Genomic DNA, 117,043 nt, shown 5'->3' on the forward strand with positions numbered 1-117,043 from the left:
CAATGCCCAGAGGGGTAACAACCTAGCTGCAGCGTTATTTAAAGATGTTATAGAATGTGTTTTTACTCTCAAATGAGATTATTTTACCCAAAGTCTGCTTTACATGTAAAGCTAATAGTGGTGTGATGCTTGTGATGACCAGCAGGTGGAGAAGTTTTCATGGAGTTTTTTCTACCCTCCAGCCCCTCCACCCCTGTTCCTCCTCTGTCTGTCTCACGCTGCCCCTGATCAAAGGAGTTCCTGCACAAACTTCATTCCACTCCACAGAGGGAGAACATATGTTGGAGACTCACCAGAGACGGAGCGGAGAGAGTAGACAAACAAAGCTCTCATAGACTGGACCTATTTTTTGTTGTTGGATTACTTCTCTCATGTCAGGGTCTTTATGCGTTTGCATCTTTGCATCAGAGTGTTTGAGTGTGAAAGTTTGTGTGTAAAGTGTAAATGTAATTTGAACTGTTTTTAAACATGGATTCATCCTTTGCTGTGAGCTCTCTTCCCCTGGCCCTTTTATTCTCTCTTCATCTACACAGCCACCTCCTTGTCTGGGCCGCAATGGACTCCTGCTATGATGAGCAGGGCGCCCCAAGCCGCTGCATGCCCAAATTTGAGAACATTGCCTTCAATCGCACTGTGGTGACATCAAATGTGTGCGGCTCCCCACCTGAGGACTACTGCATGCAGACTGGCTCAACGCGCTCATGCCACCACTGTGACGCATCAGATCCTGACCTAAGCCACAATGCCAGCCTCCTGACAGACTTCAACAGGAATGAGGAGTCCACGTGGTGGCAGAGCCAATCCATGTACTATGGTATCCAGCACCCCAATTCTGTCAACCTCACCCTCCACCTGGGTAAGAGCACAGCAGCACATCCTTAGTTCAGTCTGACCCCCAGAATTCTTCGGATTGACTTTCCTCAACTTGTAGTTTGTGGCCAGGCTGAGTGATCTAGGTCAAGCATGTGTGTCCTCTGGGTTCGATTATGGTCTCTGTTTCTATAATGTTGTATATAATGTCCTATTTCATTTTAAAGTGCTTGAAAGCTATTCATGTGCACTGCATTTGCTGTGTCCCGGAATAGAATATGAATATCAGTAATAGATTTAGCTCTCTACTGAATGCAAATGGTTCCCAGTGGTGAGAGTCTAGTGATAGGATTTCAGATGAATGCATGTTCTCACACCAGTTGAGTTGAGACTGCATCACTATTACACTTTTCTGTGCAGCAAGTGTCTTGATGCATTACTTTGTGTACTGCATGTCCATTGATGGGGACATCTTTAATACAAAACAGCTGTGCTTAACAACACATGGTTTGTATTACTCTGTTGCGGCTCTGAGCTATTTTCATGAAAAACACTTTGGCCCAGACTTGGCTTAGACTTAAAGTGTTTGCGAGCACATAGCCACAAGGGCATGTCTGAAAATTTTGTTGGATTTAAAGTGGATAAGGAGGACACACACTTGCATCTGACATGCCTGGATAGCATCTGAGTCATGATTTAGTGTTGGCCCAAGTTTGCTTTCATTCAGCCCACATACCACCATGGGGTATTAGTGATGAACCCATCCAGATCTGTCTGCATAAATACTGTCCCAACTCAAGCTGATTAGGCTTTTTTTGTATGTATGACTTGGTCCAGAGCTCAACTAAAATACAACCACGACACAGTCTACATAGAAACATGTTTCCAGCATGACTTGAACCAGGCCATGTCCAGAAATCAACCTTTACTGTATGTAACCATTTTAGATTGAAATCCACATTTCACATTGCAAATTCAATATTAATCTTCTGCTACAGGCTCAATTCAGTGTTTTCGTCTCAGCAATCCTTACCACGACAAACATACTGTACAACTGACCGTAAATGAAAGAGAAGCCACTTACTATTTTATAGAGAAATTCCAGGAAATAGGCAGCTGATAACCTGCCGAAAAGCCCAAAGTTTGGCGGAAATAAAACTATGATAAGGAAAGGAGGACCAACTGAAGTTAGCCAGGCATTTACATAAAATGCATTTGGAATTCAAAAGATACACTTACTTTCCAGAGAGGTAAATTTCATTAACCCCCCCAGCCAGAGTCATTTTTGCAGAGCCGGAGACTTGGTCAGCAGGTCTACTGTCACTTGAAATCATGCAAATTTTCCCTTCAACTTTTGGAGAGAAATCTCTCAGCAATGCATTTTAAACAAAGTTTAGGATTTGGAGTTTTTGAAACGTAGTCAGATGCCTATAGGTAACACTTGCTGTTACTGTCAAAACACAATGTAACCAACAAATTACAGTATCTAAACAACAAACAACTTGGCTGGATCAGTTTAAACCAGCAACATCATTGGTAGCCCAGAACTTTTCAGGAAAGTATGCAACTATTGAACCAACTGAGAAAGACGTATTTCTTTGCCTTTTCCATTTGCAGTGGTTTTAATTGATACAACTTATAATACAGAGGCACAAATGCATTGTTGATAAGTGTGGAAAGAAGGAGAGTTTTGTGGATCATAATTGCAATATGTTATGATAGTTTGTAAAATTAGCCACACTCTTAAAGACAAATGAACTTGTTGTTTGTACAAATTATGTAAACATAATGTTTTTCCAGCATGAGGTGGATTCTGTGGCAGTTCAAGTAGAACCATTTTCTATCCAGTGGTTAGGATAAAGATAGGTTTAGGCTGGGTAAATGCTTGCTTATGGTAAGATCAGTTAAAGTGCTCATATTATGCTCATTTTCAGGTTCATAATTGTATTTAGAGGTTGTACCAGAATATGTTTGTGGTTTAATTTTCAGAAAACACCATATTTTTGTTGTACTGCACATTGTACTGCAGCTCCTCTTTTCACCCTGTGTGTTGAGCTCTCTGTTTTAGCTACAGAGTGAGACATCTCACCATCTTTGTTGGGAGTCGCACATGTGCAGTAAGTACTGCTAGCCAGTCAGTTGCAGAGCATGAGGGAGTGCCATGCTAGCAGCTAGGCAAGCATTATAACATGTGATAATGCTGGTAAAGATGGTAAGTCCCTTTAGGGTGGACTTTGGGCTTTTTCACTTTGTAAACCTATTACATGCACAAAAAAATATATATAACACAATAAAGGAAAGGGGAAAAGCCAAAAGGCACAATATGAGCACTTTAAGATAAATGTTTGGTGTTAGGATTTAGTCATGGTAAAATGTGAAAAGCATTGGCTCAAATAATTAAACTTAATTTTACTTGGAACTGAACCTGGGTCTTCACAGTTTAAAGCAAATACCATATGTAACCATGCACCATTTTTTTTACCATGCTGCATTATTCCTGTGTTAGTAATACAAGTGTTTGGGATTGCCTCCTTCACGCACTCTTTTCCTTTGAGCAAATGCATTTGACTCACTTTTTGTACACTGCGTACATATTTGCATTCCAACACATTTCTCATTTCACAAAATTGTATGAGACCAGCTTGAGCCATTAGCATCATTATCCCATTACCATGCTGTGCGAAACTGCTGAAATAAAGCATCAGACCATATTTGTCACTTTAACTGAATTAAATTGTGGCGAATTATGTTACAAAGCATTAATACAAATCTTTCTATGAAATTACCTTTCCCACTTCCATTTATTTGCTGAGCTGTGTGTGTGTGTGTGTGTGTGTGTGTGTGTGTGTGTGTGTGTGTGTGTGTGTGTCTGTGTGTCTGTGTGTGTCTGTGTGTTTAATAGAGGGTCTTAGCAAGGGCGAACACAGGCCCCCCGAAGAGTATAGCTCTGGGCCCCCTTTTTATTGAACTAAATGTATACTAATTAAATACTAATAAAACATAGTATTTCTGCTTAAGAGTAGGCCTACATTTAATACATTTAAAGAATTCTCGACAGGTACATGAACAGATGTTGTTAAATCTGTTCTCTCTTTGGTATTACTCTCCTCTGGCTTTGCAAATGCCAAAATTGATGATGTTCAAAATACTATTACCAAAATCAATAGAACTCAGCAGTGTCCATAAAGCTGTAGCCTACCATGTGATTGAAAAACATATACTCACAGTATGAAAATCAACTTCCAGAGAGTATACACATGCTGAATAAAGGAGGTAATCGATTACAGTGAGCATTGTTAATTCTTTCATTTTTTCAAGTTATTGTGTGGTAAGACCAAAGACGGTGTGTTCATGTACTGATGGAAAAACTAGAGAAAACTAGAAAAATAATACACAGGAATTCCTGCCCAATTTTTGACTGACAACTCAAATTTGTGTGAGTGTGTGCGGTAAACTGTTATTGTCCAGGTTGATAGACGATCCACCCCTCCCTGCTCTGTACAGGATGAGAATACAAATTGGTGGATGGATGGAAATTCATGATGTATGTGGACCCTCTCCAGCTACGACTCCTATAAGAGTAGCTAACGTTACGTCTGTAAACTACACGCACATATTACCTTGCAAGCTGATACGGCAAATTTGTTAGCAAAAGGTTAATAATTTACACACACACACACACACACACACACACACACACACACACACACACACACACACACACACACACACACAAAACATTTACGGAGCAACATTATCATTCGTTTGGAGACTTGTTTTTGGCTAATGTAAGTCCAATATTCACTCTCTTTTAACTTTTTTTTTGTTTTATCTCCACTAACTCCTGAAGGAAAAATCTGGCTCTTTATTAGCTGCCCAATGCTAACAAAACACCATGACATTAACTAGCTAAAGTTAGTAACGTTAGCCAAATCAGCTCTGTCTGCGGTTTAACTTACAAACAGTGGGCTTTAGCTAAAAACAGCTGCTAGCTGTGGCCGCTGTGAAAGTGTAGAGTGAACCAAAACAGTTAACTAGCTAGCTACTAATACAAACTGTTGTAAGTTAAAAACTGTTGGAAGTTGAAAACGAATGAGCTTAAAAATGCTATAAAGCTAAGCAGAGGGGAACTTCAGAGTCGGGTGATAATTCTCTGTGTCACTTTTGATTAACGTTACAGTCGCTATATAATTAAGGTTAGAATCACCTTAGTCTCGCATTGGCAGACCTATCTCTACAGCGCTGTGTCAGCACAGAATCACAGAACTACCGGTATGTGTGTTTGGACTTCCAGCAATCAGTCAGTGAAGACAGTTCAAACCCTAGAAATTTCCTTGACAGGTCAGATTTCCTCCCTCCTCTGTAGGTGGAGTGGGCGCTCCCTATTAAAAAGCTCATCTTCAAAGGAACAAGAGACAGGGACAAAATGATGACAGAAGTTTAAAATGTCAGAGCTTGACCGTAGACGAACTGTTATATCACGTGCTCTAAAAGCAAGAAGTGCCTCCATCAAATGGAGAATATTGATTTCCAATAGCAAGTAGATGTCTGGCTGTGTTTTTAGGCTTTGTTGTTTAGTTTTAGTTCTTTCCCTGGAGAAAGGCAGCAATGTTGCTGCTGCAGAGGTATTTTCTGCGTTGTCTGGAGGGGTTGTTATTCTTTAAACAATCCCAACACCCACATGTCTGTCTCCCTCAGACTAAATTGACCTTTGCTCCTTTCTGCACTACTCCCAGTGTGTTTTTCCCTTTGAATTATTCTAGCAATCTTAAAAGAAGGATGATTATGTTTTCATAACACCATTTTATGTAACTGAATATCCCTAAATGTTGGATGTGTGGCATCCCTTTGGTCCATATAAAAGCTTTGTGACCCATCTGGGATGCTGGTGGGGGGTGTCTTCGACATCACTGTTTTCTTTTGCCTTTCCAAACCAAACAAGCTCTCTCTGAAGGAAATCCAGGCAAATGCTGGGATGATAAACACCGGCAGTAGGATGTAGAGACACATATTGCAGCCAGGTCAGAGTGGGTCTGTGGAAGAGTAGAAAGACGGGGAGTTGGGCTGCTTCAAGGGGAGTAAACAAAACATAATGAGGAAGAAGGGGGAGAAAAAAAGAAAATGCTGGTAAGGAATTGGGGTCAGGTTTTTCCCACAAAGACTTTGTGAGATACACGCACATTGAAGTCTGCAGCTGGTTCTCATTCAGTGCTGTCAAAGACAAGCAACATCCTGTCTCAGATGTAAAACAATGATAAAAGTCTGCCACAGTTGGCATGACATGACGCTCTCACAGCCAGAATATTGGCGTGCATATGAGACACAATTCTCTGTAAGAGGCTATTCTATTCTAATTTCATTTGTAAACTGTGAGACGCAGCATGATCAGAAGATAAATCCACTCATCCGTGTATTTGCTGATCACAAAAATCTCAGCTTGGAGTAAATAAATTGTAAATATTGAGCCTACAGTACTTGTGGTGAGTTTAGTCTCAGTCTGGGCAGACGAGAGCAGCTGTGTTAAATTGACATGACTCAGACTAAGGTCAGATACTATACTGTGCAGCTCCCAGCCTTTACTCTTAAAGTCTGTGTCCAAATAGTCGTTTCATTTGTATGCTTGTGCGCAACATGAACAGCTTTGGTTGGATTTGTGATGCCACAAGATTCTGGATCAGCCCTGTGAAGTCACACCAGGCTGTTTTACTGGGTTTTCAAACGTCTTCATTTTCAGTGCTCAGTGACCTGTTGTTTGGCAAACAAAGAGAGACTTCTGCTTCAAACTGAGCTTTCCACACTGAAAATAGATGTGTGAATTAGGGTGTATTTGATCTATTTTGTGTTATCTGTTACTTTGCTTGGTTAAGATTGAAAAGCTAAAATCCTCTCTGTTGTGCCCACATAAACTCTAATGAATTCAAAGTATGCACTCTTGAAAGAGGATGAATCGCGAATCATTAAACATAATGCAAAACAACGTACAAATATCCTTTGCAATTAGTCTGCATTTCATCACGGGATATCCAACAAATGTTCTTCTGCCTTTTTTATGTATTCGCCTCAGTCCCTGCAGGGCTGAGCTCACCTCATGCAGGGAGTAAATGAAATCTAAATGATCTTAGGGCTCCTAAAGGAAAGATACCATTAGAGATTGCTGCAGAGACAAGAGACAAAAAGGCCTACATATGACTTGGCAGAGAAAAGCAACAGATGTCATTATGGCTGTACCAGTGGATGGCATCCCTCTATGATTGTGCAGAGCGGCTGAAACTTAGTATCTAATGATGTAGAAAAAAAAAAAACCCAGAGTGCAATGAAGAAGCCTGTTAAGAGTTTCTACATGTTGCTTCTCAGTCTGGTCTCATTATGACTTCAGTTTGTGTCTGCCCAGTTAATCCCCTATAAAGCTGCACAACATTTGGCAGATTCTGAATGTGTGTGTACAGTATATCCACGAAGTATAACTCTGCAAGCCTCCCTGATATGGCTCCAAGATTATTGTGTCTAAAGTGAGTAAACAATAGGAGGAAATGACACCACTCAATCAAAAAGAAGCATTGATTCTCTGTTTGCGCTGAGATTAGGGAAGCACGTGTCTTTCCCAAATAAGGACAACAGCTCTGTTAGAAATCAATGACTTTCCCATCTTAGTTTCCTTACAGGAAACATTATCAAAACATCACCCATTGGGGCGACCTCTAGCTCACCCAGTAGTGTGCGGCCCATGTAGGCTAAGTCCTTGGCAGTGATCCGGGTTCGAATCCGACCCGCGGCCCTTTGCTGCATGTCGCCCCCCCCCCCTCTCTCCCCTTTCCTGTCTTCAAGATATCCTCAAAAATCATCTTTAAAAAATCACCATCATTAATTCAAGATATATGAATATGCAATATGCAGAAAAGATGCCAAAGTGCATTATTTCCTAACCTTTCCTCTCATTTAATTAAACATGTACCTTGGAGTCTCAGCCCTCCACTTATTATGCACCTTCAAAAATTAATTCACAGACATTTCTTCAGTTACAATGCAACACCAATTACAGCGCAACTTAGTCTGATCTGCTAAATCCCCCAACACCAACTCAAATGGAAATCTGGGTATGGTATATCTCCCCGTTCGCTGCGGATTTTCTTCTAGATGAGATTGTGCTCTGAAACCCATTTTCCTTTTTCACAGATTGAAGTGGAATCACAGTTTTAGGGGGAATACAAATCTATGAAAGTCTCACTTCTCTTTCTCTCGGTTTCTCCCATGCCACTAAATGGCTGATGTACCACTAAAACCTTGCATTAGATATTATTACTCAGTCAGTGAATGATGTGTTTAATTTTATGCACTTTTCTATTGATTAGATCTGTCGCCCTTCTGTCATTGCACCTCAGATGTTGCACCAGACTTACATTCTTACCAGGGATTTGACAATACAGGCACTTTCCCCTGTGATTTTTGCACATCATTCTGTCCTACAATTATCATACAGTTATCCCTTTGACCTATGTTTTACTACTGGGGCCCACTATGATCTGGATAATGAGAAAATAATCCTGGGTATTCTTCTACTCCTGCAGGAATGACATTCATTTACCCTGCATAGAGCCACGGGAAATTAAGCCAATCCCCCATTGTTTTCCTTCTTTCTATAATGCAATTATGGCTTTTTTATTCTTTGCTCTTGGGCCCTACACTATCACCCCACATTATTTGTCTCTTACATAACCAGCCCTGATCTAACTGTGTAACTACAATAGATCTAGTTCCAACAGTAATTCCTTCAATGATTCCATTCAAAGCTAATCATATCTGTTTTTCCACAGGGAAGGCTTTTGAGATAACCTATATACGATTGAAATTCTACACCAGCCGGCCGGAGAGTTTCGCCATCTACAAGCGCACGGAAGAGGATGGACCCTGGTTGCCTTACCAGTATTACAGTGCTTCTTGTAGGAAGACCTATGGGAAGGATGCTAAGGGTTACATACGGCCAGGAGATGATGAGAGGACTGCTTTATGTACAGATGAGTTCAGTGATATCTCTCCCCTCACTGGAGGAAACGTGGCTTTTTCCACCCTGGAGGGAAGGCCCAGTGCATACAACTTTGACCAAAGCGTGGTGTTGAAGGTGAGGGCACATTTTGTTGTGTATATTTATATGCATATTATAGCTATGGTTCTTTTTTTCACATATTTTGGTTCACATGGCTATTATTAGCTCCACTCAAAGTGATTTTGCAATAAGATCACTCACAACTAACACACTTAATCTAATATTTTGAACAACTAGGGCGCCCCAGTAGCTCACCTAGTTGAGCAAGCGACCCATGTACTAAGGCACAGTCCTTTAATGCTGCGGCCCTGGTTCGACTCCAACCTGGGTCCCTTGGCTGCATGTCATCCCCCTCTCTCTCCCACTTTCGTGTTTTCAGCTGTCCTATCCAATAAAGGCAAAAAAAGCCCAAAAAATAATTCTTAAAACCTTTAAAAACCTTTACCTGTAGTAACAAGGGCTGCTCCCATCACATAGACAACATGTTTTATACAGTGCCATGCAACTAATGTTTCCTGACCACCACTTTAAACGTACACTTTCACGCAAACAAACATACTGTAGCTATACACATTTAAATGCATGCCTTCAAGCCTTTTTCAAAACAGCTGAAGGGAATCTAATGTTAGCTCTGATTAACATTGATGAAGCTTTGAGAGGGGTGTGCTGAATTAATAGCAGCCTCTTGGGGGAGAGTCTGGGAGGGGTGGGCACAGTAAAGCGTGGCTAAAAAAATAAGTAAATAAAGCACTTAATGCAGCCACCTCTTTTTCCCATGTGTGCATATGCTCATGCATGTGCATTGCGTGTGTGTGGCCAGAAATAGTAGTTTAGGATATGAAATGAAGATGGTCCATTTTCAAAGAAAAGTGATGTTGGAAGCAGGCAAATCTCTATCTAAATTGATGAATTATATATAGACTACAATCTGTTTTAAAATGAAAGTGCTGTACTGTTTTGTACAGGAATGTGCAAAATATTGACCAGGGAATGTGAAAATGTTCACAATATGAAGTAGAAAGAAAATTAAAATAAGGAAGGCAATCATTCTCTTTGAACTTCCTGTTTTTTTTACTTCAATTCATTCAATTGTGGAGTTTTTCAATATTTAACCAAGAACACGATTCTGGATGACCAGCAGTTTATATACGTTCATTCAGAAATATGTTTGTGAAAAATGTGATTCAAGTGGCATTATGTGCCTCTTTTAAAAACGTTGTTGCTGTTGCAAAGAAGTAGCATATTAAAGTAATTTCTAGTAGACTGGAGGCAACAGCAATAAGACAATGTAAATGACCCCAGCAGGAGCTGAATGAACCTCATTCAAAATCAAAGTTATAGTTTCTTAGTCAAAGTTTCAAAGTTCCTGTTTCACAGGATGTGGACATACAGTATACTGTAGGGCTCCTGCTGCCTGCGTGTTTTCATTCTGCATTTTGCTTCTCTCCACTGTCCCTTACAGTGCTATCTGCATGTAACTATTTTTATATTATATATTTATATATATATATATATATATATATCTTTACAACAAATACAACAAAACCAAAAAACCCTACCACTTTTATTTCAGGAACTATATCCTATATCAGTCCACAGTCATGCCCCCCTCATGTTAGCTAATTATAACATGTTCTTCTGTTTGACCTTTCTCCTGAAATGTTGTGAGGAAATAGGTCTGGCAGAGCAAGACTACCACCCCTGTAAAGGAAGCTGTCCTCCTCCACATCATTAAATAAGAAGAGTAAGGGTGTCTTTTGGAGGATGTGTGGAGGATATGCAGTGTAACCCTGCATAACCACAACCCGCTCCCAAAGAAAGTAACCATCTTCCAAAACTTAATAAAGTAACAATGAGGGGATTTTTGGAGGATGTGTATTGCTCTGCCTCTCAGTATATTTGCAGTTTACGGTATATTAATCAATTTAAAAAAAAAAAAAAAAAACTCAACTGTGAAATATGTTGCATGGTGTTTCAAATCTCTAAAAGCAATGTTCAATGAAAAACTGCTGAAGCAAACTGGAGCCTGACTCAGAGCAGATAAATAGCTTTTTGTCCGCCATCGCTTGTGTACTTGAATATTTTGTCATTCTCTTTAACAAATTATACTTAGTTTGTGAATAAAAAGCGGTTATATATAAGGAGATTTAAAAGGAAATTGTGGCATGATGAATAAAAGCTACTTAATCTTCAAATAATTACGTTTACAGAAACACACAGCACATCGGCTGATTCTAATAGTTTGTAACTGATCTGTTGTGACGATGATTTCAAAAGCAGTGTGATGCAGCTGACAAGCTGTTAGGGCTACATATGGTATCTCTGCCTGCACACATGCTTTTACCCCACCCCCACCACCCAAAGACACACAAATACTTTCTGTGGCGGATGCTGTCTTCTCATAAAACCTCCCATCAACCAGGGCACTTTGAATGGGTAAGATCTCTGCAACCTCCTACTGAGTAGAAAGAGGCAGCTTTCCTCAAGTGTGATCCCATTTTAAACTGGGAAAACATGGAGGATGGAAAGACAGCAGTGGTTGAACCACATCAACTCTCAAGCATACGCTAAGCTGCACTGAGGAGCAGGATAAAGACATTTTCTCCTCATCTCTGCTATGTGAGGTTCCCTTGCTTCTATGGGTGAAAATAGAACTGAAATGCACCATTAGATTAGCTTTAGTGTTGCTATGGGTTGTGCACATTGTGTGGCAGGCTACTGTCAGTAATGCGACATCAGTACGGCTGCATGAAAGAGGAATCTGCACGCAGGACAGGAGTTGGTTCGTGATCTGAAAGTTAAGAGTCTACTCTTATCTGTCTTGCTAGAACAACAAAGAAAAGAGAGTGAATGAAAAAACGTATTGGTGTGATTTAGCAATAGCCACTTAACCCACTCTAAAGAAAAAAGACCTCTCTAGAAGTTTCCACAAGCAGAAGGATGTTCTCCCTCCACCCCATTATTCTCTGCATGTGTGTATTACTTTACTTCCTTCATCTCCTGTGCTGGTAGTTGTACTTTTTTTGTGTGCAAAAGAGTTATAAAATACTTACAAGAAGGTAGCAGCAGCCTGGTTTTCTAGTTCAGAGATTATTAAACTGTCCTTTTCTGATTAATCTCTTCACACCAGTCTTCTACCACTGTGCTATTTTGGCCTCTCTATTATCTGTTATACAATTCTGGCCTCTGGCAGACTGGGACAATAGCAAACTGGAGTCTAGGTTTGTAGGACATACAGGATTGAGTCTGCTCTGCTAACGTTTTGTGAAGTGAGCATTATGTTTTCAGTTGGAAATACATGCTCCATGCATGAACAGAGCGAGAAATAAATACATCTTCTCACTATGAAAGGATTATGTGGGATTAAGCAATTAAGGGACTAAGGATTATGCGAAGAAGGCATAGGCAGAAACAGGTAGTCTGAGAGTAGTCAACAATAGTGTGATAGGAAGAAAGGGCATTGTGGTCAGGATGGTGGACACTTGCCTTAATCTGTAATGACCTGGGTTCAGTTACAAATCATGAAAGAAAAAGAAAAGAACATTTATACTTTTATGCAAAATTTTTGTTTGCCTTTTTTGTCAGAAAACTTGCCCAAACTAACTGGACTGGGTTACTATTGATGCCAAATATAACTGAAGTCGTTTTACTTGTTAAACGCTAAGCGGTTTGTTAATTTGTTTACCTTTCCACAGAAAAATGTTTCAGTTTGTGTTGCTGTCACATAATTCAGTCGAGGTGGCAGGCAATTCTCCAAACACACAGAATTTATCCCATTAACATTCTCTACACTGGAATGCGTAAAATAAGAGGAGAGCATTTTTGGTTTTGAGCATTGTCATCAGTGAGTTATAAAGTCTCATCACGAAGGTAAATAAGGTCAGTGTTTCCTCTGTAACTGCACAAGCCTGGCTGTGCAGAAAAAAAATCTTTTTTTATTGCTCAAAATAACGCCAAATATTCATTGTGTTTTCCCTATATTTATTCTGCAGCGACGCACTGCCGTGAGTCCATGAACGAGGCAGCTGTCTGTGGTTAGTTCACGTCTGTATCAGGACAGTCCAGTGTGTTATCATCTAAACTGCTAAAGCTAAAACAGGTGAAGTGAAGATAACGTTGATAGCCTAACGGTTAGAAACAGGCTCATTTGTGAATGACATGCTGACGGTTTCAGTGCTTTTGTGTTTTTAGCTGAGCTGGACCAGATATTCGGTTAAAACAGATGGATGATGCTGTTTTGCCCTCATTGTGCTCCGGGGAATTTGCTGGAAGTGATTTAGTGTAGCGTTGTATTTGGAGTGAGCACTGCACTGGACTCCTTTTTTTGTAAAATAGCCTTTTAAATCCTACATTGCTTGTGAGGAAATTACTGGTGTAACAGGCTAACCAATTTCAAAAGTGAATGTTCTTTTTAAATAAGCGGTGTGCGGTGGATCATAATGCTGATGTGAAGAGTGGTTCATGTGGATTTTGAAGGTAAATGATAACTATGTTTTTATATTAATGAAGGACTATGCTGTTAATGTTCTACACAACAAATTATCAAAATATCTTAGCCCAGCAGTGCCATTGCTTTGGGGTAGTGCTGGGTGGTATGACCAAAAATTTGTATCTTTGTATTTTTTAAGATTCTAGCAGTTTCACGGTATATCACGGTATTTTCTTTCTTTTGCTTGACTGGGCCTTTATATAGGTTTATAATGGCTTATTCTACTCTCAGGAGTACATAGAATATCACAAAAAACATGTTAATGTCATCATGTTTACTAAAAGCTTTGATTACTAAAGGGTTTGCTTGGCTCCACAACATTATACAATAATGTTAAAGGGGAATGCATGAAACAGTTACAGAATCTAAACTATTTTTATTGTGCAAACTGCAAAGTAGTAAAAGAAACTTAAATCGAATGAATACACATACAAACAACTTTAACATTGTTTCCCTTTCAAAACAAAATAGTTGTAAGATAGTTGTATAAACACTACCTTGGCCACAGGTAATGTTAGGTTGTTGTAGAAAAGTGGGCGACTGAACGTAGCTCCGCTGTCAGCCTGCTTCGGTGTTTGAATAATGTTTGTAGGTTGGCGGACGTATTTCAGCGAGGCAAGACATCTTAATTCCAGTGTTTTAATCATTGCTCTGAACCCGTCAACCTTTCTCAACGGTCTGTAGGGACCGTATGTGGATTGTTATTGCGTTCATAATGTTGCTCCGCTGCATGCTTGAAGTAAGTTACATGTCTTTAATGTTAGCACGGCCGAGTAACGTTAGCGCAACCAAGTAATGTTAGAGCGATGGGCAATAACAGTGGCTAAATTATGTCCGATTTTTTAGAAACAAAAAACTTTGGAACAACAGACGGCTCCTCTCTTGAGCATACGTAGTTCTGGTGTATCTCCGGTCTTTCTTCATCCTCTAACTTTCTTCTCTGTTCTTGAATGTGCAGTAGCCACCGGAGCCTCTCCCAGCTTAACAGACTGTTATGCTACCTGGCTAGCTAGCAGCTATAATGTTACCCAACATGCCGTCTGGTGGTGTAAATTTGTAAATGTAAAATTATTAGTGTTAGAAATTGTTTAAGTCACAAATTGTTGTGTGCTATGGTGTTTTATCCTGTTAAAGAGAGTTAGTTGTGGGTTATTAATTGCTGTGTTATAAAGTTACTACCATGAGTGAGAAGGGTACGCAGTTAACAGGGCTCCCGTTCTCAATTCACTCGCAGATTACTTCGGCCGTAGCGTTCTCTGCGGCAATGCGCTGGTATTACAGCATATGAAAAATTCATATCATACGGGAAATGAATACCGGTGTACGGTATAAACCGGTATACCGCCCAGCACTACTTTGTGGATGGCAATGTCAGTTGGTCGGTGCAAAACTTTTGTTCAGACTGAAATATCTCATCAACGTTAACATGGATGCGCACCTTGTATCGGTTGAACCTTTGATAGACTTCAGTGACTTCAAATTAGAGTTTTCAGTGGATCTAAAAGCACTTAAATTGTAGCAACACAACACCTCTTCTTGTTCTGGCTTCAGAGAGGGGGAATGCTGTTCCAATAATCACCCTTATGACTCAAGCTATTGAATTGGTTTTGCTTTTTACACTTCAGAGGACTCATCCAAAAAGGTTTTTTTTATCTAGGATAGTTTGATTCCCAGGTGTTTTGGTCCCTCCGTCCAAAGCTCCAGCTGTCTCTCCTTGTCCAGGTCAGCAGCATCACAGATTTCACTCTCTGAATGAGGAACAGCAACAGCAGCTTCTGAGTTTGGTGTCTGTTCCTCACCCAGTCAACATCTCTGTGAATGTGATCATTCCTGTTGTTCTGTGTATGTGGACCCACTGTGAACAGCTGGATGGAAAAAGAAATCTATGAATTAATGCATTAGTCAGTGTGTGGGGAAAGCTCAACGGTACTGTATTCTGTATAAAACAATAACTAGGTTTAAATGTACATACCCGCCTGAAGCTCATTCAATTCTACAGGTGGTAGTATAGAAATAATTCTATACACTAAACATCATGTAATATTATCTATCCCAGGACATGAAATCTTTCCTGAGGTAAAATGTAAAATACGATTACATAAATCACTACCATAAAGTCTTTAATAATTTATTTTCTGTCTACAAAGTAATTACGATCACTATCAAAACGCCATATCAGATTTTAACCATCAGATGTGGAAACTGCTGTTACTCATAAAATAATGATGCATCAGATTTAAGAACTACCGAAGTAAACATAAACCATTAATATTACTGAACGGTGTATTATTATTGAATACACAATATTATTAAATGAATGGCCGCTGTTGTGGAAGCTTAGCAATGGTAAAAATGCATTTTACGCAAAACAACATAAATTACCATTTAGGCAGGTTATTATACAATCTTGCTTCAATTACATCAAATAATGACATCTTTGTTGGTACTGTTACACTAGTTGCTGTTACTGCAGGTGTGCAACTTTCATTTGAACAACTAGATGATTTATTTTCATGGTGAGGCCATGTAAAGAAAGACATAAGGGTAGGTGGGTGATCAGTGAGGAGGCCTTAGTTACATTAAAACCTGGCTACCAATGGTGTTGTTGGCTGTATTTCAGTATGCTTTGGATCGACCCACTGATTATAAAGCTGTGGGAGATCAATATAAGCCAAGAATACATAGATTGGGTGGCAAATCTCTCAACAGACCTGCCAAACACCCCATCTCCTTCACTCCACCTCTCCCTCTCTGCCTTCTTCTTAAACAAGACGAGAAGACCCATAATTGACTGTAATCTGTTTTCCCATTAGAATAAAAGGTGGATCAATTGCACCATTGCTTTCATTTAATCTCTCATTCCCCCTCTATTTTAAGGGTGATGGGAGAAATTGGTGTAGTGAGCAAAGACAAAAACACATCAGCCATCCTCTTTGATGCAAAAACAAAGCTGGTGGAATGTAAAAGAATATTCTTTTCCATGCAGTGAATCATCAAAAAAAGGATGGTGGGGCACACGCTACTTTAATAGTGACATACTGGTTCCCACTTGAGCTACAAATATTAGAAAAGCAAGATGAAAATGAGCAACTCAATACAAGGGTTGGGATTGAGAGAAGCACTGTTGTGGGAAAATATAATTCCCACAACAGCACTATTTCCTGAATATAAGATGATGGGCGTAAAAAGGATGGAGGAGATGGAAACAGGGAGGGAAGTACCTGCAAGGTTACAATAGCTATTGGTGTTTAATAATAAATATGACCCCTTATACAAATTCAAAAAGTTTTTTTTTCTGTAGTGTAAACAGTACATAGTTTACATTACATAGTTGCATGCTTGTCAGTGCATACTATATATTAGAAACAATAAGACAATTAATATATATATATATATATAAATATATAAAATAACAGTCTGTTGATCAAGTGTAAATTTTATTTTCCTTTTGAATCCCGTTTGATCCCTTGTAGACCTGTCCAGCTGATCCTAGATAGTGTCACCACCACAGCACTGCAGGCTGCTCTCGAATGCAGCATTTGTGGCTGCAGGGATTTCCAGGACATGTTGGTCCTGCCCTCTCCAGAGCCTTTGCTGCTGACCTCGTGCGACCATTAGGGGCCGGTGGTGAAGCCCACCTAAACAGTTCTGTCAGGCATAGGGAACAAATATTTTCCTAAAATATTGCCATCAGCCTCAGCTGCACTTTGTGTTTAGTAAGAATTAGCAGCAAATGTTAGCACAATAACTGGCTATAAACTACATTGGCGAACCTGGTAAATGTGTCCTGCTTTACATCAGCATATTCTCACATTGCCAGACCTATCTCCACAGCGCTGCGGAGGAGGGTCTGGCTAGTCCACACAGCATTCCGGGATGGGAGAAAAACGTGCATTTCTTTAAACCAATCACAATCGTCTTGGGTGGCGCTAAGCGCCGGACGGAGCCCTGGTGCCGCTGCATAATAGTCTCGGGAAGGAACTTGATAGAACATGTGTACGTTCAAAGGTTGTTTTAGTTGTGCAACAGAAAACTCAGATTGGACATATAGTCTAGCTAGCTATCTGGATTTACCCTGCAGAGATCTGAGGAGCAGTTAACCATAGTCCTCATAAATTGACCGGAGTTTAAAATTCCAACACAAAGAAAGCGTAAGGTAACGTACATCTGGCCGTAAAGAGTGACATCCGGCGGAATTTCAGGCAGCAACGGACCAATCCCGGAAGTGGAACGTCGTGGATATATAGATTATATATAGACTAGATCAGCATGATAGCATTGTCAGCATGTTAGTATGCTGATGTTAACATTTAGCTCAAAGCACTGCTATGCCTAACCATAGCTTAGTCTTGTTGAATACAGAACATCAATATGTTCTTGTGAATCTTATTATATATGTTAGTCCACATATCAAGTGCACATCTGTTGCCTATAAGTCTGGCAATCTTGCTAAATAGAACACTGGCAGCAATCTATCACACTCCCTGAAAAAGTCCTTCAGCCTCAGATAACTCTTAATTATGTCAAACCTTGTGTGAATATGATTATATTGCAATTAAAGGGTGACATTGGCTAACTAGGAAATTTTTGTATAGCTAATATAGTTTAATGGTAAAAAAAAAAAAAAAAAAAATCACATCAGATAAGTGTCACATTTTGGCACCATTTTATGCGTCTTTTCTACTTTCAATGAGCCACATGTGATGACCACACATTGTAGCTGATATGACTTGAGCTTTTCTCACATTGTATTGAGGTAAAAGAGCTAGACAACACTCTTAATACCCTGCGGTTAGGTGTCTGGGATTGAACGCTTTTACTATTCCTCAGAAAGCAAACCCCGAAGAAGTCTCACGCAAATGGAAGAGAAGTAGGAAAAATGTCAGTGTTGTGATTGTACACTGATTAGCCTCTATGAAAAACACATCTATAAAACAAGCCTCTGATTTTGTGAATGCTGTTGCTCAGGCTGAATGTGTTTTTTCATGAAGTTGATGTAATCAGAGTAAATGCCCCAAGCACTTATTATGCAGTTTTTCCCCGTTGTTTGTAGCAATATTGCCTTTCTATAGAAATGAGCAGTGATCCAGCTAATGCAGTAAAATCATACCCCGGAGGTACAGAAGAGTCCATAGCCTACTGTATTTTGTGCATCTGTAGACCATAAAAAAGGGATGCATTTTAAATTCAAGTGTGCAGTTGCACAGAGGGACATTAAATCAAGACTAAAAAAGCCACTTCTCTGATAAACATATATTTTCAAAATGCGTTTTATTAGTGTGGACAGATCACTTAAGGAATTTCTCTTCATAGAAATTAAAGTGTTCATATTATGCTTTTTGGCTTTTTCCCTTTCCTTTATCGTGTTATATATCTTTTTTGTGCACGTTATAGGTTTACAAAGTGAAAAAGCCCAAAGTCCACCCCAAAGGGACTTACCATCTTCCAGAGAAAACACTGTTCACAAACTGCTCCAAACATCTCTATTGTAGTCCTGCCTTTACTTCCGTGACGAACGTGCGTCACTTTGTAACACACGTTATAATGCTCGCCTAGCTGCTAGCGTAGCACGCCCTCATACTCTGCTACTACTACGCATATGCGACTCCCAATAAAGATGGAACAGAAGTGTGATGCCTCACTCTGTAGCTAAAACAGAGAGCTCAACACACAGGGTGAAAAGAGGAGCTACAGCAATGTGCAGTACAACAAAAAGTTGGTGTTTTTTGAAAATTAAACCATGTAAACCTATTCTGATATAACCTCGAAATACAATTATTCATCTGAAAATGAGCATAATATGAGCACTTTCAATTCATCAATTGGCTTTTCTTGCAGTGAGATCAGGCATTTGTGTCAGGGGTTAAAATTACAGTCTTTAGATACAGATCGTCAACAGAGCATAAAATGATCTCTGTTCGTCTCTGTGGCATGTCAGCGTGCCGTTTCCTCTGCATATGGCTCACACAGAACCATGCATATTTCATGAGGCTTAAAACAGGAATTGCATTCTGCCTGTTTTATTAGCATTTTAATCCCTTTGCAGATTTACCGCTTGTGCCTCAGTCTGAGGAGCGCGTAGTTTCAATATAGAGACTTCACACAAAACTGCTGCTTTTAAAATATATCTCCATGTCATTTTGAGAGGTCAAAGCAAAATTACATTGAAAAAAAAGCGAACATCTGGTGACACTTAAACAAACAGGTGTTTTTATTTCGCATATGTCATCAGCATAAATATAGTGCTGTGTGTTATACCAGTGATCTAATGTGGTTTGTTTTAATTCCCAAATTATTTTAATTTGGAATAAACACCACTCACCTTGTAACACATCATTTTACATGTTTTCTCTCAAGTAATGGCTTACTTCAAAGAGGGCTCTGTTGTTAAGTTTGTAAAGCTCTCTTTTTTCAATAATCACGCAGAAGATGAAAGCTGCTTTTTGAATTCTAATTTAATTTGTTCAGTCATCCATTAAAACGGTTTGTCTCTCCTGCAACCAGTCCAACTTTCTCTCTCTCCATCTCCCTCTCTCTCTCTCTCTCTCTCTCTCTCTCTCTCTCTCTCTCCAGAAAGCTGTGTGGCAAATTGGAGCTCCAGCATTGAATGACAATGAGTAAAAGGGGGGGGGAAATACATATTGAGGCCACAGTGAACTTAAGCAATTAAATTAAAAAAGTTATTAACTTTAGTAAGAGGGACACTGCTCTCCTTCCCGTCACTGCCTGCAGCCAGAGGTTTCCGAGTTCAAGGAAATGGACTGAAACAGAAAGGGTTAGAGGGGAAGGAGACAGACATGTAGAGAAAAAAGACATAGAGACAGACAGAGGGGAAGAGACAAGAGATATTTTAGAGGTGAGGGTGAAGGTTATGAGCCCCTGAGCAGAGATACCCTCTAAAAACAGTGTTTGATTTCGTCAAAAGCTTTGCTGTGTGCGGCCCTGTACATGTCTATGTGCTTGTGCACCTGCTCACTTGATCATTAGACCGTTATTGTCTTAAGCAAAGGACTGGCTCATTGCCACTCTCAACGCCATAGCCTATCCCAAAGTCAGCATAATTGTAGCATTGTGAGCCCAAATTCCATGGGAGTGAGAATCAAAGTTAATTAAGCTTTTGCTGTAGTTTGCACAAATAATACGTAATGGGCTGACTACTAATTAACCCTAAGAAACTGCTTCCTTTCAGTGCAGTAAGTGATATTTGGAACTATGTCTGCTTATCCTTACACAGTAAGCACTGTTTATCCAAGCATAACTAATAACTCTTCCATATGATAATGGTCTCGGACTCTATGATAAATGGAAGAGAGTATTTGTTTATATGGTGTGTAAGAACTTTAAAATGCTAACAATGCATTTAAAACACGTTATCATGTATGTGCGTGCTTAAGCACGAGAGCTGCATGTTGGACACGATAGCAATGCAGTACCAGTGTTCAGAATGGCCCTTCATTAAAAGAGGCGTGAATCTCATGCATTTTAACATTAATCATCATCAGTTTGCGCTACTCATTTATTTAATAATTTAACAAAAGGGCAGGTCATGTTCGTTAAGTCCTTCCCCTGTTATTTATAGGAAACATTGAGCTTCAGTTGAGATTTGATCACATTATTTTTTTTTTTAAGTTTCCCATACTGCGGCAGGATATAATATATAACTGAAACACTGTGCTTATTTCACTATATGCCAGGAGAGCACACTCTAAGATAACCTGATACTAGACAAGTAGAGCATGGATGAAAAGGTAGAAAAGATAAGCATTCAAAGATAATTTGTATTTTGTAAGCATGTCGCACAGGACAAGAATCATTTCCTTTGCCATGTGTATTCTCTTGCTTTGTCCACTTGTTTCTATTGGAAAGTTGAACCATAATTTATTTTATCATTTTCCTCTCCATTTTCTTAACCTTACAGCCCCTCGCTTTACCTTCATTTGTTACCTTGCAGCTAGGTTTCCCATGTTAAATCCCACAGCTCACCTCTCATAAACCATAAATGAAAATCATGTCATGTCCAGGTAGTGTAAAACAAAATGAAGAATGAGCATCTATTTTCCCTAGGAACTGCAGTGCATCAGGGGTTATTCAGTGTCTTCCAAACCCCATTAGCCAGTGAAGACATGTCAAGCAGGGGCAAAGTCGATAAGCAAGGGCCGGAACAATAGCACGCCAGCCAACTGCACTCAATACTGAACCACTGTAGTTACGGTTACTGCAAAATAAAAAATGACTGCTAAGGCACAGAACTGTCTGGAAATCCTGAAGTGCACTCCAGCTGGCGGAGGAGTGTAGAGATAAGGCTGGCAGAGGGAGAGAAGGAAAAATAAAGAGACAAGGTAGGCCTATAGGCTAAAGTGAGAGGGCATTTTAGGTAAGAACACTAAAGGGGAGATGAGTTATGACTGCGGAATAGTTTGAATTTTGCTGAAATGGAGCCACCAGCTGGCCTAGTTAAAATAACAAAAACTGTCTACTCGCTTTAAAATGACCTGTTAATTTCAGATTTGTACACGCTGTGCCACTGATTGCACCTGGCTGAGTAAAACTCTAAAAAGTCTTTTTACTGACAAAGTAAGTTTACTGACAAAGCTAACACACATGTGGCACTGAAGTCCAGTAGTAATTCTGACTCCATCCATGCAAGGGTTAAATCAATCAGGAACACGTGAAGTATATTCACACCAGATGTTCCAATAAGGGGCTATGACCTCTTGATGCCCCAGCAGGATGTCTCTTGGGACTGCAGGCATGGGCCAAGCAGGTGGTCTGAATCCCAGGACCCTTTTTCTTTGAAACAGGAGGATGGTGGTCGTGCTGACAGAAGAAGAAAGCCCCTAAGAAGCAGCTCTTTTAAAGAGAACTTAGTTCTAAACTTTTACTGCAGTGCTGCTCAGGCTATTTTAAGATGAGAGAGATCACATTAGGTAGCCTACCTGTGAAGAGAGCCTCAGAGGGCTCAGTAGTGTCATCTTTGTTATATTTCTTGCTAGTTACCAATTAGGCCACTTCCTTCACTTGCTGAACAAAGAGTAATGCTTTTTTTACATGGTAATGACTATGAAGCTAAAGAATGACATTTTTGTTACATTATCTTAATGCTCATTAGGTACTATACGGATTCTGCTGAGGCAGCTTTAAGGACTACCAGCTATCCACATGCTTATTAGTCTATTAATATATATACAATATATATGTCTTCAAAACTTACAGAGAGCTACTGTACATTGGTTTCTGTTATCTTCTCTGTTCTTTTCTCTGTATTGTTGAGTTCTGCTATGCTCCAAATGGCTCAAACAGAAGATTCAAGATCAGAGTAGGCTGCCAAAAGAGCCATGTTTGCTTATTGCAATGTTGAAGTATCCCTTTATGTGCTATTCATTTTCAGAATGGTTCTCTGCTTTTAACTGCAGCCATGTTACCAGCTGTAACGTCTACAAAAATATAAACAGGACTTAGGAAATTAGTCGGAATCAAGACTACGATTCTACAGCCGTGCTAGCGGCTCTGTGAGGCTGCACTAACATGCTGACAATAATCACATATAATGTTCACCATGTTCACCATCTTAGTTTAGTATGTTAGCACGCTAACATTAGCGAATCTGCACTAAAGCCAAAGTACAGCTGTGCCATGATGTGAATGTAAAGAAGGTCATATTTACCAGGTTTGCCATTGTAGTTTAGTCTGTTAGTGTGCTTCTGATCTGATAGTGGCGCTAGATTAAAAAATCAGGGGATCACCAAAGTGATTAGGATTCATCCTTTGGGCTCCATGGATACATGTGCCTGTACCACATTTCAAGAAAATACATGTAGTAGTTGTCAACATATTTCACTAAAAGCCAAAGATGTCAACATGCTGGTGGCAATAGAGGTAATGTCAGGGCATCACCAAAGTCAGTAGGATTCATCCTCTGGGAAACGTCAATGTCTGTACAAAATCACCTAGGGCAATGCTACAGGCATGGTAAAGCTGGTATGGTATATATGGTACACTTTACAAGATGATAACAAGGTACAGTATACAGTATATGATTAGTAAAGTATACACAATTTGTACTACTTAATAGGCCTGAGTCCTATTCAATATGTGGTATCTGATGGGGTTTTGCACTACAAAGGTAAGCTGTAGTGTCTGAGAAAAGCATGAATGAATGAACTTATCACATGTGTTTTTAGTCTGAGGCCCATCTGTTCCAATCTCCTTCTCTCCCATTGCCACACTTCAAAGACACCTCTGGGGAGAATGCTTCAAAACGTACTGCATTACAGGCTTTTTCAGGACTGCCACAGAGTCCCAAACCAGCCAATAAACAGACAGAAAGTTTCTCTTCAGCTATTTGTTTTAAAGTTGGTTCTGTTAGCGAGTGAGGGATTCCTCATGTCATTTGTTCCACCTTTACCTGGCCTCACTTTTATCTTCCACCCCACTATTGCACTTCCCGCTTGCTTTTTTCTCTGTTTGTGTTATCCCTCTTCACTTTCTTCTCCCACTCTTGCTTCATCCTGCCTTTACCTTTGCAGTGGGCTCAAACAGAGGAGCTTAAATCATATCAGGAATGGGAGCTTTGCCACGTGTCATCCATTAAACTGAAGTAGTGCTGCAGTGTTGTCTCTCTTTTTTCTCATATTTTAGCTTTTGTCTCCATTAATCCCCTTCTTTATTCACCCCTCTTTCAACTCAATTTCCCTACACCATACTCATTATTTCCCCATTACATCTGCTCTGTCCTCTGCCATTACATCCTCACCTCTTCTCCTTTCCTTGATCCATCCATCCATCCATCCATCTTCTTCCGCTTATCCGGTAGCGGGTCGCGGGGGTAGCAGCTCCAGCAGGGGACCCCAAACTTCCCTTTCCCGAGCCACATTAACCAGCTCCGACTGGGGGATCCCGAGGCGTTCCCAGGCCAGGTTGGAGATATAATCCCTCCACCTAGTCCTGGGTCTTCCCCGAGGCCTCCTCCCAGCTGGACGTGCCTGGAAAACCTCCCTAGGGAGGCGCCCAGGGGGCATCCTTACCAGATGCCCGAACCACCTCAACTGGCTCCTTTCGACGCGAAGGAGCAGCGGCTCTACTCCGAGCTCCTCACGGATGACTGAGCTTCTCACCCTATCTCTAAGGGAGACGCCAGCCACCCTCCTGAGGAAACCCATTTCGGCCGCTTGTACCCTGGATCTCGTTCTTTCGGTCATGATCCAGCCTTCATGACCATAGGTGAGGGTAGGAACGAAAACTGACCGGTAGATTGAGAGCTTTGCCTTCTGGCTCAGCTCTCTTTTCGTCACAACGGTGCGATAAATTGAGTGTAATACCGCACCCGCTGCGCCGATTCTCCGACTAATCTCCCGCTCCATTGTCCCCTCACTCGCGAACAATACCCCAAGGTACTTGAACTCCTTCACTTGGGGTAAAGACTCATTCCCTACCTGGAGAAGGCACTCCATCGGTTTCCTGCTGAGAACCATGGCCTCAGATTTAGAGGTGCTGATCCTCATCCCAGCCGCTTCACACTCGGCTGCAAACCGATCCAGTGAGTGCTGAAGGTCACAGGCCGACGATGCCATCAGGACCACATCATCCGCAAAAAGCAGCGATGAGATCCCCAGCTCACCAAACTGCAACCCCTCTCCACCCCGACTACGCCTCGATATCCTGTCCATAAAAATAATCCTTTCCTTGATCCACCAACTCTCCATTTCAAATTTTCTTCACTCTGTCACCGTTTGCTGTCTTATTGTATCCTCTTCCCTCTTCCCTTTCTCAACTTAACCGTTTGTGTTCTTCACCTTCTTACTTTCCCTGTGCTTCCTTATACCTACCAAGAGTGGCAGCAGCCAAGACACTGACTAAAGTGGATGACATCAAAAAAATAATTGTAACATCTCTTTCACCCTGTTGGATCTTTCTTCTTCTTCCCTACCTTCTTTTCTTTTCCAGGAATGGGTGACAGCCACTGACCTGCTCATCTCTTTGGACAGGCTTAACACCTTTGGAGATGAGTTCTTCAAGGATGCTAAAGTGTTGCGCTCATACTTCTATGCCATCTCTGATTTCTCTGTGGGTGGCAGGTAAGAGACACCAGAACATGTGCCATCCAGGATAATGTCACCCTGCATAGTCAACACTCTTTCTGAAATGTTAAATGTTGTTTGTCACTTTACAGTGGTTGAACCAAAAACCAAATGAAAGCTCAAAAGCTTGAGGAGGTAGGGGTGGGTGGTGGTTTTTATTCTATATATATTGTTATATTGGTTAAGGTTCGGTAAAAATTATGGTTTTGGTTAGGTATTGAATTCACCATGTCCCATCTGGTGCTTCAAGTTAGCTTTGACTTTTAATTATTTACCCAATACCACAATCTTTTCAGATACATTTAGTGTGAACATTTTGCATTTGCAGTGAACAGTTTGCAATCACGCTTCAAATAAAATGTCCTTCTTGTGTTTATAAATAACATTATCCCTTCAGTGTTACCTTTCCTTCAAAACGCAATTGAATATGCACATGTTGTATATGAACATTGTTTTCAGGGGACAGGGTTGTTGTGTAACACATGCATCCTGTACGTTTCCAAAAGCAAGACGAGCAATCAATACTTCATCCTAAAAAGCTGTTTGCTAAACTAATAACAAAAACATCTTGCTGTCTGTCAAGTTGCCATCGGGTGAAAATAAACCAAGATAATCCTCCATCCTCCTTCCACTTTTTTTGGTTGATTACTCAAAGTAATGAGAGAGGACGTGGTGCCAAGGACCAGGCTCAGATAGAAGTAGACGATTAAGAAGTTGAGATGAAGCCTTCAGACAGAATATAAATTTGATCTGACACATGTCATAAACACTTTGGATCACTGCAGCGACAGGACAAATTACCCGCCAATGCCACAACACCTGGGGGAGAGACCCACATGACAACATGTTAGCCTTGTGCTTTCTGTATGAGTACACATGCCTTTACACCTCCGTGCTACACCTCGCCAAGTCGGCCAGTCCTACTTACAGATGCTGTAAAAGAGTCCTCGTGATTTATACAGAATATCAATGCAACCATAACCAAAGGTACACTGCTACGAAAATAAAAGTGCTAGATTTGTGGTGACAGCAATCCACATATATGAAAAATGCTGTTCATGCATCTTTTCATTCTGTTAAAGTGTTCATATTATGCTCATTTTCAGGTGACTATTTGTAATTAGAGGTTGTACCAGAATAGGTTTACATGGTTTATGTTACGGAACGGCACAGGAGGTGGAACCCAAAAGCAGACGAAAAACACAATAATCAAGATTAAGTGTTTAATGAGTGAAATATATACAATAATTGTGCTGGTGGCAAAAAGGAGGGTTGTGTCGAGGGAATCCAGTGGTGAGTGGTGGATGCAGTGCGCTCTCCAGAGCGTACCCAGTGAAGTGGTGGCGTTGACCATGTGCTAAGGCCTCCTCCAGAGTCCAACAAACAATTGAATTTGAGTCCAATCCTTACAGAGAGAGAGAGGAGCAGGCGGGGTGAGCAAGCAGGCAAGCCGGCAGGAGCAGGAGCAAGCAAGGCAGGCTGCAACAAGAGATAAACACAGATAATTCTTTAGCTACACAAGCTAAAACACCAGGAAAACAAATAACACAGGGAGCCAGGAGTGCAACTATACCACACTGGTAGACGGTATGATCTGGCGACAAGTAGATCACAGAGCCAGCCTTAAATACTGCAGGAGGTTGATTAGGGAATGAGCTTCACCTGGTGCCACCTGCCAGCTAAGCCGCGCCCACAGCTCACAGTAATTGGCACAGGAGGGAGGGACATGAGCGAAAACAAACAAAAACACACAGAACAAAAAAGAAGCACGGGCTGCCATGATGACATCATGACAGTTTAATTTTCAAAAAACACTATATTTTTGTTGTACTGCACATTGCTGCAGCTCCTCTTTTCACCCTGTGTGTTGAGCTCTCTGTTTTAGCTACAGAGTGAAGCATCTCACTTCTATTCCATCTTTGTTGGAAGTTGTACATGCGCAGTACCTAGGTCAGCACTGCTAGCTAGTCAAAAGCAGAGTATGAGGGCGTGCGTGTTACAAAGTGACGCACGTTCGTCACGGAAGTAAAAGCTGGGCTACAATAGAGCTGTTTGTGAACAGTGTTTTCTGTTGGAGATGGTAAGTCCCTTTGGGGTGGACTTTGGGCTTTTTCACTTTGTAAACCTATTACATGCACACAAAAGATATATAACACAATAAAGGAAAGGGAAAAAGCCAAAAAGCATAATATGAGCACTTAAACATGAGGACTCTATTGCACATCATTATTTTGGACTGCACATTTGCTGCCTGTACAGTTCAGGTCACCTCCCTCATGATATATTCAGTTAGAATTATCAGCAGCTCACGTTTCCTCTAGCAGAAAGGCCTGATATCTGGATTGGAAGCACTTTGGAGTTACTAGGTTGTTGTCATCTCAGCGACACAGAAACGACAGAAATAACTGGGTCTAGCCTCAGGCAAGCATACGTCTGGATCCGGGACAGCTGGCTAAATTTGACAGAGCCTGCCACTCAGCGACAAGTCCCTGTCCCCTATCACAGCCACTTGACAAAACCCACTGACACTGCCAGGAAATATTACGCACAGGAGGGCTTAGCTGCCACCGTGCTTCAGAGGAATTGATAGGCTTTCCCAATGCAGGGAGAAAGGAAATTAGCAGATATTAGCTATCTTGTTATGAAAATTGACTTAATAAATCTCATTTATCTCTTGATTATTTAGTTATCTACTTTAAGAAATATAAAACACTTGTATTTGATGCACACATAAAGCTAAAAAGCAAATATGCATGCACGTAGGTAAACATTTAACACAAACACACACACTAATACTCACAGAGATACATGCTTGTTGCTGTTACTCTTGGACAGTGTGAGCGTATTAGCACTGAGTGCACAGTTGAACAGAGCAGTTGCTGAAGGGAAACTAAAACCCCACCTCATCTCAAGCCATGTTTATGCCCATGAAAGATAATAGGAAGTGACAACTCCTCACGGTGGAAATACCCTCTCACTTTCCCCTTTCCTCTGCCTTCTACTCCATTCACTGTGTGCATAAGTATGTCTACACTTGAGTCCTTCCTTTACATAACTATCTGTCTGTGTTTCCCTCAGATGTAAGTGTAACGGTCACGCCAGCGAGTGTGTTGAGGGGGAACATCTGCGCCTGGTCTGTTCCTGCCAACATCACACGGTGGGAGATGACTGCCAGAGATGTCACCCCTTTTACCAGGACAGACCCTGGGCCAGGGCCACTGGGGACTCTGCCAACGAGTGTTTGAGTGAGTAGCCTGCTTCTGTTCCTCTGTCACAAGCCCACCAGGTGCAGCCTTGTGCAGAATCCACAGGGAGGTGTTGAATAAAGGTGACAAGTTCAGGCTGTCAAAGGTCCCATAAAATCCATCAGTGCACCACCTCACATCAACCCCCAATATATCTTAAAATGATTTCCTCTCGTACAGCTTTTGCATTTGCTGCGTGAGCAAGTAGATAATGACAATCAGTATAGCAATTAAGTATTCATAGAAATTGAAACTCATTGATTCTTATTATGCTTTAAATTGAATGGTATGTTATTATTTTGAACCCAGCTTCTTTCAGCATTTAATTGTCTGCCACCACATCTCCGTTATCACTTTTTGAGCAATAATTGTTAATTTAAATAATTGATTTAAAAATGCCTGCATTGTAAAGTCTATAAGTATTGGCTCCCTGGAAGATGTGTGTTCCACTTCTTCAGTTTCTGTTTTCTGTGGATATCTGTGTGTGGGAATACACATGCTTTGTTCGTATGCACATATGTCTGCACAGACACCCCCCCCCCCCTCTTCGGAGTGTTTGTGTATGAATTAGCATGAGTATTTTCAGCTTTGGCCCATCACCCTGTGCACGTTTACTGAATGCTGTTGAGGATGAATTGTAATTGGCTGAGGTATAAAACCCATAAAGGAGAGTGACTCACAAATTGTATTTGTTTTTTGCCGAATTCTATTAAGCAGCAAGCTTGTTTTAATTACTCTTACTCTTGGTTCCAAACAGATAGCGTCTTAAATAGAGTACTGCGCCCAACTTAATCAAAAGAGACACAGAATGTGGTAACATAATAATGAATGCTCAGTGTAATTGCACATCTCTATCTTGCACAAAACTCATTTGCCTTAGTTTGTTCCACCAACCTTTTATATTTCCCTTATATAACATTCTCTCCGTGACATAGTTTTATATGCTGGTGACAAATTTGCATCAAGGTAATTAAATAAACTTACAAAAACTTATAAACAGTAGAAATGCAGTTGGTTTTATGTTTAAAGACAGAATGAGATCATAATCTTGTGTCAGGATGACACATAAGAAGTAAAATCTCAATGAGATTTCGTAGTTTTTGTTTGTTTTTTGATAAATCTTTTAACATAAAAGGCTTTAAGGATAACTGCCTTTTAACCAAAGTCTCACTTAAACCACAGAAGAAACAAGAATGGGTATTATAAAACATTTAGCATAGATGAAAAGTTTCAATACAGTTTTGATAGAAACTGCTTTATACAATTATCTCATCTATCTCGTGTATGTTGCTGTGCTGCTATTGTAAAATTAGAAACTGTATACAGTGTACACATGCTGTTATTTTGTCCACGTTTGTTACAACCAAGAGGTGAAACAATGTCAAGATGTTCCCGCCCCTGTACTTGCTAGTAATGGGAGTGATGTCTTCATGCTAACAATTGCAGGCTGAGCTGTCAGAGGTATAAGGTGTGAAACATTTGTGGGCTTGAGGGGGCTGAGACCATTTGTTATACCTGATATTAGGTCTGGGGAGCAGCCTCAGCACCATTTGTAGTGTGAGACTGCGTTGGCTGCATGTAATTTTAGACTACTCTGAAATAAGGTAAAAGGGATAAAGTGAATTGTCAGAATGTACCTGGCTGAATCGAATAAAAGGAACATGATCTTTGGTTTTGCAGGAACTGAGAGAAAACGCATAAAGCAAAGTCACGTACAACGTTATTTTAGAGCATGCATCAATTTGCTGAACGTCAATACATTTGATATGTGTGCTGTTTCTGTTGATGTAAATATATTAACAGATCACCAGGAAGGTCTTGTATGTCACATACCTTGTGTATATAATTATTAAATCTATAACCTAGCAGCTGATGAAGATCAGTGATTAGAATAAAGTTGGGAGCTTAATAGTTTTATTTACTTTATTATGCTAATCTTTCCTTCCAAGAAAAGTGTCAGTTGAAAATAATGTAAAGCTAATTTGCATATTGTATACATCTTCAATAGTGTGGATGTAAAAAAATGTACATACTAATACAGTACTGTACACAGAAACACTAAAATGATCAAAACTGTAATGAATGTATCAAAGAATGTAAATAAGTGTTAGAATTGTTATAATAGCAATTCTTCAAAACATTTGACAACACAACAACAACAGAACCTGACATAGATAGTTATGTATATGACGCACTCATGCAAATAAGAGGCAGCACCTAATTCACAAACACTTTGCAAAATCGACTCCAATTATTGTGGCACAATAAAAGACATTTTGAAAGGTGGTGGTAAGTCAAAACACGTGCAGTGCAATTATGTAGGCTATTTACAATGACTGCTATAGATGCTGATAGAAGCTGAGAAGTTCTTACAAATCTGGAAAAAGTGTCTCTTTCAAGCAATATTTTAGCAAATAATCCTCTAGCAGGGATGCTAAACTATAACAAACTCATGACCTTTTGGGACTTAAAAAAACATGATGGTAGTAAACAAGCACCGTAATGCAAACATGTTACTGCTCAATTAGGCAAATTAGTCCTCCCACGCACTATGACACACCAACGTACTTTAGTGATACAGTATGGTTTCTTTATATTTCCATTCAGTATCTATTTATTCTGTCTTCCAGATAAAAATCATCTCTAATATCGTAGTAGTATATATTCTGCTCACTGTATGCAGCCGCATGTCAATTGTGGTTATTGTATTTTAAGATATTTATCAGGCAGACTGCTTCAGATTTCCAGTAGAAATTATTTTAATGAGCAAAGAGATGAATAGCAGTGGCAATCGTGCGTGATGATTACAGCTATCTGTGCTGTTTTTAGTGTGTGAACAGTAGTAGCAGGTGGTAAATGGACGCTTCAGGGGGGCTTGTTATGCGAGTGTTTCATTGTATGTTCACATACATGTTTCTTTATTGGGAATTTCACTACCAGTCTAGGTTGTTCATTAACTTGATATATGACTGCTGATTGTTCTGCTTGCTGTTTGCTTTGTGGCCTTAAAATAGGTGTGGAGAAATATGCAATGGATTGATTGTTTGTGGGTTTATGTGTGCGTATCAGGGGTGAAATGGGATGTCATTATCATCAAGATTCTCCCCCTCTGAGACTGAAATCATTTATAGCTCGAGCAGGTTGCTGCCGGCCTTCATGATTTCCGTTGTTTGTAAGGTGTCATCAGCTTAGCCTGCGGCTGTTCCAGTAAGAAACTTTAAATCCTTTCTTGCCACTGATTTAAGGTTGAAGGCTGCAGTTGTAGCTGGGAGACTGTGATCATTTGTTTGGAATATCAATAGTACACTCATAGTACTGCCGAGGCTTGTCATCTAAGCCTCCTGGTAGTACTCCTAGTGTGGAATGGGATAGCTATATAATAAATATAAGATTTAAGCCTAAAATCTCCAGCTAGTAATTTAGGATAATACAAAAGCACATGAGCTACTTCTGAACCCCAAATGCTTCTGCACAAAACAGACAATTTGTTAAACACACTGTACTCCCATTTACAAACAAGCAGCATATAGGTAGAAAACTAATGGCCAAAATGTCACAATAACTTCTACATGGAGATTTTTTAAGACTTTATAAATAAAGCAACTTGCTGGAAACCAGTGAAAGTAATTGTGAATTTGTGGGAAAATAGCAGCTATAGCAGTGATGACGTTAACCCAGACTACACAGAGTTAGCTCTACAGGTAATGAGAAATGACCTGTGTGTGTCCCAAACCATCACAGATTAAAAGTACAGGAGCCCTCCCTCACACAAGTAATCATTTTATCAAACATGTATATCTTAAGCTACACACAAAGGTAACAGGTGCAATAGTGTGTTATTAGTGTTAGGTAGAGGTCTGATTTGTCTGTAACATTAATGGTTGTACAGATATGTATTTAGCGTGATCCCTCATACACTGCGGTCTTATCACTGCTGGTGTTCTGCTTTCTTGGCTAGTCCGACATCTCATTTGTCCAGAAAATTAGATATAAAAATGAAAAATGATTGTGCCTGCAGGGATTGTGGTCCCTCCGTGTGTTCTGCAACAATACTAAGAAATTATTCATATAAAGGGCAGAAGACAATAAGATGGTGAATTGCATCCCCTCCCATGCAGGTGAGGTGGCAAATTCCTTCCAAAAACATGCCTTGCTGCTGAAAGACAGCTGATGCACAAAGTGCTGAATTTTGTATTCCAATCAGGAAAAGGTTAGTGCAGCTTGTTTGTCCCTGACATTTTTTTTTCGTTCTAACTGATTTCATCGACCACTACACTTCCATAATTCAAGGCTTTTTGATTTATCACCCATAACAAAATAAAACATTCATAGATTGGTCCCAAAATTCCAGTTTATACCTAACCTGGGTACAATATTTTGTTGTTGTTGTATTTCATCCTTTTACTAATTTATATATCTTTTTGTGTATGATATTGTGGATATTGTTTGGGTACTTCAGGAGGTATTTGCATCACAGTAGCTGATTTCTGATGTTCTTTATAGAGCACAGACTACCTTTGATCAAACTTCCTGTAGCACTCAGATTTATGCTGACAAGAGTTAACCATCATCATTTTCATTATCAAAAGGATGCAATCAACATAGGATGATATTACAACATTACACATCTGTTCTTGATTGTAATAAGTTTGCATAGTGCTGCTACACTATACTCACAATAAGAGTTTATTGTAGGCTGTAAGGCACTGTGTGCTGTTAAAAGCACTGGAGATATAGAAGAACATGGCTTTCACTATGTGTCCAGGCTAACCTCTATGAAACAAAGCCCCAAGGAGCAATATTATGGCAAAGTCCACGCCTATATAGGCATGATATGCAAATTAAAGAGTCCTTGAAAGCCCTCAGTAGGAGTCTGAAGTGCTGCAGGACCAGCCTGTCAAGAGAGGTTAGTGCCTCTAGCTCATAGTCACTCCAGGCACTGGGCCGTCCCTTTTTCTACACAGAGACTATACAGGAAGGTTTTTTTTTTTTCGTAGTGTAGACATCCACTTACAGTGAAGTTGTACAGGATCTGTAGAGAATGGTGATTCAGAGAGTTTATCATCTTGGCATCTTTTGGTTTCCTGACTTACTGACCACTGTTACTAAACAAACCACATGTATGACACAGGATGATGAATATGTGACCATTCAAGTGCAAATGAGTAGTATATAAACATAGTTTCTAGGACATAGGGTTTTTCTCACAACAGCCATACATGCAAGTCAACCTTAAACTATACCAGACCTTGTGTAAAGCTATGTGCTAAAGTCACATTTCAGTTTATTTTCTTTACTTGTTCACCTTAGCTGTAAATGCAACTACCACGGGTCTCTGTGTCTATGTAATTGAGGGAAATAGAATGTACGGCTGAGAAGGCTGCAGGCCAGCACCCAAATACCCAATAGTGTTGCATTCTAAAGTATTTCTATTGTAATCCTCTAGATTTCCTATCCAGAATGTGTGAGGCAAAGTGTTTGAGGAGGTGGCTTCATCAATAACAGGATAAAGTCCTTTGTGCACTATTGTGTTCATGTGTGGAGCTACAGTAGGTATGCCTCCTTACTTGTGTGGAGCCTCCACAGTGGCTGTGATGCAGAGGCTGTGTGGATGCCCGGACAGGATTGAGGAAAGCATGTGGAAGAGGTGTATGTGGGCGGACAGACCTAAATGTGGTCAAGCTGGTCAAACACAGTTCTTTGGAATGCTGTGTAGAGGTTGTTGTGTTGCATCTGTTGAAAAACAGCTTTAAGTGATTTGCTCTGTCTCAGTTTCCCTCTGCCATACTGTGTGTGCACTACTTGTAGCAATCTTCATCCCACATACACCATCTTTAAACTGTTCTGCTACACTCCATTGTTCACCTCTTTACTTCGATGGGAAACATGCATTTTAACATGATTATTATAATGTGTTTAATGTTAATGTTAACCATGTTCTTTTCATTCAATATAAAAGGTCGACTAGGCTAATCTGACATTAACACAAAAGACTTTTAATGTACATTATTATTTAAAAAACAATACACATAGAGTCATTAAACACAGTTGAGAATGATCCAAAATAATTCTAGTCACCAAACTTTTTTTTTTTCAGTTCAGATAACCAAAACAAATAACCAAATCAAAACAGCAAAACCAAAACAAAACCTTAATAAGCAGGAGCAGCAAGTAATTAAAACATTAGCAAAAATAATTTTGAACTTGCTGAGAGGGATGGAAAGCCAGATGTTCAATTTGCCCTGAAGCTCATTTCAGGATGAAGGACCACAGTTCAACAAACAGATTGCCCTCGCTTCTGTTCACACATGAAGTAACTTCTGACATAACTTATCGATAGACCTGAAGTTATGTGAGTTAAACATCATTTTGCGATAATTGTTAACTTTTTGAGAAAAAGCCTTGGGAGCATCTAATGTTATCCCGCTATAACAGAATTACATCATATTTTATGAGATGCTTTCAGAGTCAACATGAATGTACCACTAAAGGAAATGCAACAGAGGTGAAGGCTGTTGACAGTACTGCCACCTTGCTATCAGCTAGCCTGACCAGCAGTGGCAGCACCACAAACATGCAGGCATGATAAAGACAGAGTGAATGGGAGTTGACAGGAAGAGCTGGGCTTGTCGTATTTGTGCTCTAGTTGCCCACCAGTGCCAAACAGAACTGAGTCATGCTGCAGCGATTTTCTATGTGGAGTGTCAGTTTTTGTCAGATTTTGTTTGCCCACTGAGCGGAGGGACTACAGACGTGATAACAAGAAACTCAGCATTAGTCATGAGGTTGTGTTCAAGAGGCCACTCCTAGCAGCGCAAAGGCTCCTGGTTCCATCAGAATCGTTTTAATTTCATCCATCTGAACTACAATTTCAGGACCGATCCTTAAAGCTGCACCAGTTTATAACAATTTTATACTAACATTGTGTCAATGTGTAATGTAAAAGGAGTAGCTTGTAGTGAAGAACCTACAGATAATTATCATTGACTGTATTTCCCCTCCGCTCTTTGGTTTTACGGCCACAACTTCCTTGAAAAAGCTCAGATTAAACCACTGCACACAGTGTTCAACAAGTTCCTTGACAAACTAATGAATAACTTATCACCATATTGAAAAAAAAACAATTACATTACTTTACTATACTCAACACAGCAAATTCATTTGTTTCATTATTTGTTGCATTACTTTCTTGACTCACAGCTCCATCAAAGGTGCGTTTAAACAACCCCTCCACAGCCACACGTCTCATCTGGATAACACATCGAGGAATAGAAAATGAGACATTGTGATTCAAACAACTGGCCTAGAGTTTGGAGTTACAATATTTACTTACTATGAACAGCTTAGCTCTGCTGACTGCACGCAGCACTTCACAAGTCCCTTCCCTTCTATGAAGATGTGTGTTTCACACACCCTCTAAACTCTGAACAAAAAGCCCTTACCAGTGGCTAGCTAGTAAGCTAAGAAGAAACAACATGTAAATTAGAAAACTTTAGTGGAAGTAGGGCTGGGCAATATATCGATATTATATCGACAAATGAGACTAGATATCGTCTTAGATTTTGAATATCGTAATATGGAATAAGAGTTGTCTTTTCCTGGTTTTAAAGGCTGCATTACAGTGACGTGATGTAATTTTCTGAAACCGGACTTACTAGCTGTTCTATTATTTGCCTTTACCCACTTGGTCATTATATCCACATTGTTGATGATTTATTTATCTAAAATCTCATTGGGAAAATATTTTGTGAATGCACCAATTGTCAACCCTACCATATCGACATTGAGGTGTTTGGTCAAGAATATTGTGAAATTTGATTTTCTCCATCTCGCCTGGCCCTAACTGGGAGGCGCATTTCTTGTTCACAGGATTTATTCCTCTTCTAGAGGTTAACCTCCTAATCGCACCGCCAGCGCCATGCTAACACATCCTGGACCAGTCTATCCACTGAACTCACAGAGACAAATTTGATGTAATAAATACAAACTGACCCCAAAACTCTCACAGTAATTCTGTTACAGTATTAACATGGCGTTACTTGAATTAGCAATTGTAATAACATTTCAAATTATTGTAAGCGTGCCCAACACTGCTGCAGAGCACCAAACAGACAAAGTTAGCGACTAGCTAATGAACATAGTGGAGCATTTAGCAGCTAAAAAGCCAGATATTTCCCCTTATTAACTGTCTGACGTGATAAAATGTCAATGGTGTGTTTACAGCTTGTAGAAGCCAAAGCAGTGTAAATGATAAATCAACATTACTTTGACCCAAATGAAACGTAAGAACTCTTTATTAAATCCCTTTTAAAGTTTTTCACCATCAATCCCAAGTTTGTAACCGTTATGTGTTGGGTTTAAAAGCAACTGGTGATCATGTTTTATCTTTGAAATAAATTGAACACTGCTGAGACTCCTTATTAACAGGACGGAATAATCATATGGTTATTACCAGCACAACAGAGAGCATGATTCATAATAAAATGAGCAATTTCACCTAAATCCCCCCTCAGGGTAACTGGTAAACTAAGGAGGGATTTGATCTAAGGGGTATGAAAGCTGTGATAGTGTGTTATCAACTGAGTAATTTGCTCTTGTATAAACATGAATTACTGTTATCTAAGTGCCCCCTGACAGCCGATTGGCTTCTCATTAGGCCTGTGTGAAATGAGATTAGCAGCGAGCCTCTAAATTATGATCCAATCCCAGAACACATAATCTCTCACATATATACCCTCCCTGTCTCTTTCCTCCGTCTATTTCTGTCTTCTCTCTTTTTACCTCGTTGCCTCCTCTGCTCACTTCTTCCCCTGTGATTGCTCCTTCCTCGTTCTTCATGTCTCTCCTCACTTGACCTCTTGCTCTTTCTCTTTCTTGCTTTCTTTCCCTCGTCCGCAGAGTGTAACTGCAGTGGGAGGTCAGACGAGTGTGTGTTTGACATGGAGCAGTACCGAAGCACTGGCAGTGGGGGGCGCTGCGTGAGCTGCAGAGACAACACTGATGGGCCCCATTGTGAGCGCTGCAGAGAGAACCACTACAGGGAATCTGCTGAAGAGCCCTGCCTACCCTGCAACTGCAATATTAATGGTAAACTGCTGATACAAAACCCTTAATTGTTTTGATAATAATTCAAAATCCCTAATTATAATCCATGCAAATATCATTACTCACTATTTTTGTTTTCTCTGGCATGAGAAAATGTAATTATGGTTAAACTGGAATGCTGTATTGGCACAATAAGGCACCAGATTAAGCTACAGACAAAGAGGACTCATAGGATTTATTGTTGCAAATGTTATAGCCAAATGTTTTTTTAAATCACTAACAACATCCACTACTCAGCTGCCAAACATTACCTAAGAGTAGAGTTTTTTCTGGTTCATAATTTATACAATCTTGTTCTTCTCATGTCTTGCACATCTAATCAGACTTATCCTCGCCTCAGCTTCCCAAATGACCATTAAATAAATTCATGACTTTACTCAGCCCTGCTGGACTCACTGAACGTTATCAATGAAGAGACTCAGTGCTCATTAAACACAGTCTGATTTTAGGTGGGGGGGGACATTAAATGTTTGGCCACCTAATTACACCATCATCAGGGTAAAGAGAGAGAACCAGACAAATAAATGGACAAATACATTAGCGATCTTTTCCTGTACATTTTGTAGATAGTATTAGGTGATTGCACAGAGTTGTTGGAGTCCATTATATTGATCAAAGGTTATAGCAGACTCGCATCAGGCTTCCTTTTCTGTCATGTCCATAATACCCCGGCTGGTCTTTTTTTATCCATTAACTAAAAGCTACAGTATGTCAGCTAGTAGCTAGCAGTGTGTTTGCAAGGTTATATAATGCTCTTTCAAGCACATCTCTTGGGTTTTTGAACAGAATTCAATAACAGGTATTAAGTTGTCCCCGTCATGACAAATTATTAATGATACATTGATCCATTTCATGTAATTAACCAATATCCTTTTATGGATTTGGAAGTTTTTTTCCCCCCACATTTCCTTGAAAATACTCTCTGTACCCTTTTTATTCTCTTTTCATTGTTTTCCTTCTGCTGATCCATTTGCTGTCCTTCCCAGGTTCAGTGAGTCTGCAGTGTGATGTAGAGGGAAGGTGTGCGTGCCGAGTTGGCGTGACAGGGGAGAAGTGTGACACATGTCGGGCTGGCTTTCACTCGCTTGGCCCTGGTGGCTGCAGGTGAGCAACATGCGTGCACACAAGAGAGACACAAAAACAAAGCAAATATTAAAACTAACTAAGATAACTAAACAAATGGTAAGAAACATGCCTGTAAAATAGAGTAGGGGTTAAAAGTGATAAACAGGTACCACAGACTTTTTCATAAATCTTCCCTCTTTTGCAGTTATACCATCTAACTTTCCTATGCCTGAATTTATCAAACTACAAAGCACTCGTACTACAAAGCAGTCGTATACAAGAGGATTCTTACTTCTCTATGTGACACCACTGTGAATTAGTGACCTTCTTATCAGTGAGTACCATGATGTGCCGTACAATACAAAACTGCTAACAACCATTATAGAAAGCAAGTTAACCCAGCGCGCTGTGATTTTCCACATGGAAGCATGTTCAATTTCAAATTTCAAACATTCAATTTTATCAAGATTTCAACAAATATTTCAATCATTCCGTGTCACTGCCTTCTGCCACTTTTGGTCTTTATACACATATCTTGAATTGTAATATAAATATTGCTTTACTGTAATAAATGTCCGTTTCATCCGTCTTATCTAAAAAGACAGTAGGACGGTGATATTGATGTTTATCACAATCTGATCCATCCTTACCTAAAGTGTTTGTCTGCATATCATTTCATTTTTGGATCACACAAAACAATCTGATCTAAATGAAAGTTAGGAACTACCTGGTGAACATTCTTGAACACTTAGCAGCTAAAAAGCCAGATGTTTCCCTCGATAGTTGGAGACCAAAACTAAAGCTCAATGAAAAGTGAATATTGGACTTGCATTCATCAGGTTACCTGACACGACTCCAAATCAATGCTAATGTTGCATGTAGGGTTGCGTGGGAACTGATTGGGTATCGAATGTAGGGTTGGCTAGCGGGAAATGGGTACCCAAACCATAGAACCCATTTCAGTCCCATTTCAATCCTAGTTTTAGCTGCAGACCGTTGCACGTCCTGGTGAAAAACAGCCACATAGTGTTTAAGACACCTACTAACGGTAGGCTACCAATACTTGCTGCCAAGTGTAATGTTAACCAGCGTCACATGCAAGGATGCTTCTGTTGCCTCTAATGTCTGTTTCGGAGCACCAGAGAACAGCGCAAGCATTTAAGTGGCCCCGAAATCATTCGGTCCGGTAGATACCAGTCGTACTCTATAGGAACCAAAGCCATATTGGCACCTGGTTTCGGTTCCCAACGCTAGTTGCGTGTCTGGTTGATGTGTAAGTAAGCAACTGTTTTCTAACAAGCTTGCCTATCATCAGTCTGTTTACATCTGTTTACAGCTTCCCCCAAGTGGCCAAAAAATTCAGCTATTGCAGGTTTAAGAAGTCAAGGGTGCATTATAGTTATTGTAATATCAGGTAATTCATATGCCCTTGTATTATTATAATCATTTAATGTAAACCTTGATATATTTTAAATATTTTTTTTGTCGTTAAGTGATGTCCCTTTAACATAATAGAGGTCTAGCAGGTATCCTAGCTTAAGGGAAGTTGAAGAAGTAGTTGAACCCTAGGTCCTTACATTGATATGTGAGTTGAGACAGAGAGGAGCAAAACTACATGTGACTAAACACTTCAACTTGTTTTTCACTTGAAACCAAGACATTATATATTGTATTGTGACACATGTATTTTCCATGTTGTGCTACATAAAGTTGGGTCTTCTACTTCTGTTCATCTTGTGTTAGACCAACACGTTGAATAAAGAGCCTAAAATGAAATTGACCTTGTGGCCTGACTGATTTAACTTTTCTTGATCTGATTCAAAATCAAGAATCTCCCTTTCAACAAAGCAATGTTTTCCATTCCTGAATCAACGTTCAAAAACATGCCAACTGAAAACATAATGGCACATATCCAGTGTCATGGTGACCCAAGCTCAGAAATTACCAAATTCCCTGCACTTGGACAGTATTTTGGTTGGTCAGCCAGCCGTCCTGACCAGGAGAAAAAAAGACCTGGTGTTTGAAGAACCAAGCCAGAGACCATGCGGTCTCCTCCATCTGTTACCATGGTGACCAGATCCTGCCTTGTTGCCTTCAGAAACTTTAGAGAACCGCTTTAGCCGCAGCCAACCCCAAGGACAAACTTAGCCTCAAAAATGTCCCTGCTTTCCTCCAAAGACAGTCTAATGCATAATGCTTTAGTTAGGAAAGGTTAGTGTTTAGTTTTGCATTACATTTATCCCATGTTAATATCGTTGTATTGACCCAAACATCCATAATCTCTATTTACTGTCACCAACTATGTGTTAGTCACAGTAGCTAATTCCAGTCTTTTGCTTTAGTTATGGAATTGAAATATTGAGCTTGTAGTCAAAAAATGCTTTTATTTAGTTAGAGAGATTGTTTGGTGTTTTCTTGCAGAGACAAACTAATCATTGACTTATAGTTGTAAGATTGATAGCTGATTACAATTGTTCTTTATTGATTGAGGTTGCGCCCTGAATAAGAACAAAATTAACATGTCTATTGAAGTATTGTTTTTCTATATTTGTACTTAGCTCTGATTTTGATTGTTTCAGTATGCTACAAGAATGAGCCCAGCGGGTTTAATTGATTTTAAGATAGCAGAAGAAGCAGAGTTGCTTTCATCCCGAAGACATGAAACTGATTTAGAGCTCTCCTATCCTATGCATATAAGCTTGCATGTAAATGTATATGATGGTGCATATGTGTGTGTGTGCATACTCATGAGAAGTATGTTGTAGTATTTATATTCATAAGAAGTCAATCCTAGCTCTCCCTGACCCCCTCTACCTGCCGAAGGAATGCTAAGTTGTGATGGCGTTGAACCGCATTTCAATGACTGTTTGGTGTTAACATTATTTCTCAACACCTAAATGTGGATGCCGTGACAACAGACAGTTGACTAACTTTAGAAATCAAATTTTAGATGTTGTCAAAAAACTTTAATATACATTCTTGTGATTTTAAAGCTGCTACAATTCAATTAAATTTTTGTTTGAAAAATCAAGTGACTGTGTTCAGCAAAACGCTTTAAGAAAACAATTTTATGCATCCTGTTCAGCACCAAACAGCAGAAAGAAAAAAGTTAGCGACCAGCTGGTATATTAATCGGACATTCAGCAGCTAAAGAAGAAATTGGCTTAAGATAAAGAGCCAGATATTTTTCTCAGGAGCTGGTGGAGACTAGCCTGGTCCTACCAGACTCGTACATTTCATTTGTACAGAGAGTCTGGCCACTCTCCATTGACAAGTGTTAACTTCCTTGAAGGTGGGTACTCTGTTGAAGTTTAAAACTATTGGATCTGCCCAGAGCCACTCTGGATCTGCCATAACCAATCGCTAACGTTTGGTCGTGACGTCGGCTTAACATCGCTAGCGTTCGCCTTAGCCGACTCCTACACCACTAACGGAGCGAGCTGGAAAATCAAACTTTTCCCAAACCCCGTGGGGAGGAGGGCCACAACATCATGGCCACCAACAAAACTCAGCAAAGCCTGTTCTTGCTCGGGCTTTAACTTCTGGATATTCTACAGCGTTGCCACAATGGACCGAATGACTTCGCTCGCATCTTTCTCCGCCGCCATTACGGAACTCACCGAATGTTACCAAACCTCAACGTCATCGTTCTCAGCCACTCTCTCTTTTCGCTGATTGGACCGGTAAAGATTTGACCGGAGAAAACCCAAGAATATACCACAAACCCAGATGTAGTACTGAAGGAAAATGAAAATTGAACGGAAGTACGTAGGAGGGTGGAGCCAGGCTAGGTGGAGACCAAACTAGAGCTAAAATGGGAGTAAATGTTGGACTTGGACACAACTTCAAATGAATGCTAATGTTGTTCCATATCTGGTGGATACGTAAGGGAACTGTTTGCTAACATGTTTGCCATATAATTAAGAAGTTATGTGAACCCAGTTTTGTGTCTTTAGCTTGTTTCCACTCCCCAAAAACATCAGTTAATGCAGGTTTAAAGTGAGGCTCGAGATAAAGGAGGCTTTATGGAAAACCATTACTGATTAACAACCTTAGTTGACCCTTAGTTTGGATTATTCTCACAGACAAAATTATATTAATACACATAAATGCCAACATGCACACTCACACACACATACACACACACACACACACACACACACACACACACACGCACGCACAATGCTTTCTCTCATTAATGCAGCAAAATCAGGCTGTTGAGTTGAGGTGTGAATTACTCAGACCACTGGAGCAGAAACAAGTAGAGACGGCTCGCCTTGGGATAATTGAATTATTTGTAATAGCGCCTCATTAAAAAAATTGATTCTGTGTTACAGTTTCAGAAAAGAGTAATCAATCAATGAAGGTGATCAACACATTTTGACATTATCCAAGTGACCGTTGACACACACACACACACACACACACACACACACACACCTCACTAGCTTTTATTGAGGTTGTTTACACAGCCTTTTGATTTTTTTGATCAAATAATATTGTTACAAATTTTGTTACAAGGACAGTTGTGCTTTTTGAATGAAAGTAGTGATGACAAAAACACATTCGTAGGGTGGACTACTTATTACGGAGACCCAGGTTCAAGGCCCAAGACAAATATCCATGTTGCTCGTGGTGTCCTTGAGCAAGACACCCCACTGTTTCCAGGGTAGCTGACCATCTGCTTTGTGGAAGGGGGCAAGCAAATAGAGAATATCTTTTTGGAGATCAGTGAAGTTATCACATTACATTGTCATTGTCTTTTAAAATTCATGCTTCTTCTTCCTTAATAATGTACGTTAAGTGGATTCATATGTTTCATCTTCACCTATCATGTTGTCTGTAGGCCATGCGAGTGTGACCCCAGCGGGACTGTGGACAAATGCTCTCCTCTGGATGGACGCTGTCACTGTAAGCCAAACGTGGAGGGACAGAGCTGTGACAGGTGTGTTATAAGCATGTTGCTTACGTCACACGTGTGCACATGACCTGTAGTTACCAAGGCAACTGTTCTGTTCAAAGGTTCTCACAATAGAACAACTGAAGCCCTTACTAACCATTCATCACTTTGTACGGAATATAGTACTTTTGATTATATCTGATCTTTAAAGTTTTGTTTTAAGGATACAATATTTACATTATCACTCCTAGATTTAAAAGTAATGAAAAAAACACATAAGTGCTTACATCCAGCAGTTAGGTCAGCACACCCTGCAAGTGCAGCAGTATACTAAAGGTTTAGTAATGTGTCTAAAAATTGGCCGAAGTTTCGGGGCATTTTGACTACTTTGACAGTGAACCTGACTGTTACAACATGTCACTAACTAAGTCTCTGCTTCCCCCTGTCTGTTTCCATCTTGTTCCTCTGGGATACAGGATCCAGCCGATAAAGTCACTGTGAGATAGGCAATACACACAGCCCTAGGTCTCAAACTATTGAATAATTCTGTGCTCCCTGTTTGTTGACTTTTCTGCTGATTTCACGGCTCGTTGAGCAGGCCCCTCTCCTGTGTAATGTGACTAGTGTAGTGGCTGGTGTTCCTGTCCCACCCATATGCCAGCTAGTGTCTGTAGGTCAGAGCTCAGGGTCCTCGCAGCTGAGCTCCATTTGGTCCCTTCTTCCATAACACTGCAGTCTGCAGTCTGCAGTGACCAGCACCCCAACTGCTGCACTGAGAACAACTTAAAGAGATAAAAAGAACACTACAGCAAGGATGTGTTAAATAGCTGCAATGAGGCACGTGCGCAACATGTGGATGTTAATAACTTTTTATGCATGAGGGTTCAGTTCAGTTCAGTTTATTTTATGAAAGGGGACAGTGCAAATTAATAAAACACATTTCCCATGGGTTAAAAAAGCCAGAATTAGCCAAAAGGCTATTTTTCATCTGTAGTCCCCTGCCCTCAATGTTAAAAAAGGCTTTTTAAAATACAAAGAAACAAAAAGAAACAGAAAACCACACAAAGCACAACACAGAACTTATCACAAGACAAGACACAACGCAAAAGCAGAAAGATATACAACAAAGCAAAGCAGCTTTTGCGTATGTGTGTGTGTGTGTGTGTGTGTGTGTGTGTGTATCTACAGATGCAAGCCAGGATTTTTCAACCTACAACAAGTGAACCCAGCAGGCTGCCAAGCGTGTTTTTGCTTTGGCCACTCGCTGGCCTGCTCTTCGTCCAATCACTATGAGGCTATCAACATCTCTTCTGACTTCATTGAAGGTAATGTCTAAGACACACTAGCCATTAATCAGGTTTCCTTTGTTTTTGTTGGATTGTTATCACCCAGCTAAAATTAACAAGACCAGCAATGTTTTCTCTGAATTCTCACTTTTTGTTTTCCCTAACTACTGTGTATTTTATTGTGCTATTATTTATCGGTGAGTGTGTACTGTACTGTCTTGTGCATGTTGCTATGTTTCTCTATTTATTAATTTTTATTTCTTTCTAATATCAAATTTGTTGGAAGTGTTTTGTTTTATTTTATTTAGTTTGTAATTTTATATAGAGAGCCTTTTTAAACGTGGCCAGGGATAACAGATAAAAATGTGCTCAAGCTCAATGCACTGACAAAACACAAACTAATTAAAAAAATCATCTTCACCAACACATGAAGAGACTCTAAAACCCTGCAAGGAAATAAGACATTGGCAAACTGCCAATCACATACTGTATGCAGCATAACGAAACAAGCTGCAAACGCAGAAAAAAACAACCAATAAAGAAAATACAACAAAAAACAGAAATGCACTGAAGTCGACTACCTGCCAATGGTGTTGGAAAATGAGCTGCGATTTCAGTTTAAGTTTTAACATTCTGATTGCATGATTCAGATATTATTGCAGATAATATGCTTAAACTTATTTATTAAAATAATATTTGCTTGTGTTTTCTCTTTTTGGTTGTGTTTATTGTATTTGTAACGCATTTCTGTATTAGTATTATTAGATGCAGTCCTCAGGGCCACTGTGTACAGTTTTTGTTTTTTTCTCTGTTGATCACAGATAAAATAAAACTAATAGAAAAATAATCTGAACACATCTTGTGTATCAACTCAAACGCTTAAACTCTTTGTGAACACTAGTATGCACCGTATAGATCCAGAATGTCTGTGATGCAGATAATAGCCATTATTCATGTTTTGAAATGTTTTCTTTTATCTTCAGATCAGGATGGCTGGTTGGGAGAGTTCTCTGCAGGCCAGGAGTACCCCCTGCTGTGGAAGGAAGGTGAAGTCTACCTGCTGCCTCTTACCGAGGAAGACATCGGCTTCTACAAAGCCCCCGGTGAGTCAGAACGGAAAATAATAGAGATTTGAGTTCATCCATGAAGACAGATCGTTACCTTAGGCTGGGTCAAATGGGTGGGTTGCAGTCCCCAGGAAGCTGTTCTAGTATTGTTGACATTTATGTTATTAGATCATCAAACCTCCAGTTGTTGCTCTTCTAGCAAATATGTAAATGGTGTTAGTGTTAGTAGTGCATCTTTAATACCCATAGCTTGTTCCTGTTGTTCCTTAGTGAGATTAATCAGGTTCTATGGCAGCGGGTCATGCGGCAGTTATTCTGACACCGTTTCCTCCAATCCCTTATCAGAGCCATTAGAAGATAAGGGATTAAGCTGGCCCAGCTACAGGATTTAGGGCCCATTTCTATCAGCCGCCCCAGCAGCAGAGGCCTGATGGAATTGGATGTCTTGGCCATGCTGGAGAAGCAACAAAGTGAAAATTGGCTTGGGTTCTTCTTGTCTCCACTAAGTCGGTTCTAGGCATCAACTCACAGCCCCTCCAGCCACCATGCAGCCCACAGCCAGAGGCAAAACGGGAGCAATCCCATTAACTCTGCATCCTGGAGGTTTAATGCCCAAAACGCGCGATCACAGAGAACGACTCCATTTGGAGGCATCTTTTTTTAGAAAGATGAATTGCTTACAGCAGGATGTGACAAAGCCTGGTGGTCAGGCATAATTTATAAAATTTCATTATTAATGCGTTCATAAGTCATGGATGTGCAAGTTTGTCTGTTGTGAGCGTATGTGTGTGTGTGTGTGTGTGTGTGTGTGTGTGTCCACAGTGAATGCTTGCATGCTTTGCTATACATACTGTATGTTTAATTAGAAATTAAAATAGTTAACAGTGTCTTTTAAAGTTGCTTTCTTCTTCACACGGTCTATAGTGACGTCTCCGCAGGCCACCTCTCACAGATTAGTGGCCCAACTGGCCGAGAGCAGCTTTGTGGCAGCCTGCTTATCTACTTTGTGCAGTGCTTGTTTATGTTGTTTCTCCACATAATAAATGCACAAATCTATTGCCTCGCCATCCCTATTAATGATCTCATTTTCGCTCGCCTTTTTTCATCGTGGTGCATGTGTACAGTTACTTTAAAGATTAGACCAGAGTGGCAGCGGCTTTGGAAGCAGCTCTAAAATAATTCTCTCTCTTTTCAATGTCTCTGCTCTTTTTTACTTTTAATATGTATTTGTGCTGAAATCCCTCCACTGTGTCCTTCACCAAGGTACGAGATAATTCTGAGTGACAACTCCCCGTCGAACATACAAAATGCAATTTCTGTGATTCCTAAGAATGTATTTGTCACTGTAGTTTGGGCTTCGGGCTTCAGCTGTCACACGAGGGACAGGATTCAATCATAGGCTTTATTTTATTTATTTTTTGGTAAAAAGAACAATTGTTTGGGATCTGCGTAGCTTACCCAGCTCTAGAAATATCAGCCGACGCTACAGAGGACAAGACATCACAAATATTCTCTCAGTAGTGCCTGTAAGGAGTTGTTAGACCAGAGAGGGAGAGTTTGAGAGAGCGTGAAAGAGAGAGAGAGAGAGAGAGAGAGAGAGAGAGAGAAAAAGAATTTCACTTGAGTTTCCTGAATTTCCCATGACAATTAGGCCAACATCACACTTTTAGTCAGGACATCAGAATTACTCCTTTTTTTCCACTCCATAAATTGACCTTTCATTACCATTACGTCAAGTGCACAAATCATAAATGTACGTATGTAGGTAGACATGTGTGGATGTGTATGCATGTGGGCACTTGCACACAGGCTTTTCTCTAAAGCATGTGCAATGCCACTTGTCCTCCTCCTGATTCTGGACATCTGCTTGACAGTTGACACAGGCGGAGTTCATGTCCCCCTGGTGACTCAACAGACTGAACACTTGAGCGCAGCTGCCAGGAACTATCATAGACAAACATGAAGTACCTCCCTAAACAGTTGCTTTGACCTGCCTCCAACAACTGTGGTCACCACTTGATTCTGCTGGACAGTAACAGTGGCTCTCTTGGCCGAGCAGCGTTTCATGCTGAATGGGACATCATCTAACATAAGCCCTTACAGCCATCTGTTGAGAAGCTTGCATTGTCCCTGCTGCTAAGCCTGAAGCAGCAGGGAGACAAGAAAAGGAAAAGAATGAAGGGGAAAAAACTGAATTTAATAAAAATAACCCTCTAGTAGAAGGCAAGAGTGTTCTGTTGTGGAGTGGAAGAGAGAGTAAGAAGAGCAAAGATTTATGAGAGCAGCTCCAGGCTACCTGTCGCTCTGATTCAAGAAACAATTGCAGCTAAGAGCCTCACACAACCTGAGCACTACCTGCACCCAGGTCTGCATATAACCAAGTCTGGTGGCCTTTTCTTCTGGAAAAAAATAAGCACAACAGAAAGGAGATATAGCAAAAGGGAGATGAGAAAATTGAGAGGAGGAAGTAGAACAAGAGAACAAAAACAGAGAATAAAGGGGTATGGAGAAAGAGAAGCAGAAGGAAAGTCAACTGAGAAGGTGAAGGAGTGCTTGAGTGAGGCTGGAGTGGATGAGTAAAGAGTTGAGTACGCTTGAAACAAACCCCAGTTGATACCCATTCCAAATGGCCACACTCAAAGGCCTGGTGAAAAGCCTGCCATCATAGCCTCCTCCTGGCTGCATCCCACTGCCTCCCCAATCTCTGTCCAAGAGCTCTGTGTCTCTGTGTATTCTGTTGTCTTGACACAAGGAATCTTTCGGGAAGTCTGCTCATTCTCATTTATGATATTGCAATTTGTTGCACGCACAAAATAAACGGAAGTAGTAAAAAGAGAGCTTGAGAGAAACTCAAACCCTGCCTACTTTCTTCCAAACACTTGACCAATCAATGCGTGGGTGGATAGAGTGTCTGTTTTAGAAAGTTACAAAAATTGTCAAACACAGTCCCGTCCATTTTCAACGTTGAGATGTGGGATGAGGGGATTTCAGACACTGTCAGACAATCTGTTGAACACTCTGTATGAGCATACTGAGGCCTTAGGGCTGTTCAGACCAACAGCAGCACTTATGGCATTCCTTTTCATTTCCAGCAATGGCACAATGGTGCAGATGCCAAAATGTGTTTGAATTTGTTGATTTGTTTCTTAAAATAGTACATTTTATTTCTATTATATTAGATTTAGATCTAAGATAAATCATCACTTTTGGTTGCATACGGTTATTCAATTTGAATGCGTACCAGTCTGCATATGCATACAGTATGTGGTGTATTTCGCTTTAAAAGTCCCCTTGAATATGAATACAAGTTTTTTTTCCTTTCATGTAATTTGATTTTAGGTCACGTATATTGCGCCTGCAGGCAGTGCAGTCAGACTCTGTGTCCTGACTGAAGTTAAAAGTTTGTCCTCAGACTGTCTGCATGGTGGTCGATGTTAGAGCCGCGGTGGGAATTGTGTTTGTGCAAGGCAGCTGTGATTTAATTGAAATAGAGTTGATTTAATTTGGTTGGAGCAAAGTCTAAACCTCGTGATTGATCGTGAGCTGCTCCGCCATTCCCCAAAAGTTATAGGGGAATCTATCACTTGTTGTGATGGCGGCTTTATGTGTTTCTGGCCGAGTGTCAACAGCAGCACAGTCAGTGGACTTCAGATCATTCTGACAGACTCATAGAGACAAAATGGAAATAGAGTGGCACAGGTTGCAGCTTTGGTTTTTCCGTTCTGTTTTTTTGAAATTGTTGATGGAAATACATGCATCATTTATTTGGACTGACCCAGAGCTGCTTATTTTTTATTAGTATTAGCAACATTTATTATGTTGATATTTTTTGTTCTATTATATAATATCTACTTTATGTATATTATAGTTTTGTATATCAGCTCCTAGAGCTCAAGTTGACATCTTAAAATAGCTTGTTTTGTCTGACCAACAGTCCAAAACCCAAAGATATTCAGTGTACAATGATTAAAAGAGAAGGAAAAAGGAATACTTTTTACGACATTTTGGGTAATACACAAATTTGCTTTGTTGGCAAGAATTAAAGCTATAATGTGTAGTTTCTGCCTCCCCCATGAGGAATTCTAAGTAATAACAACAAAACTGTCGGCGCGTCCACATGATACAAACCTTCCATGATCGTGCACCGCCAAACCCCCTCCTCCACGCAGTTGCTAGTAACAAAGGAGGACACAAAGGATTAAAAAAACATGATGGACTCTTCAGAAGAGGTTAATTATCTTCACTCGAGTTTCTGCACGGGAAAGTCACCCGACGCCACAATCTTCTGAACATAGTCATACTGAGAAATACAGAGAGAGTGGTGTGGAGCTGATAGTCTTAATTAGCTTTGTAGTAACTCATTTGGCAACGGCTTGAATGTAACGGACGTTCATTAATATCAAAAAGTTACGCACTAAAGTTTTAAAATGAGGAGATCGATACCAATCCTGAGAGTGGTATCGATCTCCTCATCAAACCCACGACAAGAAGCAAAAGAAAACGTATTTCGTGAAATATTTCTTCAATCAATAATTTGATGAAGAATTGTCAAATTTGATTGGCTAATTAAGTTATCACCTAATTGAATAAAGTACTACACTGAATGTTACAATGAAAATATGAATCTCAGTATTGTGAGAAGAGAAACCTCCTCTTAAATGTGCTGCCAGCACACTGTGGTATTTAGAGACTGCTAAACTTTTTAATTCTCTCCAATTTATTATGTGAGATAAAATAATGAATACAAATTCATGGCAATACACAGACAGCAGATCACACTTACACATGAATACTCCTTTCATTGTTTTTTATAGAGATTCATTACTTTGGAGAGGGGCCCGGCAGTGGGGCCATTCCTGGATGGTCTATTATGGTTATGAGTAATTATGCTGTGGTACCTCTGTCCTCACATACAAGAAAGAACTACCAGGAACCACACTGACGCGAATCAGATCCAGCAGAATAATGGCCAGCAAGTTACATCTGAAACCACTCACAACCATAAGGGACCACTTAAGGAGAGAATTTTAGCTTAGTCACACAACAGTATTACTGGGCTCATTACCCACCGTTATGCAAGGAATGTGCAGCGCATATTTCCTATTAATCACTTTAAAAGTAATATCTGTTGACTTTTATTTTCTGTGAATATGAGTTTGTTTTATTACTCATTATTATAGTGTGCCACTCCCCAAATATCAGACTGATCTCATGAAGTGGCGTATGTATGACACGCCAATTCGTATGCCATTATTGGCGGGTTATCAAGACGCATACTCGCTTTTTAGCGTGTTTATCAACGCCGTTTGGCCTCCGTTGACTTACATTACCTTGCGATTGCGTGTTAATTTACGCCGTAGCGAGTAGTAAAGGGTGAAAATCCTCGTAGGGAAGTTGGTCGGGATGGTGGATGGGTCAAACACAGGACTTTCACCAAGGAGACCGGGGATCATATCCCGCGTGTCACGTTTCCCAAACTCAACCGTCGCTTTCTTCTTTTCCTAAACCCAACCGGTTCTTCTTTTCCTAAACACAACCGGGTCTTCTTTTCCTAAACCCAACTTGTCCGCCGTGTGGCATGTTATGTTTACGTGATAACACGCCACTTGTAGAAAGTGGCGTGTATGTTTACGTCCGCTGTATACAGCGTAGACATACATGCGGATAGCTCAAAATGCGTACAGATAACAAGCCACTTGGCTTACGAAAGTGGGCGTGTATGTTTACGCGAAGTCATGATGTCATGTTGCAAATATAGGTAATTGCCACTCCTCTGTTCCCCCAAAATAGTGTCTCTGCTGAGACTCTTACTTTATATGGCAATGCAACAATCATCCGCTGGCCGATTCTATTCTGTTGAGTGTGGTGTGTCTGAGTGACTGACTGGAGAGACCAAAGTTTTGTAAAATGGCAAATATACAGCACCTCATAAAGGTGGGTTTCAGAAGTTATATCCAAATTTCATAAAACATGTCCACAGGTATTTTGCACAAAGGTACTGTTTGGAGCTCAGAAAACTGACAAAAGGCAATTAAATGTTATCAGACAAGTGAAAAATACAACATTCAGTTAGTTAAACAATAAAAATGAAGAAGAAAAATAAAGCTTTACATATATTTCTTTATCCACTTTGTCTATTTTCAGCATATAAAACTTTTTTTTACACTTCTATTACCTATGTATCTGTCACTTTTCCATTTTATTTTCAGCTGTTTAGTTTTCCTTTTTTTAAATGCACACTTTATTCATAGTTATCAGTTGCCTATTTTCCCCACGCAACATTTACGGTGCTCTTCTCCGCATTTCTTGAACACACTGAGCACCAACCTTCTTAGCTACCTAGCTGCAGCTAATTTTCATTATAAAACTACCCCAGCCAGTGCAGCTAATGTTGATCATCCTCCTTAATCATTTTGTGCCAATGAATAAATGTTCATGTAATCCATATGCTGTGCACTGCTGAAGGGACACAGTACAAACTCTAACAATAATGTTAGCAAAAGCATTTTAAGAACTAATTTAAAATAGTGCCTATGAAAACAGACAGCTTGTATATATATATTTTTTTGGGGAATTTGAGCAAACAATTTAAACACTACAAGGGGTTTATTCTATCCTTGAGTCATTTATGTGTTTTGTTCTAAATTCAAACTGGCGTGAGTGGTGGCTGGTTGGACTCAGAAGTGAGTATTGATCGGTTATTTCATTAGACCCCTCTCCCATATTATTTGTTTTTCCACTGGTTAAGATGTTTAAATGTGAGAGGGCTCATCGAAGGCATTCCTGTCTCATTGGTGATGGATTTAATCCTAGCCTCTTTTTTTTCCCAACTGGCTGTTTTTTCTTATTCCTTGTTATCAATATGTGTTGTTTCTGAAACTACACTGAGATGTGTGGAAACCACTTTAACTTGAGCAAGTGTTTTGTCTTCACTGGTGATGATTAGTGGTTGTTAAGCCGCTTCCCCTGCTCGTGATTGGCTGTAATTATCTATTTCTATTGATTCTGAAGTCACATTGACATGAACGATGCCTTATTGGACTAACAACAGAAAGTGCTATTGATTGGTCGTGTAATTGAAGCCGTTCCCCTTCCATCACTGCCTGTTTTTCATTTCCTACAAATAACTGCTCGCACAATGTTGAATGATAAATATAAATAACAGTGTGTTGCGGCTCCTTCATTCACGTTTCCTCTCATTAAAATTGAATTGTTTAAAAGCTAACAGCGAGGATGGAGGCATGATGTGTTGTTTCAAGTGAGAATATGAAGAAGAAACAAAACCTGCAAAAACTTTTTTGAGTTTGGTTTCTAATTTGTGAAAGCTTAAAAAAAAACGACACAACAATGTATCCCTTGAACACAGAAAATAACAATTTAAATGTAACTACTTACACTGGAATGGAACAAAAGTAAGTGTGGCTGCAGCTAGAAAAGTAGCTAGAAAGACACAGCAAGAATAATAATATAACAATATAATTTAAATCAAATGAAGTGATTGGTAAAGCAAATACCATTATTTATTGGACCATGAAATACAGGAGATGATGAAAGAAGAAAACACAGTTTAGACTTAATTGAAATAATAATTACATTGCTTTTTCTTGAAAAAAGTAATAACTTTAACTAAATACTTTAACACATCACTGATTAATACATTACAGACAGCAGCCAAAAACATAATTGTGGGGTGTCAAAATGTACTGTAGTGCCATAACAAATTATTGCAGGTCAGAGAAAAACACTGACTAATCTGACCATAGATGTCACAGTGAGAGTGCGCTGTAGATGTACAGAAGGGCCCTGAGATGATAAGAGAGGTCTGCTGGTTGAGTAGATATTAGACAATCAGACAGTTGAAATGCTCCGAATGACGCCAGAGGCCCCTCGCAAGCAAAATCACCCACTCAAGTCCTTAGCCCTCCCAACCCCCAGAAGGGCTCAGGATGTACTTCACACACGATTACGCTCAAAAACAAGGTGGCAACCAAGCGTGCAACCTGTCAGTTTTGCACACTCACTCACCCAGAGCTGGTAGAGAATGGCAGCATAGTGTTTTTTTTTTTCTGAAAACAAATTGTAATGATTTTTAAGAGTAAAACTGGTGCTAGGCATTCTACAATGGCATGTGTTGTTTACATTTTTCATATTTTTATATTAAGGGTCATGCCAAGACTGCCTATTTTTATATGTCAAAAGTACCACTTTTTCCTTTAGCCCGTTTTGGAGGTTGGAGTATGTCTCCTGGTGGCTAAGATCTTTGAAGTCCTGTTAATGTGCTGTAATGAGCCAGAGATGAGAGGGTGGGTAATTACACACAGCCTCCTGCAGCGCTCCATGTGGGCTCAACAAGCCTCTACCCCTCTGCCTTGCCTTACACACACACACATACACACACACACACACACACACACACACACACACACACACACACACACACACACACACACACACACACACACACACACACACAGCAGGAAACGGGCAGAATATTTCTAAATATGCATAAAAATAAATACTAATTCAGCTTCCACCACAACACACTTGCACAAACAGAAATCCATCCCTGTGTTTACAACACTGATGGCAGAGTTGGTTGAGACATTAATAATAAAGCTGACTCCCCTCACCTCTCTAACATCCGACCTCTGCCCACCCACTAGAGAAATTCCTGGGTCATCAAGTCTACAGCTACGGCCAGCTCCTCTCCATCACCTTCACCTCTGAGACTGCCGAGCTGCTTCCTGACCACGTCACCTTACTACTGCAAGGCTCTGGAGTCACCCTGTCTGCTGACCTTTCACCCCAACCAGTGCTTGACCATGACCCCGGCCTCACATCGCGGCGCTCCTTCATTGTCAGGTACAGGGATGCAGGCTATCAGTTTGTTTGTTTAGTCTGTGCACATGCTTCTTTCTTTTATTTTTATTTTTTTAACTGTTGAACCTGAGTCTCTCTGGAAAATACCAAAGCGTTGGCTTGAATGTGTGCATAAGAATGGATGTCAGGATGTTTGTTTTTCTCTGCATCTATTCATCTCCCTGTTGCCTGACTTCTTCCTTGTTGCAATATATATAGAGTCCGCAGAGTACAGACTATCCAGGACACACATGTACTGACTACAGCTCACCTACAGTACGTTTACTGTGCTGTCATGGTCCCAGCAGAATTTTTGGATATGAATGTAGTAATAAGCTAGCTCCCCCATGCGCTGGCTGTCATGTTCGCTGGCAGGTACAGAGGAGCCGCATTACTTTTCCATTTTTATATTTTATACATTTAGCAAATGGTCTCACCTAGAGTGACTTGAAATGTGTGCAGCAGTGGAATGACACATACGCACCAAAAAATGATATTCAGGGGAAGCAAAAGTCAAATTTACATTTAACTGACACATTTCCGTGACCCTAAAATAAGTATGGAATAGAGGTGAACAAGGGACAGCAAAATTAAAACAAGACTAAGGGCCCTATTTTAACGATCTGAAACGCAAGTATCAAACGGCAAACGCAAGTAGCTTTGTGGGCGGATCTCGGGTGCCGTTGTAGTAGCTAGGTCTGAAGTAGCTACATTACTCATAGGTGTGGTTTGGGCATAAGGTGCAATAAACCAATCAGAGTGTTATCTCACATTCCCTTTTAAAAGCAGGCACGCTTGTTCCATGGCGGATTGCTATTATAATGGCGGATTTGCTAGGCGCACGCTCTTAATACATCCATGGGGCACACCAGGAGCAGTTCACAGCCGAGGAGACCAACGTTTGCTATTGATTTTTCTTTTTGACAAAATGTAAATAAAGAAATGTCACAAAAACATACTTTCTGATGTTTTGGGTTCACTCTCACTGAATCACAAGGTTATGAATGCATGGTGATATTTTTGCAATGTAGTTTAACGTTAGACTGGGATTACCTCACTATAGACGATGCAGCTCTTCTGTCTCTCCTGTCCCGTGCTGCTGCTGGGGCATTTGGGTTAAGTGGCATCGGCACATGCAGTTCAACATCACATCTCCTTAAGTCCTCTAATATTTCCTCATTTATGTCAACACATCCATGATTCATGGAAATGTGTAAAACTAGGTTTTTCCTGGTCTGTGGCGGAATTGTTTTCTGAAACTGCAAAATAGCACCAGGGAACGTTTGCGCCAGAACACGCCTCCTCTTTTTGCTGAACCGCCCCCGGGAGCACAAATTCATTCCCTAATTTACTGACGTGAGTCTGTGGAGGGAAAAGTCTGCTGTGCGTCGGGTGCGAAATAGGAATGATACATGTGTCGGTGTACAAAGTCAATTGCGCTGGGTTCAAGATAGGGCCCTAAGAGTCTACAGTGTACATTGGCATAGTGGGGATTTGAGCTAAATGCTACAGGCAGCATGCTAACATGCTCACAATGGTAATAATAACATGCTGATGTTAAGCAGGTATTATGTACACCATCTTAGTTTTAGCATGTTGGCATGCTAACATTTGCTAATTTTCACTAAACACACAGCTGAGGCTAATGGGAAAAGTATTGGACACATTGAAATTTTGACCTGATGATCACGCTGGAGGAAAAATTAAGGGATCACCAGAGTTATTGCAATTCATCCTAAGTGGAAAGTGAATGTGTGTACTAAGTTTCATTGCAATCAAAGTCAAAATAGTTTTTGAGACATTTCACTCAGAATTTTTACTAAATAAGAGAAGACTTTGACCTGCTTGTGGCGCAAAGAATCACCAAAGCCAGCAGGACTCATCCTTCTGTTACCAAATTTTATTGCCATCCATCAGATTGTTGTTGAGATATTTCAATCTGTACCAGAAAAGGTCGATCGATATGATGACCATTCCTAGAGCCAGGGTGCTGGCATGGCTGAAAACATGAAAATATAAAAAAGAAGGGGTTCCTGTTTGAAAGATCACCACAAACCACAAATATAGGAAAGCTTCTCTAATATAGCGAGTGAAGAGAGCGGTATATGAGGCACTTCAACAGATAAAGCAAGTAGGAGTCTGAAGTTTTGACTGGAGTAGGGACTGTCCTAGCCACACAAGGGGGGCCGGATGGAAGGATGACCAGGTCTTGGCAGGAAAAGGAGAACTAAATGGATTATAGCGACAGCATGCAGAGCACTTGATGGACTATAGGGTTGGTCCATGGCCTGGGGGTAGAGTTATGTGGGCAGTGGTCCCTTTGCAGCCTGATATGCCAACACAGGGCTTCAAATTGGATACAAGCAGCCACAGACAGGCAGCGTATGAAATGTATTTAACAGTATTGATCTGGGTCAGGACAACATGGCCATTGAAGAACAAAGAAATTGTTGTAGAATATAAATAATATAATATGAAAAGGGGGACATTACACTAAAAAAAAAAAAACTTGGATCAACTTAAAAAAATTGTAAAAAGTAATCAATCACACGAAATAGTTAACATTGACTCAAAGTAAATAATTTAATTTAGTTTAACCTGAAAAGTTTAACTCCAAGCAACCACTTGTTAAAGGTTGGGTCAAACTAATTATGTATACATCCAAGTAAATTAATTATTTTAGGTTGTCAAACGTATAGTAAATCAAATTTGAAAAAAACTGATTTTAATACATTTTGATCAATGACTACTCAGAACACTTTCCTTTAGAACACATTTATATTTATTTTTTAGTAAATTGATAACATTGAACATCTGTTTCAAATGTATGAAGAGAAACAGTCTGCTTCAGCTGAACACCCGAAACGAGACTATTGATGTCATCAGAAGACAAATCATGGAGCTGTGAATAGTAGCACAACTCCTAAGACATCGTGCAGTACCCATGGTGAATTTACCGGGACATACATTTTATAATTCAGGTGTGAGCCTTACGGTAAAGATCCATTTGTCCAACACGACTGAAGCGTGGTGTCGCGACGTCATACATCCATGGTTGATGCTCCACGCCCCTGACCGGCAGCTGATTGGACGAACGCGTGTTGTGGGTTTGGCTTCTCGAGAATTAATATATATTTATATTTTATAAATAAAAATGCTCTGATCAAATGAATAAATTCAGTTTAATGTCCCGCTGCCAATTTATATTGTATCCATATAAAGAAAATGGATTCAACCATAAACATAAACTAGAACGTTTACTTTAAATGAAAAATCTAATAATTTTCAGCTATTTCAATGAGAAAATACACATTAAACGAACAACAGCAATGTTAGACTTTTTTCAGTGTAGGGATGTAAACAAAACTGACAAAATTGATGTATTAGACTTAAGTGTGGGGTTCAAATACAGTTCATGCTTTATTAATTGATTAGTTTAGGGTCAAATATGATGTTGTTTTTATATTTTTTATTGACAGTTTAACTTAATAACTTGATTTAAATATACATATGAGGAGGATAAAAAAAAAATGTAACACTCTCTATCCACTTTGGGCAAAGGCACCGTCAACTTGAAATAAACAGGTGAGAATAATTATGGAGAAAGTATGAGCGTGAGTGAAACTAATGAAATATCAATGCAATATACAGTATGTCACCCTATCCATATAGTATCTGGGTATGTACACAGTATATTTCTAGTACAGTATTGCAGTAAAAAGCTGTACACGTTATAAAATGTAACATCATTTACAGTTTTGAATGTGCACATGTAGGAACAGAAAAATGTCATTCTCATCAAGGGAATAGTGTGTATCTGTGTGCTCTTAAGGCTGTACAGATATCATGGGACGGCTGTGGCTCAGGTGGTAAAGCGGTCGCCTACCAATCGGAAGATTGGTGGATTGATCCCTGGCCCTGCAGTTCTACGTATGTCCAAGTGCCCTTGGGCAAGACACTCCTGATGCTGTGCCATCGGAGTGTAAATGTGTGTGAATGTTTATCTGATGAGCAGGTGGCACCTTGTATGGCAGCCTGGGCCACAGTGCATGTGTGTGAATGGTTCCTGTGCTCTGTAAAAGTGCTTTGAGTAGTCGTTAAGACTACAAAAGCACTATATAAATACAGTCCGGTTACATTTACCTCTTCATACACGTGCTTTGCATGCACAGCTGCATCCCACCTGCCAGGATTTGGCTCAAGGATTTGCTAACTTAATGGCAAAGTTAAGTTTGAATTAAATATTTTGTCCATATTTTTTATCCTTGAATATCTGAGTGAAACATCTGTGACCTACCACAGCATTTTGCTGTTAACAGTTGCAGTTTTAAATGAGTGGTTTCACTCACTCCGGTATAATGCATACTGAAGCCTCCCACACCAGCCACATGTCCTGTATGAGCACACTTGTTCTTATAGTAATCAGATTGCATTCATACTATGGTGGCATATGTACAGAAAAATATACATAAATATATAAATTCATAGCAATTTCATTTTTTACCAGTACCTTGTGACGAGACCTTACAATACCTACTATTGTTTAGAGCCTTCAGATAGGTAAAGGTTTTATTATAATATAACGGCTACAGCATCTCTTTGAATACTGCAGCAATCAGAGGTTGGATATTGTAACGATTGTGAAGATAGCAGCAATCAAAATTCCTGACACACAGCTGATGGTGTTTACATTACTCATAGCTGTCAGTCTGCTGTTTTTGTTTTCTTGGTGTCTCTCTATTGGATTATATTAAGTTGTGCATGTGTCAGTTGTAATAGTTTGTGTTGTAGACAGTTGATTAAATAAATAAAATAAATTGACTTAATTAGCATCTCTATTTGGAAACTGAGACTAAAGCAGATTGAGTTGTCTTGTGCCAGCATGCATTTTGTCTTTACTGCATCATGACCCTGAGTTTATTTTGTGTCTAAACAAGTGCCTGTTGAGACATTTTAAATAGTTTTTAGTTAATTGACTTTATTCCAAGCTAACCCAAGATGCAGTTAGGTTAAACGATAAGCTTTACATTTACAACAATTACAGCCAACAATAACTCTTTCAGTATACATATGTGCATGTGGAAACTGTTCAGATTCAAAAACGTGAACCTATGCTGAGGTATTGTCTTCGGCCCAGTGACAAAATCAGCCTCTTGCTTCAAGATGTTCATAGTTTCTGCGGCAACAGCATACCATACAGGCAGACAGTGCTAGAACATGTAGTTCCTTCCTAAAGGGAACAGCCTACTCTCATCATCTGTGTTGTCAGACCAGTCCAATTTGTTGTTGATATTGTTCCATTACCACTTTCTCTGCTTAAAATCCTCTACCAGCTCTTTCATCTCATATTACACTTTGCTTGCTTCTCCTTGAAACAGTTTGCTCTCTAAGACTCCTGTATGCCTTTTTCTTTCTTGCCCTTCCCGGTAAAGTGGTCAATCCGTAGGTGGAGGGGCAGGCTGAAGAGGTCATCCCTGGTGTGCCGGCCTGTTGGGAAGCGGGAGTGTAATCAGTCATATTGTTTTGAAGAGATCTCATTAGGCCCGTCAACTTGGGGGAGTGGGTGTAGCTGGCCCGGTCTCCACGTTTAACCTGTTAAAAACAGACTAAAGTCATTCACTCTATTTTTGTTCTCTTCCCCCTCTTGGCCTGACGTCTTGTAGCCAGTAATCCTTCTCATCCCACTCAGCACCTCCTTCACACTGTTATGTTGCAATTTGTCTTCAATTCTGCCCCTGTTCTATCTTTTTCTGTTCTACCTAATTCTTCTCCTCAGCACCAGCAGAGCAACTTCCTCTCTAAGAAGGGATTTCATTTTCTTTGTTTTCCAGGGTTTGTTTAGAGAGAACTGCAGTAAACAGCAAACTGTTTAAAGGTATTAAAGGATCCACATGGAAATTGACATGTTATGCAGACGGGGAGCCCTGCATTGTCCTCTCTGTGTGCTCCACAGGGTATGTTCCAGTCCATTAGCTCAAAACAGTCCTGTAGAGCCTCCACATACTTCTGGGATCACACTCTCACAGTCTTGATAACAATGGGCAGCTGGCTGAAATGATTCTAAAAAAACAGTAATATGTTAAATAAATAAAAAAAAAAGCTGAAGAGAAGGTATAGAAGGCTACAGTATTCTGAAGTAAGTTGTAGTTTTTTAGGTGGGGAGCCACGCTAGATCAGATTGGAGATGATTAAAGCATGCGCAGAGAGCTGGCCAGAATCATCGGCGAGGAGAGGTCTGATTTGATGGATGTTGTAAAGTGTAAACCTGCAGGATCGTGTTGTGGTTGCAATGATGGGCTCACACAGCAGTTGGTTGTCTAGAATCACACTACGATTGTTGGCAGTTTGTGCAGGAGTCAATATACTTGTGCTGTTGGCTGTGGTTGTGGGAAAACAACATTTGACAAAGGACAGGTCAGTCTTGTTGAAATTGGTTTCAGTGTGGTGAGTTCTTTAGAAGAGATGGCCACTTCAACTGGAGTATCAGGTAATGGGATAGAGAGACAGAGTGTGTTACTGGCAAAGTGATGGTAGTATGATGGAATAAATTAACCTTTATTTAACCAGGCAGAACAGATTATTATTTACGACAGCCCGGCAAAGTGCAAAGCCTTTTGAGGGAAGGGGGTAGTGGACTAAAAAAGAAATGTCAAAAGTTTAAAAAAAAAATAAGACTGCAGCACACATCCAAACATTCCCAACACACCTAACACTTACATACAATCACAACAAGCATTACATGTGACAGAAAGCATTACATACATGTAAATGACATGCGGTCTAGCACACAAGCATCGGGCAGGTATCAGCAGACAACAGCATCAGCCATCAGGAAATACAACAGAACAATAAACTAGAGTAGCATACACAAGCAGTAAGACTTAACAGGCAAATAAAAACAGCAGCAGCAAGATTATAAGAATCTGCCTTGGACAACAGTAAGCAGCAGACAGACAACGGTAAACAGCTGCATGTATCAGTGAGAATGTCCATAATAAAGTTATTGAAAGCTGACTTGGGGATAAAATTGTCCAGTTTTGAGTGTTTTTGCAGAAGACTGGGCTTAGTGTGGAATATATCGCTTGGACTATGTACATTAAGCTGCTGTATTTGATATTTATGTAGATACTTTGCTGCATGCAAACTGTCTGACAAGGACTGTCTGATGTCAACCACTTCTCAAAATGTTGCATACAAATGCAGTTCGAATTCAGAGACACAACTTCGCTTGCTCCAGGATCCAGCCCATGAACTGGGACACAGCTTGTATAGTTCTGTCCCTTCCAATATTTCCATTTCTCTCTGTGGTGTATGCGCGCTAGTAATGAGTTTCCCCTTAGCACCGAGAGCCCTGGCTAAAGAAGCTCTTTGGTTCCTTTTCTGAAATGCATTGGAGCTTGGGGCACAGAGACTGCCATTAAGTGTTCCTCTCTGGAGAAGTTCACCACAGATCTCATTAAACTTCTCAGATACATGCACAGATGTACTTCACGACATGCTCTGTATTATTCCCTCACTTCCTCTGTCGCTTTATGCCTCCCTCACACACACACACACACACACACACACACACACACACACACACACACACACACACACACACTCCACATTTCTGTTGACTGACAGCATCTGCATTCATAGCTGGTAAATATGTTAACCTGTTAAGTGGTTATGTGTTCCCACCTGGTGCAAAGATCATTTCAAAATCAGATGAAGGAACAATATATGGAAGCGTGGGGATTCAAGCGCAGGGGATTGATGTGAGGAGGAGGTGAATGGCTTATATAAGGTAGCATCCACTCTTCTCTCTGATGTTCCCTCTGTTCACTTTCTGTTCCCTTGAACGCAGTAGGCGGGGAGGTTTTATTGCCTTAATTGTAGCTGCATGTGTATGTCTGCAGCATGTAAGCATAATATTTATGCCATAAGGAACCCCTCAGATGCTCAGTCACTTTTTGCAGTCGACTGATTAAGGTTCAATACACAGTGTCAGCTGTTCACTGTTTTCACTGGCAAAAGAAGTGTTTCGAGAAACTGCTCATATGAACGCGTTTAAAAGGTATGAGCCAATTTGCAGGAGTCAGCAGAGCTCTAGTAGTAGTGCAGGCTTGTGGTCCATCTGGCACTGAGTTCATTTCTGTCATGTTTTCAAAATTCACTGACTTTGATCATAGATCAGGGCCAGCTAAATATATAACAGAAAGCAGGCTTATTGCTGCCAAAATGGAAAGAAATGCTAAAGGTGACTGAGCAAAGCAAAAAGAAACATGGAATTCCTGTACTATGTGCCTGTGATTCAAATGTGATTTATTAACCCCTACAATCCCAAACCAAAAACTCAGTTCTAGTATGATTTGAATTTACAATAACTTGTTCAGGCTAACCAGAGCTGTTTGAATATTTGAAGTGAATAATTGCATTCCAGATATATGGATTATATAGTGGATATGTAGACTTTAGATTCGCCTCAAATGTTTCTGTTACAAAATGTGTTTATTTTGAATTCTGATAGTGTCAAATGTGATAACTCATTCCAGAACATTAATCCATCTAATCATTAAAATCTGGGAAGTTTTGGTATATCTGGCAGCAACTTTGGCCTTATAACCAATAAATAAAATCAGGGAAAATTGATAATGTACAACAAAAAAAGCTTTACTCAAAGTAACTTTGACTCTGTTTGACAAGCCATGTCACTAATCTGGCTTTATAAAGGTTAAGGGTCAAAACCTAGAAGCTGAATAGTTTTATCACTAAATCAAACAGGCAACTATTCAGTGAACCATTACAGTCTCTTCCGCTGAATGGGTCACAAACTTTGATGAGTGCACGTTGCTTGGAACGGTGCAAAGATGTAAAAATGGGTTCCAACCAAGCATGGTAACTAAATTTGCTTATATAAGGATTAGAGCCATTGATAACTTAACTGATAGTGAGATACTCACTATCAGTTGAGTTGATTAAGTGGTGATATTAATAGACAGATCTAATTAAAATGGGTTTTTTTGCACAAGTAGAAGTAGGCACAGTTAGAATATGCTATTGGTATATGCTAATAACTTGTCCTATACACATTCTATTTGAGTAACTCATTTGTCATTTTTTTACAGACACTTACATGCTTACTTATTTTTCCAGTACCTCATCATTTCTCTGTTTCTCTTTCTCCATCCTTAACACACCATGTCTTGCTGTCTTGCACACCTTGTATCTCTATCTCTGTTCTCTCTCTAAGGGTACTTAGTGTGTGTGTGTGTGTGTGTGTGTGTGTGTGTGTGTGTGTGTGTGTGTGTGTGTGTGTGTGTGTTTCCAGTATTCTTTTGGGCTTTTCTCTCCCGATGATCTCCTCTCATCCTCAGCAGAGCAGGCTTAATTACAGTGTGGCTCTCCGCACTCTGCTTGGTGCTGATTAAAAGGGACACTGACACTAGGGAAAGCATGACTAGGAGTTTGTTCCCTTTCATGCACACTCTGCTTATCTCTGTCTGACCAGCTCCATTACCATGGCTATGAGGCCCAGTTTGTAATTGCCTCTCTTTATTACTGTGCCTACATGTCAGGCCAAGGAACAAGGACCCGCCGCATCAATGGAGAGTCTGTGTTGCAAGCCAGGAATGCACACACACATACACACTCTTGGGCACAGTGTAAAAGTGAATGCTGACACAGAGGCCATGCGCAAAAGAAAAAGCATTTTGAAAGTGAGTTAGTGTCATGATGAGAACAGTTGACCTAATAAAATACACCGTGGAACACATACAATGAAAGGCCTGACTTAGGCTGATATAGTCAACAAAGGAAAGGTTTTGTACTTTATTCTTTTATGGTTCTTGCCTATGGTTACAGGGTTCATAAATTATAATTGGGTACCACTTTCAAATAAGGTGCACTTTATAAGTGTGGTTAATAAGTTGTAACAAATTACTTCATTAATAGTTAGTTAAAGGGCCAGTATACTCCGTCAGAACTGCTTGTCGAAGGTCAAATAGTTTTGGAAACCCCCTCCGCCAACATGGGGGTGGGGGGGGCCTTATGTCTGACCTTTTCTTTAACTTTCTGAAACTGACAATACCGACAACACATGATAAGAACTAGTTCTGACTGAGTATACCCCGGCCCCTAGGCACTGTAATGCTTTAAACTAAAAATGCTACTTTCAGCATGCCCTCAATGACAATGCTATCATGCGAATTATCACTAAACACAAAAACAGCTGATGCTGATGGGAAATGTCATTAAATTTTCAGGTATTTGGTCATAAACCAAAGTATTGGACAGATACAATTTTCAACCTGACAATTGCGCCAGATGAAAAGTTAAGGGATCACCAAAGTTGTTAATATATAACATTTGGCTTGCCAAAAATCTCTTGCATTCCCTGATTGTGAAAAGTTCCTTATGGCTGGTCTTCTTCCTTGAGCTGCACCTGGACCAAATCCATTCATTAACACCTGTATTTGTAACTGCAGACATAAGCCGCTTTCCGACCAAATAGTTACAGGAACGTAGTTATAGGAAAAGTCCACTTCTAAACAGATCTACTAACTACTCTCCCCCAAAACCGTTTTTTCCAATTGCATTCGCACTGGCCAAGTGGCCATAGGGACTGGTAGGAGGGGTAAGGGAGTGATGCAACCATGGCAACGGTCTTTATAGCGTTAAAATCAGAAAACAAATACACCAAAAAAGTATGAACTAAATACTAAATCTAATGTATATAGCATATTTGTCATAATTTAAACAAGTCTCCCGAAGAGAAACAGGTATCTCTCTCTTCCCCGCCTCTGCCTGCTGCACTGTGGACGTGTGTGTGTGTGTGTGTGTGTGCGTGTGTGTGTGTGTGTGTGTGTGTGTGTGTGTGTGTGTGACGGCCGGCCGGCCAGCCGCAGGACACGCTTGTGGAGTTTAACTCCGAAAAGACAGTTAACCACAGGTTCCCGTTAATCTTATGATGGACATGTGTTTTGATATTTAAACAAACGAATCGTCAACGGCGAAATAAAAGCCTCTTATTTACGAGAGCGGTCTGAGAGACCTCCAGCTCACAGCGGGGTCTCGGAGCATAACGAGCGACGAGCTAGCAGCCGGGGCAGGTGCCTGCTGGCTGTCGCCTCACTTCATGGAGCTTCTAAACTCCGAAAACTTTGAAGCAAATTGTCAATTTGGCATCAGTTTTCGGAAGACTGCCTATATTCGAAATCTTAACAGTTAATTTCTCGCCTAAAACGTTATCATAAGTGAAATTAGTGATGAGTAAAATAATAAAATTGTTAAAATTGTCCCGTTGTTGGTCTGTCTGTACCGGAAACCCGACCCTCGTTGACCTAGGTTCCTATGCTGAAAAGAGAAAAGACCCTGCCCTGAAGTAGGAGCTGAAAGAGTTACAGGAACTGCAGCCAGAGGAACTTAAAAATCCCCAAATTGGTCCAGTCGGAACACGAGAAAAAAAGCAGCTACTATGACTTATAGAACTTATTATATTAACTATAATACTTCTTAATGGTTAGGTGCCACATATTAGAAAATGTTACCTGTAATTGTGTTTCCTACACCTGTATGTGGGGATTTTCATGAATACGTTCCTTCATGCTGCTGCTCCTCGCCTTTGGGACCTTCACACAATACTGGGAGAAAATTGTGTAACACTATATCGCCTGTGTGGCGCTGACACTGCACCTTTCATCACAATGGAAAGAGTGCATGATTCCTGGAGTAAAACAGGCAGATGTCAGCTGTGCAGCCCGGTTTTGCAGAACATCCTTCAGCAGATGGCAAAGCTCAGTGATCAAGATCCTGAATATGTGTTTGAGTCAGCACATCTCCATTTTTCTACACACTTTGTGTCGGCTGGTAGTGTTGTAGATAGGCTACCATAAAAATTCTGTGCAATAAATTGCCCTAAAAAAACCACTACAGTTGTTGAAAAGTCAGCCAGACAAACAAATTTACACCGTTTAGGTTTTTGTACCTTAATAAAGGTAGATATAAATATAAATGTGATATTTTGGGTTTAATCACAGCTTGTTAGCATTTGAATGGGAAAAACAGACTGTAAATGATGTGTTTCGTGTCTCCTCATTTTTCAGGCTTCATGAAAATGAGATGAGATTTGAACCTCCACTGTCTGCCTTTAAGTTCCAACAACTACTTAACAACCTGACAACTCTCAGAATCAGCAACGCTGGAGGACAGAACTGTAAGAGTGTGTTTGTGTGTCGAATAACAGATTTAGTTTAGGCTCTATTTTGCTTTGCTACTTTGTCTTTTAACTTAACTACTGCATCATTTATATGTTGGACTGCACTTAAACATATCTAATGCATTGTTATTGACTTTTCCTATACCTTCGGAGCATGATTATGTATGTGAGAGCATTTAGGCATTATTGTAGAAGAATAAACATCATGTAATATAATTGCTGAATGCATGGCTATTTACAAATAATACCAGCAAAATGTATGGTGCCACAGAAGGATTCCAAAACACATTTTTATTAATTGAAAATATATTTTCATCACAAAGTAGCTACAGCTGCACCAAAGATAGTTGCTTTAACAATGTCACTGCTTGTATTTAGGGAATACTTCAACTGTTCCAAATCTGGCTCAGCAAAATTATAATAAAAATTATTCCCAGATGTTAGTAACTAGTTCTCGAAATCCTGCTATTATTTTTATCATGTCCTTCCTCCCTCTCTATCTGATAGTCTGTATTGCAAAGTACAGGCAGGATTTGAGAGGCATTACGTTGGATTAGAGCACCAAGAAGACAGAACAGCTGGCCAAAATCACCAGCTCCCTCACACCATTTTAATTAGTTGCTCAGTGGAGGCGTTGTGACACACATTCTTGTGTAGTTCCACGTGCATTTTTTGCACATGCAAAAAGCCCGGCACAGAAGTTTGTGCACACAGAAGCCCAGTCATGCATATTCTATCAAACTGTTTCCTGTAACCACCCACCCACATGAACGTGCAAACAAAGTCAAGCACACAGTTTACACTGCATCTATTGCACATCACAGGGGAAAAACTCTGTTAATGATTTGTGTTAGGTCTCAAACACATTCTCAAACTGTGTTAGAAGTGCTTTATCGCTGCCGGCTGCGCAGCTTACTTTAATTTTAAAATCCCATAAAGCTGTCCTCTCATCTTTCTCCTCTCACATTCTCCTTTATTCTTAAAAATGTCTCTCTGCACCACAGATAGTCTCTTCTAACAGAACAGTATTATTTTAATGAGAGTATTGTCTTTAGAAAGGCAGGCTTTGACAGCAGTCACAGGAAAGGCCTTTCATTTTCCTCGCCCGAAAAAATGAGTTTTGAACAGCGAGCATAGCCTTAAAGGAAGTTTATGATAAATCGATGGCTTAATGTACAGCTACCTAAAGAGACCGAAACTGTCATAGTGCACAGGGCTGCAGTGAGCCATTTAAGATTCAAGGGAATTACAATCTTGACTTGTCTGACAAGGTTTCTTGTAGAAAGGATTGATGGAGAGAATTGGCACAGTATAACTTAAAATGAAATGTTTGTAAATAACTGAAATATAGGGTTCCGTGTCTGAATATTTTTTAATTGCACATTTTTCCCCTGTTGAATGAGCTAATAGAATTCAGGAGGTAGAGGAGAGTAAAGGGTAGAGGCTAAGGCGAGTCATGGAGAGGACAGGTTTGCCTACTGATTATCCCTCAGAGGTGCAAATGAACTGGGTTTCAAAGATGAAATGGCTGGATCATGACTTTTTAGAAGTCAATGTCCATCCTCTCCTCAGGTTCTTCCACTCAGATTTCCCTCATTATGCAGCCACCTATTCACACATGGTTTGTTTCTTATCTGACAAAGCTACATAGGCATACATGCACTGCATATTTCATCCATCCATCTATCTTGTGTTTTCTTCAGTGAGAGCAGAAACAGTATTGGACCAGGAACAAAAGTAATTTTGTGTTCTGCGGCTGTGGTTTGGAGAGTATAGGGTGAAAAGGATTCAGTTCAGGATGGCCTGCCCCCATCACTATTCATGAAAGGAGAGAGGGATCTTGAAACCCCACAGGAACTGCACGTCTGACATACCTCCACCGCATCTCCTGTCTCCTTTTCTTATTGTCTTGCTCTGCTGCAGTGATTTATTCATTTGCTATATCAAAGATTCCCTGGGTGATGAGTGTACGTGCGTGGGCGCATGCGTGCACACGTGTGTGTGCAAGTGAGCATTAAGTGTGGCATTTACGGTCGTGTGGGTGGATGAATCTGTTATTGTGTGTGTGTGTGTGTGTGTGTGTGTGTGTGTGTGTGTGTGTGCGTGTGTGTGTGTGTGCGCGTGCGCGTGCGTGTGCGTGTGCGTGTGTGTGTGTGTGTGTGTGTGTGTGTGTTGGTGGGTGTGTAGGTGTGTGTCAGAATGTAAACTGTAAACACAGGCCAGAACCTGTAATGAGACAGGGAGGAAGGGACAACACAACACTGCAACAAATGCTAATGACCTAAAGCTTAAAGAGATACAGAGACCAACACACACACACACACACACACACACACACACACCCACACACACTACACATACCCATAATTCCAGAGAAAAGCAGGTGCCCCAACACTTCAGCAGGCCTCTGAGGCAACAATTATCATTTTACTACTGTCCTTTGTAAGCATCACTTTTATAACAAAGCGCTCTTCCTGTCTTTTCTCTTCCTTCCTCTCCAGACACATCACAGCTCGCAGGGGTAACCCTGACCTCAGCCTTCATCTCTTCTGGTCCAGCCAATCCTCCTGCCCCATGGGTGGAATCTTGTTCCTGTCCCCCGGGCTTTGCAGGCCAGTTTTGTGAGCAGTGCGCCCCAGGATTCACCCGGGAAGACCCCAGCAGAGGGTCTCTCTCAACATGTGTGCCATGCAACTGCCACCAGCATGGAACCTGTCATCCAGAGACAGGTAATAAGTGAAACATTTACAGCATATTTGGTATGTACACAACTGTATTGAAATGATAAATATGTAAGCATGATGACTTTGGTGCCACCGCACTGACAACCAATCGACTATTGATCCATTTCAGTGATACCTGCACATGTGGAAAAGTCTGAAAAAGCCTGAACTGAAAGTGAATTCATAAATCAAGTGCAGAACATTTAATATTTAAAGGAGAACTCCACCAGTGTTACATGCCAAAGTCAATTTACCAGGAGCGCTCCACAGCCCGTGAAAACAGCTGTACAATGTCTTCTATGGCTTTGGAGGAGGTTTAAGAAAATAACTCAAGTAATATTACTTAAGTATATCAACTTGAGGTTGAGACTACAAATACTTTGTGAAAAGTTAAGTTTGAAAGCTGTGCTGTGTCCAAAATCACTCCTTATTAATTATACAGTGCCCTACATTTACTGTCCGCCATTGTATACGAGTATCGGAATTCTGAGAGTGGATAATATAGTGCTCTCAGAAATTCTACAATGGAAGAAAGAAGCAGTGTCCATGGCATGTAGACTGCTTTCTGAATGATCCCACAATGCAATGCTCTGCATTTTATTGATGCAAAAAAACTAACGACTCCACACATAAATATGGGAATATAACCGATTTCTGCCATCCGTCCCATATGACGTGAATGTGGCATAATGTTTCTATTAAGTCGCCTTATGGGAAGTGTAGGATCTGCCGTATTTTGGAACTTGATCAATCTGCTGCATTAGGAGGAAAATAGGGGAGGGTCATGTCTTTTTATTCTTTGTTGATGGGAGGGTCATCCAATTGTTTTTAGTCTAGGGAGGGGGGGGGGGTCACCCAACTTTTGTATTCATGAGAAGAGCAAAATTTCAAAGTGGCTTGTTTGGTGCATATTTATCCATGTAGCTCTCTCAGTCTCGGTCACTATCGCTAGCAGATGGGTCCCTCCCTGTTTAGACAGCCAGACAATTTGAGCTGTAGCTTTAGAGACTGTGGGATTTCCCAAACTGAATAAATCCCGCTCGCACATATAAACACAAAACTGCTTTGCTAGCTCCATCGTGTTGTAACTAAGACATCTGCTGAAAAAATAATTTTATTCATTAGCATGATTGCCGTACTGTTTAGTTCAAAAACATCCAAAACACCGTACGAAAACGTAGCGGACCACACGCAAGCTTTTATTTTGAAAAGTCGAAGCTCGCGGACTACACCAGACAGGAGGGCAAGAGACGTGAGGTCTCCAGGCTGCAGCCATACCTGACTCAAATATCCTTTCGGTCCTGGTAATATTATATATATATATATATATATATATATATATATATATATATATATATATATATATATATATATATATATATATATAAACGACAGCCTTTTCAATGCATTTGAGAAGGAAGGAGTGGTAGCATGCAAGCTCCCAAATTGACGCTCGTCTGAGAAATGGAGTTTTGGATAATGTTCAGCTTCGGCAAGCTTACCTATGCTAAAATATACAATGAATGAGGAAGCCTAGTGACGAGTCCATAGCAACCAGTGTTGAATTTGTTATGTCCCAGTGTGCTTTGCTGAATGGTCTCAGTGTTTTATATTTTTATTTCATGTGAATACTAGTTTACTAGATGAGTAACTTAGTATTTGAAGTAATGCAGTAATGCAGGAAGTGTGCATTTAGTTTCCATGCTTATTGTGTTTCCACAACAATGTTAGTGAGTAAATCTACTGAAATGGCCACCACACCATAACAGAGGAGTGTGATGCGTCAGATAAGAATGCAGAGGTTTAGACACGTAAGTCATGGCTGTACAAAATCAATGGGTATCTGTATATCTTTGCCAAGGGCAAACCAGTATAGAAGGCATCAATAAATTGTTGGGGAGGGTCATCCTTTTTTTCCATATCATTAGGGTCATCCAAAATGTTTTGCTGGTGAAGGGAGGGTCAGGTCTTTTTTGATTAAAGATCCCAAAACTCCTCCAGTGGCCCCTGAAATGAATAACGAACAGTCCCTAACCATAATCTTCCAGTCACTCAGCTTCAGTAAAGTGATTTAAAAACCCCAAATGTCAAGTGGGTGATCAAAACTATTATCACAACTAGTACTGTCCATGGTAACACGCTCTGTTCAATGTTAAATAGAACAGCATGTTGGTGTATTATTATACAACATTAAACTGATCCAAGTTAGGCAACGAAGCCCTTCTTCCGAAGCATTCCGTCAGCGTTTCATGAGATGAGGGATCATCAGAGGTTGTTGAGACAATATTTTCTGTCACTGTGCCTCTGAGAGAGCAGAGGGAACAGAAAGAGATGCATGCTGTTCAACTGAAGCATTTTTCTGTGTCTTCTCAGAGCTGACATTCAGTAATCATCGCTTCAAGAGAATGTAACTCAGTCATCCCTCAGGTGTATTGGCAAACTATCACTCAAACTAAGAACTGGATGGCTGTGCTAATACAGCAATACCCTCATTTTACACAACTAATCTTTATAATAAAAGCTAAACTAGGAGTGTGAATTTAACACACCTGGCATTTTTATGGGATATAATAACAGCAGCTGCAGTTTTCTTTCAGATTCATATCCTAAACGCAACGTCCCATAAATGACAGAAGTAATACAGCAGCTGTTGGGTGTGTAAACAAGTCAACCAATACGCAGTTATTTATGTCCATGTGTCTGTGAGTGTTTACTATATGCACTCTCTTTCTTTTCCACACTATCTCACTCTCACAGCTTTAAAGTCTCTCCATCTCACCAAGAACAGACAACTTTCCCATCCAAGGTCCCACCCTCCATCTTTTATCTTTCCTCAATCTCTCTCTTCCTTTCTATCTCTCCCTCCTACCCTCAGACTTAAAGTATCAGAGATCTGACCTAGTTAGGAGATGCCTGAAGCTTTGGCTGTGAGTTTGTGTTATGTTTGTGACTGCGCGTGTGTCTGTCTGTGTGTGTGTGTGTGTGTGTGTGTGTGTGCGCGTCTGAGTTCTGGAAGCAAGTCTGGTATCACTGCCTGCCTGCCTCCCTCCTAATTAGGCTTGTTACCCGCCCCTTGGCTAATGATGTCTAATTTGCTTGCAGATTTCCTGTGTCTCTTATGTCTCTTCTCAATCTGGATCTCTCTCTCTCTCTCTCTCTCTCTCTCTCTCTCTCTCTCTCTCTCTCTCTCACGCAGACACACATGTTCTCTCTGCCTTTTCTTGTTCCCCAGACTCCCTAGTCAGCCTCTTGCTGACTTCTTTCTTCCTCTCAGCTAGGATTGCACCTGCTCTCGCCAGTCACCTTGACTTTGTTTTTAGCGTCCTCGACTCCCTTCTGTCAAGTTTCCACTCCCTGTAAATTTCCCTGTATATTTTCCCATCTTTTATAGATATATTTCCTTTGTATTAATATAGTATCCAACATTCAGATCGTTCATACGCTGTAACATTTGTAGGTGCTTTAATTTAGAACAGGACGTAGTGCCAACAATAACTTCAACTTGAATCAGAGAGCAGATGTGAGAAAAAAAAGTTGTGCAATTAAAACTGAAAGGTTTTTGTTTTGTTTTTCTTTGAAAACATTCAGAAGATAGGAGAGACAAGACAGGAGAGAGTTTTTAGGGCGGTCTGAACACAAATGTGCTTGTGTTGTTGGAGGGAAAACCTCCATTGTTTATTAATGAACCTGTTTAGCATAAAAGCAGGTTTGGTTTAAACTCAGCAGGTTGAGTTTAGCAGCGTTTAGAGTTCACACCTAACAAGTACCCACAGACTGTAAGGATTATTTATACACACATATGCTCTTTAAAATATTTACAACGCACATGTGCCATGCAAATGATGAATTGAGTGTTTGAATATAGATAACGATGTGTCCTCTGAGTCATGGATCAAAATCCTCAGTATGTTGTGTCCTTTGGCATGACGCTCTTGGGTTGAGGAAAGGAAGCCAGTTAAAATTAGCCTGTCTTTTTCCAATAGATGATGATGGCATGTCATCTTCTGACAGCCGGTTGGCTTGTCTTTAATTCTTTTTTACATTTTATATAAGGGAGCAAACAAACAGCAGACGCTCTCCATAAATCTGTAAGTTCAGGTCAAGGGGAACTATCAAAGTAAGTTGATTAGAGAGACCGTGTTCATCATTTGTCACCAGGAGGGCGGACCAACCTGCTGTTTCTCCTATCAGAATCTTAATTGCTGTATAATTACCTAACGACTTGTATCATCATGCAGGGTGTGCCCACAGACAGAATTGGGATGGAGTTTATTCACTGGCTGCCGAGGGAAGCTGCAGCCAATGTTGCTTCATAATCATGATTTATTAACAGTCTCTGAGTCGTGTCGGTTCTATTTGCTGTAGCGCAACACAACAGATTGGAAATGTTAATATTTGTGGTAGAACGAGCAAATTGCGATTTCTGTAAAGCACTTGTGCTGCGGGTCTGATGAAGTCAAATATATGTCCTTCAGATACAAAAAAAAATGTGTGTGCAGTGCATGTGTTTCCACAGTTTTGGACATTTATTTTGGACTTTCATTTTGGTGTATCACTGGCCTGGACATGCATTTATACAGTATGTATACAGTATACAGTATGTATATGTATTTATACAGTGTTAATTGCATACACACCATCCATACAATTAGGCAGAGGCCATGATTTGTAAGCTTGAGTGAGAGTGTTGAGGAAGGAGAGATGATTGTTATGCATAGGTTAAATGGAGACGCTCAATTTTCTCGGCAGCCCACACTGTAGGAGAGCGCTCATTAATCACCTAAACAAATGAAACACATGATGCTCCTGACACTGTAGTCTCTGTTGGGTATTGAGCATGAGGGTGCTGTATTAGAGCTCCTCTGTTCGCCCTGCTACCTAATAGACCTGTTAGTCCTCCATAGTGAACCACACTTACATCTCCGAAGAAAAATGTCATCTGAAGATGTTTTCTGCCTGAAGAAAAAAGACTAATATGAGTCTAAAATGTATGTATAGGGCAAAGTCATGTTACTAGTCACGAGGAGAACTGCTAATCTGTGAAAATAGTTGTACAATGCCTTTTGTGGATCTAAAGGCAGTTTTTTAAAGTCTGAGACATTTACTCAGACTCGAGAGGGGACTGCACATTTTTAGCAGAAGGTCTGTGTTACAAACCTGGGGCACGGAGTTTAAAAGATGTGGGTTTTTACCAAGCTTGAAGGGTCTGATGTAAAGATGCTATCTAGTTGCATAAAGGTAAGTGTAAGTGTTTTTGGGGCTAAAAGTCAGGATGTCTCGGCCTCTGCTGCTTTATATTTGAAAATATACCGTCCAGTTTGTTAAATACTGCCACGATAGCAGTTTAACATAAAGTTCCACATCAGCGGCAGCCATCTTGGTTGTTTTCAAAGATCCATCTGCCAGAGCAAATAAAACATGAGCTCGAAGATCCAGCTGGTTCCCAGGCAACTAAACCAAGGCTATAATTTGATTAATTTCCTCTTCTCCTTATGAATGACACATTATTAATGAGAAATCACATATTAATTAGGCAAAAAGCGTACAGAACTGGCAGACGGCCTGCGGAGTGAGTGCCAACCCGGCCCAGGCACGCTTCGCAGCTGGGGTGAAGATCGGACAACAGGATGTAGCTGGTTCGGCAGCCGATACAAAGGCGAACACTGCTACAGTAGATTTAAAAGTCTTCAAACTGCTCGTCTTGATGCTGGACAAAAAAATGGGAGCAGATCTCAGGTCTCGCAGCTATTATATACAGTGACTGTGAACATAAAAGAGGCCCGTGCAGGGCACAAGGGCGTGAAAGAAATCTTCATGACTGTGCATGCGCAAGGGATAAACGCAATAGCAACAGCTCTTAGAGAGCGGAGCCTTTGCGAAAATCACACCTTTTGTGTGACTTTTTGCATCCGTACATCCACGCTGTGCATCCACAGACACACTGCTCTGGGATAATTTGCCCAATGCATAGACTTCAAGTTAAGACGCATGTTTTATAGTTAGCTACAGTCTGCCAACCCCAATTACCTGAATGCAGCATGTGCATCTGCTCTGCAAACCCCAGAATAAACAAGGCCTTTCTGTCCCTTGTTCTGTTTCATAACAGCATATGCTTGTTTCTCACTATGACATTTGTGCGGGGCCAACATTTTTGAATATGCACAGTGGTTTTGCATAGCTAAATGTCATGTCCACTGCAGTCTAGTGGAGGAGGATGGGGAAGCTTTTTTTGTTTGTTCTTGGTCTGAGAAGGGGAATGGACCACCAGGGGCTCCTGCAGTGAAAAACATTGAAGTGGTCCTTATAAAGGCTATCACCTAGAGTACCCGTCTCATTGCATCAATTAGGGTACAGATAAAGAAATTACCAAACATGCTGCTCATTGCATATTTGAATGCTAGGTCAGAATGGAGGATACTGTGAGTCAGTGTTTACCAACAAAGGTCTGCTTTAGAAAGAGACAGAGTAAGCCAGGGCGTGCATTTCCCGAAAGCCTGCTTAAATGCCAGCTTCCGCTCTCTAAGGTCATTATTTAGAAAAATCTATGGGAGAAAGTTGAGGCAGACAAACTGATAGAGTGAAGCCGGCTGTAGCACTGGCTTATTCTGCCCCCTAATCTCTCTGGTGGGCTGCGTTAGTTGCAGGCTAAGCCCTGAGATGCCTGGCCAGTATCAACGTGATGGGATATGAGGAGCGACAGGATGGGGAAAAGGAAGTGAGAAATAGAAAAAAAAGACTGATGTAGTCAGTTTAAATGAATCTTACCGTGTAATTTCTCCTGCTGATCCTATTCAGCACGCTTTACTTATCTCTTCACAACCAGCGTATTTATTTTACACCAAAATAAACAGAAAGATAAACAATGTGCACACTCTGTCTGCCTGCCTTGGTTTCCAGTCACACTGTCAGAGATTGCTGATTTGAAAAGGTTTCAACCTTTCCCTTGATGAAATTAGTTTAGACAAGGAAAAACAACCTGGTGCATCACCAAAATTAAGTTTATCCTGCCTAAAAACAGCAGATACGAAACAAAAACCTCTAGAAAAGAACAAAACTAGACACTGTATCTTACAGAGAAGCCACAAAAAAGCATAGAACTATTCCAACTTGTTGGGTCTGGTGATATAAAATGTAAAGGAATTCGAGAGATGTGATACAATTAAACGGACTCTCGCACAATTTAGTATTGTACTTCTTCAATGTCGGGGGATGTGCAAGGGTCTACAGCAGGGGTGTCAAACATACGGCCCGTGGACCAGAACTGGCCCACCAAAGTGTCCAATCCGGCCCACTGGATGACTTTGCAAAGTGTGAAAATTGCAGAGAAGTGATTCATTACAATTCAAAATGTACCACTTTAATCTCAGTGAATATCCCGAGTTTTTTCTCGGAATGTTACCTCTCTCCCGCGTCCTTAATATAATATTTTTTATTATTATAATTTGTTTTCCTACTATGGCCTTAGAACACTGTCGTAGCAGAAGTGACTTGCCTTTGCCAACATCAAGCTGACAAGAAACTCTGCGGCAGATAAAGTTTCTGATCTTTCTGGAGTAGTTTACTGGTCTGGCCCACTGGAGATCAAATTACGGGTGTGTGGCCCATGAACTAAAATGAGTTTGACACCCCTGGTCTACAGCCATGCTTGCAGCTTGAGGCTGTGCTTAGGGACCTGCTAAACATGCTGATGTTTAGCACGTATAATGTTTATCATGTTCACCCTCTTAGTTTAGCGTGTTAATATGCTAACATTTGTAAATCCGAGGCTGACTGGATTGTCATTCAGAAGGCCAGAGAAAGTATTGTGGTTAAATCAGCTGAACAAAAGTAGAAGAAATTCAAACATCGACATTTGATCAGAGTTAAATACACAGTAAATTGGGTATCCAGCTCCTCTTTAACAACTAGCTAACCCAGAGCAAGACAACATGAGCTATAACCACTGCTGTTAGAGTCCCCATGCCTGATACCCCCGGGCCTTGGACATAACAATTTGGCAGACAGCCTCTATACACAAGACAGGAATTGATGCATTTATTTTCCACAGTCACAGTATGACAAAACATATATCCCCAGTCATCCGTATTGTGCACATTATGTATGGGGATGGACAGAATATACAACCTCTCCTCCTTTCCTTCAACGTCCTCTCTCCTCTGCAGCAGTCCACCCATTCAGATCCCACTGACGAGCCACATTTGCAGCAGCAGGCGCTGGCAGCATATCTGTGTTAAATTAGAGAGCAACATCACCATCAAACAGTCCCTCAGCATATATACCCCAACTTTTATCCACAAGGCCTCAGAGCTGCAGACAAAATTGTCTCTCTCTTTCTGTTTTGTTTCCGTCTCTCCTTCATTAAATCAGGGAGTCCACATGCATTAGTAAATACATTTCCCTGGCCCAAAGCTTTTTAATGTTCCACTGGGCTAAGTAGACAAGCCTCCTGGAAAATATGGAGGTCTTGAAAAGCTCATGTCTTTGACATCACTTCCATGTTGGGCTTATGTACAGTAAAGCAGAAAAGAACGTAGGTTCTATTTTAGACCGATTTTGCTGAATTTATTTCATAATCACTTGAAAGGCATTTGTCGCTGTGGAGCAAAAGCAAAAAGTAGCCTAAACAGTCACAGAACTCATGCGACTTGGTTCACTTGTATTTCTGGGCTCACGCATCACCAAAGACCCCACACATTGCCCTTGTTCTTCAGAGAGACCTCCCAAGATGGTGCTGAATGACATGGCAATGATCTTCAAAAACTCAATTTGGTCAGTAAATAAATGAGATTTTGAGGGCAAGAATGTAATAACAGGAGAGGGGTGCGCCATTGTCTTTTTTCCTAAACAAAAACATACTTATTTCAAATCCATTTCTCTTCGGATTTTCTTTCCCACTTTTCTATCTCCATCTGGAGTTCAAGCTATTACAAGCTACTGCAAACAATGACAACCACTATCTTCGGAAGAGCTACTACTCGCACTTTGTTTGAGAGGAACAATGAATGACGCACAAGTATAAACACACTCAACAAGGGAAATGTGGAAAAAGGTTGATGGCAAAGCTGCCAGTCTTTCATCTCTTCTGTAGTGTCTGACGGTGCCCCGGCAGCTATAATACAGTGATGTATTCCAATGTATTCCTATTTTCCACAAGTGGCTTCCTTAATTAAGTGCATTAGTCCTGTGTGTGTGTGTGTGTGTGTGTGTGTGTGTGTGTGTGTGTGTGTGTGTGTGTATGTCTGTTGAGAGTACAATGAGGAGTAGAGTGGAGGGATGAGGTACAGGTAGAATGGAACTCTTTGGAGAGTAATGTGTGTGTGATGGAGGGCTCCTCTTTAAAAAAAAACAACTCCAGACTGCTTGTTTCCCATACAGAAATATTGTTTTGCCATCGCAGAACAGACAGACAGAGTTCAGGCGGAGAGCGGAGCTGAAGTGCAGTGCTCCATAGCTGAAAGGAGAGGAGTACGAGAGGGCGAGAGCAGAATAGCGGAATTGTGTGGATTTGTCAAAGGATACAAAGTGTGCAGCTCCACGAGGAGCTTTACTGAAATCCCAAATCATTTCGGTCATTGATTCATTGATAAAAATGATTATGCGGGGATGTTGTAAAGTAATGATGATTAGCGTGTCGATGAGGAATATCACATGAAGAGCGAGCCTGCCATTCAGCGACAGTTTGTGATGCATGCCGTTAGCTTTTCCGAGGAGCCGATGGCATGATAATAGTGTCGAGGAGACCCTCTGTGGCTCTACTGCCTCATATCACGCTCAGTCATCTTCACACTCAGTAAAGTCAGCACATTTCTGCTGCCATTAAATTTACTATGGTTCATTGGGGATTGACACTGAACACTATCAGTGTCATTGTAATGCCTTGTGAAATTCACAAAAGATTCACTTCTTAATGCTAGGAACAATCATTATTACTAAATACTCTGTTTAAATGACATCGGAAGTCGTGTATTATTCGTGTATACCCAGAAGTCTACACTTCACCGGACAACGGGATAATTGTTCCCCCAAATGGCAGTGTGATCAATTTAGCTGTTTTTCTATCTCATATACTTGACTTACAGGTCTAAAGTTAAACAGGGATTTATTTAGTGATGGCAGACATTGGTTGCAGTGACCCCATAACTAGAGGCCAGAATTTCTTTACTCCAACATTCAGTGGTGTGAAACAGCAAAGAGCTCCTCACTGAATCACACCGTAGGCTATGAGGGAGGGATGGGAAATTTTAATGAGGACTCTGTAAAACCGCAATGCCAGCGGATTATTTGCTATGCATCGAGATGTTATTGGTGTTCTCTAGAAGATCAGCACAATAATTATTGTCAACCCATGCTGAATTCATTTGAGAAACTTTGAAATTTTAAAAATGATTCAAATTATTGTAAGCTCTGATATGCAGACGCCCAGTGAATACTAAAAGCCTAACACCATGCAGTGCAGCAGGAATGCTAAGTATTTTCTTGCAGCAACAAAAAAAAATGGTTACATTTTAAACTGCAAAGATGTGGATTAAAATGTAATGAATGTCTGCGCATTGTGATCTTATGATAAATTAAACTCTGTAAGCATCTTAGAAGTAGCTTTTTTCTTTGTGGTTTTACACTTATTACTTTGGGGTCCTCTGTAATCTTTAGTCAGTCAGTTATTAAATTAGAATGCCACATTGTATTATGTGAAATTTCCATTTCCAGAAGTGGCTGTTGCACAAATTCAGGATTTTGAGGGTGTATGTGGGTCCTATCATTTTAGTCTGTGACGTTAGAACAGCAGGAGACTGGGTTGTTTTACTCTGAATCCTTTAGCTATTTCAGAGTAATACAGTCCGTTGAGACATGTATGTCAGTTTCTTCACTACTGTGGATATTTTCTCTGGTTATTATATTATATCATTCAGCTCTGCCTGCAGATTACTGGATTTGAAAAATGCCATAATGATGGCTGAAAATCTGCTCAATAAACTGAGGAGAAGTAACCAAAGATTTGGTGTATATACTGTACGTGTATATCGACATGTGTTGCACATGAACAAATCCTTGAACGTGATTTCAAGCTGTGAGATGTTTTTGTATGGCTTTCGAAACAATAGTTTGTTTTTAAGGACATCATATAATTGGTAATCTCTCCCACTTGGTGGGGGAATTGCCTTACTTCTTGAAGGTCTTTCGGACTGAATTTGGCTCTTATATTTCCCAAAGCAATTATAGTCAGGGTGAAATTAGTTGTCTTCCGCTCTCCATGGTGGGCTGTGGGGAATGTTTTTCTACCAGATTGGGCTGTGGAGTGGAGTGTTTGTATGGACTGGACTGCAGTTATGATCAGAGACACAGCGCACTCTGCTGACGATGAAGAAAACATCACCCTCTGTCTATTTGTTGTCGAACCCAAAGTGTGCAAAAACAACCTACGTCTCTGTAGTAGGAGTGTGTAAATGTCACACTCCTCTTTCTGTTTCAGGTGTGTGTGAGTGTTCAGACTTCACCACTGGGATCACCTGTGAGCACTGCCTGGATGGCTACTATGGCAACGCTTTGATTGGCACCCGTGGTGATTGTCAGCCATGCCCTTGCCCGGACCGTACCAGCTGTGCAGAAATTGTGGAGACGGGACAGGTGGTCTGTACCAACTGCCCTACACGACAGACGGGTGAGATGAACCAACAATAATGTAAAATATTTATTTCTGGCACCACACAGTTAATAATGGGCTTTATGTCAAGAACAAAATGAGGAGAACATTTCCGCCACACAGCTTGATACTGAAAAGAAAGAAAAGCTCATCTGCAGGGACTGCCATTCGACAATGCCACCTGTGATTCAAGTACATCTGATATGAGTTTTTAAATGTAATTATAACAGAGTCAAGAGGTGACATGGGGATGACCTCCAACAGTGTTCTAGCTCAGTCATCCTCTTATTCCTCCCCACTACTTTCACCTTTGTCCCCGTGTAGGGGTGCGCTGTCAGATGTGTGAAGATGGTTACTATGGTGACCCCCTGGGACAATCTGGGGTAGCTCGACCGTGTGTGAGATGCGACTGCAATGGCAACGTGGACTTCAACGCGTTGGGAATATGTGACCACATCACTGGGCGATGTTTGAAATGCCTGAGACACACAGAGGGCGAGCACTGCCAACGCTGCCAGCGGGGTTTCTACGGCGATGCCCTGAACCAGACAGCAGGCCAGAAGTGCAAGCGTGAGTAACTGAGAAGGGAGTGCGATGGAACATTTCTCAATTAATTCATTATTTGTTGAGAGAGATGGAGAAAGAGAGATATTGTATTCCTGTAAGACTATGTCCCCATCCACTCAACAAATGTGCTTACTTCACCTGCATGTTTGACATTCACTGTCTGAATGATGTATGTGCAAAGTTTGACACTAGAAGGCTGTTTACACATTCATCTGCTAAAGGGGAAGTTTATCTGCGCTCACTTTAAGTCTGACATTAAACGTGTTCATGAAGCATGACAATGTGACATTACAATTAGTTTGGAAGCCAATCACGGTCCAATGTGCAACTTACAAGTGTGATGTGGAAGCTTGAAGCCACCAGTGCACTTACCCAGACCCGGAGTATGGACAATGTTTGCATATTCATACATCACGATTTTACAATGAGGGATAAGGAGTAGATGTCATTTTAAGAATTTTCAACATTGTAACTGAACTATTTTGGAGGGGAAAACAGTCTTTGTTATTCTTTTTTTTAATCTTAAAACATGTTTTGGGGGGATCTTTACAAATCCTTGAGTCCTCACTCAAGACACGTATGACATGCCATCAGTATGCCTTTTAGGATTCAGACTGTTCACTTCACCACAGAATTGGTAGAGTCAAGTAATAGTCAAATAGACAAATTCCATTAAAGACTACATGGCCTTGGTGCTTTTTAAGGAATGCAGAAAGTGATGCATTGAAATGGATTTGACTAATCAATTCAGGAGTTTGAATCCTTGAATCATGAAAGGCAAAATCTGAAAGGGGGGTGGACAAATGGTGAGTCAAAAAGATTCCTTTAACAAAGGGGTTGGAGAATCTTTGGTATGGGAGAATTTCAAAAAGGTCTAATTGAATGAAACATTGAAATAAAGCTACAACAGTAGCAACAATAACAATAATAGCTGTCATGTGTTCATCCTCTAATTTCCTTATAATAATTCAGTTCTACCTGGACGCCCAGGTTGAACTTTTTTTTACCAAACAATGTCAAAGAGAGCTCCACGAGTCTCCCTGGTGCTGTCTATCACTTTCTTCCATTTCTCCTTAAAGCACTCTGGAATCAAATCAATAAAAAGTCCACCATGCTGAGGTGATACATTGCCAAAATACCAGCAGTTAACAATGTAATCATTTGTTTCCTCTAGCGTGCAGCTGCAATCCTGGCGGAACCTCTGGCCATGTAAATGAATGCCACCCTCAGACAGGAAATTGTCAGTGCCTCGCTCAAGTGACTGGACGGGATTGCAGTTATTGTGAAGTAGGCTTCTTCAACCTCCAACCAGGGACAGGATGTGAGAGGTATAGAGATCACCTGTGAAATTCTAAGTGGATTTTTGGAATACACATATTAACAGAGCTTACAAACAGAATCTATTATTAAGACATTTTCCTGCCTTCCTTAGGTGCAAGTGTAACCCGATTGGCTCATCGTCCATCGTGTGTCATCCAATCACAGGGCAGTGTGTGTGTCGTGCAGGAGTGGAGGGGAGACTGTGTGATTCTTGCCGCGTGGGCTTCTTTGGATTCTCGTCACGAGGTTGCAGAGGTACAGGACTTTACTTCAGGCAGCACAACTGCACTCTGTGCCATTCTCTAATCCTCTAATACATCTGCTAACACAGATCACACATGAAAGCAATTCTAACTCTACACATGTTCACCTCTGCTCCCCTGTCTTCTTGTGCTCCCATCCTGCTGTCCTCTCCCAGCCTGTAACTGTGACCCAATGGGCTCCATTTCCATGCAGTGTCACAGTAACGGTACCTGCCACTGTCGCCAGGGCTTCGTGGGTTATAAGTGTGACAAATGTGAGTTGAACTATTTCCACAACAGAGTCACACATCAGTGCGAGGAATGCCCAGTCTGCTATGGTCTTGTCAAGAAACAGGTGAGTTTATGGTTGTTTGTGATTCTTTCTGTGTGTTTGTGTGAGAACCACAAACCCTCCTCCGCAGCACTGCGGAGGAGGGTTTGGCTAGTCCACACAGCATTCCGGGATGGGAGAAAAACGTGCTCTGGTTTATTGGCATTTCAACAATCACAATCGTCATGGGCGGCGCTAAGCCCCGGGAAAAACCGCGGTGTCGTTGCAAAATAGCCTTTGGAAGGAACTTGTTTTGGTGGAACATGTACGTTTAAAGGTTGTTTTAGTCGTGCAACAGAAATCTCAGATTGGACAGATAGTCTAGCTAGCTGTCTGGATTTACCCTGCAGAGATCTGGGGAGCAGTTGACCATAGTACTCATTAATCCACCGGAGATTAAAATTCCAACACAAACAAAACGGAAGGTAACGGACATCAAGCTGAAAAGAGTGAAATCCGGCGGAATTTCCGGCGGCAACAGAGCAATCCCAAAAGTGGAACGTCGTGCATATAGACCATTCTGTGACTGACCACAGCAGCATTTCAAAAGTCTTTAGCATACAGCGACAGCCACCTTATCACCTAATCATATTCTAAGCTTATGGTTTATTTATTCAGTTTTTTCTAAATTTGATAAACATACAGCCTATAAAATGCCATGAACTGAAAAATGCCCATCACAAGTCTCCAGAGCCGAAGGTTCAAAACGATATTTAATTTACAATGATATGAAATTGGGGGAAAAGCAGCAAATCCTCCTATCAAAGAATGCAGAACAAGTGATTGTTTGGTGTGTTTTGATACATGGCTTTAAAGTTCAATCCATTGGCTAAATTGTCAATACATTTTCTGTTGATCAACTAAACAATTCATTCGTTTCAGCACTAATGTAAGTATGCCTTGAATGCAAAGACACAAGTAGCCACAACTATCAGATATATGCAATGTACATGTACAGTAATTAAACGTAAGAGGTGTACTGGGGGCGGGAAACGTACAGTATTTTATAAAATACTACATTCAAGTTAAAGGAGAATTCCGGTCAATTTCAACACGTAGCTCTGTTGTTTGGAAATTTGGAGTGCTGGCAGTAGCAAAAAAAAACGAAAACAATCGGTGCTGCCTACACTGTGTTATCCTCCTGCTAGCGTAGCACCCAACAGGTTTAAACAGGGCAAGGTTTAAACAGGGCAAGTTTTAAACGTGTTTTAAGCCTCTAAACATGCTCGAAATGTCATTACAATTGTTTACCCATGTGCAGTGATTCCTTCCGAGGGAACACAGCGAATCTGACTGCAGTAGATGTGACAGAAAGGCATACATAAAAGTTGTGTTAATCCAACCAGTGCACATACCTCTGTTTATTTCCTGTTTTCCGGTCAAGTCCACACTAGTCGATTGTCAAACTCATACAATCCAATATTTCAGTCAAATTTGCTGTGTTCCCTCGGAAGGAATCACTGCACATGGATAAGCACTTGTAATGACATTTCGAGCATGTTTAGAAGCTTAAAACACGTTTAAAACTTGCCCTGTTTAAGCCTGTTGGGTGCTAACGCTAGCAGGGGGACAACACGGTGTAGGCAACACCGATTGGTTTAGCTTTTCTCACTACTGACAGCACTCCAGATTTACAAACAACAGAGCTACGTGTTGAAATTCTCCTTTAAGTGTCAGTATTTCTACTACTCAAGTAAATGTACTTATGCCCCTGCTTGAATCCTTATTTGGATCATATTTCTCCATTATTCCTTTTCACATTTATTAATGTGTGTTTGCTGCACATATTATATAAACGTTTAGCACGCTGTCTTGGCTCTCACTATTATATTATGAGGTGCAATTTGTTCTTTAAATAGCACAGTCCCCCCACAGCACATCCTGCCTCTAGACCCTCATGACAGCCATATGGCTCCTTTGTAGTTGTAGATTGCAAGTAAACAGGGGATGTGCAGTGAAACAGAAAGAGACATTTGCCCTAATGATCTCCTGTGCAGCTTCTCGCTGTCCCTATAGATTTGTTGCAACCCACGTCTTTATGCTGAGGTGCTGCGTCCCTGGATTCACCTCCTGAAGCCAATCCAATACCACTGACGTGTTCTGTCTTTTCTCTTTACATATTCTTGTTCCAGCTAAAGTGGCTGTGTGTCCGGCTTGTACCTGTGTGAATGCATGCTGGGATCTCCACAGTGTTAGCAACTCAGTGAACATCCCAAGCCTTGTCTGCTCTGAACACTTGCAATTACTCCTCAGTCTCCCCTAGCTCTCCCTTTTCTGTCTCTCCCATCCTCTATCTTCCTGCTCACATTTTCTTCTGGCTTTACACACAGGAATGAGAAGACTAACAAGCGCAAAGACAGGAACGGTTGGAAAAGACAGAGAGGGGTGATCTGTGATCAAGAAAGATATGACAAAGACAGTAGATGACAGCATAAAAAGAATGGAATTAAAGAATGAAAAAGATACACGGTTATTGTTCAAAGGCAGATGAGCACAATATTAAAAGGCATATGTTGTACCTGGTGTTAAAATGGCTGATCTTAAACACGTTGGTTGCTAACTAAAACAATTAGCAAACACAGATATTTCTGCAACCAGAGAACATCCACTCAGCATTCCTAACCACATGCAAGTGCAACGCGCGCAACATCCCTCCTGGTGTGAAAAAGAGGTGTGACCACAGCAAGATCTACAGGCTTTTTTTATAGGTCCGGACCATTTCGCTTCCGAGTTCAACAAATTGGTGCCAATCACAGCACCTTTATTCAATTTTCAGACCTGGACTTCCATTCTCTAGTCTAATCCAGTTATCTCCTAAAATGCTTCTCTTTGGCCACATGCTATAGTAGTGTAAGTGGATGTGGATATGAAAACTGCATTCTGTCCTTATCCTGTTGTTTATATTCATTTATTCATTGCTTTCGTTGAAATACTTCATTTAGATGTCATGGTGTACCAAGAATCAAAGTCCTATCTCAATCGCTGTGTCTGAATAAATAAATACAGATCTGGTTGGATATATATTTTGTTGTGGTAGTTGTCCCAGCCCTGTGTTTTTTTTTTTTTTTTGTTCTTGCAAAATCTGTATTCTCATTGACACCGGGAGTGATAAATCTCTGTGCTATTACAGGCAGAAAAGCTGAGGACTGGCTTGCAGGATTTGGAGAAGCTGCTGGCTCCCTTTGATTGCCGTGATAGATTTGGGGAGCAGCGCCACCTGCTGAAGTATCACATGGCCAGGCTTTATGAGCATGAGCACCAAAGGGAGGATACTCTACCGAATGCGCTGGAGGATTTTCTTGCCTTCCAAGGTAACTGCAGCCAGAAGCCAAGATCATTCCACTTGGCCTGTCACTCCTTTTAATGTTTCCTATGTGGTCACACAAGAGACACTTGGCAGCATTTGCTTTGCGAAATGGGAAGCTTGCTTGTGTGCCATTGTAACTATTGTGTCACATTTTGGCTGTGAGATGATAACATGCCATATCAGTACATACAAGACCAGCAAGCACGGCTGAGAAATTTGACATGAAACCGCCCACGGCGTTGTGCAAACGAGCTGTTGCTCTGTGTGTGTCTCCTCAGTTTGACACTGTTACCGATACAACAAAGCGATTAAATCAGAAAGCAGGAAACAATACAAACCTCTCCCAATTACTTTAACACAATGCTGATGTATCCTCATTATCTTTGGAAGGGAAAGGGCTTACAGGCTCAGCTGCACAGGCCAAATGGAGACAAATCATAACAATATAGAACAAGATGCCGTGTGACCAACTTAATCCCTATTTATATGACAGGCGGTGCATCTCTAATCCCTTATTTATTATGATTATAGTTGCAATCATGATAACAGTTCAGTTGTCTAACAACCCCCCTCCCACCCACATACTTACACGCACATACACATAGAGTTACTAGCCAGGCTCTTTATGACACTGGGTGGCCCAATAATGATTTAATGAGTATGTGGGAGCGACAGGCTCACTGTGTGGGCACACAGAGGCCAAACAGACACACACTGGGACTCAAACACACACTTGTTATCTCTCATTTTATATGACACAAAGTCAAAGAGACAAGTAAAGTATGTCACAAAATGAAGTAACAAAACATCCAGAGAGATTGTATTAGACTACAAACACCACTGATTACAAAGTGAGAGTGACAAAAGTGTTAACATCTGGACAGAATTCCCTTTGGTTTAGGTTTTTCTGACTACAAGTACAGTAAACAGGAAGGACGAGAGTCTGATTTCACACAATAACTGAGAGAGATGTGTTAAAATATGCAGTTCTAGCAACAAAGAGTTGGAAGAATAATATTCTTGACGAAATAATCTGTGAAGGGCTTAATGTGGTTTTATTTGCTTTGTGCTCTTTGTTCTTTCAGAAGCACGGGAGGCCTTCATAAAACAATTTTCCTTGCTGGAAGCTTCCACAGGCACACTCTTAGCCCAGCTGCATGGCATTACATCTACTTTGAACTGCAGCATCAGCATGACGGGGGAAGAGGGGAAGGATAGGAGGAAGGATGAAGGGAGCAGGGGTGTGTGTCAAACCTTCACAGAGACTATGTTCATGGTCAGAGCGTCTCAGAAAAAGCTAAAGCAGGCAACACTGGACCTGGACAACATGGTAGGCGAATCAAACATATTGTATCTTCAACATTGTTCTATTGGTCCACATAGTAAGTATATATTCCAGGTATTTCACTGTGTAAAATGCTCCGGGTAGCTATAATGCAAGTGTTCACCCAGTTCACAGGCATGCTGATATTGCATGTAACACGATTGATTTTTTTTGTCCTTATTATGAGATGCTGCTGTTTACTCATGGTGGAGCTCCTCTGTATAGATCCACAAAGATCCCCCAAAGCAAAACAATATTCTCACCCACCACTCACACCTCCACCACCCTCCTCCCTCTGCCTGGCAAATTCCTGCCTTCAAAGGAAAATCCAAAGAACGTTTGATGGATGCTAAAATTAACAACTTTTACCGTCTAACCACGATGCTTTGCAGGAATGTATTTTGGACACTGCTGCCATGTTATTTAGGTTCTGGGAGATGGGAGAGGGCTTGTTTTGCCAATATATAACGCTCTATTTCTTATTGTGTGTCTGTGTGTGCACAGCGACACTGTACCTCCGTAGCCCTTATCACTTGGGTAAGCCTGAAGCAGCAGCAATTTAATTCCATATTAATAAGCAGAGCAGCCACCCAAAATGAAGGAAAAATGCAAGAGTGTCAATTGTGGATTCAGTTTTCTCATTTTTATTTGCATCTTCTCAAATTAAATGTCTCTCGGGGAAGGATTCTGCATTTGACTGTATACACATTACATTTATCAGGACAAAACTTCAGGGGATTTATATTGAGGGAGGTTTCCCCATATGCCCCCGCTATGAACCTTTTTGAATACTTATACTTAAGTGTAGAGGTTCATTAGATAGGTTTAATTATTTGCTGAATTATAGCAATCCCCAGACCACCATTGTGAGGCTTACCCATGACTGCAGTCCAAAAAAGCAATCAAATTCTAGCAAAAACTCATCTCATTAACCTCTGCACTTATATGTTAAAATATATATTTGAAAATATGTGCCCACATTTTAATAACAGCTTTCACACAGATCCAAAATTCTTTGAGCAAATATCGCTGGGTCTAAAGACGATCCACTCAGCTCTAGTGTAATTATCAGATGGAGACAATCACAGGATTTAATTAAACATGTCAAAACAGTCAGAAGTCTCTTCAAGGATGGACCCTATACTTTTTTCATCTCTCAGATCTGCTTTCCCTGTCAAACTCTTTCATAGATCATTCCTTTTGAGGTGGTGTCAGGACCCAACAAATGGAACATGATGGTCAATGACTCACAGGTCCTAATGAAAAGGTATGTCAGGTCAATTGACCACTTATTAGAAAAGGCCACTTATTAGAAAAGGCCACTGTAGTAATCTGTGGAACTATAGCTGTCTTTTCGCTTCCTTCTTTTAGCATTCCTGACACTGTGGTTAGGCCATTGTGAATCGATGCCCTCGGCTACTCCGAGTATGCGGCATTATTATGTGGTAGTTACAGAAATCTGGACTGCCGAGCCAGTGAGGGGGAAGTGCTGAAATCCATTTCATCTCTCCTCAGGCAGTTGTAATGGTCTGTTATTCTATGTTACTCACTAAATTCCTTTTTCTCCTCCTCACACTTTGTCTTCCTTTTTTTGTCATCCCTTGTAGTCACAGAAAAACGGCAGACCACATTGAGGCCATAGCCAACAGGGCGGTAAGCGCCTCGGAGCAGACCTTGGGTTTCCTGATGGATCTACTGCAGGACAACTCCACAGAGGAGTACATCATGAACCTAACGGAGCAGTGAGCACGACGACGAATCCAAACACACCCAGACAAGCACAAGCAGAGAGAATGTCTCCCATTCACATAAATCATCCTGTATTGCATAATCCCAACAAACTGCATGACTCCCTGGATTATTGTGCTTTTGCACTATATTTCCAACAAAGTGCACCTATCCCAGTATTATTTTACATTTATTATTACAGCTCAAGGTCCTCTTCTTCCCAGCGGCCTTTCAAAGCACATTGGAGTTTAAGAGTAAGACATTTAGCCACAGGGGGACAGCTTCTCTCCACTGTAAGCATATTGCTTTCTTGGATTTTCCCGATGCTGGCTGCATCTCCCAGCGTGTGATTGTTCTGAGGATTATCCTGAATGCTAGACAGAGTGATGCAATAAGCCCTCGGGTGGCCATGATGAGAGTAAGAGGCGAGGAACTCAAAATTGATTACCCCCTCCTAAAAGTAGTCAGCAGGGTTCAGGAGAGTTCTGTTAATCTTTGAGGCACTGCTGTGTGTGTGTGTGTGTGTGTGTGTGTGTGTGTGTGTGTGTGTGTGTGTGTGTGTGTGTGTGTGTGTGTGTGTGTGTGTGTGTGTGTGTGTGTGTGTTGGTGTCACTTTACAGGATGTGAATTGAGCACTTACTGCACAGATTGGCAGCATACAATTGCTTTTACGCAAGCAGTTCAGATGCATTTTGTAGGCAGGACAGCTATCAATCTATGAGATAAATGACAAAAGTATTCAACCAGACACTAACACTAAGCCTGTATCACAAGGCTTCAGATAACGACACTATCTTTAACAGTAGTTACAATTTTTTTTCAATCTCAACAGTTTTTATTAGCAGCAGAAGTAGACATTAGCCAAAGTAACTTAGCATTTTTATTCAAGTACTGTTCTTAAAGGTGACATATTATGCTTTTCTGTGTTTTCTGTCATATCTACAATGTTATAATACAAATAATTTGTATAATACAAATACAAATCCCTGTGAGCTAAAACGTTCAGATTTCAAACTGTTCTGAACGCTCCGGTTTCAACAGTTTTTTCTACTCTTAGCTAAGTCTTACTAAGCCGAACTTCTGTGATTGGTCATCTGCTCCACTTAAGCCACTGCGGTGTTAACATTGTTGCATGTAACTACATGCTAACGGCAGTAAACAATGTCATCTGGGCTGCCAATTCTGATAGAATTCTAAAGAGGTAAAAATATTCTAAAAGAAACGCCAAAAAAATGATTTATCTCACCACCCTCCAAATTTAATTAAGTGGGGCTGGACCCCTAGGCAGAGAACATCTGGATTAAATTACCTAACTGTATATAAAATAGTTAAAACTAGCTCTACCTTGACCAGCTACACCAATAAAATATTACTTATGCATAGATGCATTAGTCTTAACAATCTGTCAATATAGTATAAAATAATATATTAGTCACAGGTGCCATTTGTCTGCAGAACGAGCACTTTTACTTTTGATACTTAAAGTACATTTGTCTTCTTTTACTTGTAATGGAGTATTTTAACATTGTTGTATTGATACTTTTACTTTGACCGACTTTTGCCATATGGGTTGTTTTGAAAGAACTTTCAAATAACCTCAGCATCCCAGTGTTCTACCAAACATGTTAAATCATTGCAAAAATGAATTTTCTTTTAACTACTGCTGTGCTTGTTGCTAAACAGGAGATTTGAAAAAAAAGCTGAAGTGACACATTGAATGTTTTTGTATCTGCTTTGTTGAGGCAAAACAGATTGGATGTCATTACAGCTGTGTAGGTGATAAAAACAGCACTTTAACATCTACTGCACTGAGCCTAACACCTTTTAATGAATTCATCATGCTTTCTTTGCACAATGTAGCCTTATCTTTTGAATCCTCTTTACTCAGTTATATCAAGCTGAATTTTCTTGTTCCCAGATTTATATTGATTTGTATATGGCACAACATGATGCTTTTAACATTTCTTGAAACAAATTATGTGAAATATATGTGAGGCTCTAATAAGTCTGCAGCGGAGTATGTCTTTTCATCGTCTTAACAATAATAAATCAAATGAACAGAAGACATCCTGGTATGTAATAGTGGCTATTACAGTATATTATAGTTAACTACATTTTTTTCTCTGCTGTCTTTTTCTACTTCTTTTATCTCAGAATAACACAAATGCAACAGCAGAAGGAGAACCTGACAGTGCAGGTGAATGAAACTGTAGCCAAACAGCTGGCCCTGAAGGGGGAAGCTGCTGGTTTAAAGCTTGTCCTGGGTAATATCACATCATCCTTACATCAGCTGGCTCTGACAGATGCCAGCCCATCACCAGAGCCTGACCAAACACAGCTCAACCAAACACATCCAACCAACCATACAACAAAGGTCAGTTTGGACAGCACCTGCAGGGTACAAATGGATTTTGAAGCTGTTACATGTTACATTATAGACCCAGGAGTGAATAGTTTAGTCTAATTAGAGCCGATTTGATAGCTGCACATATTGTATAAGAAACCATTCTGGGACATTTAACAAGGCTCATATAAAGATACAAGTATTTCTCATATTTTGATGAGTGGGCAGTTAACTCCACATCATTTTTCTTCTTGATTTAACATTTGGCAAGCAGAGGGGGACAGGAGAGAGGATTCTGGCAAGATGTGCTGCTCATGGGGGTACATGTTGTTCCAGAGGAGGGTTATTAACCACTGCAGCATCTCTGAGCGTAAAATGACACAGAAATAGGCTAATGTGCCCTGTGTAAATAGCTGATTAAAGGCAGAATGTTTTTTTTTCGTGAAAGTTATGACGGAAGCGAAATGGGATTGTTTTAATGACAGCATTTAAGTTGTGTATTTCTGCTTCCTGTTCAGTTGGGCGAGGACCTGCTAAAACAGACAGAAGAGCTGGACCGGCAAATCCAGACCCAAGACAATCTCATCAGTAAGATCAGAGAGGAAATGGAGCCTCTAAAACTGACTGCCAATAAGAAACTGGAGATGGTGGATGACATCAGTGAGGTAACTACATTTTACTGTCTAGATACTTTGAATGTTTATAGCTTAATGTAAAGGCTAGCATTTCAATTTGTGCAATACTTGCAATACAAAACTGATCACATTCTCATCCGCCTGAGCAGTACTTGCAAACTACTGTAAGATGCTGAACATGGTAATCATTAAACCTGCTGAACATTAGAATTGCGAGCAATAACATTGTGAGCATATTAGCACTCGGATGTAATCATTTAGTTCAGAGCACCGCTGTATGGCATCACAGAGCTGCTAGAATGGATGTAGACTACTTTAATGCTGTCCTCCCACCAGTTTGCCTTGATATCTGTTGTTGCAAGCTTTGAATACACTTGGCTCCAGCGAGGTCATGTTTCCTCTTACATGTCTTTTTCAAGCTGCATGCTCACGTTCAAGGGGCAAAGGTCATGGCTCTGTCGTCCGTGGTGACAGGGAAAGAGGTGGAATCTGACACCATCGCCCTGCACAGGGAACTAGAATGTGAGTCTCTTTCTATCTATCTAACTTCTCTTTTTCACTCCCCTCACTCTGTCTCACTGTCTTGCATTGTTGTTTTTGTTGAACGTCCAAATTGAAATGTCATGTGCAGAGACTCAAAACAAACATAAGAGCTACAGATTGAAGTATTACTATAATAAATATGTCATCACCATTGTAACGTTTTGACTTAATTGCAAAATGTATTGAATGCGGCAGGGGCTTATGTGGAAAATGGAATCAAGTGGAATGTTTTGAGAATTTCGTTCTACGGCGCCAACTTCAGGAATGAAATGTTGGCTGTTTATGATACGTGAAGAGAATCTTAAGTGATTTTGTCTTCTCAGACTTTCATTGAAAGTAGCACAGAATAAAGGATGAATAATTATATGATGATAAAAAATTCAGCCAGTAGACAATTATCTATTTGAGTAAAGGTTTTTATAATTCAATACAACCAGGAATCTGACTTAAAGGCCCTGAAAACCTATTTTCTTACGATGAATGATGGATGCACATTAGATTAGATTCAACTGTATTGTTATTGCACAGAGTATAGTTCAGTTTAGCATCTAACCAGAAGTGCAAAAAGTAGTCAAGTGCAGATTAATGTCCAGAGTATATACAGAATAAAATATAGAATAAATGGAAAGTGGGAACAAAAACAGGGTATGAACATGAGAACTTTTTGGTTTTCTGATGTTCTCTGAGCTCTTCTAACTGGTTTGAAGTGGGCGGGGCTCCGTTTTAAATATGTGATGTCATATAAATCAGTGCACCAATCAGGAATTAGCAACATTTCACCCGTTGAATGTCTTTTTTCCCTAACTTTAAATTTGATTGTTGCGTATTTATGCATGACTATTTAATTTAATAGAAAAATACCTGGCATTTAAAACCAAGTTCTCTGCTGCCTGCCTTCTTCCCAACCTCCATTCAGACATGGTGAGGGAGTGGCCCCGTCAGCAGGCCCAGACCAAGGCTGCAATGAAGAAGGAAAGACCCTTGGAGGAAAAGGTTCTCGCTGATGTCAGGAAAAGGGTCTCACAGATTGGGAAGATGCTAAAACCAGCTCTGGAAAACTCCAGCCTCTCCAGCAACACCACGAAGGAGGCAGAACAAACAGCGCATGCTGTGGCAAAGGTATGTGTGCTGATGTTAGCGTTTAGCTCAAAGCACCACTATGGCTAAAAACAGCCTCATGGCATGGCTGTAGTCTGTAAATAATCAAAATATCTTCTGTAGTAGTCTTAAGGCTGCACAGTTAATCGCAATTTTATCGAAATCGCAATATGGACTAATGCAATATCCAAATCGCAGGGTGTGGGGGGGGGGGATATTGCAAGGGGGGATGCAATATTTGTTAAAGGCATAATAACATGTGTCAAACACTTTTGAATTAAGTATTGTGGTGGTCCAGCCTACAAATTGTATCCTACAGACTAAAGAAAAAAATCTTTATTTTGTACAGATCCTGAAAAAAAAATCACATTATAATAATTAAAAAGAAATGTATTTTAATATTTTTCTAGGAAAATAAGAATGATTCAAAAATTAAATTCCCTCTAATATCGTGGATCATATAGCAATCGTAATATCAGTCAAAATAATCGCAATTAGATATTTTCCTCACATCGTGCAGCCCTAAGTAGTCTAGTTATCTTTTGTCTTTCCTCAGCTCCATTTCTTTCTCCTTTTTTTGTTTGCAGGAATCCAAAGCCATTCTGACCCAAGCCAAGCATACCAGGACTGCATCTGCTCACCTTAGCTCCCATATAGACTCTGCTTTACAACAGCTGGCTGAGCAGGAGATGCAAACTGACGCAGCCAACTCCCAGATCACTTCCGAGGTACCTAACACAGACATATACACCTTTGAACAGCACAATCTATGCATATTGATCTGTGCTTCCTGTTTGCAGCTTGAAAGAAACTACTACTACTACTTTCTAAAGTATGTCTTCTCATTTCCAGCCTACGGTGTCCCTGACCAGTGTTAAGGAAGACATGGCAGCAGCCAAACTTCAATTAAAGGCCTATTCTGTTACACTAACTGAGCTAATCAGCAAGATTGGTAAGTCACTCTCTTATAGATAATTTACGGTGTGGCTCCTTTTTAGTCTTCCATATCTATAAAACTCATAAATCCTCATTATACCTTAAATGTCAGACTAAAGAGCTCTGTGCTTTTTACTGCCTCGTTTAACATGGACATATTTCCCAGATTTTTATCCCCATGGTAAAGTAAGAATAATTGCTGTTCATGGGGCCCAGCAGCATTTTCTTTGTGGGTAAATTTAAGTGTGTTAAAAATAGTTCAGCTGTGTATTTCTGACCTAGGATTATCTGACCTATTCATTCAAACTAATTTCCTGTATAATGTGTTGTACAATTTGTAGAATGAACTAGAAAGGCAGGGATCTTGCAGTTTGTGGGGAATATGTTAACATGCTTGAGAGAATAATGACCAAATCACTGTAGTTAGGTCATCATGGCTGATCCACCACGTGAATCACTGATGCCAGACTGCCACATACAAACCACGTTCTACAAAACTTCTGACGCCTCTGTCTGTGGTTTTTTCCCTTCCTCCCTCTGTCCTCCCTCTTGCATGTCCGGACCAGATGGGAACATGCCGCTGGAGCGCTTTGACCGGATCTTAGACGAGACAGCGCGCCGCCTTAGCATGCTCCGCGGGAGCGTTGAGAGCCCGACGCTGGGCACGAAGATCCAGAAGCTGCATTCGGCCGCTAAGGAACAGCACAGCCGGATGTCCCTCATTGAACAGGACTTACAGGAGATCATAGAGGAGAGAGACAGTCTCAGGGACATTGCTTTAAACCTGCCTCAGTCCTGCCCCCAGGCCACAGGAGCAGGTAAGGTCTAGATACTCTTCATGACAGGGATTTGATAAAACAGCTGAACATCAGAAAAATCTGGGAGGATTTTGTTAATGAAAGGGGCTGTGGTAATTTTTTTTTCTGCTCAGTTATATCCTTACATATTCTTGCCTACTCCCACCTTTTGCCCCAGGGTACACTTTATTTTACCATCTCGATACACTGTCTCACACACATTCCAACCAAAAGCCACATAGCTCTCCACTGTCTCCCATGATTTATACCTAACCTTCCTTTCAGTTTTTTTTTTTTTTTGCTTCATTTTTTTTTCTCCCACTCTCTTTTTTTTTTACCAATAAGATCAGAACGTAAGGCCTTCACATAGAAACCATTACACAACAAAGTATACTTGAAAGGGCCATGTTCATACAGGGATGCGCAATGGAGCTGCTCACAGCTGATAAAAAGCTTACATTTGTAGGTGATGGTTCAAGGAATTCTCACAAAACAAAGTATCCTTCGAGAACATTTTTGCTGTCTGTGAATTTTTCAAAACTGAATTTGGCAGTACAACAATTACATTCATCTCTTGTCACCCTTTGCACATGAAAGAGCATGTAGTTGACTGAAAGTTTTGGGAATAGTAAAGGAAGGAATCGTTTGACATTTGTGAAAACACACATATTTGCTTTTTTTCCACGAGTTAAACAAGAATCAAATCGATCAACTTTTATCTGTTACATGAAAATCGTACAAAGTACAATTCCAATGAAATGTAATCCCATCAGCTCCTTCAACTTGTGCATGATTTATCATGAAGCAGAACGTGTGTGTGTGTGTGTGTGTGTGTGTGTGTGTGTGTGTGTGTGTGTGTGTGTGTGTGTGTGTGTGTGTGTGTGTGTGTGTGGGTGGGTGGGTGGGGGGGTCCTAGTGGCCTGAGTCTCTCGGTGCTGGCCTGGTGTGTCCCGTACCTTCTTCCTGACCTCAACAGGGAGAAAAGGCTGGTTCCTGTTTTTTTTTTTTTTAAACATGTTTTTTGGTTCATTTGTTAAAAAACACAAGTTGGGTTACTGATTCCCTGGCCTCTCACCGTAACAACAGCACTTTTTGGTTAGTGTTATACTTCGGTAAAGAAGAAGAATACTACTATAATGCTACACAATTTAATTTTTTCACTCTGTTATTATACAGTTTATACAGGCCCGAAACAAACAGTAGCTATGCATTAATGGAGAGATGACAGGGCGAGGGTGCTGCCCATGGACAGACTGCCTGAGCAGTTGGTGGTTTGGTGCCTTGCTCAATGGCACCTCAGCAGTGCACATGGGGTGAACTGGCACCTCTCCATCAACCAGTACACACTCCAAACTTGGTCCATACATGGGCTTGAATGAGCGACCCTGTTTCAGTATTTCAAGTATTACCTTTAAACAAACAAGATATAACGTGTTAATTAGTGCGCTTTGCCGGTTTCCAGTCTTTATGCTACGCTAAGCTAATCTCCAGCTGACTAGCTTCATAGTTAACAACAGATATGACAGTCTTATTGATCTTCTCATCTAAAGCTTGACAAGAGAGCGAAATAAATGCATTTTCCAAAATGTCAAATTATTCCTGTGTAGTTAAAACATTGTGAAAGTCATTATTCTCTTTGTATGTGCTGTTTGTCGTCAAACTAACTCCAAAAGCACAACTATAATTACTTTAAACACAACAATATGCTGTGCCCGATATTGGTTCACACACTGATTGTAGAGGTGTAGAGATTGTACTGTAACTCGAATAAACTATTTTATAACATTTGTAGTCAGCGTTTGTGATTTTATTTTTCTTTGACACATCTAATGCTAATGCACTATATGTTGTACTGTACTAGGTGAAAGAAACCGAGCAATGTCTCGGTTTAAATTCTACCAAGAAAATCAAGGGGAGAACATTCATGGAAATCCATCATGTGGATAAATGCAGCTCTATATTTCATTTTATTAAAAGTAGTCATTTTCAGTCAGTTTAGCAGCTAAGTAGAAATGAGTGTCATTATGAAAATGAAATCCAAATTAATGACTGTTGAGAGTTAATATGGAGATAGAGAATGGCACAAGGTCCTTAAAGTCATTACTTTATTACAATATTCATGCTTTATACTGTAGGGAATACTGCAACATTCTTTCCGATGGGGTCCACGCCAGAAAAGCACAGACAATACGAGTGTATCAGTTCATATATTTTTTGTTAATGTTGTGTCCACAGGCACTGGTCCAACAGAAGTGGCCTCCCAAACAGTTCACATACAGAAGAAGTCAGGGACACCTCGTTACAATGTTTTCTGCATGTAGTAACGTGCACCAACAGTTTTATGTTGGCCAACGATGGCATTCACTCAGGATGGGGGTCATTTCACGCTTCTTTCCTTCACTCCACGTTCCTCTTTATAACTTTTTTGAGTTAGTCAGTATTGTCCGCAACAATATCATTACGTGATTGTGCCCCTAGATATTGTAAATGTGTAGGAAAAGTAATAAAAAACAAAAACATTTATAGCCTTTTAGTATCACCATTACAGCTGTATTGATGTGGTTTAGGGGAAATGTTTCAGCAAATTTCTTTCAGCTTGAATTAGTAGTTAGACCAGTGGTTGGGACCAGCGCCCCCCTATCCATTATCCAGGTCCCTTACCGCCACCCCCCCTTATCAAATAAGATGTAGGCTAATTGCCCTGAATATTAATGATTAGGTCCTATTATTGTTATAATTATTATTGTTGTTACTATTGTTATCAAAAGATAAATGTTGTTTACGTTTAATATAGACTATAAACTTCACGACAAGACCGATTCATAACGCTGCAGTACGGAGTTTATATAAGATGATACTCTGACGTCTGGTTCCCATGAAGGCAGCACGGAGCTGCACCACACGAAGCCTAAAGAAACACTAAAGAGAAGAAGAGTTACGATCCACCGTCTCGTCCAGTCACAGTGGCGTAAACTGGCAGGTTTTAATGTTGCAGACCACTGCTTTTTGCAAGTAGTTTAAAGTGTAAACTCGTATTGTTGTGAAACTTTGGTGTAAACTTGCCTTAAAACAAATGCCCCCCAAAGACACCTCAACGCCCCCCTTTCCACAATATTGCTTCCAGCGCCATCCCGTCATCCTCTGAAAGCCCCCTGGGGGGCTGTACCGCCCCCGCTGAGAAACACTGAGTTAGACAATAAACTATTGTACTGGAAAATAAAGAGGGGTTTGTCTCCCAAGCAAAATGTATTCACACCACACATTACATATATGTTACTTGGTGTTCCCAATAAAGGAGTTAAAAAGTCAAATCAACCACAGAACTCTAATGAAAATGTGTCGCAGAGAATCACACAGATTGAGAGTTTGCTGCTATGAACTGAAAGTTCAAGAAGAGAAATGAAAGCATGAAAGGAACTTCAGTATGATGTCACCTTTTTCGACAGTTAGAGAAAGGTTTCTCCCACCCTGTATTGTGTGACTTCGCGCGTTGCTACCTGCTAATTTCAAACCTCATTTTTCTCTTAATAAACTCAGCTCCATCATTCTACTGGAATCACAAGCAATTGTATTCTAGTGCCAGTGCTGAAGATGGGAAACTAATTAGCATGACACGCTAACAGTAAGAATCTAGGTTTTTAAAGACAAGTCAATAAAAAATTATCTATCTGGAAAAAAATATTTTAATGACGCTAAAGGCATGAATGTGCAACCCAAACCAGTTGTGTACCTTTACATAAACATGAGGGCTCCTTTTAATTTTTATTGGGGATATCTTATGTGCTGTCAATGTAATGCTAACATGTGGTTGACCTTGTTTAAAGGTCCCATGGCATGAAAATGTCATGTCGTGTTTATGAGGTTTTTTAACATTAATGTGAGTTCCCCCAGCCTGCCTATGGTCCCCCAGTGGCTAGAAATGGCGATAGATGTAAATCGAGCCCTGGGTATCCTGCTCTGCCTTTGAGAAAATGAAAGGTCAGATGGGCCGATCTGGAATCTCCTCCTTATGACTTTAGCAAGGTTACCTCCCCTTTCCCTGCTTTGCCCGCCCACAGAATTTGGCCCGCCCATGAGAAAGAGAGAGATGTCATGGCTTGAAAACCAAGGGGGTAAGCTTCTCCTCATAAAGCGTAGACGCTATGGCGCCATTTTGATGCCAACAAGCACTCACCCCCCGTTAGCATTCCATTGACTACCATTCATTTTGATGTCACTTTGACAGCAAATAACATCACATCTGAAGCGTTTAAAGACTCTATTTGTCCATTGTTTATTTCTAAAAAAACACGACAATGTATAAAAGGCTCAATTACCTTGTACCGCACGTTATGGCTCCGTAGTAGACGTTTTTGTAAAAATAGGCTAACGATTGTGTCATAACCACGGGACTTACTGTCGCATAGTAGAGAAATTACCGTATAGTACAGGAGAAGCTCGCAGGCAGTTTTGACTTACATTAGCTGTTTAAGTTTAATAACTAATGTTAACTAGCATTTTAGTAAGCAATAATTAGCCTGTGTCCATGTTATCTCCTTACATATACCTACGCTCTCCGTCTCTGCAATATTCGGAATGATTGAGATTTCTCTTGGCACAGCTACCAGAAGACTTACAACTTTCAGGCAGGTTGCTCACGTCACATTTACGTCGTCTCTCTCAGTTGGAGGCTGCACAGTAATGCTGAGTGCTCACCGGAAAAGTGCTTCTAATATCCTTCACTTTTATTTTTTGCACAAAACCTACGGAGTGCCTTGGATTGTTTTTGAAGGAGACATGCTTTTTTTAAATTTTGGAATTGAGTTTCCACCCGCAATATCCAAAGAGCACCTGTGGTTGAATACAAAAAATATCCAGCAGCGCTTCCACTCTTTGGTCTGCATTATTCTGAAAGGTTTTGAAAAGTGTACTCCCTAGTCAAGTTTTGCAGCTAGTGCTGCTAATACATCTCTTGAGTCATTACTTGAAGAACAGCACTCCTATTATTTTGGCAGTCAAAGATTTCCATTTGCACAAATATAACTCTTGCCTAAAGTCTGGTTCTGCCATAAAGGTTTCTCCTACAGAGAAGACCCAGGGAGTCACCATGATCAGAAAAGTAAGAGTTGGTTCAGTGATACTGTAATAAGCCAAGAACCAAACAGAAACTGGCAGTGAATCATAGATGCTGTTTGGCTGGTAATTACCAGCCGCTGCTTGACATCTATAGGATGCCTCCTCGTGTGTCAAGATGCATGCTGGCAGTGATTCAGTATGTTGAATGTCATTCACGCGGCCACCATGTGCTGAGGATAGATTACTAGAATAAAAAGCATTGTACCTTCCCAAGAAAAACATCAATGTCAAATTAGCTGTTTTTAAAACCCACAAAAAATAGCACAGAAGGCAGATACCTTGCATGGTCTCAGCAGGCAATACAAGTGCAAATCCTTAACATCAAAGAGAGTTGCTGACACACCCCCTACTGTGACTCTCGTCCCACCTCACAGCAAGTCATGAAATGAGTTCAGGAAAGGAAATTAAATATATTGGGGCCCCTAAACTATCTAGCTGTCTCCCTAATCCCTTTTATTTGCTTTGGTATCAAGCAATCACACAGTGGCTGTGAATGTGAGCATGCTGTAGGTACGCAGTGTAGATTAAACAGGCTCATAACAAGAGGAAAAATAAAAGTTAGATGATTTAAATATGTCAACACAGTTTAAAAAAAACACAAATCCCTGCAGAGGAATTTGTGCTGTACAGTATTAGTGACAACATCATGTAAACCTATGCAAATACATCCTTTTCAGTTGTCATCAATACATTGTGATTTGTATATAAATACATTTTAAACCTGGTGCCGGGTATATTTCTGATTCCTGCAGCACCCTTTTGCCACATAGGACTGTTTTATTGTTATAATACTAATAATACCACAATATGCTTCATTTTCTGAAGCATATTGCTGTATTTCTTACAGCAGAGCATCTGTACTTAACACATGGTACCAACCATGTCATGTCAGCTTGTCGGGAAGGTGGCTTAATAATGTTCCAAAATTAGGATAAATTTTGGCAAGGGAAAAACTAGCATGGCCATTTTTAAAGGGGTCCCTTGACCTCTCACCTAATGATATCTGAATGAAAATGGGTTGTATGGGTACTAACAAGTCTCCCCTTGACATACATGCCTACTATATGCATTGCATTGCCAGACCATCCTCCACAGCGCTGCGGAGGAGGGTCTGGCTAGTCCACACAGCATTCCGGGATGGAAGAAAAACGCTCTGGTGCTCTGGTTTATTGGCATTTCTTTAAACCAATCACAATCGTCTTGGGAGGTGCTAAGCCCCGGGCGAAGGAAGGAATTTGTTTTGGTGAAACGTGTACGTTCAAAGGTCGTTTTAGTTGTGCAACAGAAAACTCAGATTGGACAGGTTCTAAGTCTAGCTAGCTGTCTGGATTTACCCTGCAGAGATCTGAGGTGCAGTTAACCATAGTCCTCATAAATCGACCGGCCAAAAAGAAGGACATACGGCGAAACGGCAACGGAGCAATCCCGGAAGTGGAACGTTGTGGATATAGACTACACCCGTTTTAACTGAACCAGCATTTCGTCGGGTAGTCTGATTTGTTTGGAGTGGTGTGAAAGCTCACTCGAACTCTGGTGCAGACCAACAACTGAACTCTGATCCACTTGAAAACAGGGATCTCGGTTTGATTCCAGTTGCATTAGAGTTTGGTTCACTTTAGGTGAGAACACTGATATATGACTAGAAAAACGTGATGTCAAATTAATCCTCAGGTTCCCAGCGTTCAAATGTGTGTGTATACCACTTCTCTGTGGAATCTACTGTTGACCTGCTATCACCCACTAAACATCTCCTGTCCCCCACTCCTACCCCTCTAAAAAACGGGGTGGAATGCTACAGGGTTAAATATAACAATTCTGTGTATTTGAGTGGTTCGATTAATAACAGTGTTAATGAAGGAGCCAGACTGTGGAGTGACGAGACTGAAAACTGATCTGCTTCCTGCATTGCAACATGTGGAATCATTCAAGTTGAAACTATAAAGAAAAGGGTTTTGCATGATGAAATATTTGTAACCTCATTCACAATCGCACCTCGTGCCTCAAGTCCTGTTGCATTTCCCGTGAAGATGAACGTACTGCGAGTCCTGTTGGGAATTGTTAAGCTTTAACAGAGCTGAAATGAACTGTGAAAGCTGTGTCGTTGGTGAAAGCTGATTAGTGTGTCTTTAATAGAGAGGGAATATGTTAAAAAATAATTGGCAGATGAAAGAGGATTTAGATTACAATATTTAAATCAAACACAATATCTTCAGTTACACAAGTTACGTATGATGCCGAAATGATTCCACAAAGGGCCAAAAAACAGAAGCTACCCAATACACATGTGGATGATTGATGGCAAAGCTGACCAATAATTTGTCTTGTTGTCTTAAATCTACATGTGTTAATTGTTTGATCACTTGGGGGCAGTCCAACAAGCTGTAAACACTGACATACTATTGCCTTATAAAATTGATATGGCTATAGTGTTAGCATATAGTTTCTCATTTACAGACATAGACACATTATCAGACATTTGGAGTATTGTTTTGGCTACCTGGTAAATGTTAGTCCAATATTGACTTTCCTTTTAGCTCTGTTTTTGGTCTCCTCCGGTCAACCCGAGTTAAATATCTGGCTCTTAAGCTGCTAAATGCTCACCTATGTTCACCAGCCTGTCGCTAACTTGTCTGGTGCTAGGCTAATAGCGTGCCATGTGTTTATCAGAGCTTTTTTTGCTGAAAACACCTGTGTGAGACAAGGCACATGTATGGTGGCCGACAAGGGCAAACACACTGCAACTTAATGAAACACACGCAAATAGACAAAACACAAGCAAATTAAGAAAACATCTTCATTAATTTGACAAAACATGCGAAGCATTTAACAAACGCACTGCAAATACACACAACACAACCAAATACACAGAAGTTGTTTTCCTAGTAACCATACCAAAAAGGCTCAGGATGCTGCAAATGTTGGTATAATATGAAAATGGCTGGTGGGTTTAAGACAAAAAATAATAATTTATTGAATTAATCAAATCTGAATATATGTGTCAGTGGCTTGTTGATCTTTACATTGTTAGTTAATTTCCTATCCTGGCTTGGGCTGGGACACACATTCATACAGTTTGATAAAGTACTTATTGGACTTTAACTTATCATTGCACTTACAATAACGAGAGTAGCTGTCCTCAATTTAGGTCATCGTGTCATCTCATCTCCGGTTTTTCCTGCAGCCACCGTGTGTGATTGTGTGTTTGTGTGTGTGTGCGCTCGTCAGTCGCGGGGGGAACGGAGCAGCCCCGCCCGCTGCAGAGAGCCGACAGGATTGAAACAGCAGCAGCTTTCATCGACTTTAGAGAGAAAAAACGTCACAGCGTACATTAATGTTAAAATGTATACAGGTTGGCAGGACGGTCTGAAATGTTTTGAACGGTCTTTCGCTGTACGTTTTGTTGGTAAATGTGAGATGTTCGAGGCAGTCACACACGTCTTGTCTTCATCAGAAACAAGGAAATGATCAACCCGTGGCCGTTCTCACTCCCGCTTGGTCATTGGCTCTCAGAGTCACATACTGACGGCACGTGGGACTGCTGGGATTGGTTGAAGTCGCGGGAAACTTCAGGTTATTAAATAATAAATAAAATGTATTATAAATTTATAAATTATAAAATAAATTTGCGGAAAAGTTGCGGTGATTGGTCAAAATTGCGAGTCGCACCAAATTCGCGGTGATTGGTTGAATTCGCGTGAATTGGCGTGATCGCGACATCGCAAAATCCTGGAGGGACTGACTGCATATTACACAACGGAAATTCTCCAGGCCTCTAGGGGGAGCGCTAAGTGGAACAGCTTGATTTTCGACCCCACGGGGAGAGAGCGCTCTGCCTTGTTATTACCACGAGTTTACAGACACGTCTCTGCTGATTGAGTATCACCTGTGACCTGAGCCAATAAACTAGAGACACACCCACCAAACGGGAGAAAACATATCTCAAACATAAACTTAATATTTACAGTCTATGATCTCAAAGCAGTTGCACACCGTTCTGAACGTGCCCCGGCTCTCTCTCTCTCTCTCTCTCTCTCTCTCTCTCTCTCTCTCTCTCTCGCTCTCTCTCTTTCTTGCGCTCTCTCTCTCAATCTCTCTCTCTCTCTCTATCTCTCTCTCTCTCTCTATCTCTCTCTCTCTCTATCTCTCTCTCTCTTTCTTGCTCCCCACAGAGGCCTGGAGAACTTCTGTTGTGTAATATGCAGCGTTTTTTTCAGAATCTGTGCTTTGTCACCTTTCACTTTACACATTATTGAGTCATTTTTTTTAATGTAATATTGATTAATGCAGCTTTTAGATTAGTTATTCAAAACAATACCATAATGGCTATAAAAGATTATTTTTTTAAAGGGCTCTCAAGACACTAATGGTACAAGCAATAACAGTTAGGCTATTTTGGGAGGAGGGAAAGTACTTCTAATTACCTTTCCAACTATTATAAAGAAATAAAGCAGTGTTGTGAGATTTAAAGGCCCTGAACAACCCACGCAGGTGTTTTCAGTTCATCTGGCTGATTAGACCTCGGACTAAAAGTATCTTAGAGGGCTGTCAGGTTGTCATGTGAATCTGATTATGGCTGGAGCTCATTTGAGCTTTAAACATTGTTTTAAGAAAAAGGCTCAGGCTGACTGATCTGTTAGCAGTATTACCCTCTAATACAGGTAAGTAGATGATAAAGCAAAAGTCTAGACACTGCCCTTGTTGATTATGTCTGTATTAGAGATTTATCACTGCATCTTGGCTTATCATTTATTTTTCATTTTCATTTTAAAATGGAATTCATTTTTAGCTTTGTGGGGCTCCTTCACTAAATGTAATGGATATCATGAAGTCACGAAAGGAAATGTTTTTTTTTAAAGACAACAATAATTCTGACAATGGTTATCTACATTTGAGGGCAGAGGCATAGCAGTATATTGGAGTCTTAAGGGCCAATAGGGTCTAGTATCTTTCTGTGTTAAATATGGCTACAGCTGTGTATTGTCTGTGAAATGACAATAAGGAATCTTTTGTTGTGTGCTCAACATGGACATAGGAATGAGAAGAATTCCCAGTTCTTACAGAAATGTATCTCTCTTATAAATACGTAGGAGGCAAATCATAACACTTGCTTGTGGCGCTGCATGAAAAAAGTATATTGCAACGTGTCAAAAGTGGCGAGAGAGGTCACAATAAAATGTCCAGAATCCACAGACATCAGCAGTTTATTAGCTACCCTGAGGAGAGCTGACTCAGTCCTATACTGCAGGCTGGACCATGACTGCAGTGTGTCCATAATATTTTTTAAGGGTTTGTTCACCCTAATATGTTTCTTGAAGTGATATCTAACCATGCAGATAGTTTTGGTTGTGACAAAACAATGACAATGAAAGGAATACCATTTTTCATGGATCAAAAAATGGAAAAATACTATTTGAAAAAGTAATCCACAGACTCTCTCTATGGACAGTTTTATTGGGAACTGTAAAAGAAATGGTGTGATTTATGTATTTATCTTCCTGGGTCGTAAAATTCCCGTTGGGCTCAGAAAACCATCCCAAGGACAGGTGTGTAATAGAGCAGCATTCAGTTTTGAGTCCCAAAAATCTCCAGTATGCCTTGCAAATTGTCAATGGTAGTCGGTCATAAAGAACAATGCACTCTGGAAGTTCTGTTGAGAGAATGAAGAAACCTAAGAGAGTCAGAGGGAATGGAAACTGAAGCCAAGTTGTTTTTCTCCTCGACAGGTAAATGCAGTTTGCGTTATCTATCGTTTATTAGCTGGACCATTGCTGTCAGGGGAACTTGTATAGCCTCAGTAACTGTTATTCACAGAGCTGTGAAGGTCTGAAGCCTTAAAAAGACAAAAGCTCAAAGGGTTCAGTATGTGTTTTACACAACTAAGTTATTTTTGTAGGAATGCTTCTTTGCAATTGAGGACTTTTTGTATGTTGTCTTCTTTGTTTTTTATTATCTAAGTACTGAATGCTGCTGGTCCACAGCATAGTTATCATTCAATATATGGGGATAAATAGAAATAATCGTCCATCAACTGTATTTATGATAATCATGAGGCTGTAATGAACTTTGATCGTTCAAATTTAATAAAACAAAAATGCTGATATTCTAACGAATGGAGAAGTCAGTCAAGTGACAGCCACTTTTAGCTAATTGTTTTGGTTTACTCTCGTTGGAGTGCAGATCAGGCCGCATTTTTCTGTCCGAGCCCGGCACCAAATCAGACAGAGCAGTAACCGAACCCGACCCGAGCCCGACAGGCATTAAGATATATATGTCCAAGCCCGACCCAAGCCTGACATAGTTAAAGTGCCCATATTATGAAAAAATCACTTTTTCTGGGATTTGGGTTGTTATTTTCTGTCTCTGGTGCTTCCACATGCATACAAACCTGAAAAAAAAAAACATCCATGCTGTTTTGAGTGAAATACGGGTTTCTGAATGTCTTCTGCCTTCAGTCTCCGGGTGAGCTGTTCAAAAGTCCCAAAGTCCACCCCAAAGGGACTTACCATCTTCCAGAGAAAACACTGTTCACAAACTGCTCCAAACATCTCTATTGTAGTCCTGCCTTTACTTCCGTGACGAACGTGCGTCACTTTGTAACACATGTTATAATGCTCGTCTAACTGCTAGCGTAGCACGCCCTCATACTCTGCTACTGACAAGCTGGCAGTGCTTACCTGGGTACTACGCATATGCGACTCCCAACAAAGATGGAACAGAAGTGCGATGCCTCACTCTGTAGCTAAAACAGAGAGCTCAACACACAGGGTGAAAAGAGGAGCTGCAGCAATGTGCAGTACAACAAAAAGTTGGTGTTTTTTGAAAATTAAACCATGTAAACCTATTATGGTACAACCTCAAAATACAATTATGACCCTGAAATGAGCATAATATGGGCACTTTAAAATCAAATTTTTTTTCTCCTACTAATGACACGTTTGTTTGTGTGGAAAGCCCGCTTTTATTAAGCAACTGTAGGAAGGCATTCAGAAATGTCAACAGATGAGCGCATCAGCGCACACGGGGCAACAAGTGCACATTAATAAGCTGTTTAATTTAAAATGTTTAATGTGTTAACCTTTCCTGAATGCTTCGTTTCCGACCTTGGTCCGAAAACCAGGGGAGACTCATTACCTCCAGGTCCGACGTTATAAAATGAATAATGTCGGTGTTAAAATCCCGTTTCTGGTGAGCAAATAAATGAAGTTGGCTTTCAGTCTGGGACCGAGCCCGAACCGAACCCGAACATCATTTCTAAATATCATATATCATATCCATCCTCTAACTCTCGCCAGTCTCACAAGCTTTAACCCTTTAATGCATAGTGGTCACTACAGTGGACAGCTATTCAAAAGCCATTTTCATGCATATGCATGGGTTTTGATGGTGTAATTGCACATCAGCCACCACAGTGGACAGTAGTCTGTAATTTTATTCACTGGCCAGCCGCTGTAAGTATATTTCTAAATTTCAATAACTCGAAACGCATGCAGTCCACCTGAGTGGACATGTGAAAAACTCCTTGAAAGAATTTTTTTATGCCTAAAGAAGAATAAGAACACGAAAAAATCCTGACTGAGGTTGTCGTAATTCATGCATGAAAGGGTTAAAAACTGACTGCACACTACCTGGTCAGCGCCAAACAGCAAAAAGACAGTGTTAGCCATTAGCTGGTGAACTAAGAGATGTGTTTAGCAGCCAAAGAGACAGATTTTTTTTTTTTTTTTTTTAATTGCAAGACCAAAACAGAGCTAAAGGAAAGTGAATATTAGACTCCTATATACCAGAAACACGACGAATAAATGCTAATGTTGCTCTATATCTGCTAGATGTTATTAACTTTTTGCTAACAAGTTCGTCATATCAAATTAAAAGGTGGGAATGTGTCAGTGTTGTGTTTACAGCTTGTTCCCGCTGCCCCCAAGAGGCCACCCCAAGCTTTACATTTGCATTTAATGCCAGATAAAAGCAAATAAATAGGTTTAATCTCCAAGGAAGTTCAAATTTTAAAAAAGAAAAAAAATACACGTGCACAATTATTAGAAAAAATATTTTGATTGTGATGTGACCATTTACAAGGTCTACAACCATAGCATACAGTGCATATAAACCCTACAAATGTGGAAATTGAATTGTTTGTATATTTCATTATACAGTTGAAATAAGGCACCAGACTGGTAACATTTGCCCTTCCTCTCTTCCACTCTGCTGTGCCTCGACATGCCAGGCATATAAAGGAAAGATACACATGAGGTGAATAAAAGGGTAATACCTACTTCAAACACCTCTTCCCACTAATCCCTACATGCACTCAACCTTCACACAGTGAAAGTATACTGCTGACACTTGGACACTGACACTACAAACTCAGCTTTCCGGAACAGACTTCACTATTGAGGAGTAGCAAGAGACTAGAAAGGGGGGAGATTATTCGCTAAGGGGGAAAAAAAGAGACAAGACAACTGCATATTCCTGCACTTTAGCCTAGCATATGTCCTTCTCCATGGATACAAGTGATTTATAAAACTAGTCCCCCATCTAATCAGGTAGCATTGTTGCCTGCTGACAACTTCTGAATATAGTCCAAATGATCCATCCTCTCCCACCCCCTGCTTAGTGGTCTGTACAGTATATACACAATGCCATGGGAAATGGCACCTGTCTATAACTTTCCCTGCATGTCAAATAATTTGATCAAAACAGCAGCCTTGTTTTGAGCTTGATAAGAATGCATATTTTACATTATCTAATAAGTTCTAAAAGGGCTTTATGAGCCCAAGCTCTGCATATCTGTCAACATATACAGTAGAAGCATAGCGTTAAAATTAAATGAGCAAGGAGATGTCACCACAGAACTTGCTAACTGTATTGTTGTGTCATGTAAAGTGGTTGATAAAGCATATGATAATGGGCCGTGATTGGAGGTGTTGAAAACTAATTTAAATTGTGAAATGCTAACATTATGCTGGCTACCCAAATACCTCTCTATGAATCCCTTGCTAACAATTGCAAATCTTAGGTTATAGCAGACAAAGCATGCCCTCCAAACTGCTTCTACATGTGAGAAATCCAAAACATGACTAAGCCGGCCGTGCCTAGTTACGGCTAAGCTATGATTGGAAAATTGCTGCTCTGGAACTGTTGAAAGACACTGCTGGGTTAAGTTTACCTTGACGACAGCAAACGGGTAGCAGATGTTTGGGAGCCCTGTCTCAGTCCTTTCAAGGCAAAATTCAGGATTAATGTTTCCTCTTTTATGGGAACTTTAATTGCTTTCTGATTGGTTATTTAGATATTTGAAACCAAATATGTCCACTAAGAATAAATAGATATTCAGACAGGGAAAGCAACAGTGATGGCAGCTGGAGCTCCTATTTTGTCTTTTCCTTGCTTGACTATGCTTGTTGATCTCGGTACAGTGACAATATTTTAAAAGAACTGCAATAAAAACAAGCCTAAGGGTTTTGCTGCCATCATTTACCTTTGTTCTGTTTTGAATGCATTGGACAGTCATTGTATAGTGTGATTTCAAATGCTGTACTTTTCAAGAGAATTGTTGAATAAATTCGTACAAGCACAAGGTCAACTTGGCTCTTGTACTGATGTAAGAAAATGCCATCCCACTCCTGGATGGCTCATTACAGTGGTAACATTGGCAAATAGTGTATAATGAAGGTCACAAATTGTACAAATACTTTAATCGGAGCATGACTCACAATTGAGGTAATCATCGTCACATTGTCTACAATGGTGCAGATTAAGCCCCTGTGTCCTGTCAAACTACAGGGGTCACTAGCTTCTGTCCCTAGCCCTGGTGTGTTTATTCTGGGCACAGTTTTCTTCACAGACTCCTCATCTGATACCACTTTGCCTCAGGTGTCCCTAACAGGAGCTCATGTTCCTGAAAACATGGCTCCCTCCCAGGGTCACTGAGGCACACACAGCCGCTCCACCATGATAAGGTTGCAATTCAAGAAGCGACTGAACAAAAAGGTGGTTTATTCACAAGGGATGGTAAGAAGGCTGACCTCAGTGAAGGGCATCAGCTGCACCAATGCAGACTTTGTATGGGAGTGTGGATGTGCCCACAAGGAGCTGAGGCACAAAGTAAACTCTCAATTTACAGGTCAATCTTTAATCTGATACTCACATCACAAGCTTTGGGAAGTAACCAACCGATTGCACATGCAACAGATAAAATAAAATTCTGAGGGTGGCTGATTTTACTCTGCTTGATAGGGGGAAGGGTTCAGTCCTACCAGAGGGCCTCAGGGTCCAGCTGCAGCTTCTTCACAAATGGTCCTCATTTATCAATATGTTCATAAATGTGTGTGGGAGTGTAATCTGATAAGGTAACAATTGCCCTGTATTTATCAAATATTTGGTGGCGTTTCCACCGTAACCATGTGTTTAGAACGTCCACAAAGACACGTCGCATATGGGAAATCCTGTCAAAGAGGCAGAAAAATTAGCTCTCTGAGGCAGAGATGTAAACATAATAAATGATGTTGATGTGAACCACAACAAACAATTATTATTTAGTAGCTGAAAATAATGAGGTTTTCAGGGCTGCTTTGCTGTTGCCATTGTCGCTTTTACTTGGACAAGCAGTAAGAAAATGGGTGGATGAATGGATTGATTGATTGGATTAGAATTAAGAAGTTAGATCAGTCAACAGCCACACTTAGTGGCTCAGTGAGGCTGACTGGAATGCCAGTTTTCCATTTGGTCATAAACTCAAGTATGGGATGAAATGAAATTTTGACCTGATGATGGCACAGGATGAAAAAATGAAGGGACCACCAATGGTATTAATAAATATATATATAATTAATTAATACATTTCATGGCAATCTATTCAATTTCTGTCAAAACATTTCACGCAAAACCTCAAATGTCAACCTCATGGTGGTGCAGGTGGAAAAGTCATAAGGATATATCGCCTGGGAACGATTAACCAGTCAACCAACAGACTGACATTGCCATTGCCAAAAAATGTGATGGCACATTTGCCCAGCTCAATTTAATAAGTGGAAACAACATCATTTAGATTCTCATAATTTCATGCAGTAAAATGATTACATGATCCAATCAAAGATAAAGTTAATGAATATTGGTACCACTAATAATCACTTTAAGGCAGTGCATCAGTCATTGTTTGGAAGTTAATTGCCATCTAATTAAACAGTGAGGCCTATTTGTTCATTTCCTGCATTGTTTACTGATACTGACTTACAACTTAAAGTGGCCATATTATGCTCATTTTCAGGTTCATAATTGTATTTTGAGGTTGTACCAGAATAGGTTTACATGGTTTAATTATCAAAAAACACCATATTTTTGTTGTACTGCACATTGCTCCAGCTCTTTTCACCCTGTGTTCAGGTCTCTGTTTTAGCTACAGAGTGAGACCTCTCACTGCTGTAACATCTTTGTTGGCAGTCGCACATGCGCAGTAGCTCGGTAAGGATCACATCATCTAGCTAGCTGTTTGTTTCTACAACTTCAGTTAGTACAAGGTAGGATTAGCCGGGAGACTTCTTCTAAACGAGGACGCACTTCCAACTTTGCGTGGAATACCTGCAGAATAGGGACATGTAAGTAGTTTTGTAGATTATGGTGAACTAGTGTGTGTTGTAGCAGTGTTTTGCCATTCAGAATGAGCTAGCATGCTAGCGCTAGCATGCTACGGTTAGCCACCTCGTTTCAGCTAGTGACGTAAAAAGCCCTGCCGATTTTGAACAGCTCACCTGGAGACTGAAGGCAGGACACATTCAGAAACCCGTATCTCACTCAAAACAGCATTGATGTTTTTTTTTCCATGTTTGTATGCGTGTGGATGCTCCAGAGACACAAAATAACACCCCAAATCTCAGAAAAAAGTGATTCTTTTTTCATAATATGGGCACTTTAAAGATGCAGTAGGTAAGACTTATAAAACTAACTTTCTGTCATATTTGCTGAAACTGACCCTATGTTCCAGTAGAACTACATAAAGCAGTTAATTTATAAAAAAAATAATCCGGCTCCTCTGGCACCACCTACAGCCTGTAGTGCGATTTGCAAAAATCCACAGCTCCCTGTTCAGATGCACCAATGATGGCCAGGGGGGGTCAAGGGAGAATGCGTGTGCCTGAGCAGTGATTGACACGCAGTTACTGCGTGTCAGTCACTGCTCAGGCACACGCATTCAATCTCCCTTGTGGGGGGAGGGGCTTAGGAGACCGTTTGGGCTTTAGCAGAAAGGGGGGGGGGACTGAGAAGTTGTCGATGTTCAAATTTTTTGGCTAAGTCCTGGATCTTCACAATCCTACCTACAGCACCTTTAATGAAAACGATGAAGGTAATTATCAATGACGTGATATTAAGAAAATTAGATATCTGATTATCTGTTTGGTATTTACCCTACATCTGTTGAGTAATTAGACCAGTCAGCTTTTCTTTAGTCAATTTGAGAGCCATGCCTTAAGATCAAAAGATATTTATAAGGAAGAAGTACTTATAAATATAATTCCACCACGTCTTACTTCAACACTTTAAATGCTTAACAGTTAGAGATAGAGACCCTTGAAGTGAAGTTTAAACTAATCTTTTAAATACACAGGTTCAGTGGAGGAAGAGTAACATCTGAAAGTTTGTTCTACTCTGTTCAATCTATTCATATTATGATAGACGATGTGGATTTTTAGATGTGATCCAGGCGAGAATTTAGCTGTATTTTCTAACATTCATCTTTGTAAGCGCCACAGCTCAGCAGGAAACTTAGTGAGCTAAGTCTTTTAATCTATCAAGTATATATGCTGAAGAGACTAGTAGCTGACTATTGCAACATTAGCTGGCCTTTATACTCCTTAATATAAATGAACTGTAGCTTTGTAATGCTAATATCACTGACTTTTATCTGAATGTTTACCTCTGTGGCCTTCAGCATGTATACCTATGCATTTATCTACCAGCGTACTGCCTATAGACATCTGTCCTACATAGAGGATGAAGTTTGGATGATTATTTTTATGTCATTATCAATTATGCTTTCCCTTCTCCGTATTCTGTGTTCTTCAATGTAATCATTATTTATATTTTACTGACTTTTTGTTGTTGGGATTCTTTACCATGTTTAATCATTTTTAAAACTTTTGAAATGATGTACTGCATTCAGTATACACATGGCATGGCTGGAACGAAATTTCGTTCATATGTGCACTCTGTATGTACGGTTGAATGACATTGAATGATCTATCTATTTATCTATCTATCTATCTATCTATCTATCTATCTATCTATCTATCTATCTATCTATCTATCTATCTATCAGAGACAAACAGCATTGTGATTCAATGCTGCCCTCATGTGGTATGTTAAACCCTCAGTTTTGTTTACAAAAGAAAACATTGGCCTTGTTTTAAATTGTTTCCATCTACCCGTGTGTCGTGATAGGCTTGGTTGAAGAGGGGTATTTTGTTTATCTGCTGTTGAGTGATTATGGTAGCATTGCCAAGAATTAGCAACAAATTCACAGTTAGGTTCTGTTATTAAATTCAGACCATCATCTTATCTAAAGTGTCTTGTTGCCTTGTTTTATTTTCACTTGGCCAACTTGTCTTGGTCTTCCAGAGGATACATGCTGTGCTGTCCTGTCCTCATTCCCCTCCCTGCTCTTCTCTCACCTCATCATAATTCAGTGAAACACATACTGTACTGCCCTCCCCTTCCATTCACTTCTAATTTTCTCCACCAGATTCCTTCCTCTCACTTTCTAGATTCTGATGAAACCTTTTCTGACCTCAGCTCCCTGTTCCATGTTCGCCGACGACTGCGTCTCCCACTTTGAGAAGGGTTTGACACCCTCCAAGGATGCAATTACTCTTTTAACCCTTGACCTAATTCACTCACGACCTCCTTTTTCATCCAGTGAATCTGAATTAACATCTCCTTCTGTACAGGTGCCTACAAACTCATTTCTACTGGCATACTTGCAGCCTGCACTCCCTTCCTTCCCCTCCTCTGTCAGATGCTTAAGTCTGATTGTCCTGTATGGCATCAAACTGCAGACAAGAATGTTCCACCTTCTCACACACAAATACTTGTCGATCCCAATCAGTCTGATTTCAAAACAGGCTCTTGCACCAGCCTCTGCTGTCTCCTACACAGCTGCAGCCCTTTCTCCATAGCCTTTACCTTCTGTTAACACTTTGAACCACCAGATGTTCATTGTTGACCTGGGGATCTCAGGGGACTTTCAAACAACAACAAGGAACATGTGAAACTAACCAGTTGTGGAACTTGTCTCGCACTGTGAACTGTGGCATGCAAAGGTTTCAAGTCCAAAATTGACCAAAGACCCAAAACAGCCATAAAGTATAGCCCACCTCTCTGTACTTCATTTCCGACTTTGTCTGTGGCACTCACAAATCCTAAACACATTTGTTCCAGCTTTGGTCACAAATATACAGTTTAATTTCCAAAAAAAGGCTGATAATTCTGATAGGACACTTTAGTTTTTAAAGGTAATTTGCAAATGTAAGCTTGCTAAGATGCTACATGTCCAGCAGCACACTTAAACATCTAACTTATTTAGTCATCACACATGTGGTTTGAGTTTATTTATTGGCTTTTCCAGTGGGAACTCACTACTCCAAACCTGATTAAAATAAAATTGGAAGAAAATAACATTGAGGTTTAACTGGTTGACTTTTCAAAAATTGTACTATTAAATCTCAAACTGCCTTAATTTGAGATTTATCAGTACAATGTCATATTGAACTTTGGGGTAGATTGAGTCCTATTTAGATCAATCACCTTTTTCAGTGGAGAAAACAATAAAAAAAATAATAACGAATAAGTAGAATGACTACTAGTCAAACTGTCAGCAATATACAAAACATTCAAGGAGAAAACGTGTGTATGCCACCCATTTCTGAACGTCAACAAAAATATGAGATAGCTTGAAAATCACTGGGAGGGCAACGTATTATCATTTGAAAGTGTTTTGCAGCCGGTTCAATTTAGTACCAGACTGAGGTCTTGCCAAGGTCATGATTTATTTAAAGCCAGCAGCCCTATGATCTAACACTGAATTAATGAATGTAAAAAATCAACAGTAGATAGCGTCTGTAGCTGACTCTCATAGATTTAATATGATGCAGTCTAATCTCTTTAGCTGTTAAAAGAAGACCAGTAGGCCTTTTCATGTAAATCAGAGTGGTGAGTGTAAAAAAATGTCTCCTAAAATAAAACCAAATGCACTGTGGT

General features: G+C 40.4%; 1 protein-coding gene across 1 annotated transcript; it reads left to right on the forward strand.

Moving 5' to 3' along the window:
* The first annotated feature begins 209 nt into the window (after window positions 1–209).
* On the forward strand, window positions 210–97,176 carry lamc3 (laminin, gamma 3). The gene is made up of 28 exons (XM_031317743.2): window positions 210–856; window positions 8,622–8,926; window positions 25,284–25,414; window positions 28,496–28,662; window positions 37,561–37,749; window positions 38,754–38,871; window positions 43,679–43,777; window positions 44,921–45,057; window positions 46,002–46,121; window positions 54,749–54,947; window positions 67,031–67,140; window positions 69,645–69,872; window positions 81,337–81,525; window positions 81,832–82,077; window positions 83,249–83,402; window positions 83,507–83,649; window positions 83,813–83,991; window positions 87,098–87,278; window positions 88,360–88,604; window positions 89,789–89,865; window positions 90,206–90,340; window positions 92,481–92,700; window positions 93,189–93,335; window positions 93,725–93,827; window positions 94,765–94,967; window positions 95,534–95,674; window positions 95,799–95,898; window positions 96,449–97,176. The coding sequence occupies exons 1-28, from the start codon at window positions 469–471 to the stop codon at window positions 96,709–96,711; spliced, it is 4,917 nt and encodes a 1,638-aa protein (XP_031173603.1). The 5' UTR covers window positions 210–468; the 3' UTR covers window positions 96,712–97,176.
* The last annotated feature ends 19,867 nt before the right edge of the window (window positions 97,177–117,043 follow it).

The sequence above is a fragment of the Sander lucioperca genome, chromosome 14 (assembly GCF_008315115.2).
Source record: "Sander lucioperca isolate FBNREF2018 chromosome 14, SLUC_FBN_1.2, whole genome shotgun sequence".
Taxonomy (NCBI): Eukaryota; Metazoa; Chordata; class Actinopteri; order Perciformes; family Percidae; genus Sander; species Sander lucioperca.

Bases quoted from the DNA above. Each gene is read 5' to 3' on its own strand.
- lamc3 (XM_031317743.2), top strand. From the start codon at position 469: ATGGATTCATCCTTTGCTGTGAGCTCTCTTCCCCTGGCCCTTTTATTC. The intron at 38,872-43,678 runs GTGAGCAACATG...TGTTGTCTGTAG, and splicing joins CTTGGCCCTGGTGGCTGCAG to GCCATGCGAGTGTGACCCCA. The intron at 67,141-69,644 runs GTAAGAGTGTGT...CTTCCTCTCCAG, and splicing joins CAACGCTGGAGGACAGAACT to ACACATCACAGCTCGCAGGG.